Source organism: Eleutherodactylus coqui, chromosome 12, assembly GCF_035609145.1.
Source record: "Eleutherodactylus coqui strain aEleCoq1 chromosome 12, aEleCoq1.hap1, whole genome shotgun sequence".
Taxonomy (NCBI): domain Eukaryota; kingdom Metazoa; phylum Chordata; class Amphibia; order Anura; family Eleutherodactylidae; genus Eleutherodactylus; species Eleutherodactylus coqui.
Window position 1 is genome coordinate 61,963,015 of NC_089848.1, and position 144,179 is coordinate 62,107,193.

At 45.2% G+C, this 144,179-nt stretch overlaps 2 protein-coding genes and 1 long non-coding RNA gene across 6 annotated transcripts; 1 reads left to right on the top strand and 2 right to left on the bottom strand.

Moving 5' to 3' along the window:
• Window positions 1-18,590: 18,590 nt before the first annotated feature.
• LOC136586438 (uncharacterized) lies at window positions 18,591-21,976 on the top strand. Its single transcript, XR_010787292.1, has 2 exons — window positions 18,591-18,714; window positions 21,523-21,976. It is a non-coding gene; the product is annotated as an uncharacterized lncRNA (long non-coding RNA).
• Window positions 19,757-71,662, bottom strand: SNX10 (sorting nexin 10). 2 transcript variants are annotated; one of them, XM_066584522.1, is made up of 7 exons: window positions 71,607-71,662; window positions 50,806-50,861; window positions 42,932-43,015; window positions 42,408-42,508; window positions 41,645-41,743; window positions 21,477-21,680; window positions 19,757-20,986 (listed from the first exon to the last, which is right to left on the bottom strand). In XM_066584522.1, the coding sequence occupies exons 2-7, from the start codon at window positions 50,827-50,829 to the stop codon at window positions 20,881-20,883; spliced, it is 618 nt and encodes a 205-aa protein (XP_066440619.1). In that variant the 5' UTR covers window positions 50,830-50,861; window positions 71,607-71,662; the 3' UTR covers window positions 19,757-20,880. The 2 variants fall into 2 exon arrangements, with proteins under 2 accessions (XP_066440619.1, XP_066440620.1); XM_066584523.1 differs by lacking the exon at window positions 71,607-71,662 and adding an exon at window positions 54,408-54,526.
• A 7,599-nt stretch (window positions 71,663-79,261) lies between these two features.
• Window positions 79,262-92,895, bottom strand: CBX3 (chromobox 3). Of its 3 annotated transcripts, XM_066585281.1 has the most exons (6): window positions 92,770-92,882; window positions 88,797-88,867; window positions 86,641-86,780; window positions 81,598-81,763; window positions 81,122-81,216; window positions 79,262-79,829 (listed from the first exon to the last, which is right to left on the bottom strand). In XM_066585281.1, the coding sequence occupies exons 2-6, from the start codon at window positions 88,818-88,820 to the stop codon at window positions 79,703-79,705; spliced, it is 552 nt and encodes a 183-aa protein (XP_066441378.1). In that variant the 5' UTR covers window positions 88,821-88,867; window positions 92,770-92,882; the 3' UTR covers window positions 79,262-79,702. The 3 variants fall into 3 exon arrangements, with proteins under 3 accessions (XP_066441378.1, XP_066441380.1, XP_066441379.1); XM_066585283.1 differs by lacking the exon at window positions 88,797-88,867 and having other exon boundaries at window positions 92,770-92,895; XM_066585282.1 differs by lacking the exons at window positions 88,797-88,867; window positions 92,770-92,882 and adding an exon at window positions 88,531-88,624.
• Between the last annotated feature and the right edge of the window lie 51,284 nt (window positions 92,896-144,179).

Consider the following 144,179-nt stretch of genomic DNA (forward strand, 5'->3'; position numbering starts at 1 on the left):
TCTGCAGAGGTTTGGTCAACTATTCGGCTATAAAATAAATACTACAAAAACAGAAGAACTTACATTGAATATATCCGACAGGGAACCTGACCCTATTTGGTGTACTTTTCAGGACAAATGGTGCACTTCCTCTCTTAGGTATCTGGGGTCTTACCTAACCTCCTCATATGCTACACTTTACTCTCATAATTTCCCACCACTCTTTCGGGAACTCCGGAATCTTCTTAGTAAGTGGAATCCTCTTCCTGTCTTGTTTTTGGCCGTATATCCATGGTCAAAATGACTCTCCTGCCCAAACTGCTCTATTTTTTTGAAACACTGCCTATCCCTGTCCCTTTACATGAGCTTTGGAAACTTCCATTCTTCATTTCATTTGGGCAGGAAGATGCCATCGGATAGCCAAAACTGTGCTTCTGGGTAATAAATATAATGGTGGTTTGGCTCTCCCTGATATTGTTAAACATTACTGGGCTGCATATCTCTGCAGAATCCCTGCTTGGTCAGTCTTCCAGCTCATGCTACATGGCTGTAGATTAAAAAGCTTTGGCTTGTCCCTAGTCACCCTAATGCCCTTTGTGGTCCTCCATACCTACTTAATTGAAACCCTAACTTTTAGGTCCTATGCATTTCACTTGCGAGATTTGGCATACATGTGCTGCAAAATTCTTTTTCTCATCCTCTCCCTCATTATTGACCTCTTTGCTCTTTAACCCTTTGCTGTATGGTCTTACGTCTGAGTTTTCTTGACCATGGTTTCTAAAAGGGTTGTTTAGATTCACGAACATTGTTGACTACAGAACTGCACCCCTGACTGCACCATCCTTGAATGAGGCACCATGTTAGGGTTCAGGGCCACACAAATCTAACCTTCTTATAAGTACTCTGGAGAGGAATTCATGGCGGGTACTCGAGGGGGCATCCGTATGTTCTTTTACTGCAGAAAAGAAGGGGGGTTCTTTTCCCCATTGTGTTGAAGGGCTTATATGTTACATCCTCGTACGAGAAAGAAGAGGAGAAGTGACTGATTTGAACAGCAGAGGTTAGAATAGCATAGAGGGATAGCATAGAATGTGGTAAAGTGGAAAATAAGTGTGATAGCTCAGTTGGTAGAATTGCTGCTTTGCGGCACTGTAGTTGCAGGTTCAAGGCTAACCAAGGGCAACCAGCACCTGTAGTGGCAGCTTCAACTTTGACCAAAGACAACCTCTGTCTGGCTTTTGGGGGTGATTTAGTGATCCTGCATTGAGCATGGAGTTGGACCTGATGACCCTGGAAGTCCCTTCCAACTTTGATTCATTTATTAGAAAAATTGCCATATTGATTAATATTCTCATATTTTACACCAAGCAATTGGAGAGACAGATTTACGTCAAATTTATTAAATGGCACAAAGAACTGAAAACACTGATACTTACTGATACTAAGGTACAAAGGCAGGTACAAACATTAGCTCTCAACAGCATGGAGAAAAGGCACAATGATTTATGGAAGAGGTAGTGCATGTCCAGGTACAAGATCCCTGTGATTGCTTCCTCATGGAAAAAGAAGGGGCCATATATACTTTCATATAACACAAAATATTCACCTTGGGGAAGTTACACATATGCTCCACATGCGCAGGTGGGCTTTCCCTCTCCCAGATTCTGACATTAAAGATTCCATGAAACTATTGCTTTCCTTTAGAGTTTTCATACTCTCACAGAAAGAACGTTGCCTCGCTTTGTCGTCCGGGTTCAGGGCCGGTAAGAATTGCAGCCGGTAGGGATAAGATCGCAAATCTTCCACATAGTTGGCTGCAGGTTGTCCAATCTTGTGCTTGATCAGATAGTGAATTTTTGAGGACCTGATGTGAAACTTGCATGGGCACCTTCTACTATTTTTCAACGCTTACTGGTGGACCACAGGATGATTTTTGCTTACAAATGCAACCTTTTTTCCTTAACATTGGAGTCCCACTTATGAATTGTGGGCCTACCGGTGGCATCTTCACCAAGCTTTGGTGAATGACGTTGCACACTAATAACAGATTTGTAGATGTGAAATTCGAGATCACAAAATGCTCTTCTGTCTTTGTTGGCAGCCATTTTGTGTCATTAGTTCCTAGCGTTGACTACAGTCGAATAAAACTTTTTGGGCTTCATTTAAGAAAATGTCTTACAGTAAGACTGTCCTTGTTGCCCATAGCAGCCAATCACAGCGCAGCTTTCATTTTACCTTAGCATCTTGAAAAATGAATGCTGCCCTGTGATTGGTTGCTATGGGAAACAAGGACGGTCTTACTGTTGGACAGTTTTGCTAAATGAAAATATTTGCGTTTGTTTCCATTAAAATTAAGTTTATGTATCTAAACGTGAGTTATGAGGGTTTCACATCGGGGAGATAATTTGTAATAACCCTGTATGGAAATGAGAACTGACATCATTGCCTGTCCCCAGTGGAGCTTACAATCTAGTCTTCCTCTTGCAGATGGGCACACATATACACTCTAGGTCTAGACTGGCAACAATCCAACTGGCCTATCATCATACCTACAGATAGGAGTTTTATTATCCACAATCTTGGTAGATTGCTATCTGAAAATGTGGAACATTGTTATTTTCATTGTTTGACGCAACTTACTTCTCCATTGGCAAAACACACATGAGTGTACAGGAATTTGGCTACATACTGGTATACACCCACTAATGATCACCTACCGTACTGTATTTAGGTTCAACAGCAGTAACATAAAACGTTTTCACGTAATACTCTGTCCATCACTTGGGGTTTCCATTTCAAACAGAAACCAGGAAGCAGTGCCAAAATCACCGTACAACTGATAGTACTGGTGCTCTACTGACCCCATTGTGATTTTTGCCTTTTTTGCATGAAGCATATAGAACTATTCTTCCCATTAAATATGGCGGAATTCGCAATGGAGGCCTGAAAACTGACCATACTTTAAACCACATTCAAAAACAGTAAACTAGTGACCATGAAAGAACAATGTTAAGCCAAGGTATGATACAAATATGGCACACATGCATACACTATTTGCCACATCATATGCAAAATGCAATCTGGGGTAATTCTTGTTAACGCACCCTCCTACCCTTTAGATTTTAAACTCTCACGAGTTGGACCTTCTCTCCTTCTCTGTTTGATGTTGACATGTTAAGTGTTTAGGAATATTACACTGTTTGTCTACTTCCTCGATGCTAAGGAAGCCTTTTGCAAGAATGTGGAATCTTGAGACTACTCTGATTATTTGGCTTCAAGGGATATTTGCGTAACCACTTCTCATAATAATAGGGAATATAGAACAATTTTGGCTGAAGAACTTTCAAGTGTTACCTGAGCCATGGTATAGTCTAAAAAGCTGAAACAATAAGTGCTCCATAGTGCTGGAGACCTACAGTCACAAGATGGTCTAATAAGGAAAGTAGAAAAGCATATCCCTGAGCGGGTTGTACAGATGTCAGAACATTCTGAAGAGCCTAATGAGATGACAGCGGCAGCCTTCCCTGCAAGGATTGACGATAAACACCTCCACAATGAGATAGAGCTAAGGCAAAGGGGACTATGATGCTGCTGTCAGATGACAACGGAAGACCAGAGATGGAGAGAATGGTGTGAAACTTTATTTGGCGATGCATTTCAGTGTTGAATTGCTACCTTCATCAGGTCAGCTTTGGTGAGATTTGAAGAAGGCAGTTGCAGCATGCAAACCCAAGCATATTGGTAAACTGTAGGCCATTGCCCATGATGAATGGGCTAAGGCACGGGCGTACCTAAAGGCTCAGGGGCCCAGGTGCAAAAGTTCAGCTTGGGACCCCCCACTCCATACCCATACCTAAATTGTGCTGCATACAGCTGCAAAACGAATTTCCATACATGATCTAGCCCCTGGGTGTAATCTTTCCAGACATGACTCATTTCCTGCTCTACATGAAAATTAGTTTGCAGCCTCTTAGGCCACTCTCACACACACTCTACTTTTTTGCGTTATTAGCACGGCATCCCGAGCGCTGTTCTAACAGTGGTACAATGCTCCCATGGATTGTAATGGGGATAATCAGACCAGAGCTCTCCTGCAACTCCTCACCAAACACAATGATGAGGTGCATTAAAAATACTGTATCATGTATCCAAAAATGGTGCTTGATATTGCGGTAAAAATGCCACGATTTCGAGCTACGTTTTCTGAACACACATGCGAGAGGCCCTGGGGTGTATTCCTTTTTTTTTGTTATACTTTTGAACCACAATAAAGAAAAACACATTTTAAAAATCTGCATGCGGTATTCAAAGACCACATAGGTTTTAAGAAACTACATACTGTATTAAAAACCGCATGTGTTTTTGATGCATTTTTTTATTGTGTGTAAAGTGTGCAGTTATATACAGTATATACAGGGAGATGTATAACCAGCCATAGATAGATATGAGAGAGAGAGAGATAGATAGATAGATAGATAGATAGATAGATAGATAGATAGATAGATAGATATAAGAGAGAAAGACAGATAGGATAGATAGATAAATATGAGAGGGAAAGATAGATAAGATAGATAGATAAATATGAGAGGGAAAGATAGATAAGATAGATAGATAAATATGAGAGGGAAAGATAGATAGATAGATAGATAGATAGATAGATAGATAGATAGATAGATAGGTAGATAGATAGATATGAGAAAGATAGACAGATAGATATAAGATAGATAGATAGAAATAAGAGGGAAAGACAGATAGGATAGATAGATAGATATGAGAGGGATAGATAGATAGATAGATAGATATGAGAAAGATAGACAGGATAGATAGATAGAAAGAAGAGAGAAAGACAGATAGGATAGATAGATAGATAGATAGATAGATAGATAGATAGATAGATAGATAGAGAGATATGAGAGGGATAGATAGATAGATAGATAGATAGATAGATAGATAGATGATAGATAGACAGGCAGACAGAAATACAGAGAGGTAGACAGACAAGCAGATAAATAGATACAAACCCGAGACCCGGACCACTTCTCTGGTGAGAAGAGCAGCTGTACACCATGTCAGCAGGAGGGGAGTAGCAGGTTACATCATCATCGCTGCTCCGCTCCATGCCATGCCTTACCATGCCGTGCGTCTGTGTCTGCATCCCCTCTCCTCCTCCCCCGTCCTCCCTTCTCCTCCTCTCTCTGGCTGGTGCTGTCGGCTGGACCGCACTAATCACGCGGTGGCCGACTGTGCGACCTGAATGTGTATTTGTATATGGCGGAGGATGGCCTCTGGGCCCCTTTAAGCGCAGGGGCCGGGTCACCATTGAGACTCCGGCGATCCCTGACGGTACGCCTATGGGCTAAGGTTCTTCAGGAACACTGTCATCAGCTGGTGTCTGACTGTAGCTCACATTTATAGCAGGTCCCAGCAGTAAAAGGGTGATCTACTAAGTACTAAAAATGCTTGTCATGAAGCTGTTGAATAATTCTGAGACTGCAGTAGTCATGAAAAGTGGAATTTTGTGTTGAATTTGGAGAAACTATTTCTTATATTAGTTATGTTGAACTTTTCAAATTCTGTTCATTTGATTTTCAATGTTTTTGCAAACAGCTGGAAGTCTGTAAATTTGGAAAATAAGGTCGGGTTCCCATCTGCGCTGTAACCTCCGCCTGGAGGTTCCATCACAGATCCAGCTTCAAATATCATAATAAAAAGCACTGCATACAGCAAAACCAGGCAGCTTGGCAGAAAGCGGACAGACCCTATTATACATAGTCAATGGGGTCCACCCGGTGGTGTTCGGTTCCGCTCACAGACAGAACTGTTTGGCCGAAGGGATTCCCCCTTTTATGCTCCCCGAATGGAGCAGGAAGGTGGAATCCCCAGTGCAGGTGTGAAAGCACTCTAAACCTCACTTACAATGGGGGTTGAATCATTTTGATTGCAACTGTAGGTTCCAAGCAGCCTATTTTCTTTGACTATCCATAGAGACGTGTCAGAAGATCATACCAGTGAAGTCTGTAAGTGTGGAAATATACCCAAAGAAATTCAAGACACAGAGGTCAGTAGGAAAGTTTGTGGCCACAATTCTTTATTCCAGATATTGCTCTGTCAGACTATTACTTATTTTCAATCCTAAAAAAAAACTTTGAGGGATGCAGATTTTTGTTTCACAGGAGACAGTTGCTGCTATTCCAGGGACCAAACATTTGAGTTGTTTTTGGAAGGGTTGAAGAAACTTCCGAAATGATGTAGCAAGCGTGTTGAACTTTGGGAGGAAATGTTGAATAGCATTACAGTTCCGTGCCACCAGCTCATTCCCTTCTAGGTTGGGCTAAGAACATTTTCGCTCCCTCCCAACCCCCATATATGTCCTAATAGGGCATCTAGACCAGGGTTATGGCCCTACAACAATCTCGTCAAATAGAATGTAGAAAAGCTCCTAAGGTAATCCCATATGTTATTGCTAAATATCCTTGTATAATGTTCTTGTTCTTCTGGAAATAGCCAGCTGTACAGTCTGAAAGAAACATCATAAAATATAGAAGCAATTGTCTCCTACAAAATATTATTATGCTTTTAATGTTTTTCACCTTAAAGCCTGACTACACTGCATTTTCACGAGTCACCTAGACAAATGGGACCAATATCCTTTAACCAACCATTTGATGAGAGTATACATAACCGTAATTAACGCTGACATCATAGACCGATCACATTTATTTCCATATCTATTACCTCTAGGCATGGGAACCAGAGAACACCGCTGTTCACAAACCATATATGAGAGATTAGTACACTAACTTGATGCTGAAAAGGTAAAATAAGTTTAGAATTTCAGTAAGAGCCGTGGTCATAGACTAGTGAAAATCCATACGGTAAATGGAACCGTGCATTGTTACAGCTTCAGATAATGGGCAAACTGTCATTGCAGTAAACTCAATGGCTACTTTTGACGGGAAACATAAATGCGGTGGCTTAGTTTTGGAACTACTATGTCCAATGATCAATATAGATAGCTATAAAGTGCTAGACTATAAAAAATGGAAGTAGAACCGTGACTAGAGTTGAGCGAACATACTCTGCCAAGCTTGATGCTCGTTGGAGTATTAGCATACTCGATGGTGCTCGTTACTTGAACGAGCATCAAGCTGTGTTCGACCCCGCCTCAGTTTTGGGCCTCTCCCCGCCGCAGCGTGCCAATGGCAAATTTTTTGTCGAGAGAGAGGGGGAAGGGGAGGGGTATGGGAGGGGGGGGGATAGGGGGAGGGATAAGGGGACGGAGAGGGGGATAGGGGGAGAAAGAGAGAGAGAGAGAGAGCTAGAAAAAAAAAAGCTTGGCACCCGGCGTCCCACATACAAAAATGCTCGAGTCTCCCATTGTAGTCAATGGGGTTCGCTACTCGAGTAGAGCTCTCGAATTTTACAAAAAGCTCAACTCGAATAACGTGGACCCAAGCATTTGGGTGCTCGCTCATCTCTAACCATGACCAAAAAGCCCATTGTAGAAAAGATGGCCAAACACATCGGCCGTCGGACAATTGCTCATTTGGCCAAAAGCTATTACCTTCAATTGCCCAATAAACATGTACAATTGGATTGGCTAAGTAGGAAAGAAGAAAAGCCGCTCCCAGGTCTCGAACAGAGTGCATCTTCCAAAGGGGCATAGGATTAAGCATGTTAAATTCCAACATGCCCAATCCTTCTTCATCCTTATTGTAAATGGATATTTCTGTAGGGCAAGTATGTAGTTAAAAAAGTACATTTTACATTATGCCTGAGGAAGAATCCTGAGGGGTTTGAAAGCTAGCTATAAGATCATGTATTTTTGTTAGCCATTAAAAGGTATCATATCTACAGAAAATCTGCCGCATTTGCATTAGCGGCAATACGGATAAGAGTTTCAAAATCTCATCCACACGCTACAGAAAAAAATCAGCATTAATCAGTGCAGAAAGTGACAATTGGAGAGGAGTTTAAATCCCACAGCATATCAGTTTTAGCAGTGGATTCCACCTCTTGAAATGAGATGATAACTTCTGCACCGAATACAGTCATACCTCTACTTTCGTTGCCTTCTTCTTTTGCCGGTTTCCAGTTTCGACGATTCTTCAACACAGAATTGTGCCTCTACTTTCGTTGCCTGCCTCTATTTTTGCCGCCGGCCCACATGATCTCGCTGTCCAATCACAGCCATTCATGTATGAATGGTTGTGATTGGAGCATACAGTGCTCGCTGTGATTGGCTGAGCAGGCTGTTACTCAGCCGAGTCAGCCAATCAAAGCAATCTCTTGCTGGAAGCGGGTGATTTCAATCTCCATCACTAGTAAGATGTTCTGCTGGCCTTACAAGTGCCCAGCAGCCTGCATGGAGGTCTGAAGAGCGGTCCCCAGGACACCGACGGCACCTGCAAGGTGAGTACAGTTTTTTTTTTCTCTCAGGCAGTGTAGCTAGGGGATTTAGCACCGCCAAAAACGCAGTACCAAGTTGTGCTGCATTTTCGCCAGCGCGAAACCGCTGCCCATTAATTTCAATGGACGACTCAGGGCCAAAACCGCTTGTGTGAACAGTGCCAATGAAATGAATGGGAGCGTTGTACAGCGTTTAGCGCAGCGCTAAACAAAAATGTGGTTTGGTGTTTTTTGGAATGTCTAGAACAAATTACGTAATTGGATTTACATTGATTCCTACGGAAATAATCGCCTCTAGTTTCATTGGTTTCACGTTTGGCCAATTGCTTTCGGATGGGTTACCAACAAAACTAGAGGTTTGACTGTAGTGCGGATTTCGCACTTTGAATATGCTACGGAATGTAGACACTCCACAACAAAGTCTGCCCCATGTGACCATAGCCTAAGGGCGCCCACCCACTGGCGATTTTTTTTCCCTGCGAAATTCGCAGCATTTTTTTCTCTGCAGGGGTCTATGGGACTTGTAATGTTAAAATCGCGATCGCGCAAAATCGCAATTTACCGCGAAATCGCGATTTTGCGTGATCGCGATTTTAACATTACAAGTCCCATAGACCCCTGCAGAGAAAAAAATGCTGCGAATTTCGCAGGGAAAAAAAATCGCCAGTGGGTGGGCGCCCTAAGGGTGGCTTTACAGGAGACAATTCTTATCCAAATAATCGTTCAATGGAAAAACTGTAATCAATAGTTGTTTGTTGTAAAAAGGGCCACCAACCGATTTTGAAGTCCGTGTTGCATTGTTTATTCTGTGTGATGTGAATGCGCCATAAAATACTCCATTCCCTGCACAGTGGATGAGATGCTAGCGGATCCTATCAGCATGAAAGTCTAGAATCTGCTCCTCCATCCTGCCGCAATATGTGGACATGGCCCTAAACAATTTTTGCATTAGTTTTTGTGTTCTGTGCGCATTTAGGAGGAAATCTTCAAAAAAATGCAGTTAAAATGCTATGAAAATACATTGAAAACCCTACATGTAAATATACCCGTAGGGGCAATTTGTAAAGTGGTAGTTGCCCAAAGATTGCCTTTTTTGGACTTTGGAAGACCACACCTTGTAAGGGCTCATGCAAGGATCCTGTATAGTGACTCATAGGGCTACATTAGGGACCTGCAAGCACTCCATGTGCAGCCTTTTAGTGCTTCGAAGTGCACAGAGTAGTACAATATGGACTTATAGTAGCTTACATAAGCCCATACATAACTATATATATGTCAGCTAGTATTACCTTGGTTAGTTATATCTTTCTATCTGAAACTTCCTGAAGTCCTACTCCTTGGGTGGGTCATGTGATCTCATTCTAACTACCCAAGAATTAGTTTTGTGTTCTCTCAAGTAATCCATTTTTCAATCAGCATAATACCTATATGAACTGATGGATTGTAGCACACAAGCTCTGCCTGGGCGGAATAGACGCTCCTATCACAGTTACTAATGATGATCACAGAGCCTGCACACAGTTATAATGAAGGCAATCACAGCTCATTCTCCTGGCTGCATAGATCTGCAGCTTATTTAGGGGAATATACAGAGTAATGATAAGCGCACTGTCCTCCCTCCAGGCAGAGATGGTATTGTCTCTAGCTGCGAATGCGATTCTGTGCAAATGCATCATTGCAAAACTAGCATAGCACAGATGAGATAAAGCAGGGAGAAAATTCAACATCAAGATGATGCCTGATAAGCATCAGACAGGGAGCTGCACTGCAAGAAAGTGACTGCAATATACATAGGAGACTTTCAGAGTGTAACAGGCAATCAGGCGAGGGAGCAGGAATGGGGAAAAATGTGTGGGTTTTTTTCACAGTGGGCCTTTATTCCTTTAAGTGAATGAATTGTGTCCAGAAATAGTAAACATTTTTTTATGTTGTTACTGAAATCCAAGAAAATAAATATCATATTGAAACGGTCTACAGAAAAAAAAACTGATTCATGTGCAAAAATTTGAGACATAAGCAATAGCAGATAATAGTCACTGCAGAAATGAAGAAAACTATAAGATTCCGGGTGATCACATGCTCCGGGCGCAACGGCATCAACGTACAGAACTGGAAGCAGCGAGCAGACGGTGCTCCGTGAAGCCTTTGTGTCTATTATGCCCTTTCTATTCCATATTCCTCGCCCTTCGCCCCTTTTGTTGTGATACACTGATGTCGGCTGGGACGGTTAGACCGGCGCTGTATATCCTACTCCTCTGATGTTATGTATCTTTAATTTACAGTCTCATTTTAAGAAAGGGGGAAAAAAAAAAAAAAGTGTTTGCCCATCAGATGGTAGACACATAATTACCAGGCTTCCAGATAACAAGACTCTTCGTGGCTGTAATTGTGAATGTTAGCGCTCAATGTACATTTCAGCATATTGGGCATTATCTCCACCCTTTCATGCAACACAATGATGTTCTCTCCCTTTTTTTTTCATTATCCGTTAACTGAAAACAGTGCCGTTGATTACAAAGGGAGGCAGTTTGACTCCTGCAATAGGTCTTCCTCACTAATCCTCACTGTCATGAAAATTCTAACTGCTACAATGAATAAGAGGTTCAATCCATATTTGCCAGGCCTAATATGAAATCTGTCAGAGCCCAAATTAATGAGTTCCAAATTCCTTACATCACGATAACAGGTTAAGACTGGTCAATTAATTACATAAATCCTTCCCGATTCATTGTGCATTTTCAGCTGAGATTGTGTCTTACATCACTTCATGACACAAGGCCTTTTGGCTCCTGTTGTTGCATGGAAAGGCCCCATTTAAGCGGAGGCTGCCTGCCATTGCAAAATGTTAAATGTCAGATGTTAAATTTGCACTTTTCTGTAATTGCTTTTGTGAAAAAAAAAAATCAAATTAAAGTCCTCAGCGATTTCCGTGCGCTCTGTATGACTCAGATAAAGAAGAGACTACAAAGTTGGAATTAGGAAGTACACTATGGATTGTACAAATATGGACCAAGCACAATCCCACAGAGAATGCATGGAACAGTCAGAAGAACCGTGAAACACTTTGTGTATGTAAGGGATCTTCCCGACGCCAAAGAATATTTTACGGTAGTCACTAATGGCCAATGGCCAAAGAAGGCCCACAGAGTGATTTCACATCTGCGTGGGAACCTTTCGTTGGAGGTTCCTTTGCAGATCTGGCTGAAAATACTGGAAGAAAAAGCACTGCATTTGGTGCTTCTTCTTCCGTTTAAAAGCCGGGCAGAATGGATGCCAGCGCGGTTCGGTTCCAGCCACAGGGATTCCCCTTTCCTGCTCCAGAAACAGAGCAGGAAAGCAGATTTCACAGATGTGAAAGCACCCTTAGGCCTCCTTCATACGAGCGTTGGATCTTAATGCTGGTCCGAACACAGAGCAGAATGCGTCTCAACATGGTTCAGTTCCACCTACAGGGATTCCCCCTTCCTGCTCCCGAAACGGAGCAGGAAAGCGGAATCCCCAGCGCAGATGTGAAAGCACCCTTAGGCCTCCCCATATGTGCGTTGCATCTTAATGTTGGTCCAAAAGCCGGGCAGCATGGGTTCCAGAGCGGTTCGGTTCCACCCACAGAGATTCCTCTTTCTTGCTCCCAAACAGCTCCCCAAGCGCAGATGTGAAAGCACCCTTAGGCCTCTTGCATACGGGAAATGCGTCTTAATACTACCTGCAACTCTGCCGAAAATCGCATCAAAGAAAAATACCCATGACCAGGTCGCCATTTTTCATCCATTCACACAGCCGTGTATTTCAGGGAAAATACACCGCAGCCCCGAAATCCCTCTGTCTGCAGAACACCTGTCAGTGTTTAGCAGCGTTAGCCGCTGCTAAACTCTCTCCCCCTCCCTTTTTTGCAGCTACCATAGAAGTCTATGGAGCCTCCAGAGCTTTTCGGTCCAAAGATAGAATAAGGCCTATATTTTTCGGCAGCATGAAATTTCGGTCAATGATTTCAGTCACTTACGTACTATTTTTTTCGGTTGGATGTTTTTGCATAGCCAAAAAAAAAATTGTTCGCCATAACGACTACATTGGAAACCAATGCTTCAGATGGTTGCAATGTTTTGCACGGCTAAATTGAAGACTAAATCCCACCTTGTTGAGGGGGCATTGTTCGATAAATCTATATATAAAATTGAATGTATGTCTGTCTGTCTGTCTGTTTGTCCTTTATGCGCTACTACACCATTCATCCGATCGCCATGAAACTTTGGGAAGTTGTTGAGTACACTCCTGGGAAGATTATAGGCATAGTACAACTATCCTACGATAAATGGCACGCGTGCGAGCGTCGTCAACAGTTACGCCCCGCCCCCACATGGATCGTTTGATTTCCATCATTGCCACTAATTCTCTCACTTCCCGATGTCGTAGAAACATGAAATTTGGCACGAGCATTGATTATGTCATAAATAGGAAAAGCTAATAGGTCCCAACTCGATTACTCAATTCTAAGCGCAAAAGAATTAGTGTCCAAATTTTACGCACGGAATTTAATTCTCTCACTTCCCAATGTATTTGAAACTTGAAATTTGGCACGAGCATTGATTATGTCATAAATAGGAAAAGTTAATGAGTCCCAACTCGATTATTCAATTCTAAACACCAAAGAATTAGCATCCAAATTTTACGTACGGAATCTAATTCTCTCACTTTCCAATGTCGTAGAACCATGAAATTTGGCACGAGCATTGATTATGTCAAAAATAGGAAAAGTTAATGGGTCCCAACTCGATTATTCAATTCTAAGCGCAAAAGAATTAGCGTCCAAATTTTACGTACGGAATTTAATTTTCTCACTTCCCAATGTCGTAGAAACTTGAAATTTGGCACAAGCATTGATTATGTCATAAATAGAAAAAGGTAATGGGTCCCAACTCAATTATTCAATTCTAAGCGCAAAAGAATTAGCGCCCAAATTGTATGTACGGAATCTAATTCTCTCACTTCCCAATGTAATAGAAACTTGAAATTTGGCACGAGCATTGATTATATCATAAATAGGAAAAGTTAATGGGTCCCAACTCGATTATTCAATTCTAAGCGCCAAAGAATTAGCGTCCAAATTTTACGTACGGAATCTAATTCTCTCACTTCCTGATGTCATCTATAAATATAAAAAGGAATGTCTGTCTGTCTGTCTGTCCTTTTTGCGCTACTACACCATTCATCTAATCGCCATGAAACTTTGGGAAGTTGTTGAGTACACTTCTGGGAAGATTACTGGCATAATACATCTATCCTACGATAGTTGGCGTGCGTGTGAGCGTCGTCGACAGTTATGCCCCCCAGACAAAGATTGTTTGATTTCCATCTCAAGCAGAAAAGCAAAAGACATTACGAGCAACGGGATGCGTGTTCAACTACAAAATGATGCATCCGCCGAACGTTTCGCAAGACAATTGCTGCATATTGAGAATGCTGAGGTAAAATGAAAGCTGTGCTGTGATTGGTTGCTATTTCTTATACTGCTGAGGTAACATGAAAGCTGTGCTGTGATTGGTTGCTATATATTATACTGCTGAGGCAACATGAAACCTGTGCGGTGATTGGTTGCTATATATTATACCACTGAGGTAACATGAAAGCTGTGCTGCGATTGGTTGCTATATATTATACTGCTGAGGTAACATGAAAGCTGCTGTGCTGTAATTGGTTGTTATATATTATACCGCTGAGGTAACTTGAAAGCTGCGCTGTGATTGGTTGTTACCTAGATATATAAAAACGAATGTATGTCTGTCTTCGCAGCAACGCACGACGGGTAAGCTAGTCTAGAATAAATGGAGATGTTGCCGCATGTGTGCAGCTCTTTCCATTCACTTCTATGGGAGTTAGCTGAGCAAGTGTGCTGTTATTTCCGTGATTCCCATAGAAGTAAATGGAAAAAGCTGCACACAATTGCAGCCACTTCTCAGGACAGGAGTCCAGGGACCTCTGCTTGCTGTGAAGATAGGTGTGAGCCCCAGAGCTGGGATTCACAGCTATCAGACATTTACAGCATGTCCTGTGTTTTTGTGCTGAAGAATCCCTCTAAAGTGCTGCCTACTAGGGTTCTCACTTTGTAATAACTTACTATTTACTGTCTGTTGACAAGACAAGATCTAGTAACAAGTCGGGTCACAGAAAATGGGGGAGCTTGTCGTCTCATGCTGCCCATAGAAATCTATGGAGAGTAGACCAGGTAGGGGGGAGTCAGAAACAGAGATGCTGCTGCAGCTAATACCAAGTCGCTACTATGTCACAGATAGTGAAATCACTTCTATACCGATCAGTATGGTTGTGTAATGTCCTCCATACTGTTATTTCTCTGTGCGCTGCAGAGAGTTAGAGAGCAGAATCTGCTACTTTCCCCAGGTGCAGTATATAAAAGACGTTAGAGACAGCTTGTCTGCTCCCATCAGCTCAGAGAAAACGGAGAATTAGAGATGCAGCCTGCAAAGGGAAAACAGGATGGTAAAAGCAGGATAAAAGTCATAAAATGGTCAGAGAAGTGCTGGTCATGAGGCATAATACGCAGCTCCCATTAATTTTAATGAGATACAGATTTCAAACACAAGGGGTCGGATCAGCAGCTTCTGTACCCCTGTATGTCATGGCGCGCACAGAGGGCATCTGATCAACTAGGGTCGATAGCAACGGACCCCAGCTGATCAACTATGCATAGTATTCTCCTGCAAATCCTTTTTAAGGACTAAAAATACATAAAAGGGAATAAATGACAGCTTGCATAGCAAGTAGATAAATCTAAAAATACAACAAAAGGATTAAAAAAATTAGTGCTACTTCATTATGAAACTTTTTGTTGCTGCTTGTATGACAGTCACAGTGTGAACATGATGTGTTTTTCATATGACGGGTAATCCAATTAAACCCACTACTACAGGAGGTCTGACAATCTGCAGGACTGTCATCGAGCTGTCAGCAGCCTGAGCTTGGAGAGATTCACACATCCAGACAGGAAGCAGTGACACTGGCGGGACCCATCACACTCTCCTGGCTGCTTAGTGTGCAAAGAAAGTTGGGAAGTTGCACATTTACTTTTTTTCAGTCAACAAGAATGACATTCAGTGCTGTCGCTCTGCATCTCCAAAACCAAGGTCAGTCCCAGATATAGGGCATCGTCTGTCCTGCTGTCCCAAGCCTTCCTGTTTAAGGGAACTTTAGGGCTTCTAAAACCTACAGAATTGTAAAGCTACTGCAGTAATATCAAATAGACATTACTAATCCCTGTTAGAGCATCATGTGGCGCAGAGGGTTAAGGTAGCAGAAATACAGTCCTAAACTCTCGCTCATAACCTGAAGGTTGCGAGTTGAATCCCTGAAAGGTTCAGGTAGCCGGCTCATGGTTGACTCAGCCTTCCATCCTCCCGAGGTCGGTAAAATGAGTACCCAGCTTGCTGGGGGAAGGTGTAAAGATTACATTGGCAGGCAATGGCAAAACAGTCTGCCAAGAAGACAATCACCCTAGGAGTTGGTCACAACTCTGTGCTTGCACCAGGAGACTTTACTTTTTTTACCAATCACTGTGGGTACATTGTATGGATGTGGGCAACATTTTAGACCTCCTCACATGGTGGAATAACTGTGGACATTCCATAGTAAAAAAAAAAAAAAAAAGCCCATGTGCAGTAATTCCGCAGTGGCCAAAAAGAGATGAGATGGTGGCCCAAAGCTGGGTTCACACAGGGCGGCATTGCCAGCGGACATCCCGCTGCAGATCAGCCGCAGAATGCCTGCCTCCAAACCCGCACCATTTGGTGCAGGCTTCATAGCAAATTCCTGTGCAGAATTCACCCCCTCCTTGAGAGTTGGCGAGTTCTGCAGCAGAAACGTCAATAAAATTGACATGTTGCAGATTTGAATTTTGCATCACAAGGAAGTTTCCACACAGGGTTTTGTGCACGTTCTTTCCACAGCTTGTAGACGAGGTTTTCCCAATCTCATCCCCTTTGCTGCTACTGTAGATGCAGTGGACATTCTGTGAAATTCCACCCCGCATAATGCTTCCATTGAACTCAACGGGGCATCGCAGACATACGCCTGATCACAGCACTTTCCAGCGTCGCCATTTTCGATCAGTCTGATCTACATTTGCCTGTTTAGTGCACCTCAGCACCCATCACAATGGTGTGGTGCACTACAACATGCTGCGGCCGAAAACAAAAGTAACATTGCGGCGCTTTGCTGCGTCTATATGTGAGGGAGGCCTAAGAGTTCCAACCTGCCCCTGGAATGGACATAAGCCCAAGAACGGTTTGTTAGCATCTTCATGAAACGGGTTTCCATAGTGGAGGAGATGCACACAAGCCTAAGATCACAATGCCAAGCGTAGGCTGGAGCGGCGAAAAGCACATCACTACTGGATCCTGGAGGAGTAGAAAAATGTTCTCCGGAGTCGAATCATATTTCTACCAGTCAGATGGACGAATATGGGTTTGGTGGATAGCAGTAGAATGCTACCTACCGGAACGCATAGGACTTAGGCCTCCTTCCCACAAACGGATTTCCGCGTTACCTGCAGCCATTAGGTTCTATTGAACCTAACAGCTCAGGGCACACGGTGCAGAATTCCAGCGCGGAATTCCGCACAGTGAAATCTCCTGTCCTCACCCGCGGCATGCTCTATTTGGAATGGAAGCCGTCTGTTCATGCTATCTCCCGCTGTAACACAGCGGAAGATAGCGTGAAACCGCTTTCCCGCCTGCGCGGAAGCGAAAACGCCGGAAAGTATGGGGTCTCTAGGGGGCGCCGTGACGGGCTTCGCCGCAGAATATTCCGCGGCGGAGCCCGTCACGCTCGTGTGCAGCCGGCCTTAATGTAATGCAGCTGTTTTTCAGGGTTTGGGCTGGGTCCCTTATTTCCAGAGATGGATACTATTAATGCTGCAACATAGAGATTTTAATATATACATAAATCTACCCAGTGTTATGTCTAGTGCCGGGCTCGAGTGGCATCGCATGGAACCGGAGACACTCATTGGTGCTCTTTGACAGTCATGTAGCACCTTCACTTGAGTAGCACATCACCGAGTAGAATGGTGAACTCACATGTGGTGTCCTTTCCATAGTAGACTTCTCTGGTATGAAATGTGATGAATTTTGGTTGCGAAATTTCATTGACTTCGAAAAAGAAAAACCCAAAACAGAGGTTTGACTCAACTCTCAAGTCAGATCCCGTTGGGCGATTCGTGCCCATGTCATCAAGACGGACCGCTGCTCTCCCATTTTGTGTGTAGTGAGAAAGAATACAACATAGATGGGCTAAAAAGGATTACCTGTCCCGGGTTCATACTGCTCATGGTTCGGCCAGCATGAACCTGGTGACGGGTTCACTTTAAATCTTCCAGCTAGTCAAATATATAGCAGTTCTGTGCTGAATTAAGGCTCTCTGGATTATTGGATGCCAGATTAAAGGAATTTCATGATATATAATGCACATTTATGGCTGCAGATATAACATACTAATTGCAGAGTGCCAGCTAGATTTGCAGTTGGTGTCTCTGAAAATGTAGATTTAGGCAGGCTTGCTAGTGGCACTTAGTGTGCCCAAGGGTCAAAGCAAAGGTTTACATTCGCCATAATCCGAAGTGGGTGGGGTGAAATTAATCCTTACCTAAAATATATATACACCCCATTTCCCCTAAAATAAGCCCTAGCATGATTTTTTTTCAGGATGCTTGAAAAATAAGCCCTACTTAGTTGTTAAAGGCAATTTTAAATAGTATACATGCAGCAATACATGTAAAAAAAAAAAAAAATCTTTTGAAACAAAAGTTAATATAAAACCCTGTCCTATTTTCAGGGAAACCGGGGTATAAAAATTTATATACTCAATCGATGTTGCTTAATGTGATTCTCACATGCTTTCTAGTCTCCCTTTGTCATCTACCCATGTATGTTGTGTGTTAGATACATCATGCAATGATTTGCACTCGGGGTGAATCCATAATTGAGCCCTGAGGAGGGTCAGCCGGCGGCTGCAGGGCTTCATGCTAATGACCCGGGCCCTATTCTTCTCCAGGCTGTGATTTGCATTTATAGTGATCTCGGCACAGCTCCAGCTGATCACCAATGTCTTCTTCTCAGCCAGACAATGGTGACTCCCTCCCCAGCAGCTCATTCCTCCTTGTGTCACAGGCTGCTCAGGTTACTGGAGCGAAGACAGCGAGGCTGGTGCCGCTCCGACCAGACCTGCGCACTGAGGAAGGATGGAGGAGAGTGCCGCAGCGCAGGCGTGCGGACTGTGCACAACGCTCCAACACCGGCTCCTCCACTGCTCACAGCCCAGGTAAGGCAGAGACTTTACCATTGAAGAATAGATTCTATGTAATACATGGTCATGTTATATTGAGGATATTCATTTGTATTTCTTTGCTGTGTACTGTTCTGCATGGAGGCCAGGGTTACTGACAGCACAGCAGGCTTGTCACATATAGGCCCAATGACTTACATGTGGAAATCAATACAATGTTACCAATTATCATAGAACTCACTGAACGCTGCTGGTGGGGTATCTAAAATAAGGTTAGCATACATATAATAACTGTTTAGCTACTTGGGTTACTATATTATATATTCCTAACTATGGAGTATTTGGATCTGGTTACCTCTAGGCTATTAGTTTGTAAGTTGAACAGAAAAGGCATGTATTGGCAAAATATGATCAATGACATTTATATATTGGAAGAAAAAAAAAAGTTTCTAGTTCTCTATAGAAGTTTTGGAATTTTATAATTATTTTTTTTTTTGCATTTTTTGTATTATTGTCACCTTTCCTTCATGCTGATTTTTTTTTATTTTGGAACAGAGCCAGAGTTAAGATTTGCATATATTTAGTGTATTTGATATATGTATAACTTTACTTCTGCTGTGGTCTGCAAAAGTTTTTCCAAACTATAACTCAAGGTGGGGGGAGGGGGCGGGGGTTGAAAAAAAAAACAAAAGAAAACAAAAACTCCAGTTGCTGGCTACTGTCACCTGTTGATTTTTTTTTTCTTTACAAGCTAATATTCCATGGGGGGGGGGGGGGGGGGGGGGGTAGCACAAAATTTAATTTGTATCAATCATAACCATAAATGTGTTGCTGAAACGCTGGAGGATAAAATCCATCAGCATAGAAAGAGGTTCCTAAAAAATTCTAACGCATTTTTTTTTACTAGCTTCTACAAGTAAAAATACTAGGAAAGAGTTACCAGAGGACCACAATAATAATAACTAATGTACATGGTAAAAACTAAAAAGCACATCATTCAAAAAAGACAAACAATTAGCAGCTTGTATTTATAGATTGTTCACATTTTCAGACACCAACAGCATTTATTTTTGCATAATCTTTATTTAGAAAAAACTGAAATCGAAAAAAAAAAAAGTAGAATATAATAAGTTAGATACATGAACTTGCCAGTTCAGAAGAAACCAACCAGACTATCCCCACCTACTGACAGACACTACACAGTACTGGATTGGATTTTGATTTTCACATTCTACGGTAATCAGTTGTGTGACAAGATATAAAGTGCATACGAGTGTCTTACTGAAATACATAGGATCAATTCTTAAAGGGGTTTTCCACAAAAATACTATGGATGACCTATGCTCAGGTTGGCCCATCAATAGTTGACCGGCCAGGGCCCACCACTAGGGACCCCAACTGATCAGGTGACAGCACTGGTATACACTTGGGGTCGGAGCAAAAGCTTCGCTCCATGTAGTGGCCGATGCTTGTAACTGCAGCTCTTATTAAAATTAATGGGAGCTGCTCCTGCAATTACAAGCGCCAGCCACTAGATGGGCACCAGATCGGCTGTGGCCTGCCGCTCGAGGTTCCAGCTGATCAATAGTATTTTTGTGCAAAACACCTTTAAAGCCTGTATTTCTGATGTGCGTCCTTTTTAGAGTCAGACAGAAGTTTGTATTAAAACTGAATTATATGTAACCTCTTGAAAGATGGTTGAGCTATAAAACAAAGCACAATAAACATATCAGTAGTCAAATACCTAAAAACAACAGCAAAAAGATCTTATAAATACAGACAACACACGCAGAAAACTAGAAATGTGTCTAGTAGTTCAGGGTTACATAATAGTACTCTAGAGTGAGCACTTACGACTTAAGGCACCCACAGATAATACTATACCATTAAAAGGCACCCACAGATAATACTATACCATTAAAAAGAAAAAAAAAAGTTGAATCCATGAAGTTACTTTCCGGATCCGTTCTTGGCAGCAGTAACATACACTTGTAAATACATTATTTTCACATGTCATGACTAGCTACAGTAGGCCAGCCTTCCAGAGGATGGACTTTGTGCAGAACCTCAAAAGTCTGGTTTACCCTTGGGAAGGGAACAACTTTCTCCCTACAAAGTCATTCTTCATTATTACCAATGTTCTTAGTTAACGATCTAGAATTGCACTTTGGTGTCCATGTATCAAGAGGACCGATAAGATTCTTATTCTGGAGGCGATGGAGCCAAAACAGTCTTCCACGTATCTTTATGCTCTTCTGCAGGTTTGCAGCCATTTAAAAAATGTTTGGCCTCCAATGTTGAAGATGAACTGTTAAAGGGGAAGGCGAAAAAAGAAAAAAAAGTGTAAATTAGAAAAACAAGGATTAAAAAAAAATAAAAAATAATAAAAATACACAGGTCTGTGGTAGCCATGCTATATAAAATGGGGGATGGGGGAAGGAAATTGGTTTTCACAACACACTCAAAGGCTGAGTAGCAGAGGAGAACTTTAATTATCTCCCTTCAAAAAGAAAGACAGGAAATTTGGACTTTTAATTAGCCATTTGGAGTGTGGTTGGATTTTTTTTTTCTAACCAGATAATTTAAACGCGAATAATTCAAGTCTGACTAAATGAAATTCACATAATCAGAATGCAGATAATTGAATTTCTACTGCATCCATTAATTCAGTGTGGAGGTGTGCGAGGACTCTTATGAGAAGCTGTCACAGCTCAATAAAATCTCAGTCAATTAATTTTTTCATTATCTGAGTAGAACACCAACAACAGAATAAGAGGGTCTACCACACATGAAAGTACCTCTCAGGAAGTAAGTGACAACTTGTTTGTTCTTCCTCCTCCGCAGGAAACCGCCGCTTCGAAGTAGCAAACTTATGAATGGCTTCAGAAACAGAGTATTTGGTTTGCCCCGAGGCGCAGGCTTCAATTTCTTCCAGGGAGAGTTGAGTTTGCAAGAAGAGGTGAAGCCGGCTGTCGGAGAGCAACACCGGGCACTGCAGGACCCTGAAGGACAACGGAGCGGAAGTCATTACTCGGAAAGGTCACTTACTGCAGGCTGGTGCAATAAGTACACATAGACCGGGCGTGCAGGAAATGAACACCACACTGCCAATTAAAATTGTGTCACAAGTCTTAGTGAGACAGTAATTAGTTCCCAAGTATTAATCACAAATGGGAGTCCAACAAGACTAAGGAAGGTAAGTAAAAACCAGCTGTAGCCCAAATTGGTCCCACATCTGGCGTGAACACTGAAGAATGGCCGTGTGGGCAAGTCGTAAATAAAATTGGTTTTCCCCTAATTTGAGCTTCAGTCTGGCTATCGTTTCCAACTCTTCATAGAGCGAAAGGAACTCGGCTGCATGGCTCAATAGGTCAGAATCACTCCAGGCATTAACCCCATATTTGCACAGTGCTTAAACCCTCATTTTAACGATTTGCTTACATTTGGAAAATGAACTACTAAGCAAGGTCAGTATTGGCATGAGAACCTTGGTGCGCTGCCGTGCCATTTTGCTGCCCACAGCATTTCCAGAAAGTTAGATATATCTCTTTGCCATTATGTTCTACTGGCAAATAGAGTACCAAAAACTTAAAAATTAATTTTTTTTAGTAATTCAAGAACATTAAGACCCAATTACCATGGGCGGATTTGATTTGCAGGAGATTCGCAAATCAAGCCACCCATAGGGATGCATGGGCGCCTGCAAAGCAGTGAAAAGCATGCAGATGTGATTTTTTTTCTCCCAGTGTGAGGATTGCAGCATAATTTTCTTGCAGATACCACGCTTACAGTTTCCACTGAAGTCAATGGAAGCTGTCCGATCCGTGGACTGCCCGCAGCTGTCACTCTGAACGTTCCACGGATCCGCAGGAAAGCAGGAGATTTAAAGAAAAAGAAAATAATAATCTTTATTTGTATAGCGCCAACTTATTCCGCAGCGCTTTCAGCAATAAAGCAACAGCATTGCGCATCCGTTAGTGCGGACAAACACATCCGCCGTGCTGAAGATCCGGCCGCGACACGCGCTGGATCCGGAGAGGTGAGAAACTGTCTTAATGTCCATGGCTGTGGGCACGCATGGATTCGGTGCGGGATTCTGCACTCACTCAATCTGTGTGTGCCGTGCATATTGGACCTAAAGAATCCAATTTGGCTTTAAATGCTGATATTGTCACCAATGTGAAATTTTCCTGCAATTCGTAAAACAGAAAAAAAAAAAAAGTAACTACTGCTGAAAAATTCCTCACATTGTCTAGTTGTCGACAAGCAACACGGTATGTTGAACATTAAAAAGCCATTTACACATAACGGCTGCACAAAAAATTTGTTCGAACAAACGAAAGTGCGCGATAGAGATGAGCGAACGTGCTCGTTTAGGGCGATTTCGCAATCAAGCATTACTTTTTTCGAGTAACTGACTATTCGGGCGAAAAGATTCGGGAACAGTGGGGAACAGGGGGGAGCTCTCTCTCCACTCCCCTCTGCAACCCCCCGCTCACCCCCGGCGCCCCCCGAATCTTTTCACCCGAGTAGTCAGTAACTCGGAAAAAGTGCTGTTCGATTGCGAAATCGCCCTAAACGAGTACGTTCGCTCATCTCTAGTGATAATCTTAACGTCTAATTGCAAAGCCATTGTGCCCCATTAGTTTACTTCTCGTATGTTGCTCAGTTTCAACCAACGTAAAAATAAACTAAAACACAACATCGCTGGTTTGCTCACTTCTCGCTGCGTGTAAACGCTCTCCACTCAGTGTATCACATTGCATACGAAGCGCTGAACGAGAAGGGAGCGATTTTCGGCCGTGAACTGCCTGTGTAAACATTCTACACGAGCGACTAGTGTTGGCGTCACCCGCTCCTGCAGTCGTTTAGAGGATAGTCGCCCCGTGTAAAGGAAGCATAAAGTACAAGGAGAATGAACCAAGCTGTGATGGAGGATAAAACTGTCTCCAACAATACACACCAGTAGACTGAACTTTGCAACGGTTACACATGGTGCTACTTGTTAGTTTGTAAAATCCAGGCAGAACCCTTTGAAGTCAAACCGTCTGATAAGACAACATATCGGCAACCAAAGGCTAAAAGAGGTTTCTGCCAAACTTAATTGGGCTTCCCTGAACTTTAGCGATATCATGGTCCTCTGTAGAGCGCTTTGCAAGAAATTAATGGTTGCAAGTCAAAATTCTATATGTTTTCTCATTTCCCAGAGGGGGGGGGGGGGGGGTGGTGGAGAGGAATTAATTATTACACACATAACTAAGGTGAAGGACACTAAAATACAGCTCATTGCTAAAAAGAACTCTGGGGACGGCAGCAAGGAAGACATGTCAAAGGCTGCAAATAAGACTTGTGGTTGGGTTAGAATAGGGTTGCAAGAAGCCACCGGATGTGACAGTTAGCGCCGGTGGTCAGTTTAAGGCCCTTTTACTCAGAATGATTATTGTTAAACATATTATATATATGTTTAAACAAGTGAAAATGAACGATATCATTCCGTGTAAACACAGCCAACGATTGAATGATAATTCGTTTTGCTTACCGTTCTTACATGCAAGTGTAGAAATCATAGTCGGCTCGTTTGCCAAGCATTTGGTTTAAACTCCAGTTGTTCAGTCGTTCTCATTCACCGGTACAGAGAACTGAATGACTCAATGATCTGTGTCTAAACTGACTGCCCGAGCGAATGAGCAAACTGGGCCGTCGTTTACTCGGGCGCACAAACCGTCCCATGTAGAAGCGCCCACAGGCCTCACACCAGGATAAGTTGCTGCACACAATGACATTCGTACTTGCTGTGTGCCGACAATTCCCATACATCATCTTGGCGTACAAGTCAAGATAGTGCAGGTCGGGATATTTTTTTGCGCACTTGTTTCTTGCACTGTGTTTAAGGAGCACAATTAAAGTCTATGGGAGATTAGTGATAATCGTTCGGAGTGGCCAAAAATTGGATGAAGAAGAATGTTGGCTTATTTAATGCAGGCATAAAGAGTATGGCTTGTTAGCACGTTGTTGCGTGTGATCAGCACTTGTTTGGTCGTTAACCTTCACCGATACGGTGATCGAAAAACGATTTATCTCAGTGTATAGGAGCCTGATGCAATGGCACTGTGGAGTAACAAGCTGTAGCAGTCCGGCACAGCATCACTTTACTGTAGATCGGCCAGAAGATCTTCCCGATACTATACACCCTTAGTTTTCACTTTACAGAGCCACGCCCTCAAAAACGCGGTTCTGCCGGAGGCCGATTTGCAGTGACTGGAGAGCTGCTAGTTGGCGAATGTTACTGTAGAGCCCTCAGGGTTGGCCAACAAGATAAGGGAATGCCATAAGGTCTTTATGTAAAATACTGATTGGCATTGGAATCCCTTATAACCCTGGCAGAATCTGCCGTCCACAATAACAGATTCCAGAACCAAAAATGTCATGCGGCATCGAGTACTACGACCGCAGCACCCAGCTGGCACGGATCCATGCATCACAACCACCAGGTCATCAAGAATACCCACATAAGGCCAGCCTCACATGAGCAGAAGCATATTTATGCGGACATTTATGTTTTTGCACATGGGCGCTTATTTTACTGTACTTGTGTGCATGCCCTTCGTATTTGCGCACAAAAAAAAAAAAAAAAAAAAAACACTAAGCATGCTCCCATTGATTTCAATGGGAAATGAAGTTCAATTAGTTTATTTGCGGGCACAAAACACAAAATGCTGCTTTTTTGGCGCCACTGAAATGCGTGCAAAAAATAAAAAAGTACACGTGACCGAATCCATTGAAATCAATCAATGGGTGCCATTCACTGTGTTTGTACACATAAGGCTGCTGGTCATACTTGTGGTTTGATGTAAAGCGCACCTACTAGTTCATTGTATTAATCAGGATTCGCACTTTTGGCACCATTCTGTAGGTTCCTCCTATTCGCACGACTACAGATATATACAGCCCGGTCCCCCGGCAGCGGACTTGTCTCCAGCACTGTGAGAACGTATCCATCCGGAACAGAATCCTTCTGCATTTCACGAGGGGTTGTGATCATTACTACTGATTTATGCAGAAAGTAATTAAACTATAGATACTGTTCACAACTCGCATTTCTAGGAACAAGTTTCATCATGTGCTGAAGAAACGCGCCAAACTTCATACCCATTAATTAATGAATGGCAGACCTAATAGAAGGCTTGGAATCACCTAATGATAGCATTACAGTAAATGAGGCCCCACGAGCTGCTACATACAGCCAATAAAACGGCAATAAAAGTTTACATGAGGACAGATAACTCTTCAAAGTATGTAGTTACTGAACAGGTCCGCGAACAGGCTGAATCCGCCGCACTACTCCCTATACATGAAACCATGTCCAAAGCAATTGCGCCTGAAGAAGCAGGTTTTTAAATCTAGTTTGATTTATAGTTGTCAATCCAACCGATATATTTCCACCCCTGTCCTGCTCCATCATTGGCCGTTCTATAAGCGCTTCAGAACATGTTGGCATTAGAATTAAAAAAAAGAAAAAACAAGAGGGAAGCTAACTAGGATTAGAAAGACCCTCTAGAATTAAATGTGTCTAGCCTATAGAAGATAATGAAGATGGACAACTCCTCTGCAGCGCCACCTATTGGGAGGCAGCATTGCTGCAAGTCCATGTTAGATTCTTTATACAACCCTTATAACCATGCCTGGGAATTGAAATGCTACCTTCCAATAGGTGGCGCTGCAGAGGGATTGTTCCATCTTCCTTATGTTGAAGTGATACCCTTCCCGACCCAGCCTATAGAAGAGGCCACTTAAGAATCATGAAGCTTTATCATAAATATCAAGTCAATATTTGATGCCGTTTTGCAGGCAAAGAGTGGTCACACCAATTCTTCTAGACACATTTGCACAAAGTCAGAGATTTTGTAGAATTATAGTCAGGGGTAGGATTTACCAATTATACCAGACCGGTGACAATCATCATTTTCATATATAGGTTGAAACATCTTCGTTAACTGAAACAGGAACAGCTGTGAGGCTTTCAATTGGGTGAGGTTGTGGAAGACAGTGTCATTAAGAACTATATTCAACATAAAGAAGAACAAGGAGTCCTGGGAGTGATATAACCCCCCCCCCCCCCCCCCCCACCCCCCAACTCAACTTTATTAAGTCTGTCTGGGATTACATGAGACAGAAGGATGTGAGCAAGTCTACATCCACAGAAGACCTGTGCTTCGTTCTCCAAGATGTCTAGAACAATCTCCCTGCCGTGTGCTTTCAAAAACGGTGTGCAAGTGTACCTAGAAGAATTGATGCAGTTTAAGGCAAAAAAAAAGTGGTCACACTAAATATTGATTTACATTACTTGTGTTCTTTTTGATCAATTAACAGAACAAATGATGTTGTAAAGGAAAAATGCTTTCAAAGAAAAATAAAAAAAATCTATTAACCCTTTTCCAATCCACTGTCTGACCTCTGAAGACATTATGATTTAAGGCTGTACAGCTCTGATGTTGGAAGACGTCCGTCGGGGTTCTCTTACTGTATATTGCCAGCCTCTCTGCTGTCGGAGCCTATCCAACGTGTTACCTCATACAGTACTGGCTTTAGCTAGCATCTAGCGCCGTTGTATAACAGCAGAAAAAAAAGGAGTAAGCCCCCTAGGAAAACCAGGATACAAATTGGGTGTTAATGTGTTAACCCTTTCCAATCCAAAGCTGTTGCACATTACTGTATGCGTGTACTTTTAAATATATATTTCTATAACTTAGGGGGGTATGTAATTATATATATATTATATTATATATATTCTACCTACCTACATATAAAAAAAAAAACTCCTAAAAAGTTATAGAAAGCCCATCAGAAAATTATGTAAAAAGTTCTGACTCGAAAAGTCGTCAAAGTTGTACAGTGCCATTAGCATTTCATCACAGACGGGGCTCGGCCATCAGAACAGCCTTCAAAGATGCAGGCATATATGAAGAATTGGGAGCAGAGAGAAGTTCTCAAGTGGAGGAGAGCCGAGGGAAAAAGTTCACTTGTAATATATGTAGAAGTTGACCTGGTTAACAAGTTCCATGCATCTTGGAGCTCATTCTTCAGCATCACCTGCCGCTACATGGTACTGCTGCAGAGCTGGTCAATATACTCCATGCACAAATGACTATAAATGATTCTTGCCATGTAATGGTTCTCTTAAGACATCAAGGGTCGTATTTATCATGTAAATTTATACAGGAGCAAATTATCAGAGCTGTAGTGGTTCCTGGTGAATAATACTTCTGTCATCTTAACTACACTGTAATCTATATATCTACTTCAAATAAATAGTGTGCCACATAATAACAAACAGTCTCTTTAAGAACAAGTATGGGCAAAGCCGGGTCTAAATCATTAGAACAGCCGTACGCACCAATGAATCAGAGGCAGGACAGCAAGAATTTGGAGCCTGGAGAGTCGGCGGCAGGAACGCAGAAGAAGAATGAGAGGGAGATCATTTACCAGGCACCAAAGAGTTTCAACTGCAATACCCAAGATGCACATATGAGGCTGATATACAGCGACAACTGCATGTGGCAAGCTGAAAGTAGGAAATGCAATTCATGATGGAAGCGGACCGTAAGAAGACAAATAAATGATACCGGAAATACTGAAATATCACCTGTAAACGCAAAGCCTCTCGTCGAGCGGTAAAAATACTCCTCAGCTCTTTATTAGTCATCAGGTTCTGGTGGAGTTGAGCGGCTACCAATATGGTAGTTGTCGAAAGTAACAGGGTCACCGTCCAGTCTTCTAAGAGCTGTGCTGGGGCAGACGCCCCACTTACACACCACTGCATGACCGCTTAGGGCTCAGATAGGTGATCACAACCTCTGCGGTAAACACGATGGAAGCCATATTCACGGTCACCCAAGGCTTTTTTTTTTTTTTTAATTAAGGATCTTAAAATACTAGTTGAGGACAAGTTAGTGTTCTGTTGGGACTGACTAGGATCACCGAGTAAATCTTAAGACAGCACTATCGCATCTGAAAAATTGTAGCAAAATGGTGGCGTTGAAGGATGTGTCTAGACTCTTACCAATGATGACCAATTCTCAGGACAGGTCAATAGTTAATCGGCAGGGGTCCGTTACTAGGGACCCCCGCCAATCAGCTGATCACATGCAGATGGTGTTGTCTGTATTGCAGTGGCCCAGTTTGGCATTGCAGGTATAGCTTCCATTGAATTAAATGCCAGCCGTGCCTGCAATGCCAAACCAGACCGCTGCAAGGTTGACGGTGCCATCTGCCTGAGAAAAGATAATCAATAGTAAAAGCCTTTCAATATGCAGCTTTACAACTTTGTTGCCCATGAAAAACAGCATTTGTCAGATCACGCAAAACTATTTTTTAATCCCACACCGAATGAGTTCAGGAGCCGTCTGCACCATCAGCAGCAGGTGTTGGCTGTAAGGGCCAGGATCGCGCCTCCATCTGGTAAACTACTTTGGTGCCGCAGTCACTATTGACGCTATAGCATCCAAGGCGTTAAGCGGCTGGGATCACAGTCATTTGCGTAGTAGAGGATCTCTGAAGTCAAATAGAACTACTGGACAGGAGGGTCCACCAACATAAGGCTTCATTCACACGAGCGTAAATAAGCCGCCGTTTTCACAGCTGGCATATATACGCTACCATCTGATGCATTGGATTCCAATGCATCAGATCACACTGGCGTATTCCTGCGGCGTAAAAGCACTCGGCCAATATAGCACCGGGCTCTTTTAAACCGAGCAGCAACAACAGTCCTGGAACTATCTTTGTGCCCGGAATAAGTCAGCCACTGCATAGACTTCTATGGGAGCCAATGGCAGTGGCTGGAGTAGGGAGGTGGGAAGGAGATTAGCAGCGCGACTGCTAAACTCCCTCCCTCTTCTCTCCTCCGGCTGTTAGCAATGGGAGGGGTGGAGCTAAGCTCCGCCCCTTCCCTTGCTCACTGCAAAAAATGGGTGGGGAAGGTGCTTCGCTCTGCCCCTGTTCCACCCACTCCCATTGGAAACAGCCAGAGGGAAGAGGAGAGGTGGTGAGCTGGCGAGGGAAAGAGGAAGCCACGGCATTGTGGCCTCAGCGTACATGCACCAGGGCTCGTGCCATCTGAACGGGCGCACAAATGTTAGATTTGTGCGCCCGTTCACGCGTTTTTATGGCACCAGCGGTCACATGTAAACGCCTACGCTCATGGGAAAGAACCATGAGATGATCTCTGTAAGAAACAGGTCTAGAAGCACTTCTACAGAAAACTGTACAATAGTCATAAGCACTGCAGACACATTTTATTCTGGACAGGAACTATGAGGGTTCCACCGTGCAAGAATGAACACATCTCCCGGGATTTTACTGGGATAGGCCAATGATCCGGTACGTTTGGGGCAGCCTGACAATTCCTCAAAGGCAGCACATTCATGTCTATTTCAGTTGGGAGAGTGAAACATGCCATTATAAGAGTCATCTGGGGTCAGGCCAACTCCACCATAGACACGTGTGTTCAGCCAAGCTTATTTTCTTCTTCTCCTTCAACATGGTTACAAGGGACTAAGCCAACATCTCTGGCAGCGTCTTAACCTCTACAGAACCAAAGCATCAGGCATGCTGAATTCCAGCATACCTGATCCTTCAACCCCTTGACGTCTGCCATCGAGGAAGAGCCAGGAGACCTCCCCATACAGAGCTTGGTATATTCAACAGACTAAGGCTGGTTACACATCCGCACCCAAACTCCAGCCGGAGGCTCAGCTACAGATCCGGCTCAAAAAAGCGCTGCATTGCTTTATCTTCCGTCCAAAAGCCGGGCAGCTGAGCAGAAACTGAACAGACCTCATTAGTTAATGGAGTCCGTTTGGCACTGTTCAGTTCCTCCCAGAGACTGAGCTGTTCAGCTGCGGGGGATTCCCCTTCCCTACTCCCTAAACTGTGCAAAAAAAAAAAGGCGCAACCCCAAGTGCAGGTATGAAAGCACCCTTATCTAATCCATACGGGCAGAGCGACCCAAGCTTCGGATTTCTTGAACTATGAACTAGAAGACATGTTAGGTGTAGCAACTTTTCCAACTTGTAACTTAATAACCAAACGCTTCACTTCTTTGCTTTGAATGCTAGTGATGGACAAGGACATCCGACCCAAATGTAACCATCGAGGTATATTCAATAACAGGGTTATTGAGGAGGCAGATATTGCAACAGTTTACAACACAGACAAGCAACCATCATTAGTCAGACTTTGCTACAGGCACTTAAGACAGCAATTTGTAAGTCAGTAATCACCCGTTTTAATACCACAGCCATTCGCCAATACTGGATGGAGCGCTACATCTATGGAGAGATATATATATATATATATAGCTGCTGCATAAAAGGTTTGTGTAATTGAAAGCCACACTCCCGTCCAGTATATATTACAGCCAATGTCTGGCCAATACATTCAGGGAACCTACCTCCCAGGCCAAACAGAATGGGAACGGCACTAAGTGAACATCCAGTATTGATTGGTGTTTGGAACCCTGAACATAGAAGAATGAATCTGTAATATGCATAATGGCCATAAAATCCCAGGAAGAGCTTCAGGACGGTCCAAGGCATTCTAATATTACACTAATTATCCTGCCAGACAGCAGCCACTAGGAATTATTACCCTTTCCAAAGAGGCGGCCACTGACAACTGCCAGGAAGATCTATTCACTGCCCGGCTGGCAAATGCTGACTACTTCACATAGAAACAAGACCTCGGAGTTTAGTCACCAGTTCCTGAAGGACTATATAATATGGCCGGAGTTGGGATTTTACTATATGTGATGGATCGCATGAAACTTTGTTACAAGAGTCCGGTCACCCGGGGACAGCAGAGGTAACCCGAGTCACTGTCATAACTGTAGAGAGGAGATCGACGCTAAGCCAAGAATCACACCCAAGAGCTGTAAAATGTGTTTTTTGGCCAATTTGCCATTTCTTGTCCTGGGTGTGGAGCTGCGGGGGTTAAACCCCTTAGTGCCAAGGCTATGTTTCTGCTTCAAGGAGCAAGTGATTGTCACATTGCAAGAGACATAACTTAACGTAGCCCAATTAGGGTTTCTTTTTTGGGGGGGGGGGGGGGGAAGACGACCATTTTTTAAAAATTTCATAATATATATAAAAAAACAGCACCACTGTGGGATACATATAGGTGTGTGTAAATATATATTAGTTTTCTTTTACTATCTTTGCACCATAAAAACATTTTTAAAGAAAAATTGAATAGGTATCACTGCAGTCTAAGATCGATAGCATTGCTTTTTTTTTTTTTCTTAAACTGAGCTCTGTGAGGGTTTTTTTTTGAGGGAAGAGTCGTATTAGTATTATTGGTACTATTTTGAGGTACATGTGACTTTTGCATTGCTTTTTATCATGTTATTTGGAAGGCAAACAGAAGACAAAAAAAAAAGAGAAATAGCATTTTTCGTTAATATAAAAAAAATTTTTTATGGCGTTCACCATATGCGATAAAACAAATATTTTGGTTGTCTGGGTCATTGCGAACGCGGCAATACCCATTATGTGCAGCTTTTAAAAAATTTTTATCTATTGAAAAAAGGGGTTTTGTGGGGAAAAAAAAAAATCTTTACCTGGATTTCCCCCCACCCCTTTTTTAAAGTCAAACTTTATTGAAGTTTTTTTGCGCTATTTTTGATTCTCTGAAGGAGACTTGAAGTTGCAATAGTTCGCTCCCTAGGATACTACACTGCATTACTTATGTAGTGCATTCTACTTTGCCTATGACAGCAGCCCATTAGCCTCAGTCCATCGCCATTCACAGCACACACGCAGTCATCCATAAATGAACGGCCATCTATTTACACAGGCCAATCATCGTTTGATTTTTATGCCAGCAGAAACCGGACGACGAAGATAAGCAAACGAATTCACACTTGTCGTTCAGTCGCTGGCAGCATTTACACTGAAGATTATGGTTCAGATTTCCACAACCCAGCGAGAATCTGAATAAAATTAGTTTCGTGTAAAAGGGCCCTCAGGCAACAGCCCTATAGCTTCACGCTAAATCCACAGCCCCCAATTCCCAGAGGACCACTACTCCCATTATCACAGGGTAAACCTTCTGTAATCTGGCCGTACTGAGCAGGTTTGGTCATTCTGAAATTTGTTACCCTACTGTAGAAGGGATAGCGGGTCACGCTGCTGCCTTCTAGGAAGCTTTGATGATTGGAAAACCACCATAGTGGCTACTACTGATCTTCCCTCAGCTCCGGGATGACCAAGTTCATCCACACACACTTTGGCGCGGTGTAAGTGCGCTGGCCGTTCTGGGTAAAACACGTAACGGCCATTGTAGTTTAGTGTTCCTAGTAGCAGATGTAATCTAGTGAATGGTTTCCTTGTGTCAGTTTTAATCCTATGCCGCCTCCAGCAGTAAACAAGCAATGGCCAGAAGTAAATCCATTCTCAATTAACAGTATCAATGCCCGTTATTATCGGCTTTCCATCTATTAACTTCTGCGAGTCCCTTTAAGAACCTCGGCCTGTTCAGTCACCGTCTGCAGTCCATTGCGTTCACGAGGAGTTCTAGAGACAAAGACGGTGCAATCAGGGATCTCGGGGGGATATAACCGATATATGCATTTATCCTTCCCTATAACGTTCGGCAGCCTTGGAGAACGCACGGCGCTTCAGTATATGATGTCATCTTGGAGAAAAAGACTAAATGTGAAGACAAAGTCAGGTGGCTGCTAAAATGAAATGTGCAAGGCGAACAGTCAGTGTCTGCTGCCCTCTACTGGGCAAACAGTGTACTGCCTGTTCTCAGAACACACCCAGATTTATGGCCAGACATAGCTGGCGGCTATGGAGCGTGTGCAGCTATAGGTTATATAGAATGTCCGCACCGGGGGATGTATAGAGCATTATTAGGGCGCCGGTCACACTCGTGTAGTGGTTTTCTTCTATAACAATGCGCTCTATCACGTTCTGTCTAAACGTCTGTCATTTTGAATGGAAAAATAAGACCACTTGCAGCCCCCCGATAAATCGGTAAATAGAGCCTTTAGTACAGATTAACAGAACCAAGGAGGCTTACATTAAAAGGGGAAGTCCATACAGCAAAAGCTGGGACTTCTGGGTCTTTGACCGGGTGTGTGCCGAGGGCTCAGACAAATGTATGCTGGGGACTTATGCAAACCCATAACGTTTACATGCAAAAAACAAATAGAAAAAATATGTATCTGCTCTTTGTAGGGCAGAAAAATGTAGGCTACGCTTTTTTCCTACCTCCCCCCCTTGTGAGAGACAAAGTTATATCTCCTCCCGCCACTGGTGTAACTATAGGGGATGCGGTTGCACCCGGGCCCAGGAGCCTTAGGGGGCCCATAAGGCCTCTCTTCTCCATATAGGGAGCCCAGTACTATGAGTAAAGCATTATATTTGGGGGCCCCGTTACAGCTTTTGCATAGGGGCCCAGGAGCTTCAAGTTACACCTCTGTATTAAGGGGTTAAAGGGGTTGTCCCGCGCCGAAACGGGGTTTTTTTGTTTTTTTTTTAACCCCCCCCCCCCCCCCGTTCGGCGCGAGACAACCCCGATGCAGGGGTTAAAAAAACAAACCGCACAGCGCTTACCTGAATCCCGGCGGTCCGGCGTCTTCATACTCACCTGCTGAAGATGGCCGCCGGGGTCTGCTCTCTCCGTGGACCGCAGCTCTTCTGTGCGGTCCATTGCCGATTCCAGCCTCCTGATTGGCTGGAATCGGCACGTGACGGGGCGGAGCTACACGGAGCCGGCATTCTGCACGAGCGGCCCCATTGAAGACAGCAGAAGACCCGGACTGCGCAAGCGCGGCTAATTTGGCCATCGGAGGCCGAAAATTAGTCGGCACCATGGAGACGAGGACGCCAGCAACGGAGCAGGCAAGTATAAAACTTTTGATAACTTCTGTATGGCTCATAATTAATGCACAATGTACATTACAAAGTGCATTAATATGGCCATACAGAAGTGTATAGACCCACTTGCTGCCGCGGGACAACCCCTTTAAGAGAAGTTGTGGGGCCCAAACAAACTGTTGCCCCCAGGCCCATGAGCCTTTAGCTACGCCCCTGCCTCATGCGCTTATATATCGTAGGGTCCTTTCCCCAACAATAACACGGCTTTACCGGGATGGGCGGGTGAAACCCAGAAATTAGCGCCATTACCCGAGCTCAACAGCTCTAGTGTAATTGTATCATGTAGGTGCGATTAGGCCAATTACAAAAGGAGGCGATGAGGTTAGGCTACATTCACACAAGCTTGAATCTCACGCGAGCTTCATTCTCTCAATGCTGTAAGAAAAAAAAGAAAAAAACAGTGGGACACTCCAACACATGGCATGCCGTGCGATATGCTTCCCCATTGAAACATTGAGAAAGACTTAGGGCTCCTTCATACGAATGGATTTCCGCTGCGTTGCCCGCAGCTATTAGGTTCTATTGAACCTAATAGCTTAATGCTAATGGTGCGGAATTCCATCGCGGAATTCTGCACCGTGAAATCACCCGACCTCACCCGCAGCATGCTCTACTTGCCGCGAGTGTACGCGTGGACGGCTTCTATTGCAATCAATGGAAGCCATCCGTCATGCCATCTTCCGCTATAGCACAGCGGAAGATAGCGTGAAACTGCTTCCCCGCCCACCGCGTCATATGATGCGTTCAGCGCGTCATGTGACGCTGTGGGAGTGTCATGACGCGGCCGGCACGTCACGTGCTCTATTGCGCATGTGCGCTGACGCGTCATGCGGGATGGAAGACGCCAGATCCGGAAGTATTGGGGGTCTCTGGGGGGGGGGGGGGGGGGGGGGGCCGTGACGGGCTCCACCGCGGTATTCCGTGGCGGAGCCCGTCACGGCTGTGGGAAGCCGGCCTTACCGATCATCCAACGCATGAAACAAGCGTCGAGGGTCGGGATTTCACAGAAGTGATGTGAAGAGTTAATGCATGAAATATGTATCGTTCTGTGTGGGGGCTTTTAGACGGAACGATTTACGTTCAAAATATGGTTCAAACAAGCGAAAGTGAATGAATGATAATTGCTTAGTCTGAACACATACAATAAACGCGAACTGTTTGCTTTTCTTTCGGTGTTCATTTTCTGCAGGCATAAAAACCATCGTTGGCTCGCTCACTTATCGTTTGGTGTAACCAGCGCTCATCCGGTCCCTCTCATTCACTTATACAGCGAATGTGACCCAATGAATGATTTCTCGATTGAATGAGCCGACGACATTATCAGTAGCTAGCTTATATAAATAACCAATCGTCTGGTCTAAAAGGGACCCTTAAAAGGAAGCAGCAAGTTGTGTGTTGATACCCCATTTTGCCATCTCCCCCTCTTCCTCAGAGCGCTTTTCCTCAATATACTCGTGTACATTGTTGGATTTTTCTGTGCCATCTCATAATCCGGCATCCAGTCCCATCAATGCCCTGTTTTACCTCCTACAGCAGAAAATCAAAAGCGCAGAAGTACAACATAACATTCAATAAACCTAAAAATGGCCAGCTATCCCACATTTGGGCCTCTTGTATCACAGCTACCTTACAGAAGGGGTCCTTCATATACCCCCTACATAGGAGAGGAGCGATTGTCGTTCAGTTCAAACACTGGGCAACGCCAACAGGCGAGCAATTTCTCACTCAGCATGTTGGCGCTGTATGTACATGGGACAATCACTCGGATTCGCTGTCTCAAGCAAGAATTGGGGCAATAATAAAGAGGAGCCCTAACCGAACCTCAGGTTTCATTTCCAGGATAACAAGGAAATAAAACAAAGCGGTTATTACCAACACCAAGGAGACACTTGTTCACCATTTCTACTAACAAAGTCTTCACCCATCTTTAGAAAAAGGGGAAAAACCAGCAATTTGAAAGGGAAGGGGTGCTCATGAAATACTATCAGGGCTCACTGGGGGGTAAGCAGTGGTGAATACACATGTATTTAGGCTCCCATAGCCTATAATGCATGTAATATGCGCCAAACTAGAACATGCAAGATTTTTTCCCACACGCATGAGAAACACAGGCGTGAGCAGTCCAATGTACATCAATGGGCTCTTGTAATACACAGCGACATGCCGTGTGAGTGCTGTTGCTCTGCACTCTGGGTTAGGGACCCTCACTCACCCTAGGACCCCCTCTACGAATCATGGGGGAAAATTAGGACCAGCATTAAAAACCCCAGTCTTCATATACTAGGTACATTGTGACCCTGTTGGGAGAAATCATTTGAAGTGGCGCACCCCTCTACATACGATATGTGCATCTCAGCGCACCTCCCCCGAGTCCAACCTGGTATAAGTTATACACAAGTGTGTCGGTCCGGGGCGGCGGCGTTTCCTACAGATAACCCATTCACATTTTACAAGGTTTACCGAATCCTGGCATAAAAAGCTTTTTGGAGAAACCATTCATTAGCGGTGCTCGCTCCTACGTAGAAGCACAGGAACAAGTACCGCAGGGACGACCTGTTGCTCGACGGATCGTTCCGTGTAAAAGAACTCTTATAGAGGAGAGGCCAACCGCACACAGAATATGACAGTAAGTGTTCACACTCGTGTTCAGCTTTTTCGTTTTCCATTTTTGGAGCACAGAAACTGCAATAAAACTGAAAAAACGTTTATTTGTTTTACCTGTTGATTTCAACGATCCACTTTTTAAATAGAACAAGTAGCGATGCACACTGCACTCATTTCTCCTGTACGAAAAGTAACCCCTAGCGCAGTCTGCAGAGCGAGGTGTTCGGTTAAAAAAAAACAAAAAAAAAAAACAGAAGAACTGAAACAAATGGAAGTCTTCATTTTTCCCCCGAAATTTCCGTTAGTTTTCAGAACAATTTCAATTTTATTTCCATTTCTCCGCTCCAGAGACACAGAAAGCCCCAACACTCGTGTGAACACCGCCTTACATAGGCCTGCTGGAAATGACTGATATTCTGGAACTACATGGAAAAGGGACAGTTGGACATCTTATTAATCACAGGACAGAGCATGCAGTCCAGGAAGAACTACTGACAACATGGGGGCTGCAAGATACTTGAACTGATAAGTGCAGCAGGCATGTATGTATATCATGAGACAGGAGAACTAGGAGTATAGAAGTATACAGGAAGTTGGCGCTCTCCCCTGAGCTGGAGTACAGCGGGTACAGTTGGCAACTTCCACAGTTCCTGTGAAAATGACAAACAGTGGCATTTAAGAAGGAGAGACCAGTCAATGACTCCTCCGACTGGCAGTGCCACTGAATACTATGCACCTACTGTCCCAACTAGTTACAGGTTTCTTCAGATTAGACAGTTGCTAATTAGATAGATATAGATTATACATACATACACACATACACATAGTGGTAAAGTTGTAGATAGATCCCGGTCTACAAGTAGACCTCACAAAGAGCCATGAGACTTGGACCTCCCGACTGTTCTTCTGGCATAGTGGTAGCACTGTGCCCGCATACAGTATACCCGTCACCAATGTGCAATGCTTACTGGTGAGTCATTTAGGAACTTGTGAGCCTCAGTCAGTGGGATTACCAAATCTCTCATACATTTCCTGGCAGCAATGTGAACTCCACACAGCAGGGAAGGACAAAGGTCACACAGGAAGGGGACTTGACTGTGGAACAAGTGCAATAAGCAACTTTTGCTGCCATTACAAGGGAGCAGCAAAATTTTAAAAAAGAAAAAAAAAGGGGAAGAACAGGCAATGCCCATTCTAGAAAGTTCCATGTATTCCTAAATGTAGAGGAAACAGAAGGAACTTGCCTGGTGCTCAGGCGATCTACGCTGTGGGTCGCCGTCACCCCTGGGGATCCTCGGAAACTATAAACTAATACTGGAAGTTGCACCCCAAGGACATCCACTAGCAGAGCGCCAGCAGTCAAGGAGCCATGGGATCTTGGTATACAGTCCCATTTGGAATAGAAGAACCAGCACTCAGGAGAGAATTTCACAGCGATAAGTGTATCCTACAGGCCTAAAATAGTCTTCCTCGGACTGGGGGGGGGGGGGGGGGGGGTAGAGGACCGACAACTACTTCAAGGTTCTCTCTTCAGGAAACAATATCCATGCGTCAATCTCTCAATAGCAAGCAAGTTGGGTAACCGTAGGTAAAGTAATCTAGGTAAATATATAGTATTTATTCAGGCAGTGACGCATTTTGGAGGTATTTTTCCCCAAGCATGCAATTCTGATTGTCTACCTTTGGCTTATGCAATCTATTTATCATTGTGCAAGTCACCTGAGCGCAGTTTTTTTTTCTCACATGTTGGACCTTCACTGGCTGTGATTCTCTAGTGAATTAACTGCACTCTGCATTGGGTGTAACAAGATGTAACAGCCATAAGCTCCGCTAAACTGTGTATAAATCTCTTACTGCTGATGTGCACCGCTCTACGGCTATACAGCACCATACATCTAAAGCAGTGTTCCCCAACTCCAGTCCTCAGGGACCGCCAACAGATCAGGTCTTCAGCATTTCCTCAGTATCACACAGGTGATGTAATTATTGTCGGTGCCTCAGACATTGCCACAGGTGTTCTTACTATAGGAGATCCTGAAAACCTGACCTGTTGGTGGTCCCTGAGGACTGGAGGTGGGGACCCCTGTTCTAAAGAATAATCGCAATGTATACCCCAAATGAAGTGTGAACAGAGCTTAAACGACTCCAGAAGACGTAGACCACAAACTGAAGAACTTCGTCCTGCTGTTAACCTTACAACAAATCATCAGCACAACTCCTCACAAGTTCTAATTCTACTTGAATATACCGTATTTAACATTAAATGGAGTTCTCCGTTGACCACCATCATGCAGCTTGGCTTCAGAATGGATCTACACTGAAGTAGCTATGTAACTGCTCTGCATCGCATTACTTTTACTGAAGAGTTCTAGCCCATTCTCATCCACAGCTCCGTTCACAACTGTAGAGACTGAACCAGCGAGGGGTGCAGGGAATGATGAGCTCAGCAGAGTCTACTCAGCAAGGTGAGCAAAAATACTATTTACTTTAGTTACCAAACCACATTTTCACAGCTTTTCATGATTTCCATTAGATCGTACAGATCCATAGTTTTTGTGGGTGGCAAAACAGTACAAGGCAAGTGGAAATTTTCAGATATGGAGTTACAACGTACCCAACCTTCCAGATGACTCTGTACATGAGGAGCACCACTATTGCTGACCATTATATAACTTGCATCCTTTTTATCAGATTTCCCCTCTGCAGGTTCCATCTCCAATTCTCAGTTCTCCCGGAGCTGGTGGGTGTAGACTGCTGGTATGATGGCTCCCATACAGAGAGAAGAGGAGATCCTGCTCCTCTATTATTTTGTCTCATATACAGAGATGCAGCAGCATCACGGAGGACATTACAGAGAAGTAGTGAGCAGTGTAGATGCGATTTCACTAGCTGCGATACAGTAAAATACTATTTGCTCAAGCGGCATGTGTTTCTGCTTCTCTCACTTAGCTCCCACTCCCTCCCCTCTCCATAGACATCTATGAGCAGCTTGTAATCTCATCTGTCAGTAAGCCAAGTTATATTTTAGCAGTTTTTCAGAGTGAAAACCCATCTCTTCAGAGAAGTCTACAAGCTACAGTAACTATGCTGCCACCACAATATGAGCGGCTTCTCCTTCCCCTACCATCTCCTAACCCCTATCCTTGTAGATGGTAAGCCCTCAAAGGATGGGTGGCAGTCTGCCTCCTGCAGCAACACAGCTAGAAGTGGGAAAACCCCTTTAAGTTAAAATGGCATATAAAAACTTGCCAAATTTTGCCCAAGATCTGCTTGCGCAGAAGTTTTTTGCTGCCTATGCCAGTTCTATGCCACTTTTTAAAAAAAAGGCTAGCCTGACACATTTATAAAGACCGATGTAAATTATACCAGATAGCTACACTGTAGCTTATAGCCGCCATAGCTTTCTGTGTAGGCACACAGGAGGGACGGGATGAGTCTCTGCATACATTACGTATATCGTGCGCCAGCAGGGTTCACATTAAAGGGGTTATCCAGCTTTTTACATAAAAAAAGCCTATCCCGAGGCTAGACCATGAATATTTGGTCAGAGGGGGGCTGCCGCTTTGGATCCCCACCAATCAGTTGATCAAAAGGGACTGCAGCGAGTGCCACAACTTCAATGTTTACTTCTGACCATGTTCATATTCGCCATATTTATAGCGGCCATTCAAGTGCTACAGTCATAGTGAATTGATCTTATGGTGGAGCTCAATCAGGGCGGGGTGAGGTGGTACAGGAGATGTGGCGCGGGAAGTATTCAGGAGGGCGCCATTTGAGGGTGGGGACTAAATACTAAATGACCCCCTAGATGTGTAATGGTATTATATTCTGACCCGCTATTCTTCAGTCGCTGCCTGGACCACACCGCATGATACATAACCACTTGCTATGGTAGTATATAGGATAACGTCCCATTCTCCAACCACCATCATCCTCCATAACATGACGTACCCCTTTTAGGAGATGGTAGACATTTAAGCTGCCCCTAAACCCACCACCTCCCCCCGTAAACATGTATATTTGGCTACATTGTTAGTGATTTTCAAAGGCACAGTATATATCGCTGTAGTCTTGGATATGCCATTATCCTTGTACTTTGCATTCTGAAGGATGTTGCTTGCAGAGCCCAGGCAGATCAAGGGATTGCAATCAGAAAGAATCGCTTATCTACTGAGCTTTCTTTTATGTGGGCTGAAACAAAGACCTAAAAAAGGTTACATAGAGGACAGACAGCCCCCACCCCAGCATGAGCCGCTGCGGCTCCACCTACTAGGCAATCAACACTGAACAATTGTCCTCCAGGGGGAAGGGAGATCAAAGAGCCGCTGCCTACAAGGAAAGCTCCACTATCCCCCCGGCCGCCACTAGATGGCTCTGTTACACAGGACATGAATATTACTCCCAAGACAAGCCCTACTCACTTATTCATGAATTCTTGTAAGCCGCGGATGCGTTGCTCCACATTCTGCGCATTGCTGATGTTAAAGAATGGGATTTTAGGTGGCAGCTCTGGTAGGTTACTGGAGGAAAAAAAAACCCAAAACAAGTTAACCATTTTTGCCAAATGAATATTTATGCAGAAATACAAAGAAACATGATTAAGGCCATTGTGCAGACCTGTGCCAAAACAGTCTTACAGGGTACCAAGAAGTGTGGGCTTCAGGCATCTCAGAGGCGCAGCAACGCCCAATCTAAGTGGGCTTCTGTCTACAAGTGTGCTCTATCTATCTATATATATATATATATATATATATATATATATATATATATATATATATATATATATATATATATATATATATATATATATATATATATATATATATATATATATATATATATATATATATATATATATATATATATATATATATATATATATATATATATATATATATATATATATATTTTTTTTTTTTTTTTTTTTTTTTCATTCGTTGCATCTTCTTATAAGATTGTGTGATGTAGGGCAAAAATAGTATGAAAAAGCCAGTCACTGAAGAAAAACAAAAAAAAAAACACAAAACACCACAACAGGTATGGCTACCTCCCACCCAGACTTGCAAGTTGTGTTTTTTGTTTTTTTTAATTAAAAAAAAAGGCTCGAAAGAACACAAAAAAGTTTAAAAAAAAACCAAAAAAAAAACCAACATATACAGTATATAATGCACAAGAGTGACTTACGTTAGCAGTGCGTTACTCTGAAGTTTTTGGCGCAGCCACACAAATTCCCTGAACCTTCTTCGGACCCGGGAGGTTTTCACCGTGAAACACATGCTGTTTGTCTGTAGAAACCGATCAGATGATACAAGTGGGTCTTTGGATTCACACTACATACATGTATAATATCTTAGAGAGAAAGGGGGCGCTCACAGGTATTCGTTTACTGCGGATTTTCTAGCAGATTTACAGCAGATTTAACCCTTTGAATTGAATTAAAAGGCTGAAATCTAACAGATTAGCACCAAAATTTGCTAAAAACAAAAAAAAAAACCCTGCTGTAAGTCAGCGACATGTGAACGCACCCCAGTCACTCTTCACAATCAAATCCTAAAAGCAAAAAAAATGTAATGTACTTTATTTAGTATTAGTCGATTTCTATTTTGTTCTTCACAAGAAGGTGTTAACAGACTTCCCCGCAGCACTCCCACAAATGTCACTACAGAAACCAAGTCATCAAAAGGGGTATAAAGTGCAGACAGACTTACATGGATGCAGATTTCATAGTTGAGGTATTGATGCCAATCATCCTTCTGTATTTTCGGATCCCGCACCCAAACACTGATGGTCTCCTGTAAGAGCATAATGTAGGGTGAGAGCAGCGCACAAAGTCGGCGGTCCGGGAAGCCGCTCTACAATGCCGGGGGGACTGGAGGAAGCAACTTATAGCAATACAAAAGCAGAAGAGAAAAAGAAAGCCTGAATGCTGAAGTCACCAGACTGAGCAAACATGACGGGATTGTGCCTGAAGCCTGTGAAGTCCTCACAAGAGGCTTTCCAAGATTGCATCAGGGCTGACCCTATGGAAAAAAAAGTTTTCAGGGAGGAACCATCCAAGACAGAAGGCCTTCTGTGCAGAGGGGAGGATTGTATCTGGCATATAGGGATGATCATATACCAATATACACGGCTTCTGAGATCATGCGCAAAGACTATAAATACATATAAAACAGTATGACAGTCCGACCAAGTGGGACCTAACAGGGACTTGTCTCGTTACTGGACAACATGCCCCCTTAACCATCTGTCGGGAGAGCTATAGGAGCACTTGTTTTTCGCAGAACAAGTTTTTAGTTTTTTTTTTAATTCCCATATAAATGTACTGAAAAACTTTATTTTTTTGAGTGGGGTGAATGAAGTAGGAAACACAACTGCGCCATAGTTTTTTTTTTACGGCATTCACATAGCAGTAATGCTCAGTTCCCACAGGACTGTTTCACCTCAGAAATCTCGTGGTTTTGTGGCAGCAAAAAACAGCAAGATTTCCGTGGGATAAGCGCAGCTTTAAAACTCGTTGCACTTAACCGCGGGTTTTGGAGCGGCTTTGCCACATGCTTTTCCGTTGCAGCCGGCTCTCACGTAGAGAGGAGCGAAGCCGCAACGAGGGGAAAAAAAAAATAAAAAATTTGACATGCTGCGTCCCGGGAATCCGCATCGCAGCGGCTGCTTTGCTGCGACGGATTGTCCACCCCGTGGGGAGGAGATTTTTGACGAATCTCAGCAACATGGCTCGTTAATCCCGCGATTAGCAGCCGCAGGTAAATTTGCCGCAGCAAAACTCCGTGGCAAATCTGCCCTGTGTGAACCCAGCCTAACAGTGACTTGTGGACTTTGTTACTATACAGTTCTGGTGATCGCTTTTTATAGGTTTTTAGGTTTTGCAGCCATTAACACTTTAATTACTTTGTCAACATATGCATGTGGATGGAGCCATGTGAGGACTCTGTTTTATTGGTACCATTATGGGGCACATGTGACTTTTTGATCAATTACTACATTTTTTTTGGCCAGGGTGCGTTGGGTGACCAAAAATGCAGCTTTAAAATTATATTCTTAAATGTATGTATTTTTTTTCCTTTCACCATCTGCGATAAATAATGCAATATTTTAGTGGTTTGAACTTTAAGGCCTCCTTCACACGGGCGACACCGCATCACTGCGAGAAAATTGCAGCGATATCGCATCGCAGCACCGTATGATATTGCAGCGATTTTCTCGCAGCAATACCGCGATTTTGTAGCGCTACAAAGTCACAAGACTTAGTAGCATTTGCTACTGTTAAAGTTGCATCGCATGCAAACCGCGTTTTCGTGCGATGCAACAGAGAGGAAGGCTCCATAGAGAAACATGGGCTACAAAATCTCGTGTCGCGGGCATATCGCCGGACCTGCGAGGTTTGTGTGTCTTTTTGTCGCATGCTACAAAACATCTCATGTGTGAAGGAACCCATAGGAAACCATGGGCTTCTCATACATGCGATTTGTAGCATCGCAGCAATGCTACAAAATCGCACGACTTTGTCACCCGTGTGAAGGAGGCCTAAAGGATGGGGCAATACCAATTTATTTTATATGTAAACAGAAAGAGTGTTTTTGGAACTTTTTTTTTTATGTATCAAATTTCAACAAATGTTTTTAGCTCCACCAGGACACTGAAAACATGATTGTTTGATCGCTTGTGCAATACACTGCAATACTGCTGCAGTAGATTGTACTTTTAACCGCAGCCTAGTAAGCCCACGGCAGGCCTCAGGGTAGAACGAGGATTATTTTTCATTAGTTTTCACATGTGCTTTTTTTTTTAATTCACAGGGTTCTAATAAAATTGTCCATGAAATAGTACTAAGGTTTGTTCTTTCCTTCTGACAGGAGGTTCCAACCATAAATTGTACAATATTACCCCTTCACATTTTCTACAATGTGATTTACCCCAACATCTATGGAAATGCAACATTTTGTGGTGGCCTATTCATAATTAGTGTACTTTTTTTTTTTTAAAAAAAGCACATTTCCTATGTTTATAAGAGAAACCTTTGAGGTGGGACAATATAGGGAAAAAAAAACAAAAAAAAAACACTGCATGTCATTTTTTCATGTTCCCTTGAAACACATTGCCCATGGGTCAAACACAGGGCACACCGTGCGAAAGGATATTTCCTATTGAACTCAGTGAGAAACACTTGTCAGTCCTCCAATGCGCATGAAACAAGCGCTAGAGAATCAGAGTTTCAGAGAAGCGATGAAGCATTTTTGCATGAAAAATGCCTGGCATCTGCGGGTAGAACGTATATTGACAAGCAAGATATCAGGCTGGCTTCTTGGCCCAATATCATGCTTGCCCGTGTGATAGTCGTCCAGTGTAAAGATGCCTTAAGGCTACCAACGGCCAAATAATTGCGCAAAAGAGCAACTTCCAACGATAGTTGCTTAGTGTAAACATGGCCACCGACGGTGACAAAATACCGAAATGATAGTTGTAGGTTGATCAAAAGGTGTGTGGTGTAAAGTCACGGGTGTTTATATCTGAATGACTTGCGAATGGGTTTGCATGGAAATCCCTTCTATGACAGACATCTCGGCAAACCACCAATGAGCAATCATCGCTCTGTAAAAGCAAACAAATGACTGTTCTTCGTACACGTCAACGGCCTTTCTAAGTGACTATCTGAACGATCGCTGAGCCACATCAAGGTAGCTTTAGACTACTGATGCATTAGTCAGTCAGAGCAGTGGTGCAGTCATTTAGTCTCGTCTGGATTCGGAGGGCCCATTTAATGGTTTTCTGCATGAAGTGTGCCACGGCTGGGTCTTATCCCCAAACGTTGTACTGATAAAAATAAAACTTGTGCTGATTTACAGAAGAAGCCAAGTAGGCCATGAATAAGGGCACTTTCACAAGGAACGATTGTTCAAAAAAAATCGTTGGCTTGTGTGAATCTGAACGATCATTCAATCGTTGGCTGAATGATTAACGAGAATACATTTGCTTCTCGTTCGTTCATTTTAAGTAGGCATAAAAATAGTCATTGCGTGACAACAGCAATCGCTTAAGGCTCCTTTACCTTAACGACTGCCGCTCAGACTAATAAAGTGCACGATAATCGTTACGTCTGAACGCGAGCCGTTGTGCTCTTCTCGCCTGTCGCTCAGTTTCAGCCGACATAAAGATCATCGGTGGATCACTGATTTCTCGCTGCGTCTAAATGCTTCATATAGAATGTGAAGACCTGAGCGAGAAGCCCGCGGTGATCTGCACAAGTGCGGACTAGCAGGGACGTCACCCGCTCGTGCAGATTGTGTAGCCGACAGTCGTGCCGTGTAAATGGGCATTAGAATGGCAGGGAAACGAGCAAGCATCTGTAGGAACAGAACGCATGTTTTACTGGGTTTAAATGGTGTTCAAATAATGCAAATTCAGATCTCATCTTCCTCGAGGAGGTGCCGGACTGTTTAGTTTATCCGTTTCCTGGACAGCATAAGACCAGCGTGTCGCCTGAAGCCCGCCATAATTACAGGATAGGGAGGCAGTCCTCACAAGCACAAAGTGCAGCAGGCGGTCAGTAGTTTTTTTAGCAACAAAAAACATACAAAGCAAAAACACTTTTTTTAAGGGTTGTAAGGGGTCTAGTTTTTCCTTGTGGAAACAGTCTAGTTAGTAGGTGTGAGGAGACTAAGGGCCTTTTTAAGGGCGCAGATCTGACAGGTTGTACGAGCAATGATCATCGCTAGTGAATGGAAGCCAAATGGGTTGGAGATTGTGCCAGCCTCCCGTAGCTATCCACAGTAAGCAGGCAGTCATTCATAAATGAGCGACTGCCTGTTTACACGAGCCGATCCGTCATTCAGTTTTCTGCGTGCAGAAGGAAACTTAGTCTACAACTGGGAGATGGTACAAGGCCTCTATAGCGCCACCTAACAGAAGGTAGCCTTCTTGCAAGATAAGGTCTTGTACACTGCAGAAATATCTAACTTTTTCAGAGTCCAGTGACTATACAAGTCTACCGGACAGCGAAAACACGGGAACCTGGAGAAAAAAAAAAAAAGATTTGTGATGTGCACCGACCTCACCAGGTGGCAACACCGTCACGGGAGCGGGCGAGTATTAAAAAAAATAATTTACAGCACCCAGATTTGTCACATTCCCTAACACCACATAACTTAGTGAGGATGTGACAGGTTCCCTTTAACCCTTTCCAATCCAATTTGTATCCTGGTTTTCCTAGGGGGCTTACTCTTTTTCTACCGTTATACAACGTCGCTATCTGCTGGCTAAAGTCAGTACTGCATGAGGTGACACGGATAGGCTCCGACAGCAGAGAGGCTGGAAATATACAGTAAGAGAACCCCGACGGACGTCTTCCAACATCGGAGCTGTACAGACAAATCATAATGTCTTCAGAGGTCAGACAGTGAATTGGAAAGGGTTAAGGGACAAATTAGGGCCATGAGGGTATAAAACATGTAGCCCAGCTAGCACCCTACCATGTAGAATGCTCAGCGAGTCTCCTGCTAACAGCACATCCCTCTCCGCCTGTCTAATTCAGCTCAGTCCTGAAACCGAATTCCCATTGGGCCACAAATGGTCATTCAGTGATAGCAGAGGCACCACAAGCTGTGCCCACAAGGCAGACAATGGGGTTAGCGGCAGCTTCAGTCATTATATTGCATGCTCCTAAATGAAAAACTATGTCAAGAAAGTTTAAACTCAAGTTTTCTTCCCCCCAGAAATTCAGCAAGAGTTCTATAAGGGGCATTGAAGTACAAGAGGCATCAATTCCCTTTAATGGGGTTTCCCCACAGCTTAAATTGGCTGCTGCCCAGGACCTGTGACTACTGCAGGGACCTTCTGTAATCAGAGATTGGCTGCAGCAGCCAGGAAGGACAGAGCGATTGTGAAGCAATTTTAAAGTTGTGGGAAAATCCCTTAAGAGATAAAGCCTTATAACACCAATGCATGGGAATTCCACCCGTCTAAAGATAGGGGGTCTGTTGCGGGGCGAAGTCAGGATTAAGGAATAAAGGGGCCCACAAGTGTTTTACCTTTAGGCCCCTTTCACACAGGCGACAGTGATACCCCAGCTGTGCCATTGTGTTTTTCAGAAAATAAGACCTACCCTAATTTTTCCTTCTATTTAGGAGGCTTGAAAGATAAGCCATACTCCCAAAATAACCCCTAGCTGCAATACATATAAAAAGTAAAAAACATTACCCCAACAGGTGGTCTGGGTCCTCCAGCTGGTCGTCTTTGTTCACACTTGCTTGCAGTCCTCAGCACATCGCTTCCTGGTCACGGGGTTCATAAACCTTGCCTCCAGGAAGAGATGGCTCTAATTGGTTCTCACGCGCTGTGGCGCAGCCAATCAATGCAGTACTTGATGAACCAATCACAGCAATCGGATTGGTTTATCCAGCGCTGCATTGATCGATTGAGCGGCGCGGCTCAGCCAATTAGAGCCATCACTTCCTGGAAGCAGGGTTTATGATTCCTGTAAGCAGGAAGCAATGTGCTGAGGACTGCGAGCAAGTGTGATGGAACGAAGGAGACCAGCAGAAGGTAATGTATTGCTTTTTTTTAACATGTATTGCCGCTAGGGTCTTTTTTTTGGGGGTAAGGCTTAGTTTTCAAGCAGTTGTCAGCATTTCAATTGTCGATTGAAGATGGTTGGCCATCTTGAATGCCAAAAACCAGACATCTTGAATACCGAAACACTACCCACAGTGCACTAGTAGTGTTAGACTACCAATGCTCTGTACTTGCTCTCTGATTGACCACAGATGCTCATGTGATCAGCACTGACCAATCAGCTGAAAACAGGACCTTAAACTGGCGGATCAGAGTGTAGGCAGAGAACGAGAACTGCACGTAATGTACCTCCAGAGTATAGTCCCACATCCCATGCTGGAAAAGTATGTATATGACTAAGCTCCCCCCCTCCCCCCGCCCCCCCCCTTTAACCCCTTCCCTCCCCATGACGTAAGGGTACGTCATGGGAGCGGGGTACTTCCCGCAAAATGATGTACCCTTACGTCATGGGGATAGCACGAGATCATAGCAGATCTCGCGCTATCCCGCGGCGGGAGCCGGCTGTCACTAGTAGCCGGCGTCCCGCCGCAACAGGGGGGGGCATCGGAGATGCGCTCACCCCGCTGTTAACCCCTTTCCTGCCACGATCTAAGTAGATCACGGCAGGGAAAGGGTTCAGAGGCAGCGCACTCCCTCTGACTCCACACGGCTCTCGCGATAACATCGCAAGAGCCCGGCTGGTTGCTACAGCAACAGGACGTCAGATACCAGCGTCCTGTATTGCCATTGCCTAAGATCGCTATAATAGGCGATAACGTATGGCAGGAGCGAAGTCCTGCCATGCCTTATCGTAGCAATCTGCAGTCCTGCAGTGTAAGTCCCTCAGAGGGACACCGGTTGTGTGAAAAAAGAAAAATAAAGTACAAAAAATAAAAATGTAAAAAAAAAAAGTTAAAACCCTTTATGCTTTTTCTGATATTAACATTAAAAAAAAAAAGTTTTTAAAAAATTAAAAATCCCGCATATTTGGTATTGACGCGTCCGTAACGAAGCGTACAATAAATTGAACGCACTTATTATCCTGCACGGCAAAAAGTTTTAAAAAAATGCTAAAAATTTTTTTAGCATTTTGCCTCCCAAAAAACGCAATAAAAGTTAATAAAAAAAAAAATGCGTACCCCAAAAAAGGTATCAATAAAAACTACAACTCATCTTGCAAAAAATAAGCCCACAGAGAGCTCCGTCCATGGAAAAATAAAAAAAAAAAGTTATATGACTTTGAATGCAGTGGGTTTAGAAAAAAATAACTTCCAAAAAAAAAAAAAAAAAAGGAAAACTGGAAAAACCTAAAAAAAAAATAAAAAAAAAGGAATTTTCGTATCGTTGTAGCCGTACCGACCCCGCAGAAAAAGATGTAGCGTGTCATTTATGTTGCATAATTTTAACGCTCCAAAAAAAAAAAAAAAAACATCTATGGCAGAATTGATGCGTTCTCTCCCTATGATCATAAAAAGATAAGTTTTACAATGTAGTCTATGTAACCAAAAATGGTACCAAAAACTACAGTTCGTCACGCAAAAAAGAAGCCCTTATACGGCCGCGTCGATGGAAAAATAAAAAAGTTATGGCTTTTGAAAAATGGAGATAAAAAAAATACCAAAAATCGTTTGGTCCTCAACGCCAAAATAGGCCGTGTCATTAAGGGGTTAAACAAAAAATGATTTGCTCAACCCATTGGAGAACACTTATATAAAATGTATACAATTTATACATAGACACCGCGCTTATTTCACAGCGCTGTACATTACTTGATGCCCCACAGACTAAGTTCACCTACTAGTACGTTTTTGGCGTGTGGTGGGGAAAACAGAGATGCACGTAAACACAGGGAAGATAGAACAACTCCATGCAGATGTGGTACTTTGCGGGATTTGAACCCAGGACCCCAGCGCTGATACAATTCCTATATATAAGCTTAGATTACGTGTGTCAGTCCATTAAACATGAAGTATTTTTCCAGTAAAGCCGTGATAGGCACTCATCTTACACGGACACTTACCCCTTTCCGGTCCTTGGGCAGCATACTTCACTCCTCAAGGGTGAAAAAATAAAAACCTAGAACAGAAGAAAACACTAAGTCACAAAGTATGATACATTATAAGACAGGCAGGACCATGTATAAAACATTGGTCGACACGAGTAATCTAGAAACCAGACCATTCTAGGAATGAGAAGGGCACATGGGCAACACCGAGATTTAGAAGCATGTGACCTTCAAGGACTACGGGGGCATCACAAGCGCCAATTCATAAAATAAGGGAAGCCTTGATTAGCATTGTGTAGAGAATTAATGAAACTTCACTTGAAGTTACATCTGTCTGTATCCCAAGTCCTAAAGCCAAGTCTGTAACAGGCGCCCCCCACCTGTATATGCAATTTACTGGAATACTCCCATGTAGGTCCTGCAAGGCAAACGTTCTCAGGTATAACAAACTTCTGCACCCCACATACACTAAATAGGCACTTTATTAGAGAAAGCTGTCCGCTTTTGACTGAAACTTGCTTGTATGAAAATTAGACATGTGACCCCCCCCCCCTCCATAGTGCAGCATAAAATCAACTGATTAATCAGTTTCATTTTAAATTAAAAAAAAAAATAAATAAAATTATTTCAATGGATTTCAACGCTAGACTAGCCATTGTCAATATTTCAAAAACGGCCAACCTCGTGGGTTCTCGTGTAACGATGTCAAGAGTGGGCAGAGAATGGTGTGATCAGCAAAAAAAAAAAAAAAAAGCCCAGCAAAAAAGAGGATTCTGTGTTGCAGAAAGGAGTCAGAGGAGGATGTCAAGAACCATTCTGTTAAAACAGGCAACGAGCAGTCAAGCAAATTGCAGCTGAATACAATGCGGGTGCTCCAACTAACATGTACCAAAGTACAGCTCATTGTTCCTTAGCACAGGAGGGTTGTAACAGCAGACAACCAGTTCGAGGGTCATTACTGTCTCATGGCCCTTTTACACGGGATGATTATCGTTCAGATTTGGTCAGATTCCTGCACCCCCGCAGGCATTTGAGCGATAGTCGTCCCGTGTAAACGAATGCAGCGGCTGAACAAGTTAAGGACTTTTACGGAGATAAGCATTATCTAATTGTTACATCTGACAGTTTTACGCCTGTCGCAGAGAACCGCACACATTTGCCTTTTCTCATAAGATAAAGCCTTCCGTACAGGACAGCTTGCCTTAGTCTTCAGCACGGTCCTGAAGAAAGCCTGCTGGGCGCTTCCAGGAACAGCGCAGAATAGGCAGAAAAAAAATGCTTGTTGGTTTTTTAAGAAAGCCTATATAGGTCTTCATTTTCACTTTCAATGTTTAACCCCTTCCATCACAGCCTGTCCATCACACACACTTATCTAATCATAAGGGGTATTCCAGGACTGTTCTTTTCCCATGGATGACAGATGGGTCATCCGTAGATCAGCACAGACCCGCTGCTCGGATCCCCACCGATCAGCTGGGGCCGCTGTTCTTGTGGTCAGCATAGGAAGCGCTGGCCTTAGTGCCGCAGCCCACATTGGTCTTGTAGGTGTAGTTCCGGCTGAAATTATATGGGAAATATAGGCAAGCATTGTCTAGGTCCTAAAATACCTTTTAATCCCCAAATAATTAACCCGAGCTCTGTTAGGAAGAGGACATTCCAGTCTTGGCTGAACAGAACTTGTTAGGCTGGGTTCATACGAGGTGATTTGCCACGGAAATTCGGCGCGGCAAATCCGCCTGAGGCCGCTAATCCCGGGATTAGCCAGTCACGTGGACGAGATTTCTCAGAAATCTCGTCCACACGGGCCGGCAAATCCGCTGCGGCAAAGCCGGCACTGCGATGCGGATTAGCCGGCCGCAGCATGCCCATTCTTTTTTTTCCTCCGCTGCGGCCTCGCTCTCCTCTATGGGAGTGCCGGCTGCAGCGGAAGAGCGAGCGGCTGGGCCGCTTCAAAACCTGCGGCTAAGTGCTGCGGGTTTTAAAGCAGTGCTTCTCCCGGCAGAAATCTTGCGTTTTTTCGCTGCAGCCAAACTGAGATCTCCGCCGGGATTCTGCTGTGAGGGAACCCAGGCTTATAGTTCAAGCAGCGGTGGCTTTGGATCCATCAGATAACAAATGCTTTTGGTGGCCTTTTAGAGATTTGGAACCCACACAGTTTGAAGTGGGGAAACACAAAATACTGAAGAGCTACATTGACAAAAAAAAGTTATGACTAATGAAGCACAAAAGGGGAAATAATTTACTGGTTATTGAAGCTAAAATTAGTTGTAATTTATAGGGGTAAAAAAATAGACTTAGAGACCAAGTTATAAATCAGAGTTGAGGGGAAAAAAAATAAATAAATAAAAATGCAGAAAAATGAGCCAAAAACGCACCATCTTTTAGACAGCAGGACAGGTTCAATAACCATATACCTCAGGACGCCGGATTACAATTGGAGAGAGCTAAATGTTCAGTACAAACTAGTGTGCAGCCCAGCCACCCAATCCAGTTAGGGGGAGGGGGTGACTGCAAACAGTCTGCACATATGAACTGATACCAAGGATGCCAGCCATAGATAAGTGTGCCACACCATACAGGATTACAACCCCGTACTGGCAAAGCAGTAGATTGCCCTGTATCACCACAGTGCACCACACTGGCATGACATCCTGCGCTTCCTCAGCATCTATAGCAGACTGCATGGAAAAAAAAAAAAAGCTACGTCATAAATTCAGATGTTCTTTTGCATTTTGGCCAAAACAAGTAGGCTGACATGCCACGGCAAGGCCGCCACGCGTCTACCAGAACCTATGCCATCTCACTAATAACCAAATTAAAATCACAGGAGGTGAGAGATAGTGCCTACACTGCAGTATCAGGTGTTGCATATTTGGCTTCTTTTTCTGCGAGTTATGTCTTTGTACATTTTTTTTTTCTCTCACCTTTGATTATAATTCAGTTAATAGTGAGATAGAGCAGGTTCATTTTAGGATGGCTTCTTGGAAGTTTTAGCGCCAGTTATTAAGTTACTATACAATATTTTCAACTTACAAAAGTCATCCCTGAACCTACGATTTGCACCTTGACGGTTCACTGTATATTTGTTATGGTCTTCCTTAAGACCCTTCTACACGGGCCGACCTGCCAGGAGTAGATGCCCAACAGGTCGTCCCAGCAATAATCATTCCTGTGTAAAAGCACAGGAATGATCATCACTGAGCGAATGAAAGGGGAGCAGGCCGGCCCACCCATCTCCATTCACAGTAAGCAGGCAGTCATTCATAAGTGAAGGACTTCTTGCTTACATGGGCCGATCCGATCAGTATGGACAAACTGAATGAACAAGAAGCAAGGTAATTCTCGCTTGTGGTTCAGTCGGGGCACGAATTTACACTGAACGATAATACAAAGAAATAAAAACAAAACAAAAAAGAAACCGCATCTTCTGCCTTGTATAAAGTAGATATTTAACAAAGAAAGTGAAACTGGTGATTCTACTTCGTTCTTACAACTTCTGTGACTCATGAAGAGCAGAGAAGCAAACGACGACTCCCCAGGTGAATGTGATACCTTACGCCAATTAAGGAGTAACAAGTAGTCGGAATTTAAGATTACAATGCGATAAGATTACATACCCCACACTGGAAGGTGCGTCGCTGCTGGAGAGGTGGCTGCTGCTGCTCTTCACTTGTTGAATAGCAATACTAGTATAAAGTTTCACTTCCTCATGTAGAAGGAAATAACAAGGTTGCTTCAGATTCCAAAATCCCCAAGGTTGTAACACAACGTGAGATGTCAGGTGAAGGGAAAACCCAAACTAGTGTGCCAGTGTAAGGGGCACAACGTGTTCTTACCTGTAGCAGGGACTGCAGGCGGGTCTGAATGTTCGCCAACATGTCCACATAAGCCTTTATACGTATTGTGTTCATATAAAGAGGTTTTCCAGGGAAATACAACTGATCTATACTTAGGATAGGTCATCAAGAGATGATCGGTTGGGTTCTGCCACTCGGGACCCCGGCTGATTGGGCACCCACTGAGTATCGATACACCGTGATCCTAAGCAGAAACTGCTGCTCCGACCTTGTAGTGACTGGCATCTGTAATTGCAGTTCCATGCAGCGGCCACTACATGGGTTGGAGCAGCAGCTTCTGCTCCAGCCCCTGTGTATTGTGGCGCTGACAGCGTTATCCCTGAAAACCACTTTAATGACTATGAACACGTGTTCAAGTAAAAGTATATTGTTTTTTTACTCCCAAGGAGGAAGATTCTGGGGCTTCAGAGGCAGCAGTCACACCCAGACCCCGGTGCCCAAAAGTAATCTCCTGCTTATTTTTACTTTGTAATTGTGCCAACTCTGCCCCAAACTATACTTCATTAATATACTTACCATGGCCCCAGAGTACTTCGATGCCAAGGCACGTCTTGTAAATATGTCACCTGGGCTTGTAATGTAGAAGCTCCGGCATGTTTTTGGATCATCGCTAATGACATCATATCAGGCCTCTTACTGCCTGCAGTGGTCACGTGGGTAAATAACCACCTGACTGATGCAATATCTAAACAAACCACCGGAGAATCAGAGCAGCACAGAGATCCCACCCCCACCACCCCTTTAAATATCTATGTCACATCTCCACTGCCACCAATGTTACTATATGCTAGAAAACCCCAGCATCAGTATTATAAAATGTATATGGTAGGTGGAGGGCCAAGTCATAAATTTTGCATCGGGGCCCAAGAGCTTCCAGTTACAGCTCTGCATACTCCCTTCCCCCTCACCATAAAGTTTACCAAACAGTAATATACAGTATATTCTAACTGAACAGAAGTTTAAGGGAACCCGTCACCAGATTCATGCTTCGCGGACCGGGACGGGCATGCGTAGTGTAGGTTTTATTCTGGAACACAGAAGGGCACTGAGTCACCGGGCGGGCCGCGCTGGCATCTCCTTGACCACAGCGCTCTCACTCTACACCAGCATGGAAAGACCAATTACTCTAGATGCTGCCGATTGAGAGGGTGCAGCCCACCACCGCCACTCGGAGCGCCCCTTCAAGGACTTCAAAGTATGCTTATTCTGAAACACCACAGAATTTCATAACAAAACACACGGGCGCAGTGTACAAGCCTGTCCCGGGTTTATGCTGCTCATGTCCTGAGGTTCATTTGAGAACTTTTTGCTCCTTTTAGGCATGTTTGCCAATCAGTCCACATCATTCTGTCCGGCAAAAATACCAGAAAGGAACAAAAACTTGCTTAGTCAGAGACCAACGTTTGCACCTTTGGTCTCCACTTGAGTAACAAAAGCCAAATGTTCCATCCAAATCCAGTTTTTGGCAATTCAGACAGAACCAAGAGATGGAAAGGCTCAGAACACGTCAGACCAGTGTGAACCAGCCACTGATTGAGCAAGCCGATTTACCATTCCGGTCTAAAGGAAAGAAGGACTATGCCATCGTTAATAGCAGCAATGATTAAAGGTCACATCAAAGATTTCATTTAAAGGAGCTGCTCTATCCTGAAAAATCCTTATTTGTTAAAGTAGTTACTTAAAGGGGTGATCCGACTCAATTTAGTTTTTATATAGTTTTGGGGCTTCCATGCCTAAAACTATGGCACCAGAGCATCCAGCCCATGATGTCCCATAAATCGGTCAGTAGGGCTTCTAATGTAGTAGCCCCTGCTGCCATTATGTGACTTCACTGATGTCCCATGTCAGAGCCTCCTATTGGCTGCAGCAGTCACATGGCTGCTCTCGTGCGAGACCCCCAAAGAATAGTAGAGCATTTTTTGCATCACTTCTCTGCTGTGGCGAAGTTTCGTGTAAAGCAGGATTTGGAAACTTCTCCTCAGAAATAGACATCCCCATTCAAGACCGTAGTAACCACAGAGGTGAAACACCGGCACTACTCATGTAATACACAGACCACAAGACACGGATTCCTATGTGACGGCGCCGACTCCCAGAGCCAAAGCTTCATTGCCATTTCTTTGGACGGTATGTCTGCCACGTGCAGGTAGGTTGGCTATTTTACCTTTGCCTACCCTTATGTAAGCAAGGCTTAGTCAGTTACATATCCGCTGGGCGCATAACCTTTCATTATACGGCACGGATTACTTTGGAGATATTCATGCTTCTATAATAGAGCATACAAGCCACGTTCGAGGTTATACTTCACAGCTGATGATTCGCTCTAGGTCAGGGGTCTCCAACCTGTGGCCAAATATCACTCCGAGCCGCTGCAGCTCCGGAGAACACCTAATGGTGGGGGTGTCAGACCCTCCCCAGTCTGCTGTCCTGAAGAGAAGTCATCAATAATTTAAAGATGGGAAACTCCTTTAATTTTTTCTGCTGTAATAATCCCATCAAGACAACATTTCTGAGAGTCTAACATGGGCCAGAGCTGACAGATAAGACCCCTATATAGTGTTAAAAGGGGTCTCCTGGCTGGGTAAGGTCACCAGTCAGATACCATGGCACCGGATCAGCTAAATGGTGCCATAGTGAGTGTATTTAATTTTATCGTTTTGGGCAAGGAGAGCCCACAATCATAAAATGAGTAACTCTTACAGTCCCTTTAACCCCTCAGAGACCACCATACGCCTTTTTACTGTCCTGAATATTAGACCTCAACCTGCACATACATGTTTTTAAAGGGGTGGCTTAGCCGAGTACTGACAGCCCGGCTCCTGCTCTTACAGCTAGTAGCGGAGTACCCTCATATCATGGCAGTTTAACCCTTTACATGCTACACAATAGCAATTGAAACATGCAAGCAGATGACAGGGGGAAGGGGCTCCTGTCACCCATCAGCACCATGCAAGGCGATCACAACAGACCAATTGGTTCCCTTGGTAGCCAGAAGCCCAAAGGCTTCCATGTCTGCCATATAACTGAGCCTATTGCTGAGTCTAATAGGCTGCAGTTATAGGCTTAGTAGAATGCACTACATAAGTAATGCAGTGTACTATTCTAGCGATCAAGCAAATGCATCTTCAATGCAATATATAAAAATTCAATATAGTTTTAATTTAAAGGGGAAAAAAAAGATACGGATTACTTACCGGTAGTCCCATTTCCAGGAGTCACCACGACGGCCCCATTACATATGGAGGTTGCCCTCTGACCCAGGTAGGGACAGGAAGAGTTTAAAAGCACCTCCCCTTTCCACCCATGCTTTAGTGACTTACAAAGTATTACAGTGGACAATGTTAACTAAACCAAATTTTACCTTTATTCGGTCATATTTACATTTGAAAAACATAAATTAAACTAGAAGGGAGGGAACTATGGGCCGTCGTGATGACTCCTGGAAATGGGACTACCAGTAAGTAATCCGTATCTTTCCAGAGCGTCATCCCGACGGCCCCATTACGTATGGAGTATACCAAATTATACGAGGCTTTAGGGCAGGACTACTGCCTGAAGGACTTTTCGTCGATAGCCCAGGTCTTTATCCGACTGGACGTTAACCCTGTAGTGTCTGATAAACGTATGTTGCTAGACCAGGTGGCTGCTTTGCAAATCTGCTCGGCAGACGCGTGGCCTTTTTCTGCCCAAGAGGAGGAGAGAGCGTGTGGAGTGGGCTCTAATTTTTCCCGGAGGATCGAGACCCCTGGCTTTATATGCCTCTTGGATGGCAGTCTTGATCCACCTCGCGATGGTGCTCTTAGATGCCGTCTTTCCTTTTGCCGGCCCCTGAAATTGGATAAAGAGGTTATTTTTACGGAAAGAGCGGGTAGCCTCTAAATACGCTAGAACGGCTCTCCTAACATCTAGGCTATGAAATTCTCATTCTTTTTCATTGCGGGGATTTTGACAGAAGGAGGGCAGAGTAATCGTCTGCTCCCTATGGAATCTTGACACTACTTTCGGTAGGAAGGCTGGGTCCAGTTTGAAGGTAATTCTGTCATCTTGTATTACCATGTATGGTTCAATACAGTATAGCGCTTGTATTTCCCCTATTCTCCGAGCTGAAGTTATAGAGACTAGAAGGGCAACTTTTAACGTGACTAATCTCAGGGAAAGTTGGGAGAGAGGTTCAAAGGGGGGGTTGGCAAAAACTATTTAGGACTATATTTAGGTCCCAGGTAGGAAAGGTTTCTCTAATAAAGGGTCGAAGTCTTTCTGCCCCTTTGAGAAATCTACGCACCCAGCGGTGTTCTGCCAAAGGGAAATCTAGGTAGGACCCTAGTGCTGCTGTATGAACCTTAAAGGGGTTGTCCCGCGCCGAAACGTTTTTTTTTTTTTTTTTAACCCCCCCCCCCCCCCCCCCCCCGTTCGGCGCGAGACAACCCCGATGCAGGGGTTAAAAAAACAACCCGCACAGCGCTTACCTGAATCCCGGCGGTCCGGCGTCTTCATACTTACCTGCTGAAGATGGCCGCCGGGATCCTCTGTCTCCGTGGACCGCAGCTCTTCTGTGCGGTCCATTGCCGATTCCAGCCTCCTGATTGGCTGGAATCGGCACGTGACGGGGCGGAGCTACACGGAGCCGGCATTCTACACGAGCGGCCCCATAGAAGACTGCAGAAGACCCGGACTGCGCAAGCGCGGCTAATTTGGCCATCGGAGGCCAAAAATTAGTCGGCACCATGGAGACGAGGACGCTAGCAACGGAGCAGGTAAGTATAAAACTTTTTATAACTTCTGTATGGCTCATAATTAATGCACAATGTACATTACAAAGTGCATTATTATGGCCATACAGCAGTGTATAGACCCACTTGCTGCCGCGGGACAACCCCTTTAAGGGTTCTAGGGCTAAGGCCTTTCTCCAGGCCTGCCTGTAAAAATTCCAGGATTGCGGGTATGTCAATCCCTGGGATTTTCCCTGGCTCTATTTTGCAGAAGTCTGTGAACTTCCTCCATATCCTATCATAAATGACTGTAGTGATAGGTTTACGGCTTTTTGTCAGGGTGTTAAATACATTATGGGAGAGTCCCTTCCCACGCAGTATCATGCTTTCAGCATCCATGCTGCTAGCTTCAATTTCTCGACCCCCGGGTATGTTAGCGGGCCGTGGAGCAGGTGATCTTCCACAGCTGGTAGTAGGAGTGGACCCCGAATAGTCCACCAGCGTAGGGACTCTGACTCGGACGGACAGGCTCACCTTCTTATCCAGGAATGTCTGCCGTTTGTCCCAGTTGGCAGGGATAAATCCTTGTAGTTGCCGGGTATGGGCTTGTGCCCATGGGACTATCTGAATGCAGGCTGTCAGAATGCCCAGCACCTTCATTGTTTCTCTAATAGAAACAGTCGTAGCCTGACAGAGGGAGTTTACTCTTTGGATGAGGTCTTCCTTCCTAGATGATGGAAGCCGGGATTCCTGGATGTGGGAGTCTAGTAATACACCTAGGTATACTTTCTGTGTATCTGGATTCAGGTCGGACTTTTGTTTATTGACTATCCACCCTAAACTGTTTAGGGTAGACAAGACCATGGATAGGTCTATACGTATAGTCTTCTCTGTCCTTGACACTAACAAGAAGTCATCCAGATATGGAAATATACGGAGTTGCTTCTGTCTGAAATAGGCTACCATCTCTATTATGATCTTTGTGAACACCCGAGGGGCGGTGGAAATTCCGAATGGAAGGGCCGTGAATTGATAATGTTGGATCCTGTCACCCTTCCGCAGAGCGAATCTCAGGTACTTGTGATGGGCTGCAGCTATTGGGACGTGGTAATATGCATCTGAGATCTATAGTGCACATTACACTATCCTGGTCTATTAGTGAGACAATAGATCTTACTGTTTCCATCTTGAATTTTTTGTATAAAATAAATTTATTTAGGGCTTTAAGGTTAAAGATAGTCCTAATGGAACAGTTTGGTTTTTTGATTAGAAATAGGGAGGAATAGAATCCCTCACCCCTTTCATGATCAGGGACTTGTGTAATGACCCCTAAGTCCTTGAGTTCCTGTACACCTTTTATGAGGTTCCCTTGTTCCTGTCAGGACCCAGGGGAGGTTATGAGGAATCTCCTAGGAGGTAGAGTGGAACTCGATTCGGTACCCTGCTTCGATTATTTGGAGTACCCAGGGGTTAGATGTTATCCCCTGCCACTGGCTTAGATAGCCCGCTAATCTACCCCCTGTTTGTTCAGGAGAGGGTTGAGCTTCCTTACCCCGACCTCCCTTGGGGTACAACCATCTTCCAGTCTTCCCTTTAACTTCGGGAGGTGGCTGGCGTGTCCTCCTCGGAAAGGGTGGCTTCCTGAAAGGTTGTCTGTCGGGCAGGGTCTTACTCTTGTCGCCGACTTTCTCTAGGATTTTGTCCAGGACAGGCCCAAACATGTATTCCCCTTGGAAGGGGATGGCGCAGAGCTTGTTTTTAGAGGTTATATCTGTGGCCCACGTCTTCAGCCATAATGCCCTTCTCGCTGAGTTGCTGAGGACTCCGTTTTTTGCACCGTATCTCACTGTCTCCGCTGATGCGTCAGCCAGGAAAGCGGTCGCCATTTTTAGGAAGGGAAGACAACTGGCTAACTCCTCCCTGGGGGCCCGATCCTTGATGGAGGCTTCTAGCCTGTTGAGCCATAGCACCATGGATCTGGCCACAGAAGTTGAGGCTATGTTGGCCTCAATGGTAAGGGATGTTGCCTCCCAGGCTTTCTTCATTAATCCGTCGATCTTTTTATCCATGGGATCAGACAGCTGGGAAGTGTCCTCAAAGGGCAAGAGGGTTTTCTTGGCCACTTTTGCAATTTGGATGTCCACCTTAGGGGTCTCCCTGTACAGGCGGACGTCCTCAGTAGCGAACACGAGCCGGTTTCGGATTTCTCTTGAAACCGCTATTCTTTTTTCCGGCTCTTGCCATTCGTCCGCGATCACTTGCTGCAGGGTGTGATTGACCGGGAACATGGTCTTTCTCCTGGATCGGAGGCCGCCGAACATCTCATCTTGGATTGCCCTAGGCGGGTTATCCTCTTCTATTTGCATTGTCTCCCTCACCGCCTTGATGAGGTGCGCAATGTCGCTTGATGAGAAATAATATTTTCTCTCATCTTCTATGGGAACTGGTGGGTCCTCTAATTCTCCTTCAGACAGGAGCTCCAGTGATTCACCAGAGAGTGAGCTTGCCGATTTCGGTCTGCCTTGGCCTTTTAGGGACCCGTGACGGACCTGGCTGGGCCTGGGGAAGGGACGCCATGGAGGCCTGCAGTTCTTCCCTGATCATACAGCAGATATCAGATTTAAACGCCGCTTTTTCTTCTGCAAGTATTTTCCCCGTGCATTCCTCGCATAGGGGCTTTTTATAATTTTCCTCGAGCCTTTTGCTGCAGAGGACGCATTTTTTAAAAAATTTTTTCTCAGGTCCGTTTTCTTTGGACCTTCCTTATCCATCTACCCATGCAAAGTGGGGGAGAGGGGAGAGAAAAAAGGGAACATATATGCATCCATACTTGTACAAGTGACCATTTTGCGCATTTTGGCATATAGCCTACTTACAGTTTGTAGGGTTTCAGTCTCTCCCTCTCGTGCTGAGCTGTCGCGGGTAGACATACTCACATACACTGTCTGGCAGTCAGCAGGATCCTCCATGGAGCTTAGCCTGCTTATATGGGGAGGATTTTTGAATTTGGCGCCCATTTCCAGGTTCTCGCCGGTAGCCACACACCCTACGTTGAGCGCGTGACGTCACCACGCCGGATGACGTCACCGCTATGCGCGCCGAGGACCAGGGAGGCCGCCGCTGCCGAACAAGCGGACCGTGCGAGGGAGACCAGCGCTGCTGAGGCGACTTACGGCTCCATCGGCGGCGCAGGTCGGGGATGCAGGGACTCGAGAGTGTGCGGCCCCGACCTCTACCCCCCAGGGGGATCACACAGCGTGCGGTAAGGATTTTCTTTCTTCCTGCTTGGTAGCTGCTCCTTTGTCCCACCATAGGGACAGGAAGACACTAAAGCATGGGTGGAAAGGGGAGGCGCTTTTAAACTCTTCCTGTCCCTACCTGGGTCAGAGGGCAACCTCCATACGTAATGGGGCCGTCGGGATGACGCCCTGGAAAAAACGATTTTTAAAGTATGCATTTTCCACACAAAATAAAAAACATTTTACATTACTGAAATGTGCAAATTTTATTTTATTACTTTTTTTTAATTATTTTTTTAAAAGGCAATGCATAAAAGGAATTACTGCATTCTTACTAGCGAATGAAAATATTTTCTCTTCATTGTGCATGGTGAACGTCGTAAAAAGAGTTTTAAAAAGTAATGCTAGAAACTCTCGTTTGCCTCCCAAAAAAAATGCTAAGTTTTTTTTGCATCTCAAAATGGTGCGAATAAAAACTACAAGTCTTCCCGCAAAAAACAAGCCCTCAAAAAGCTGTTGGAGAAATAACAATGTATCGTCTCATTCTAAAAAGCGAAAGAGAAATACAAAGTGCGTTTTTGTTGTGCAAGAGTAGAGAAAAAAAAAAATTTTAAAAAGATCTATATAAAGGCCCCCTGCACATGGACGGAAATTCCGCAGCAGGATTTCCCGTAGAATTCCCGCCCCTTGGCCGCTGCCATAGGATTGCATTAGAAAATGCAATCCTAGGCAGACAGCCGCGATTTGTCTGCGTGAAATCACAGGTGGAAAACAAATCACGGCATGCTCTATTCTTGTGCGGGGTTCGCAAAGGGCCCGCACAGAAATGTCACTCCCCGGCCGAGGGCTCCGCTCTGCGCATGTGCCGGAGCCACAAGAGAGGTGAGTGCTGCGCTGGTCCCTGCAGGGGCTCGGGTTGGGTCCTGCTGCGAGAATTCTCGCAGCGGGATCTGACCCGGCCATCTGCAGGCCGCCTCAGTTGGTATCGCAATAATGGTGCTGATCCACATAAGAAAATTGTTATTTTTACTGAATAGTGAATGCTGTAAAAAGAATGGCAGAGTTTATGGACATTTTTCCACTCTCCACCAAAAAAAGAAAAAGTCCACAATACATGATATGAACCCCAAAGTTGTCATTGAATATAATGCCAATCGTTATTGAATAAAATGCTATGTCAGGGAATTATGCCTTTTGCAATGTGATGATAAAAGTCACTTGTTCCTTATGGCACAAAACAGTCCGGTCACTAAGGGGTTAACCGTGCCCATCACATCCATATATTTGGAAGTGGTTTTACTTGTTGGGAACGCTTTAATTAGATCTGTTCCTCATAAACCCCTTTGGATGCGTTTCCATCCCGGCCCATCAGTGCTGACTAATGCGGTGTATGATTGCGGTGTATGATAGCGGTTTCCTCCCGCCGCTCAGCTTATTTTCCAGTTCTACATTATCAGCCATTTCCAATCACTGAAGGGAACATCACGGGTTTTCCCCAGTTTGGACTTTTTGGTGTACTGGCCAGATTTTTATGACACATCTAAGCGCACCTGACAGCTGGGAAGCCACTAATACTGAGAACAGCCCCCGGCAGAGACAACGCTGCCACCACCCAGGACTCTTCAGCGGGGATCTCCGGGGCTCACAGGGCTCCACGGCAGTCAAAAGCTGATGTTAGAAATAAAAAGTGTAACTCAGTCAAAAAATTATAAATACCCCAAAACACACCATTTCTGGTATTGTATGAGTGAAGTATAATCCTTAAATCTTACAGTTGTACTTAAAGCTGTCACAATATTCAAAAGCTCTACTTGCTGTCAGAAAATGGATTTTTTTTTTAATTTTTATTTTAGTTCCAGAGACTGAAAATCCGAATGGAAATCCCGCAGGATTTACGGTACATGGGGATGCGATTTTAATAAACTGCATTCATGGGACGCAGAAAAAAAAATTGCTGTGGAATTGCAATGTGTGTGGATTTTAAATCCACAGGATATCAAAATGTTCGCCGCCAATTTCACCTTTTGTGATGCAAAGAATGTTCTCTGCAGCAAATTCACAGCATTTTGGTACAAAAATTCACAATAAAAACCACATCAATAATTCTGTTTTTTGTCACTGTGGATTTTGTGCAGATTGGCTGTGGATCTTCCACTGAGGAAAATCTGCTTTAAGCGAACCATAACCATGGTTCACTGCCTAGGGTGCGGCACGAGGGCAAATTAAACTGCTGGGAATGGGATTACACCTGATTTACAGCAAATCCCTTTAAGGCTAAACCCCTTTAACCCCTTAGGGACCACCACTACTCCTTTTTACAGCACTCATTAATGGGTTTCAGACCTGAACATACATCTGTTTAAGGCGGAGGCTTAGCAACCTTTCACATGGGAAGGAATTACGGCGCAGGATGAGGAGAAAGACGCAGCTGTGGAATCGCAGGAAGGGTTAAAGCCAATTTTCAATGCCGCGTCAAAATCTGCTAGGAAGCCTGCGGAGAAAGGTCCCTTAGCTGACTGACAGCCAGGCTCCTGCTCTAACTGCCAGGAACAGAGACACAAGCAATAGCAACACATAAGCAGACGACAAGTGGGGCGATCTCTCACCCATCAGCACCCCCATGATCACAAGGTACCAATAGGTTCCCATGCCATGTAAGTCAGCCTATTAGACCCCGCCTCTTGAAGAGTCTAATAGGCTGCTGTCACAGGCTTAGTGAAATGCATCACATAAGTATTGCAGTGTAGTATCCTGGTGAGCTGCAGGTCGTATTTTTGGTCTTTACTTTACATGGGACTGAAAAACACAGCGCAGGGGTGAATGCGATTGCGATGCGAGGTTTCCCATTGAAAACAATGAGAAGCACTTTCCGATTCTCCGATGTGGCCAAAATCCGCGCTGGAGGATCGTAACTGTACTGAAGAGACCGTAAAACACGCAAATTATGCCTGTAAGACATCGCCATTACTCCATGTAAACGTGGCCAGAGATCGCACGACAATAATTTGTCTTCTTTTACGTGGACTTTAAGGGGGCTCCGACCTGTTGCACTTGGGATCGGCGGACCTCCCACAGCCCACCAATGATTCTTGTAGACGAAGAGTCATCATTTGCATAAAGCAGATATTGAAGACGTTTGGCGCCATTTCATAGTTGTGAAAGTTACGCAACAGAATAACCAACAATGCCACGTGATATGAGCTCATGGATACACAAACATCACTCGTGCCATCGCTGGAGGGGTATAATAACGTGTTGGCACATAGACCGCATCTATTTATGCCTAAAACTAGCATGGCACAGAACCACAACATTCTTTGCCATATTGGCTCAACAAAAGGCCTTTGTCAGTCTTGTGCGCACAGAAGAACCCATTCATTTCAATGTGCTCGCTCACAAGCGCATATTTTGCGCGCGCAGTAACGTCACACGAGAAACAGCACGCTTTGTTCTTTCCTGCTCAAATGCGCAGGATAATAAATATCAGCCCTTTCATTCGCTGAGCACAAATGGCGCGCGGAGTAAAGTAAAAATTGGACTTGCACATGCCAACACACAATGCCCATTCTGCATAAGCGCTGTGCAAATGCGCATACGCTCGTGTGACACAAGCGTTAGTCTTCATTCTCCCGTCTTCGCAGATTGTTGGAGTATGGACACTAGTATTACAGGGGTGGGTCACGAAAATTAGCGCAGCCCCACAAAGTTCTGAACGCGGTGTGTTTATACAGGGCGGAAATTTTGCAGCAAAAAATATAAAAACTGTCAAAATCTGCACTATTGGCACTTCCGCACCACCTGACCAGCGGCGCTGCGCACAGAAGAGGCTGCCGGGTACCGGGTGAGGCAGCATGCGGACAGACGAAGACTTTGGAGGTGAGCGCAGTATCTTCTGAAATCTGTGGGGACGACGCAGACGATCTAGAGTCAAAAACCGCTTTACGATGCAGAACGCTGCGGAATTTGCCACAGAATTTCCGACCCCTGTAAACATACCCTAGTAGACAATTTGTTACCCGCAGCGATTAATCACAGCGCAGCTTTCATTTTACCTCAGCGTTGTAAGTAGTAGAATTGCGCGGGTTCACACAAAGTATTTCTTATAACTGTTATTTGTACATGTTAAAAACCATTGTTTGCCGCTGATATGAAGCCAACATGATAAAACAAAGTACAGTCTGTTCACGGCGAGTCAATTAAAATGGTGCGGGTGTTAGGTACAGAAATTTGACATCTCTCCAGTGGCATCCTGAAGAGATTTTAATTAAAGGGGTTGTCCAGTTATTTAACAACCCTGCTTCCGCAGAACCGTGTATTAGATTTTTAAAAAAGTGAGCTATACGTACCCTCCGCAATTGCCAGGATCCAGCGCTGCAGCCCTGCTGTGATCCCGGTGATTGCTGTTACAGATGTCAGAGGAAGTGAGGGGGATCACTGCAGCATCAGCGCTCATTCTTCTGGCATCGGCACCCACGGCATCAGGAGCTCAGAAACGTGATGCGGTTATCGGATTTCCTGTGACATAATCTGTCACAAGCAAATGAGCGCCAGTGCTGCAAAAATCCCCTCACTTTCTCTGACATCTGTCACAGCAATCACCGGGACCACAGTGGGGCTGCAGGGCTGGATACTGGCAGCCGCGGAGCGGTAAATATAGTCCATTTTAATACAGCTAGTCCCACTGAAGCGGAGTTATCCAGTAACTGGACAACCCCTTTAAGAATTTGTATTCTGATTTTTTTGTGACTCATGTCAAGAACAGCAAATTCTAGAAAGCTGAAACCCGGTCTAAAATCTTCCAAAGCACCGGATTAACTATCTGACAAATTTGGTGCAGATTGTTCCAGTAGCCTGGCCGTGCATAACAAAAACAGAAAATCATTGTCAGGGAGAGAGAGGGGCGACCCCGACTGATCCCGCCTCTGTTGCCTGTTCATTACGGATCGACTACTTTGAGCACACTCGCTGCTACCAATTGTCACTGCAGAGCCTCGATCAATCACTCTAGCGGGATTGCAAGCTTGGGGTCATTAGAATACAGACTGATTTGCACCCAGCTTTCCTGAGCTTCTGCACGCATGCAAAATGAAAGCACAAATCACCCCCTGAGCCGATCTAATGGCTCCAGCTCTCTAATACCCACACACGCTCGTTGCCACCACCAGCTTTTACAGGTGAGCTGGAGCCCAGACTTAGGAACACAATCTTCAAAGTTATGGTTTGTTTTAAAACAGACAAGGCTTGACTAATAAATTGCAGATTTACTCTTTAAAAAAAACAAAAACGACTAGCAGTGCTAAATATACAAGAATATACAGAAAAGGTTGTTATGCGAAGTATACAGGCATACACAAAACTAACAGTATTTTAAAAATAAACAGGAAGAAAATAAAGTTACCAGAAGCAAGTAGGAAAGCCTAACAGTAACATATCTGCAAAGTCTGACAATCTGTCTTTCTGAAACCCTGTTTTTTTTTTAGTTTTTTTTTTAAGGTACCACCCCCCCCCCCCCCCCCCCCCAACAACACACCACCCCCTGCTCTCTCTGATGTCGTTAATAGAAGGGAGGGGGTGTATGCATCGGGCTTGTGGGGGGGGGGGGGGGGGGATCATAATTTCACATTTCTCTTCCAGAGATCCTCCGATCAGGAATATATGCCTGGCATATTTCCGGTCATGATGTCATCTACACAGACACCAAGCATGACCAGGAAATGAAACCCAAGTACGCAGATACGCCATTTAGGGGTGTTCTGAGGCTCATATCCCAACATGTGTAGATGCATTTTAGTCCGGTGGCCCGTCCGATTCTGAAGATATAATTCATATGGGACTAGGACCTTCACACGACTAATAACCCTTAAGAGATTTCCTTCTGAGGTGAATTTTGCAATCAGGAGGTCTATGAGACATACCCAAGGTGTAGCGCCTCACCGGCAGCGGACGATTAGCATCCCCCCCCAGCAGCGGACGATTAGCATCCCCCCTGTCACTTCTGATCAAAGGACTTCATATAACCCCAGGTACATCAGAGGTCTGGGAGGGAGAAAGGGGGAATATTGAATTCACTCAGCTTTCCCGGGGCCCTCAACGGCAAATTGTTATGTACAGCTGAGAGATACTAACAATATCTTTAGACCACAATCATTATATATTAGATTAAAGCAATCAATCACAGCGAAGCTTTCATTTCTTATACTGCAGAGATAAGAAGAAAGCTGCTCTGTGATTGGTTGCTATGGGCAACAAAGATTTTCTTTCAGCCTGTTTTTATAAGACTGATGCCAGCCCAAATGCTCATGGCCCGTCCTGGTCATAAGATGTTCATGAGATATTCATAAGATGTCCTCAGTTGTGAGACGGCGGAGGAGACGAGCAGAAGGCTGCAGCCTTATCCTGCCGAGGGGAAGTGCGGAGCTCGGCAGATCTCACCAGGTAAACATGCTTGTTATTTCACTCACCTGGGTTATGATGCCATCCTCCCCTCCTGAACGTTTGCTCACACTGGGTGTTGCTGACCACACTAAACGGACTAGTCAGCTGACCGTTTATGGAAGCAGCAACGAGACTCCCATGGCTTCCCGCACATAGGCCTCCTTCCCACGAACGGATTTCCGCCGCGTAATTCGCGGCAAAATTCCGCTGCGTTGCCCGCAGCTATTAGGTTCTATTAAACCTAATAGCTCCATGCTCACGGTGCGGAATTCCACCGCGGAATCTCCTGTCCTCACCCGCGGCATGCTCTATTTGCCGCGGGTGTACGCGCTGACGGCTTCCATTGCAGTCAATGGAAGCCGTCCGTTCACGCTATCTCCCGCTGTAACACAGCAGAAGATAGCGTGAAAACGCTTTCCCGCCTTCCACCGCCACGTCATGTGACGCGGCGGCGGTGGGCGGGGAAGCGTCATGCGGGAGCGAAGACACCGGATCCGCTGGTAAGTATGGGGTCACTGGGGGGCGCCGTGACTGGCTTCGCCGCGGAATATTCCGCGGCGGAGCCCGTCACGCTCGTGTGCAGCCGGCCATAAAGATGGTCCACAAAGACCATTCACATCCTACGCACGGGATATGGAGATCGGCGGTCCCCCTCACCCATATACTAGAGAGTAATGAGCCCCATCCTTCAGACACGTACAGCCCATAGGGGGACTGAGCCGGCTCCCTGCACCAGGGGTAAGGAGGCGGCCGATGGGGCCTCGCTGTGGCTTACACTGCGGCCGCCATCCGTGTAGCCGGTAGCTTTCTACTGCTGCTCAGGATACCTTTACACGTCCTGATCGATCTTACTGTTAGATCAGAAAGCGGTTACTGAGGACCATCGCTAAGGCTGCCAAGAAAACCGTGCGAGATTTGTGTGACCCGAGATGCACAAGTCTCGCACCAATACGAACCCCATTCTTTTCAATGGCGAGGATGCCTTCTCCGCTTAGTCTCTACATACACAAAAACGGAACGATGGATCGGCCCTTGTAAACAGGCGGTCGTTTACTTATGAGCGACTGCCTGATGACTGTAAATTAAGGCGGGCAAACGGGAACAATCCCCGACCCGCTCCCCCTTCATTCACTGAGCGATGATCATTGCAGTGCCAAAGGACAGAACCGATCACCACATCTGCGCCTGATAAGTTAGAGCCCTTTCACACGGGGACGACCTATGAGCCGATATCCTGATGTACTAGGATGCCACCTCAGACATATAAAGCCCAAAACCCCATGTAGACCACAAGCACAAGTAGCAGCTTTTTGCAAATTCGCTTTACTACCCACAAGTAACATGCAGATTTCATCCACTTACGGAAAGAGGCGATATCTGCGCTAAGAAGGGCGCAGCATAGACGGACACGCCGGCGATTTAAAAATCCGCACTGCAGGTCAATGTATGATCACAAGCTGGAGTCTTAGAGGGGTGGAAAATAAGTGAAAATAGTTTTATTGCAAAATATAAAAAGGATATTAGAAGTTAACAAAAACATTTTCCCATATTTATAATGGGGAAAAAAAACTAACCAAAAAAAAAAAAAAAAACATTTAATATCTCAGCAGCTGGAAACATCCAATCAAAATAACGCAATAAAAAAAAAAAATTGTTATAAGTTTTTTTTTTTTTAACTACACATTACCAGAATTGCACTTTTTTGGGGTCACCACAGTTCCAAGACAAGATAAAAATCAAAGTAGTATGTACTCCAAAAGAGTACAAATAGAAACAATGAGCGAGCCCTTACACAACCTGATCGAAGGTTACGGCAGGCAGAAGCTCGGTTTTTTGGTTTGTTTTTTTAAGAAAAAATAAATAAATCATATATATATAATTTTTTTTTATTTTTTTTTTTTAAAGCAACACAGAAAAAAAATTATCAGTTTGGTATGGTTATAACCGTACGGACATACAAAATAACGGGATTTCATTTTTGCAGCAGCATGTACACCGATGCCATAAAACAAGAACCACCCCCCTGCCCAAAGATGCCCTTTTTCCCCCCATTCCACTCTACCTAGACGTTTTTTTTTCCTTTTTAGTGCATTATATAGTAGAATCGAAAAATACAACCCTCCTGCAAAAAAAAAATTAAATAAAAAAAAAAAAGTTCTCAAGCAGCTACAATGGGGAAAAAAAGAAATCATAAAAAGGTTTTTAAGTGGGAAGGAGAGAAAAAAAGTAGTAAAAAGAATAATAACTGGCAGGGTTCTCAGAAGGGGTCTACAACCCTCCCCTATGCACAGGATAGGAGATAACGTAATGCTCGTGGGAGACGAACCGCTGGAGCCTCCGCCAATCCAGAGAACCAGGGAAGGAATGAGCCAGCAGCGCTGCTGAGATACTTGGCTCACACAGAATGACCTACTGGATACAACTGTAGCAGACACTCAGCTGTGAGAAGTACCCCACCAGCAGCCACATGCTCACTTTCACCACGTCCATAGCAGCACGTGCAGACCTCCATCAGTGATCGCAGGACCCCCGTCCTCCCCCCCCAGTCACTGTAACAGCAGACTCCCCATACTCACAGCGGCTCTCACTGCTCTCCCGGCAATGCAGCCAGCCACTGTCACGTGATGACTCAGTAAGCTGACGCAAGGCAATACCACGCCCACTTATTGGCATCCGCACACTTCCGGAAGAGAGCGCCAGGTCTTTGGATTAAACCACTGACGACAGAATGGGAGGGGTGGAGAGAGCGCGGGAAGGTCCAGTCACGTGATTCACTATTATTACCCTAAATTGTTTTTTTTTCTCTGTTGCACATTTAACCGTTTTTAGTGCCTGCAGTATTTTGGGTTCCATAGAAAAGATTGTGAAATAATTGTTATTTTTGCTCGTGGTTCAGCTTGATACATAAAATTAGGGTTTTATTCGTTAGGGTGCCTAGAAATGATAGTTTTTTTTTTACTATTTATAAGAGTTATTTTATTTTTTCTTTCACAGTTTTGTTTTATAACATATTTCCAATATCTGACATTGTTCGCTCATTCGCTCCCAGGAACGATAATCCTTCCGTATGCGTATTTGCGTGTGCCCGAGCACTGCATCTCTTCTGGAATGAATGTTCATTTCTTGCGCCCATCTGTATATTTTACCGTACTTTTTGCGCCCGCAAGGCATGTTCATTTGCGCACGGCCAACAAAGATGCACCGATTGATGTGACTAATTGGTCTTAATGAGTTCCAGATGTGATCTTGTTCCAGTTGAATTGCGCAGTGTTTCACGCGTCTCCGCGCTCATTTGCGCTCCCCCATTGACTTCTATAGGGACCTGTGTGCGCAAGGACGCAGAAGAATAAAGCGTTTTGGTTTTTTTTCTTCTTTGCACGACTAAAATACACGCGCAAAATCTGGAACCTGTTAAAATCAATGCATTGTATTCTCTGCGTGCGCAGATACGCCCGTGTGAAGCCGCGCTAAGGCCGGATGGGTGTATGGTAACAGAGCTGTATTACAGACGGGTTACGGCTGGCGCTAGTATCAGATATCATCGCTATTCCTCAAGTATACGGCGCTATAGATTTCTTTTTTACTGGCCAAATGGAGGCAAAAATGTCAAAAACTAGGCATTTTTGTTATTCTCGAAATCTCAGCATGGTCGCCATTTTCCTCATTGTTGAGCTGCGTTAAACGTCCGAAATAGAACAGACTCCGACTAAAAAATGCGGAGCTGAAAAACGCAACGATCGCGCAGCTGTCTGAGAAGCTCTACTGAAAGCAATAGTAGCGTTATACAGCGGCGCGGTAAAAGCCGTCTGTGTGAGGGAGGCCTTAAAATGAACTTGTCACGTCCCCAAAGGGAGATTTTGCAAAAAAAAATGCCCAAGGGATTAACTTTTTTTTTGGAAGTTTCGCAGCCCTACTGTTTTCGGAGCGCAGCACACGCACCACTGTATTGCGTATGTACAGTGGGTTTTACGCCTGTTGCTAGGAAACAAGTAAAAAAAAGAAACCAGTAAGTTATTGCATGACAGCGTGTATAAACTGTTCATGCGTAGGCTTGTGCGCGCAAAAACACAACAATACGCAGTTCCCTACGCCGGTAAAACGCTGCGATATTCCAGTGCATTACCGTCCTTTGCACGTTCTTTGCATTGTTTTCATAGCAGAGGTTCCTCATAAAAAAATAGGAAATACCCGCCGACCCTCCGCCGCGCCGGACATGATGGGAGACGTTTTTGACAAAAAAAAATGTCTTGCATCCGCAGGTATCTTTTACATTCACAAGCGCAAAATCGCACTCGGCCGTCGGTAGGAAGCCGTACTCTGTAGACGTGCCGTAAGTATTTAAAGTAGGATAAACCCTACAAGTACCGTATCCGCCCTATAATCTATGTACCGCTTACCCGCTGGCGATAGACTTTCCTGCGATGCGAGAGTCAGTGAAACCGCATGATTATGAAAGCAATGATTTTCAATGGTTTCATTCTCATTTGCGATGTCTTCACTCAAGGCTCGCAGCGCTAAGAAGAATCTGCGCTATCGCCCATTTTCTTCAATGGGGCCGGCAGCGGCAGCACTGGCCCCATCGAAAACATGAGTACACAGCGCTCCCCTGACTCAGCTGTGACAGCTATGGCAGAGGAATCCTTCATCCCCGTGGGGACCGTCACAGCTGTGGCAGAGGTCCACGATGCTATTCTATTGCTTTCAATGGGGCCAGCGTTGCTGTCGCTCCATTGGAAGAAATTGGATGAAAGCAACCCCTGCAGCGATGATTTTTGGGGAGGGGGGCTTAAGCCCTACCCCGAAAATCATCCCTAGCTGTAAAAAAAAGTTTAAAAAGCAAAATTAACTCCCCTAGAAGAGCAGTAAGGCTCTTCTCTCCGTCCCCAACGGTCTTCAACTGTCTTCTGGTGGCCGGGGATTGAAATATCTCTGCCTTCAGAAAGCACTGCCTCTGATTGGCTGAGAGCTGTGACCAATCAGAGGCAACGCTCAGTTGTCCTTTTTTTTAAAGCTAGGGATGATTTTCAGGGTAGGGCTTATATTTCAACCCCCACCCTCGAAAATTATTGCTGCAGGGAATACCTTTGTCCCATTGCTTTCAATGTGGTGGCAGCAGCACCGGCCCCATTGAAGGCAATGGGATAGCATCACACACCTCTGCCACAGGTGTGACAGCTGTGTCAGGGGAGTGCGATTTACTTCCTATGTTTTCAGTGGTGTCTGCGCTGCTACCGCCGATTCAATTGAAAACAGTAGGCGATAGCGCAGATTTTTCTTAGTGCTGCGAGCCTTGAGTGAAGACATCGCTAATAGGAATGAAACCACTAAAAATTATTGGTTTCATAGACGTGCGTTTTCACTCGCTCTCGCATTGCTAGAAAGTCTATCGCCAGTGTGCAAGAGCCCTAACAGTGGTGGCGAACCTATGGCACGCAGTCCACAGGGGGCACTCAGCTTTCCGTGGGCACGAGCGCCAACAACAGTCAGGTAAAGGACAGCATGAGCGCTGACGTCACCATTAAAGGGGTTGTCCCGCGTCGAAACGGGGTTTTTTTTTTTTTTTCAATAGCCCCCCCCGTTCGGCACGAGACAAACCCGATGCAGGGGTTTAAAAAAAAAAAAAAAAGGATAGTACTTACCCGAATCCCCGCGCTCCGGTGACTTCTTACTTACCTTGCGAAGATGGCCGCCGGGATCTTCACCCACGATGCACCGCGGGTCTTCTCCCATAGTGCACCGTGGGCTCTGTGCGGTCCATTGCCGATTCCAGCCTCCTGATTGGCTGGAATCGGCACACGTGACGGGGCGGAGCTACGAGGAGCAGCTCTCCGGCACGAGCGGCCCCATTCAGAAGGGAGAAGACCGGACTGCGCAAGCGCGTCTAATCGGGAAATTAGACGCTGAAATTAGACGGCACCATGGAGACGGGGACGCCAGCAACGGAGCAGGTAAGTGAATAACTTCTGTATGGCTCATAATTAATGCACAATGTACATTACAAAGTGCATTAATATGGCCATACAGAAGTGTATACCCCCACTTGCTTTCGCGGGACAACCCCTTTAAGGTCGTTAGCGCTCGTGCAGACCATTAACACAGGCAGAGTTCTACCCCATTTACATGGGAGGAGCTGTTGGGCAAACAATGCCTGACGGCGCGTCCAAGTGATGCTTGTGCCGTTACACTGAGCGGGTATCATTGCTCAGAGCATGGCCAGCATGCAGTCGGGGTGCGTTCTCCACCCACTGTAAGCAGCCGTCATTCAAAACTGAACAGCCCATCCGTCAGGCATGCAGACACTGAATAATTCTCATTGAGTCAATTGATGCATTCACACGGGACGACCTTCGTTCAAATAGGATGGGGAAGTTAATAGTCTCCACATAAATGGCCGTGTTGGCAGTTTACAATAAATGGGTGGGTTTTGGGTTAGTTTGGGCACTCGGTCTCTAAAAGGTTCACTGCTCTATAACCTGTGAATGCCTCTCCGGAGTAAATGCACCACCTAGTGGTTTATTTGGAAAACTACTAAAATGTAGGTTAAAATGCAGAGAAAGTCAAAACTAGAGCCGATCCCAAAGACAGGGGTAGTCTAACATTTGACAACTTTGCATCCGCTCTTATTTGGACTTCCATATCCTGACCGGCCGCAGTGCGTGACTATAACTGGTAAACCCCGCGGTCACCTCCATCAGGACTGGACACATCCGCCACAGCAACTCAGTTTCTTGCACTTCTAGTTCAATAGAGTTCTTTCCCACTCAAGTGCCACATGTTTAGACTGCATCCACTACATCCAGAGCAGTCGCTCCCTGCATAACGCAGCCATTACTGGTATCACAGCACTCCAAGTCGGACTGCTCTTGCAAAGTAGAGTAAGCCCACAATGGCGTTCATGATTGCAATGTGCTTGTGCAGTCTGATCGTGGAAGCTGCAAACACCTTCCCACAAGTACTAGTGAGGCTCTAGCACACCTTTCTAGGTACATTCACACAGGGTGGTTGCGGTATGACTGGTTAGTGCCCTGATCACCTTTATGTGGGCGTACACCTTACAGCTAATTTGGACTATCCCACTACTATATAATCCTTTAATGAGAATTCCTTGGCTAAATAGATACAAATCCAGGGTTTTGTAGCTTAAAGGCTGGGTGCGAGCCGCAGCGGAGAGGCTCGGGGACAGGAGCTGTACTAGCACCCGTCCATGTGTCGGCTGATTTATGCACACGTAACACATTGACATGCATTAGCATGTCCCATCTGTGATAATCAGGAATAGGACATGCAAGGAGTTTTCACATGGACCATCCCTTCATGTGAAGAGTTTCAGTATGCATGTCCTCACAGCCCTATTACAATGGGGCCATGTGCACCTCGCCCTAAATACATGGGAGAGGTAGTGGGGCGAATGCTGAGAAGTTTTGCTTCTGGAGACATCTTTCCAGCCCCTTTCATACCCTAAAGGGACTCCAGGCTGAGAAAGTGTGTTTGTAATACCACTATATCCAATGCAATATGGAACCCAGGTGGATGGCAGGGCACATCTACTTGTGCAGGGGGTAGCTGCCGCTCTAATAGCCAGTGCACTGAAGATACAGCCATGAGAACGGGATCTAGACAGATTAACATGGGAAACCTGAGATGCATTAACCCTTTAGCAACCAACAGTTTGTGCCTTTAGGACCAAGCATTTTTTATAGTCACATTGCAAGGCATAAATCGTTGGCAGCCATATGAAGGCTTGGTTTTGGGACAAGATTTACTTTTTTTAATGGCAGCATGTGTTGTATTAGTTTTTTTTCCATTGGGGTGGTGGGGGCAGATAAAAAAAATAAATCCCCCGAAATACCATTTTTCAGGTGTTTTCACACTGTCCACTATTTCTTAAAACCGTTTCCTTACCCGATTTAGGTGTTTACACGATTACCGCAATACCAAGTTTGTATAGGGATTTACTACTAGTTTAAATGTATTGAACTTTGACAGATTAGTCCCTCAAGTGGACCTACAGATGTGATTGTTGTATCACTAGGTTAGTACACTTACTTTAAAATGCATTCTACAATCGCTATGACAGCCTATTGATTTTGCAAAAGTGGAGTCGAATAAGCAGTGTTATATGCTCCCATAGGAACCCACTGGTACCTTGCGATTGCATTGCAGGATGCCGGTAAGACATGAGGAGCCTCTTCTCCCTGCCATCTGCTTACATGCTGCAGTTGCTACAACTTGTGGCATGTAAGGGGTTGAACCGAAAGGATCTAAGATTTTCCCTCTCCTGGCAGTTAGAGCTGGAGCCTGGCTGTTAGTCAAGCCATGGCCTTATAAGAGATGTGCAGGTTTAAAACCCATTTATGACTGCCATAAAAAGACATTGGCAGTCACAACACCGCAAACAGTTAAAATCTAAGGTCAGCCACTTGAGTGTAATCTTTACAAACTTGTCACTGGCATGTCTTCCACAGATATAGCCTTTATTGAAGACATATGCCTTAAGCCACACCCCCTATAGTCTCCAGACAGGTCAGTCATACAATGTCTGCATATGGAGGGGCTCTGACCCATGTGTCCTTTATTGAAATAACGTGCTCACGTCTAACACCCACTGCGTGAACAGGTAGAATGCCCACTGTTTTAAAAAAGGTGACATTGCAACATGTAAGTCACAAGGCCCTCCATATAATGCCATCTTTTGGATGGGAGTGCATCACTAGAAGTAGCCAGGAAAGAGTTAAGGGCAAAAAAAAAAAAGATTTTGCATACTCCCCAATCCCAGCAGCTCCCCGTCCAGCACTGCAGGCCCGATGTCCACCACAGGCCCTTCATTATCCACGTGACCGTCAATGGCCATAGAACCACCATTAAAGCCTTGAGTGGCTGAGCTGTCACATGCAAAGACGGTCGCATGACCACTCTACCGGGTTCAGTGTAGTGGGCACTAGGGCTGCAGTATTAGATGGGATAGGCAAGTATTCACTTTAGGGCCTTAACAGTGTCTTGGAAAGCCCATTAAGTTGGAATTTTTAGAGGCATTACTGACGATAACTGCAGTTACTCTGAGTCCCATGTAAGGTTAACACTTGACTTGTCAAAACAGGAATAATGATCCACGCCACCATATGATAAAAATGCAGTAACTCACCTGGAGCGTAACGGGGTTCCCGTGGAGTAAACTGGGACACCCCGTCCACACCTGTGTTCCAGGTTCACTCGTAATACAAATAGAAGTCCTCAGAAATCCTTCAACAAGAGGGAGCCGCAGACGGAAAGAGACCCAAAAGGAAAACTAACCGGTGGGTTGAAATCAAGTTTTTGTAAAAAATTCCTTTCCTCGCTCCTACTGTGGACTTTGAAATGAATCCAGTCACAGCAGACAGTATTAGCGCAGATTCAATTTATTCACAAGTAGAAATATATGTAACAAAAAAAACAAAAACAAAAAACAACTTGACTTGTCAGACGTGTGAAAAGTTTTGGTCAGCGGGGATCTGGGTACTGAGACAGTGTTGATTACTTGATATGAAGGGGTGGAAGCCCTCACCCAAGCACTATGCCCCTAGGCTGTCGCCTCTATGCAGCTGGTGAAGTCAGATGTATAGGTGTCTATGCATCCATCTTCAGCTGCTGAAGGGAGCCGACAGGCAATTACTACAGCAGCTGGGACATGGTGCTCCGGTGATTAGTACAGGCCCTTCATTTCAGCAATTAGCAGTGCCGACAGCAACCAAATTCTTACTGACCAAAACTTGACATGCAGCTTTAAGTGTGGTTACTCTAGAAGTTACTCGGCATTACACATTGCAGAAGTGCTGCAGCACTTTGTTCCCCTCTACATGTGAACAGGATCTGCTTCAATCCCATCCACTTTTACAGTAAAGGTTTCTACTGTGAAATAAAACTGCAGCGTTTCGGCCTCATTTGTATGTGCCCTTAAGGGAACCTGCCACCTCCAAACAGTACGATCAAATCTGCACGGCGCAAAGAAGCCGACCGATCAGATTTGCCACGCACGGTCTCCCACAGAAGTGCGTGCAAGCATCCACACCGCAGTCTGAAAGGGTCAGATTCTCGTGCCACGCAGACTTCACCAGGTAACAGCATAGGATCATGAGTATAAAAAGTCATCACCTCGCTGCCCAAACAGCACCATAAGTAAGTTTATGGTGCTGTTGGGAAGCGACACGTTCCCTTTAAGAAAAAAAAAAAGTCCATAGACAAAGCTGGAGTCAGATTTGAGAATATAAAACTATTTATTGAACACTGCTCACCAGTATTTACATTGAAGTAAACAATATACAGTCAGGTAACATTCCACTTACTACAAAGTCCTCCTTGGCGCTTCCGCTGAAGGCCTGGAGCTAATCTATGATAAAGTTTGGGCTAAAGCATTTAACATGCACATGAAATGAAAGCTACAAAAACACTTGCAAAGTCTGTATTATAGATGCTTGGACTTCAGTAGATTGAAAAAAAAAAACTCAAAAAAGCCTGGAGAGGACAAATACATTTATGTATCAAAGGCTCTACAGGTAGAGTACATTTTGTGGGGCCACATTCAGCCAAAATTACTGCTGTGGCTTTATTCAGAAAAATCTAAAAATTCTTAACCTTACGCTTCAGGTGGCCAAAAAAATAAAACCAAAACAAAGTCTACCCATAAATAGCAATGACTTTATTGTGCTTCATCTTCTGGACAAGAGTGCCATGTTAGTCTCTCTTCATAAAAGGCGATTACAACTTGAGGACATTTCATATTCGCTTCTTTTGCTGGGACCAAGTCTGCTTCATCTGAGTCTTTCCTGTAAGAATATATAAAGGTTTAAGACATTCGCTAGACTTCTTTACACCACAAGCTTAGACAGCAGATAAGACAAGTAGATTTGCAACTCTTAGGGTATGTTCACATGTCAATGCTCTGCAGCAGAAAACCTGTGCCAAATGGCACAGATAACATCCTCTCCCCCCCCACCCACACCCCCACACACACATTTTTACAACACCCTCTCCAATTTTGGGCAGGGCTTGTCAGGATGGGGCATGGCTGTCTCAGACCACATTTTCTGGATAGTTTACACCAGAAACTGACATAGGTTATGGCAGACGTGAACGATAGTTCGAACCTAGTGTATATTTCTTTGAAGGAGCCAAGATGCACCTCTTCATGTGTTCAGTGCATTGTATGCTGGGACAATATTAAGACTGGAGGTAGTGGTCTTACATTTTCCCCAATGTGCCTGATTAATGTCCCCCATATACCCACTTAGGCCCTGCATTAATATATATGCCATTTAAAGGAGCTTATAAGACCAACACAATTCTCAGGATGAAATAGTCAATAGATTGGTGGGGATCCACTTCAGCTGTTTAAAGAGGCCACAGCATTTAAGGTGAGCACCTCAGTCTGCTCACTGTATACCAGTCATAGCACTGTACACTTAATGGCGATGATCAGTACTGCAGCTCAATTCCATTCACTTGAATGGGACTGAATTGCACATAGGCCATGTGATCAAAGCGTGGAAGTTACAGGCCAGTGAAAAGGCTCCAGCCGATCTGCAGGGATATCAGGGGACATAAACCCAATTGGACATTACCAATCCTGAAAAGCCCCTACAAGGTGGGTTGGTCATGAACACATGCTGCCCAGTTTAAGAACATGCTGAAATCCAACATGCACAATCCTTGTCTATGCACTACAATACATTGGTCAGCTCTATGATGTACCATTTTCCTGCAACCGCTGACTACAGAAGGGTTCCCAGAAAAGTAAAACTTTTTAATTACCCCTTGTTGGAAATACCAAAATATGAAAAAAGGGGCATAAGGCATAAGCTCCATAAGTATGAGGCTTAAGGTCTTGTCCACAGTCTGTAGTACAAGCGCTGCAGAAGTTCTACAGCAGATACAGAGCATGTTAAAGTACCCTGAAGGTCATGTCCATCCTTCTGTCTTCTAGATTTGTGCCTACAGCACCTTCATGGATCTACATATTTCCATGGTAGAAGAGCCCTGTAACGTCTGACCTATTAGCAATAACTAGCGTGCTACTTCATGACATTATAGCTCTCCAACATAAAACCGCAATACTCACCATTTCATAAGGAACATCAGCTCCCCGCTGCTGTCTGTAGCTCCAATTATCCTCTCTGGTTCCAAACTTCTAGAGAACCCCCTCGGTTTGTCAACCTGAACACAAAATGGTAAATAGTATGAAGATCTGTGATTCTTACAGTTAACAGGAGCTAAAAAGTTCACTGCAAAAAGTTATGACAAATTCACAAGCATTCCCCAAGAAAGTACGGCCAAACGCCACAACTACCTTCAGCCAGCACAGAAGACTGGCAAGGCAATGCTGCCATTACTGTACTGCTTGGCATGCCCCTAGCCTTATATTATACAGCAGGGTTCTCCCTTTTAAATGCGCCAAGTAGCGTTTGATTAGCAAAATCTTCTAGCAGCCAAATGTTTTATGCGTGAAGCTTTATCGAATGGTATTTTAGCTAATGACAGTCTGAACATGACACTGCCGAGTACGGCAGGCAGAGCGGCGTTCGCACACAGCCATACCGATTCCCGTTTCTTCTTAGTCTTGCTGTCTTCGGACTCGCTGTCGGACACAGATTTTCGCTTGTTCCCATCTGGTTTCTCTTTGCCAGCCTTCTGAGAGTTCAGGAAAGCTTCGATCAGCTCAGGACAATCCAAGTTCTCTTCCGGTTCCCAAGTATTGTCTGCGCTGGAAGGTTTACAACAAATGCCGATTAGTTTCTTTAGTATTCTGTATACATTGTAGACGCTTGGTGTCATTAGCCTAGGGTGCTTTTAGCATGAGCAAATAACTTCGCTCCTATAAAGACGGATTGATGGTTCCTCACCAAATCGTTCTCCCCGTACCAGTAAATGATCAACCGAGTCATCGGTATTTAAACCAAACGAGCCAAGAATGATTTTTATGCTAGCATGAAAAGAACGATGAGCGAACAAGTTTATTGTTCGGTTGGTTGTGTTTACAATGAACGGTTGTTCAAATTCCAACAATCCACTATTTATCTGAATCATTGGTTTCTAAAGGTTCCTTTACACAGAACTACAGAATACGCAAACCCCATGCATTCATGGCCATCATTAAGTGGACTCTCCGTGCTACAGGGAGTTCCCCTCTGAGCTAGAGAGGTGCCAGTACCCCTCTGCCCAGCGTGGCTGATTACACTGTGCAACACTAGTTTTGTAACAGATAGGCGGCTCATAGTAACTTTAGTGCGCTGAATTCAAATAGGATACCCGTTTTTTTCTGAAACGAAGGGTTTTCCAATTATGGGGAATAAGTGTAATCCAATTGCTGTTGTGTTTTTTGGAAATATGCCTATACCATTAATCCAATAGGCTCACCTTTAACTTTGCTTAATAAAAAGAACAAGTGTGATTGCGCAACTATTTAGGTTTATGTAACATATGGTACGTTTCCATGTCGCGGAAACGCTGCGGATCAGCCACCAGTAAGTTGTAATTAATGAACTGTTAGTCTAGTCAATAACCTGTGAAAACAAAGAATCAAAATCATAAAACCAAGATACATGTTTGGCATCGCTGCGTCCATAGAAGTCAGAGCTATCAAAGGGTGAATGCACACAGGCGGAAATTCCGCAATGAGATTTCCTGCAGACTTTCCGTCCATACACGCTGCCATAGGTTTATGCAATTCTATGCAGACAGCCGCGATTTGACTGCATAAAAACTTGCACGGTAAACAAATTGCGGCATGTCCTATTTCTGTGCGAGAGCCAAAACCGTCACGCTGGCTCTGCACATGTGCGGCTGTGCACCAGCTGGTACATCACAGAGCAGAGAGAAGACACAGGAGGAGGTGAGCAGCATCCCACTGCAGGAATACTCGCAGCGGGATCCACCCTGCCCGCCTGAATTCACCCTAACGCTTTTACCACACACAGCGGTGTCCGAGAAGAAAATTAACGCCAGAAATGCGCTTTTTTTGGTCACCCTGTCTCCAAGAAAAAAAAGGAAAAAAAAAGCAATGAAAAGAGTGATCAAGAAGTTGTATGTATTCCAAAATGGTACTAATGCAAACTACAAGACGTCCCACAAGAAGCGAGCCCTCGCACAACTATGTGGATGGAAAAATAAGTTATTGTGTGCAGAAGATGGTGGCAGAAAATTTTTAAAAAGTTAGTAATGTTTATTTATATAGCGCCAACGTATTCCGCAGCACCTACAAGACAGGAGAACTAAAACAAGACCACGATTACATGCAGTAGTCACCTAATTCCAATGGCTTTACATATTAAGGGAGGTTTGGAGAAAAGAGGGGGGGGGGGGGGGGGGGGGAACAACGCACTCACCTGTGTGAATACAGCCTCAAAAAAGTTGAAAGCAGCAGCTGAGGCGCAGGGCCATTTAGGATCCTGGAATACTGAACGGTGCATTTAAATGCCACTTTCAGAACTGACAGCAGCATTTAAAGGGTTAACATCTGCAATCGAAGTTCTCTGATTGCAGCTGTACATGAACAGCGCATGTTGGGAGGGTGTGAAACTTACAATTGGAGGCCCTGTTACTTGTCCGAGCCTAGGGAGAATACCCTTAAGGTGCTTTTAAACAAAATCGTTAAGAAAAAAAAAAAAAGCGTACAAACTAGCAAAAGTGAGTTCAGTCTAAATGCGCTCCGACGATCAGACAACGCTCCGCTGATTTTAGGCAGGCATAAAAATAATCGCTGGCTTGTTCACCTATAGTGCAGTTTAAACGGCAAGTGTTCAGTCCTTCCCATCCACTTAGTGAATATGGAAGATTTCCAGCCAACGATGTATCTGCCTCTCTAAACAAGAATGCACGAGGGAATAAGCCGACATCACATGTTCAAATGACTAGTCAAAAAAAAAAGACCCTTTACGCCCATTTACACACAATTATTGCTCAAAATTCATTCCGTCGAACTTCTGTGATAGTTCTGTGTAAATGAAGCCATGGCACACTATTCCTTTCAGCCTGCATACAACTAGTCCTTGCGTTTGCTTTTCGTTTGGTGTAAATGACATTTTTCAGTCCTTTGAAAGACTGAATGACTAGTGGGGGAGGGGTGATTGTGTTTAGCTGGGTAAACAATGACTATTTGTTTACCCATCAGTCAGAAGACAATGGCTTTTCATTGCACTAATTGAAAACCTCCTGGCCACAGGGATTCCTCGCATAAACACCCACCCACCTGAACAACCAACATGAACTGGTTTACTTACCTAATGAGGGAAATGGAGAGAGCTTTCAAACAATCTTTAACCCCTTAAGGACACGGCCTATTTTGGGCATAGGGACACAATTTTTAGTATGGAGAGAGCTCTGTTAAAGGGGTTGTCCCGCGCCGAAACGGGTTTTTTTTTTTTTCAACCCCCCCCCCCCGTTCGGCGCGAGACAACCCCGATGCAGGGACGTACAGACAGCTTACCGGAGCGCTTACCTTAATCCCCGCGCTCCGGTGACTTCTATACTTACCTGTGAAGATGGCCGCCGGGAACCTCTTGCTCCGTGGACCGCAGCTCTTCTGTGCGGTCCACTGCCGATTCCAGCCTCCTGATTGGCTGGAATCGGCACGTGACGGGGCGGAGCTACACGGAGCCGCTCTCTGGCACGAGCGGCTCCATAGAAGACTACAGAAGACCCGGACTGCGCAAGCGCGGCTAATTTGGCCATCGGAGGGCGAAAATTAGTCGGGCTCCATGGGAACGAGGACGCTAACAACGGAGCAGGTAAGTAAAAAACTTTTTATAACTTCTGTATGGCTCATAATTAATGCACAATGTATATTACAAAGTGCATTATTATGGCCATACAGAAGTGCTTACCCCCACTTGCTGCCTCGGGACAACCCCTTTAAGGCTCTTTTTGGCAAGATGAGCTGTAGTTTTTATTGGTACCATTTTGGGGGTACATACAGCTTTTCGGATCACTTTTTTGGGGAGGTAAAAATGAAAAGAATTTTGCCTTAGCTTTTTTTTAGCATTTTATTCTTTTAACGGTTTTTGCTATTCAGGATACAAAGAGTATTCAATTTATTGTATGCATTATTATGGATACAAAATACGTGGAATATGATTTTTTTAATGCTAATATGGTAAGAACGAACAAAAAAGTTTAAAAAAAAACATTTAAAGGGGTTGTCTCGCGAAAGCAAGTGGGTCTATACACTTCTGTATGGCCATATTAATGCACTTTGTAATATACATCGTGTATTAAATAGGAGCCATAGAGAAGTTATTCACTTACCTGCTCCGTTGCTAGCGTCCCCGTTGCCATGGTTCCGTCTAACTTCGGTGTCTTCTTGCTTTTTTAGACGTGCTTGCGCAGATGGATCTTCTCCCTTCGGCTGGTCCTGGAAGCATCGGCGTTTTGGCTCCGCCCCTTTTTCGAGTCATCGCGTAGCTCCGCCTCCGTCACGTGCCGATTCCAGCCAATCAGGAGGCTGGAACCGGCACACGTCATGGGGCGGAGCTACGCGATGACGCGAAAAGGGGCGGAGCCAAAACGCCGATGCTTCCAAGACCAGCCGAAGGGAGAAGATCCATCTGCGCAAGCGCGTCTAAAAAAGCAAGAAGACACCGAAGTTAGACGGAACCATGGCAACGGGGACGCTAGCAACGGAGCAGGTAAGTGAATAACTTCTGTATGGCTCATATTTAATGCACGATGTATATTACAAAGTGCATTAATATGGCCATACAGAAGTGTATACCCCCACTTGATTTCGCGAGACAACCCCTTTAATGTCCCTGTAGGGAGGGGACTTGTACACCAGCACCTATAATCAATGTTTTATTGCTTGTATTAGCGATCATAGGCACTGGCAATTCAGGACATCTATATCTGGCATCCTGTTGCCATGGCAACCCGTCAGTCTCTCCACGGTAACATCGCGAGAGTCCGATGACTTCACAGAGGGAGTGCGCTCCCTGTGAACCCTAAACGCAGGCATGACCACCTGAGCAAACTAAGGCTGCCTGCACACAGGCCTGACAGATGCACAGTACAGATTTTTCTTCAAATTGTCCCCCCTCCCCGAGCCGTCGACATTGCCGAGACCCACACAATTACCCAAGAAAGTGGCTGCCAATCGCCCCAGCAGTAGGGGAAATGAATGGAGTGGTGGCCATGCATAAGTGCCGCCAATCCATCCACTATGAATGGGACGGCCAGAGATAGCTGAGCGATTGTACTCTGCCATTACTGTCCGCCCTTCTGAACTGAATGGAGCAATGCCATGCATGAGCGACAGGCACCCCATGATGAGCTGGTGAGATTATGGCGTGAGGTGCCCACAGGCAATGCACACAAGTAAGGGCTTATTCACACCTGTGCTTTAGGTTTCCTCCATCACCTCCTCTGATCTGGCTCCCTGCCTCCATACTATTCCATAGGACCTACAGATAATGGCTGGGTACCCCCTCAGCCACCTTTTTGCACACTACCCTGCTGTATAGGAAATGATTTATTACGCTGATGCCTGATATGGTCTGTACATTATAAAGAGCTGCGGAATAGGTTGGCGCTATATACAGACTACTATAAATAGGCTGTTTCCTGATGACGCCTCTCCTCCCAACTTACTCTGTGAATCCTTTCCACTTTAGGTAATATTCAACCTTCCCATTTACCACACGTCTGTCCAGAACCTTCTCTACTACAAACTCTTCAGGCTCCGCTTCTTCAACTTTTTTGCCTTTTCCATTCTGTTTCTTCCCCATTTTCTGTCAATGGGACAAAAAGTAAATTAAAAAAGAAAAAAAAAAAAGGTTATAAAAAAGTAACCAATAAGAAAACTTCATAAATTACGTTACAGTAATTGCCACATTAAGATGTTCATCATGCATTTAGCAAACATTGACAATAGATGGTTTAACTATGGGACTGAAGGATGCAGATGCAGCGCTCCAATGATTCATCCTTCCGGAGGTCAGCCAAGGGCACAGCTAGAAGTCCAGAACCCCCGACCAGCACCATTTGATCACGTGATCAGCACTTTCTCACCCCATTTTTTTTTGGGGGGAGGGGGGGGGGGGGGGTGGGGAGAAAAAGCCATAACTTATTATCCTGTTGACATGGCCATACGAAGGCTTGTTTTTGGTGTGGCAAACTGTCATTTTCCTTGGTATCACTTTTGGGGTATATACAAGGTATTCTAAGACTAATTTTCTTTCCCAGCAGTGTTTGTCGCCTGCACACCGGTGGGTCCGATTCCACATGCAGAGTCCAACAGCTCACCATTGGACATGCGTAGATCAGATTTTTTTTTTTTTTTTTTTTTTTTAAGAACTCCTGTTTTTCCCATGTCATCGCCTAGTGATGTGGAATTTGCAACCTTTCTGCATTACAGAAGGGTTGCGGATCGGACTCCCCCCGTTGACTTCAATGGAAGTAGTCCATGCAAAAACGGAGCACCTGTGATTTTTTCTTCTCTCCTCGGACGGAAACCGCAATTTGTTTCCATTCATGTGCAGGAAGAATCGTTTTTTCATAACATGCTATGGACAATATATTTGCTGTGGAACCCGGAGGCAGATGCCCGCACGCCCCAGATTCTGCAATGACAAGTCTCATTACAAGTTTATCCACAATGAAAAAAAAAATTCTAAGTAAGTCCCCTAACTCCATCCCTCCAGTGACCGCTCTGTGGAAGCCGTTCTGCATGACGAGCTGTAGTTCCTATTGGTAACATTTTGGGGCACATACAGCTTTTTTTGGAGAGGCTGAATGAACAAAATAAAGATCTTGCTATTTTTATGTAAACACGGCAGTTTTGGCTGTGCAGGATACATAGTATCTTCAACTTGCTACATTGTTATTTAATGACAAATCTGTTTGTTTTCCTTCAGTTTTACTCTACATAAAGGGCAGTGTGCCAATAAGGGGTTTTGGTTATTTTATGCGTTTTCCCTTTAATGCCCCTGTAGAGGGCCTGGATGCCATTGTCTGCTGTTAGGTTGCCATGACAACCCCTGCAGCCCTCCCCGATTACCAGGGAGCCCTCCACAAGCAGAAAGTGCTGACCATAGAATTCAATGGGTGCTGCGCTGACCGTCTCCAATAGAGGAAGTTAGCAAAGTCTTAAAATACCCCTTTAAATTTCAGATCGAAAGCCGTAGGGGGCAAAAAAAAAAACTTGGAAAATAAAGGATGCAACCGAGTGCAAAAAAAAAATAAAATAAAAGTGGCCCCAATGTATATGGCACCGGAGGACTGACCGCAGCAGCGCCCCCATCCACTACATTGGAGCATTGCATCTGCAGCCGGGTTGTACATGAAGTCCGTTGCCTCTCCTGCAGCCTGGGGACCTCCAGTAATCCATGTGATCGTCCACGTCTAGTCCTCAGCAGCATCCCAGATAACGGGTCACTAGGTAGGAACGGCAGCCCGCGCACGCGGTAGTATCGCTCTAGCCGGGGGCTGCACACGCCGCATCACCGGGCCGCCCGCCACCAACCGCCGCTCCCCGCTTACCGGTCACGGCAGTACAGGCGCCACAAACGGGACCACACCGCGTATCTTCTCTAGGCCTGACCCCGCCCCGCCGCCGCGCATGCGCACTAGGCACCGTCCCCGCACAGCTGGCGCTCTGTCCCGTGCGATCCCGTTCTCCATCTACACCGGCGAGGACTCGCATGCGGCCCCCAGAGACCCGCCAGGCCCGGCGAGCACAGGACGGGTGGCGGCCCGGATACATAGCATACAGAAGTAAGACAAAGAATCAGAAGGACGGTCACTACCTGCGTCTCCAGACTGGCCTGCATCTAATACCTACACGGGTCACCTTATCGCTGTGCAGCACTACCACGTCCTGTGTGTGAGATACATACAGAGCTTTTAGTACATGCACGAAACACAGAGGCCAGGGCGGGCCCGAACACCTACCTGCACCTACCCACCACCAAGGACCACCTCCTGCCTACCCCACCATGGTGTGCACCATTACACCCTGCGTGCACCCACCCACCACCAAGGACCACCTACCCACCATGGTGTGCACCATTACACCCTGCGTGCACCCACCCACCACCAAGGACCACCTACCCACCATGGTGTGCACCATTACACCCTGCGTGCACCCACCCACCACCAAGGACCACCTACCCACCATGGTGTGCACCATTACACCCTGCTTGCACCCACCCACCACCAAGGACCACCTACCCACCATGGTGTGCACCATTACACCCTGCGTGCACCCACCCACCACCAAGGACCACCTACCCACCATGGTGTGCACCATTACACCCTGCTTGCACCTACCCACCACCAAGGACCACCTACCCACCATGGTGTGCACCATCACACCCTGCTTGCACCCACCCACCACCAAGGACCACCTCCTGCCTACCCACCATGGTGTGCACCATTACACCCTGCTTGCACCCACCCACCACCAAGGACCACCTCCTGCCTACCCACCATGGTGTGCACCATTACACCCTGCGTGCACCTACCCACCACCAAGGACCACCTACCCACCATGGTGTGCACCATCACACCCTGCTTGCACCCACCACCAAGGACCACCTACCCACCATGGTGTGCACCATTACACACTGCTTGCACCCACCAGACACCACCTACCCACCACCAAGGACCACCTACCCACCCCACCATAGTGTGGACCACCAGATCCTGTTTGCACCCACCAGACAGCACCTACCCACCCCACCATAGTGTGGACCATTCCATCCTGCTCACACCCAACCACCACAGCATAGGACCACCACCTACCCACCGGCATCAGACATCACCTACCCCACCATTGTGGGGACCATTACATTCTGCTTACACCCACCCACCACCAAGGACCACCTCCTGCCTACCCCACCATTGAGCGGACCATCACAAACTGCTTGCATCTGCCACCGCATAAGACCACCACCTACCTGCTCCCAACTACCATGGACCCCCTTTTCCTACCCACCACACACCATCTCCTGCCCCTACCTACCATTGTGGGGACCCTCACATCCTGCTTGCACCCACCACCAGAACCTCCGGCCTACCCCACCATTGCGTGGATCATCACCTGAACCTACCCACTACCGCATAAGACCACCTACTGCCTATCCCACGGCCAGAGACGATCTTATGTCTGCCCACCAATGCCTGCAAACTCACCACCTGCCTGTACCTACCCACCACCGCATGGACCCTCACCTTCTGCTTGCACCTACCTACCATCAGAGCTACTATGAAAGGTTGCTCCACCCCCAGGCACATCTTACAGTGCCCACCCAATGCCTTCATCTCACTGCCTATTCAACAGGATATTAGTGGAGTTGTTCCATCCATGGCATCTTATAGGCTAGTGGAAGACACAGCTGCTGCGTGTACTGGGGTGCCCACCTCCTGTGTTAGTGGCAGAGCTGAGCTCCTGGGCACTGCCCAATGTATAGTCTGGGAGATATGCCAGCAGAACAGTCGTGCCAATGTTTCTGTATTTCTATCTAGAGTATAATGGAGCCCCTAGATGCATCCCAGCAATCAGACCACCAAATCACACTGAGGGCTCATTCATACGGGCATATTTGGCTGGTGTATTATGTGGGCAGTCTTTACACATGTAATATGCAGTGAACAGAAACCACTGATTTCAGCGAGTTCGTTCACTTCAGCAGGTCCCATCTTGGAGCGCATTATGTTTCGCAGAAGCTCATTAAACTCAATGGGTATGCGTAAATATGCGCCAAATATACAGAAGACCTGCTGCGTATTTACTCACAAATCAATGTGATTGTATGCTTTACTGTACGAGCGTCAACACTGCGTATTTACAGGAGTAAAAAGACTGCCGCGACAGAAAACCGCAAGGCAACAGCGCATGCCGAAGCATGAACACGCTTAGTATTCAAACCAAAACATGCCTATGCCCATGTGAATGCACCCCTAGGTGCCCTTAAAGGGATTTTCTCAAAATGTACTTATCACCTGTCCAAAGAATAGGTGAAGCCTGATCTGTGGGGGAGGGTCTCACTATTGAGACCCCCACTGTACTGAGAATGGGGGTCCCATTTAACCCTACTATAGGCTCTATGCACCTCCCACAGAGATGAGGAAATTGATTGAGCGGTGGTCTCACATATACAGCATCACTCCATTCATTTCAGTAGGTCTGACGGAAATAGTCAAGTATAAGCACTCTGTCCTCTCCGGCACTCCCACCGAAACAGGAAAGAGCATGCAAGACCACCACTCCATTCAATCCCCTCCTTACTGCTGTTGGCTCATGCACCCCCCGCGAGGAAAAGACGCAGGACCCCCGTTCTCATAATCAGACCCTCAACTTATCCAATGGGCAGCCAAGACTCATTTGTGGAAATACCCCCTTGTGTGCGGTCACATGCAATTGACTTGCTGTGGATTTTGATGCAGATCTGCAGATTTCACCCCTTCAATTTGAAATCAGGTGAAAGATCAGCTACGTGTGAATGCACTCTTAGGAGGTTTACTAAGACTATAATACTGATGCCCAATCCTTAACTGGCAAGGATGGCACACAGCAGCCCCACCTGTTTTCCAGGAAAGGTACTGCAAGCTGCCCCATCACCTAAATGCTTGCAGCACCAGCTGATCAGCGGGAGTGCTGCATCTTGGACGCTCCAAACTAAGGGCTCATTCACAAGAATGTAGACATGCAGCCTTTTTTTACGTGTATAATACAGTGAGTAGCCGTTGTTTTCAATGGGTTCATTCACGCCTTTCAGGGAAAGAAACCCCCAAAACATCCCATAACAACCCATTGAAATCAACGGGCCTTCGTAAATAAGCAAGAACCTGCGGATTTGCATGAAATCAATGGGATTTATACTTTATGCACGTAAAAAAACGCCAAAAGGCAGTAAAACAAGCCCGCTGCGTATATATGAACCGGGACGCGCTGTGCGGTCACATACGGATGCGCTGCGTATTCACGGACCGGAATAAGCGTCTGCCCATGTGAATGCGCCCTAAGACTAGCGCATCATTATAGTGTTGTAGCCCCCTTTTCAAGAAACGGAAGGAAAGGTAAAACTAAAGCCTCCGGATGCCAACTTCCACCAGCTGTGCCCTTGTGTACACAGCATGTTCCAGAACTGGCTAGACCTGATACAATGTAACAACTAGGGGGCAGATAGGGCTCTTAAAGGGCCCATCCAACGGCACACCTCCAGAGCAGATGGTGCAGAGATCTATATTCTGGGGTCTCCCTGATCACTAGAAGGGACATCCCAAGACCCCCACTCCAGAGGCATCGGGTGATCCCACTACAGGGGGCTCCTACAAAGCTCCACTGAAATGAATGGATCAGTAGTGCAAGCACATGATGGGCGCCTCTGGAGTGGGGGGCTTCAGGACCCCCACCCTACTGTGGATAGGTGCAAGCACTTCTGCTTTCAGCCCCTCTGATCACCCCCCATAGGCCTGTATACCTGCTGCACTTCTGCCTCCCGACCACCAGTGCACAGGGGGCGGCAGAGCGTGCAGCAGGATACAGAGCAGCGGCCCACGTGCTCCCGACTTCCCGCCTGCACCGGCTAGCAGCATGCCCCCGCACACTCCCGCCATCTTGCCCGCCAGGCACGCACATTCTTCGGTCCCAACACCCCCCACTCACTAACTACCCCCTACATAACAATAGCCCCGTGGGGGCAAGAACGAGCCCGGTGTCCCCCAACATCACTGCCCCGGTGTGGGGCTCCTCCGCCCCCGGGACTCCGCTCTTACCTACGGCTGCTTCTAGCTACACCCGGTACTGCTCCTCCGTCACTGCTCACCGACAAGCGCCTTCTGTGCAGCCGCCGTACACACGTCACGGCGCAGGGGGCGGGGCCTGCTGATGACGACGAGAACAATGGAGCTCCGAGCGTTCTGGCGGGGAATTTACTGGCGCCAAGCTTAACCCTCTCGGCGCCGCATAGCTTCTGTGGGCTGCGCGGATGCTCGAGGCGCTCTGGTGGACAAGGCGGGCACTATGGGGTTAACCCGCCATGTCCACGAGGCTCGGCAGCGGCCGGCGGATGGTCTGTGTGCCGCGCGCTGCTGCATGGAACGGGCGGTCTGTTCATGCAGGCAGATACGGAGAACGAGCTTGTATGATGTGAACGATAAGGCTCCGTTCACACTAGGCGGATTTGCCGCGGAAACGCCGTCCGGAATTTACCCGCGGCGAGTCCGCCTGCGACCGCTAGTCCCACAATAAGTCAGCCATGTGGACAAGTCTCAGAAATCTAGTATCAGCCATGGCAAAGCCGATGCTGCAGCATGTCCATTCAGCTGCGGCCGCACTCTTCTCTATGGGAGCGCCGGCTGCAATGGAAAAGCGTGCAGCCAGGCCGCTTCAAAGCCCACAGCCAAACCGCGAGACATCCGCCCAGTGGGAACCCAGCCTTAGGACTCCCTCACGCGGTTTTTGCGCGTTCCTTGGCGTAACGTATTTGCACCATGAACGAGGCGCTTTTACGTACACGCTGCACATTTTTCTGTAGCTTTTTGCGCCCCTTCCCCCGGCCCTGATTAAGGCCTCCTTCCCACGAACGGATTTACGCTGCGTAATTCGCGGCGAAAATCTGCTGCGTTGCCTGCTGCTATTAGGTTCTATTGAACCTAATAGCGCAGTGCTCACGATGCGAAATTCCGCACCGTGAAATCTCCCGTCCTCACCCGCGGCATGCTCTATTTGCCGCGGGTGAACGTGCTGACGGCTTCCATTGCAGTCAATGGAAGCCGTCCGTTCACGCTATCTCCCGCTGTAACACAGCGGAAGATAGCGTGAAAACGCTATCCCGCCTACCGCCGCCGCGTCATGTGACGCGGCGGGCGTGTCACATGCTGCGGTGGGCGGGGAAGCGTCTTCACGCTATCTTCCGCTGGTAAGTATGGGGTCTCTGGGGGGCGCCGTGACGGGCTTCGCCGCAGAATATTCCGCGGCGGAGCCCGTCACGCTCGTGTGAAGCCGGCCTAAGGCCTCACGCACATTTTGCTGTGGGCGTCCACCTCCAGTTCCTGCAGCAATAACCCGCCATAGCATGCTATGGGAAAGTGATTCTTCGTGCACACGAGCAGAAAACAATTGTGGTTTCCGGTCGTGGATAAACAAATCGCAGCATGCTCCATGTTCCTGCACAGACGGCTTCCGTTAAAGTCAATGTAAGCCGTCCAACCCGTTTGCAATTGAAATTACGGACGGGCCGCGGGAGTTTAAAAAAAAATCTGTACTGCGCATGTCCGACGGCGAGCCGTGGTGACCGTCCGCAGTACGGAGAAGCTGGAAGACAGGCCTGCGCGGTCGGGGCCGGATTTTATGCGGGATTTTGCAGGTGGAATCCAGAGCCGCCATGTGCATCCGGCCCTAAGAAAGGCGATCCTAATGAGATCCAGATGTGTTCTTTTTTGCCGCAGTTTGGCGCTGTGTTTTGCATACGTGGTTGCCCCCCCCCCATAGACGTTTATGGCGCTATTTGATGTGCAAATACACACAAGGTAGTTGAGGTTTTAGGTTTTTGCAAACGCTAGAAATGCGCCTACGAAAAAGGGGAATGTGAATGAACTCATTAAAATTAAAGGTCTTCACTCGCTGCATTTAGTGCATGCTATTTTTGCGTGCGCACAAATACGCCCGCGTGAAGGAGACCTAAGCGAATGAATTACCGTTTGGTCTTCAGCTGACTTTACACTGAATGATTCATTCAAATTCCAACAATCCAGAAATTCTTTAAACGGCTTCCGCAATCGCCATCTGCGCGATAATACGCGGGCATTGGAAGGCGTGGACTTTCAAAGTTTCGCTCACACTTGCAGGTTGGAATTGCGGATCCCGCAAGTGGAAGAATAATCACTGCATGCTGTATTTTACCATGGATTCGGCAACTATGGGCGCCATTCATTTCTGGCGATCCGCGGTCTATATGCAAATAACATTACGTATGGGCGCGGATTCGCTCGCTAGTTGCTAGGAGACGAGATACACAGGCAGGAATTTGGAAGAGAGAGAGTTGCATAACAATGTTGGCCTATTTCCGGATGTCATTCCTTGTCTGCGAGCTTTCTTCCACGCGGACGATACGCTGCCCGCATGCGGGATCCGACCCGCTCTTGTGAGCGCGGCCTAAATCGTATGTCTCAGGCCAATCTCCACTAATTGTAAAAAAACAATCCCTCCCCTAGAAGTTGTTGGAATGGAATGAAACTTTCTCTGTGAGTGTAAGATCTCCTGCACACTGGCAGATTTGATTTGCGGAACTAAGGCCGCCGGCTGCCCCCGTATGCCGCAGCAAATAATGCCCATAGCCTTCTATGGAGACCTGCTAATTCCGGTACACGAGCGGAAATTTCCACTCGTGCAGAAAAATCGCAGCACTCTTCATTCTGTGCGGTTTTACCCATCGACGGCTTCTATTGAAGTCAATGGAAGTCCTCCGTCTCGCGGCCCTTTCGCAGTGAGCACTGCAGAAGGGTCGCGGAATACGCATAATCGCCTAGCGATGGCGCGGATTTATCTGTACTGCGCATGCGTGACGGCTCTCGCAGTACAGAAAAAGAAGAATCCGGACAGGTGAGCGGGTTCACCGGCCGGGCACAGGGTCAGATCCCACGTGGCACATCCGACCCGTTGTGTGCGGGAGGGCTAATGTCATAAGTGATTACAGTATCACAGCAAAAGGAGAATCTATTGCAGAAAACTGACCCCTTGAAGCAGAGGTGTAACGTGAAGCTCCTGGGCCCCAATGCAAAACCTGTAACGGGCACCAACTATAATGCTTTATTCATAGTACTGGGCTCCCTATGTGGAGAGGAGAGGCCTTATGGGCCCCCTAAGGCTCCTGGGCCCAGGTGCAACCACATCCCCTTATAGTTATGCCCCTGCCTTGAAGAGAGGCTCTAGTACCCTGTTGTACCACCTCTAGCTTGGATGCAGGATGGTATATGGGCGGGCATGGAGGCTCTATCTAGTTCCCTGTTGGGCCGGCTCTAGCTTGGATGCAAGATGTGATACGGTGGGCATGGAGGCTATAGTACCCTGTTGGGCCGACTCTAGCTTGGATGCAAGGTGTGATACAATGGGCATGGAGGCTATAGTACCCTGTTGGGCCGGCTCTAGCTTGGATGCAAGGTGTGATACGGGCGGGCATGGAGGCTCTAGTACCCTGTTGGGCCGGCTCTAGCTTGGATGCAAGGTGTGATACGGGCGGGCATGGAGGCATACAGGTACTGTAATGTATCCTGTGGTACATCGGTCCACATTTGCTATAACGGAGCCTCTAGATTGTGCAAACTCGTAAGCAGTCGAAGTTGGCATCCCAGATGTTCCCATACATGTTATACTGGCGACTGGGCAGCCACAGAAGTGTGACAATGTTGTGGGGGCTCCTGTGCCCCCCTTGTGTGTACGGCCGTGCATTATCCTCCTGGAACATGCTTCTTGGAAGCCACCATGAGAGGAACACATGTGGCTGCAGGATGTACTGAACATATCGCTGAGCTGTCATTGTCCCTTGTACCACCACTAGGAGGGACTGACTGTCGTATGTGATGCCCCCCAGACCATCACACCAGCAAAGGGCAGTGTGCCACTTCACAGCCAAGCCAGGATTGAGGTGCTCACCCCGAGGTCTCCAGGTCTCACAAAGCCATAGAAGAATTCAAATTTATAACAACTTTATAAATTTATAACAACTTTTGACACTTTCAATAGAGGGTTAAATTCTTCACAAGGATTCATACACAACCGGGAAGTATGAGAAATCTATAGCGCATATAACACTGCTGACCTGGTGACCCCTCCAAACACTAATTCAGGGACCATAAAACCTTCACTCCCTTATCAGTGACTATTTAAAGATGTTTGTGTTTCTGTGGTAAATTATTCACATCTTTGTCATAAGTATGTGTGTATATATGCATGCTTCTTTGGATCTATTTCATTTAAGGCTGCATTCCCACGAACATATATTGGCTCGGTTTTCACGCCGAGCCGATATACATCCTCCTCATGTGCAGGGGGGGGGGATGGAAGAGCCAGGAGCAGGAACTGAGCTCCCGCCCCCTCTCTGCCTCCTCTCCGCCCCTCTGCACTATTTGCAATGGGGAGAGGCAGAACGGGGGTGGGGCTAATTCTCGGAACTTAGCCACGCCCCGTCCCACCTCCTTTCATTGCAAATAGTGCAGAGGGGGCGGGAGCTCAGTTCCTGCTCCTGGCTCTTCCATCCTCCCCCCCTGCACATGAGGACGACGTATATCGGCTCGGCGTGAAAACCGAGCCGATATACGTTCGTGGGAATGCAGCCTAAGCCTGAGGAAGAATTATGTATTTTTGTTAGCCATTAAAAGGTATCAGATCTACAAGATTACTTGGTTTATCTTGCTGGGAACAATCACATTAATCATATATTAGGAACAACAGAATGTAAAGTAGTGAAAAGAGAGGCTACACGCAAATTTTTTTATACAAAATGTGTATGTATAAATGTACAGATAGCAAAAATGCTATAAAAACACAGCAATGTACCTCTATATAGACTCCTGAAGAACTTGTAATAACATGGTTGCATACCAGCAATGGGTATATCAAAGGCATTAAGAGACCCGCCCATGATACAGAAACTCCTGTCATTCATAGGTGGGATCACACTAATCATATGCAGTATAGGATAAATACATAGAGGAGGTAAAGGCTACATACTGTCTGCTGACAAAGTGCAAGTGCTTAGATATGCAAATGATGGAAAAGTATTGCAAATCTTGGCAGTAAACCTCTCTCTCAAAAAACTCCTAAAAGTATATTATGATTAAAGGGGTTGTCCCGCGCCGAAACGGGTTTTTTTTTTTCAACCCCCCCCGTTCGGCGCGAGACAACCCCGATGCAGGGACTTAAAAAAAAAACCGCTCAGCGCTTACCTGAATCCCCGCGCTCCGGTGACTTCTATACTTACCGGTTGAAGATGGCCGCCGGGATCTTCTTCCTCCGTGGACCGCAGCTCTTCTGTGCGGTCCATTGCCGATTCCAGCCTCCTGATTGGCTGGAATCGGCACGGGGCGGAGCTACACAGAGCCCCATTGAGAAGATAAGAAGACCCGGACTGCGCAAGCGCGTCTAATTTGGCCATTCGACCATTTTAGACGGCGAAAATTAGACGGCAACCATGGAGACGAGGACGCCAGCAACGGAGCAGGTAAGTGAAAAACTTTTTATAACTTCTGTATGGCTCATAATTAATGCACAATGTACATTACAAAGTGCATTATTATGGCCATACAGAAGTGTATAGACCCACTTGCTGCCGCGGGACAACCCCTTTAAGTGTCAACCATGAACATGTCAGAAACATACAGGGAACCCACCTATGATGCAGAAACACCCCAACACGCGATTCAACCTCTTAGCATGTAGCCTCTCTTTTCTCTACTTTACACTTTATATGATTATTGGGATCTCAGCTATGATTGATTTTTTTTTAGTATTTTTTAATTTGTTGTTCCTATTATATGCTTATAATATATTGTCTGCTTTGTATAATAAAAAGTATATAGTATGTAGTTCTCACTCCAATCTTTGGTGCTGCAATTTAATATATGGTGGAGTGATATGCAATACTGATTTGTTTGGCATTTCTACCAAATACTGGTCTTACTCTTATGTGGGTACCCTGTGTTTTTCTTAAACACTTTTTTTCTCACAATGTAGCGTGTCTATTCCACACCCCCCCCCCCCCCCCGTCACTTCAAGAAGTGATGACATTCGATGAACCATTCAATGCGATGCCTGTAATTGGTTCATGGAGCGCTGCAGTGATTGGCCGAGCCACAGCACTCGAGAACCAATCAGAGCCACTGCTTCCTGGAGGCAGGATTTTTGAACCCCCTCACCAGGAAGTGCTGGCTGAAGACTACATCCAAGTGTGCCGGAGCTACGGGAGGAGAAGTGCGGTGGAGCAGACAGTGCCTGTTAGGTAATGTATTGTTTTTTTTTAATGCAGCAAGGGGTTATTTTAGTGGAAACAACAGGATTTCCTTCTGTAAAAGTTCCATCACACCGCACAAAAAACGCATTTTCGTTCAATGCAATGCAACACAAAGGAAGGCCCCATAGGGAAACTTGGGCTACAAAAGATCGCAAATAACGGCAATATTCAGCATGCCGCCATTTTTTTCCTCACAATGCAGCAGCCTACAAAACATGGCTAATGTGAAGGAACCCATGGGAAAGCAGGGGCTTCACAGACGTGATTTGTACAACTGTCGCATCCTGAGAAAAGCACGCGATTTGTCGCCCGTGTGAAAGTGGCCTTAAACTGATGTCCATGTTTCTGCCCAGTTTCCCCTGGGTAGGGGCTCACGATAGGGCTGCCCTATTTGCCCTTGCTATAGAGCCCCTTGCAATCCAGGTCTGGACATCACCGGTAATAAAGAGATTCAAAGTGCATAATTATGAGGAGCGCATAGCGCTATATGCAGATGACACTCTCCTTTTTCTCCAGGACCCAGAGTCTTCTCTTGACTCTGTTCTCACCATTTTTGATGCATTTGGCCTGCACTCTGATATTAGGGTTAACTGGGGAAAAAGCCACCTCTTTGCAGCGGAGCTTCCTTTGCCTCCCCCAATTAGCTGGACAGTTCAGACAACCTATCTGGGTATAAGAGTGTCAGCGATGGTCTTCACTCTTTACGATCTTTGCTTCCTCTTTTGGAATGGGCTGAGGAAATGGCAGCGCGCTGGACCTCTCCAGCTTCCCCTAGTATGCAGAATCAATTGGTTAAAAATGAAACTACTACCAAAACTTTTATATGTCTTGCATAATATCCCTGTTCTGGCCCCAAACACATTTTTTACCATGCTTCAGGGGATTGCATTATGTATTTTGTGGAGAAGCTCCTCCCCGAGGATTACACTGGAGGCTCTGTACCTCCTGGTAAGTTGGGGAGGCTTGGCCGTACCCCACTTTTACTATTATTTGGCCAGTCAGTTGGTATATGCTAGGTGGTGGTTAACTGTTGCGGCGGTTCTGGGATTGCTGCCATGCTGATAGTCTGGTGCAGGTTTTGCAGGTGGTTCTCTATCTTCTGGCCCTGGTGGGTGGTATTAGGTAAGACATGCTTAGCCATCCCTGAGGCTAATTGTTAGGCTATTTAGTCTGGCTGATTCTGGAAAGTATTGCTGTTAAATCTTCAGTCTAGCTCTGACTATGGTCTCAGAGCGCTCTTCTGGGTAGTTTATTTGCCTGCTGCATCTAAGTCTGTGTTTATTTTCTAATTGTGTTGTTTGTTTCCCCTGTCCAAGGTAGGGTTAACTGAGATACGAGATCAGGTACGTCCTTGTCAGCGCGAATTGCCTGCGTTTAGGCAGGTCCCCGTCCCTGAGGTTATTTCCATTGGGGAAAGAGTTCCCATATTTTGGTTTGTTTTTGTTTGTGCGAGATCTGCGGGTTACAGATCCAGCACGTCCTGGGTGGACGTGAAACTAACTTTGTCAGATTATAACTCTGGAGGAGGGCCTGGAGTGCAGGGTGGTGGGCACTGATCAGAGACTGAGAGGGCTGTTTTATTGCGTGGCCCTTCTTCTTCTATTATCCCCTTATGCACTCTCATGCTGGTAACGTTCAAGATATGGCATAAGGCCTCGCAGCTGACCTCTATAGAGGAACCCACATGGTCTCCACATACTCACTTGTGGAATAATCCACATTTGCCGCATCTGCAACACTTTCCAGAAACTGCATTTTGGAGACTCCGTGGTGTGAATGTCCTCTCTGTACTTTTTCCTACAGCTGCAGATAACCCATAACCTGCCTGAACACTCTTACTTTAGATACTATCAGCTAGGTCATGTGGTCAGAGCTCAGTTTCGGGGCCTATCTATACAACTCTCTATCTAGTTTCTATGCCCATTTGATGCAACATCTTGCTCCGTCGAGAAAAAGGGCCATCCCAGAAAGAAAGATGAAAAACATATATATACATATACAACCCAAACATTGAAATTTCTTAGCACAAAATTTCAAAAAGGCGTTCTTTGTAGTTTTTGAGGCAAAAAATCTTGATGGTGACCAACTCAATAACAACAACCATTTTAGTGGTATCAAATATGCTTAATATCACGAATTACATGAGAAATCTGCTTTTGGACATACAATTCGTTCAGCTAAACAATCAATCATGACAACTGGCCATTTGAAGGATGGGTAAGGGGAATCCCCTTCTAAGCTTGCTGCTTGATCAGTGAGCTCACAGGGTGTGCAGAATCCGCATGTAAGATTCAGATGATTAGTCTATACCTTCAGCCTCATCTCACTGTCGTAGATTGCCTATGTGTGAGTGTGGAAAGAGAGGGAGAAGAAGAAAGATGGGGAGAACAGTTTAGGCAGCTGGCTAGGATCAGTCACTCAAGGGGTATTCAAAGTGAAAGCTCAGATGGGTTAGACAAGGAACATATTGGGAAGGGGGAGACCATTCAGGCTAAAAGGTGCAGGGACACTTTAGCAAAATGTATTCTTACTAAAAACTGCATCTTAACCCTTTCCTATCCAATTTGTATCCTGGTTTTCCTAGGGGGCTTACTCTTTTTCTGCTGTTATACAACGGCGCTATATGCTGGCTAAAGCCAGTACTGCATGAGGTGACATGTTGGATAGGCTCCGACAGCAGAGGGGCTGGCAATATACAGTAAGAGAACCCTGCCGGACGTCTTCCAACATCATGACCCTAAAATCATAATGTCTTTAGATGTCAGACAGTGGATTGGAAAGGGTTAAGTTTAGAAACATAAGGTATATACCGATATTACAGCAATTTCAAGCATCACCAGATTTATCTATCACATGCCAGTATCATTAATTATGCATTATTTTATTGTCAAAAAACTGCAAAAAAAATCTTCCTGAAATTTTGTGGCAAGAAATCTCATTGTGTGGGTCATATATATACATTTTCTTTATTTTTTTTCTCTTTTGTGGCTCAATTCCAAAAAGAGGACTCGTTTGTTCCAATTTTACTTTAACTTGTATTGTAATTACAATGTTAGGAAATTTACGCTATGAATCTATATAATATTACGAAGAGAATGACACCTTGCACATCTTCCAATGCGCCAAAGTGTTTGAGATATGAATGATCAAAAATTACGGTTCTTGGTGACCTTCGCAAAATTGAGTTTGCCACTCTCTTGCTATTCTGGGCAGATTCGGGTGTTGTTCTGCTCCCCCTGCATGAATGGACTCTTGCTGTGTACTTTTCATCAGCACTGCAGGAGTTAACCCTCCCTAGTGCTCTCAGCCCAGCTGCAGGGTAATAGGCTATTGGCCTCCTATTTAGCTGAGCTGGGGATCCTCCTCCTTTGCCTCAGTGTTGGTGTGTGTTTGCCTCAGGCACCCAGCATAAGTCTCCTGCCTCTGACTTCTGTGCCAGCACTGATTCCTGGAATTTTCCTGGATACGTTTGTTCTCTGTCTGCCCCAACCTTACACTAGATACTGTTCATAGTTCAGCCTGCTTTCACGGTGTCTTGCACTGGTGTCTCTGACTCCTATGGGTCAGCTGCCAACCGCACCGGAACTACTCCAGGAGGTAGCAGCTTGCTTGGTTTCCTGATGCAAAGTCCAGATCCCTGTATAGGGGTTAAAGGGTGAATACCGGGGAACCATCAGGATAACGCCTTTGGGATTAGCCCAAAGTCAAACCGGTTGGTTGGCAGAGTGGGTCCAAACTCAATGTATGTAACACCTTCCTGTATTTCTTGACCCCATGGCCTGATAGGTCTGAAATTGAGGTTTTTATATACTTTCTAGTAACAAACAAATGTGCAAGATTTTGTAAAAAATAGGAGATGGTCCTGTGTTACCCTTTGGGTCGTTTGTCCTGGAATGACCCCCATACACTATTTAGGTAATAATGACCCCCTTGTACCCTTCAAGGCAATAGTTCTTCCGTTGTGTCCCATAATCGAACAATGCCCCTCACAATCAACTAGTGCCTCCTTTGTATTCCTACGAGGTACTAGTACCCCATAAGTTAATACCTACCTGAGGCCAGCCATGCTTTTATATGAGCACTAGCCAGTGTCACGAAGGGTCCTTAAAAAACAAGCATTGACCAACAATGAGTATGTTGGTCAGCGCTTGTTCATATTGTTTACACAGGCAGATGATCTGCTGTATGGCGACAAATGATTAATATGATCAATTGTTCCCCATACAGCCATCATTGGCCAGCCTGTTTACTCGAACATTTGTATAGAGTACTTTAATGTTGGTGGTGGGATTGAAGCTACCCTCCAGTTTCAGGAATAAATTCTGTCCCAGGAAAGGAGGAGGAAGGGGTATATTACCTGCGGGTGTTTTTTCCTGCCGCCCTCTGATCCGGCAGTTCTGGGACTTGATTTCGGCCATTCATCTGCCTAATGCAAAGTGTGCACTGCTCTCTGATTGGCCAGTGCTTATCACATGCACAGCACTGACTAATCAGAGAGCAGATGTAGAGCATTGGTAGTCGAACACTGCCAATGCACTGTGGGGATTAGATAGTTTCAGCATTACATTGGCCATCTCCTATGGTCAAAAATGAAAACTGGAACCAGCAGATCGAGGGACAGCAAAGAAGAACAACTGCAGGCAATACACCCTTCGAGTCCCGAAACCGAAGGTTTGCTTCAAACTGATTGAAATTCTCATTGAGTGCTTTTACTTGTTGCTCAACCTGACTCCAGATGATTAATATATTAGGGCACATTTATTTCTGGTATTGTGCCACAATTGTATCAAAAGTTGAACCTTCTAATTGGTGCAAATCAATTTAAACAGTGACTTGCACCAAAAAGAACAGATGTTACGCCTCTCACTCCTCTTTTTAAAAAGGTCCAAAAAAGGGGGCATGGATTGAGTAGAGGGAGTTTTTAGAGACATGCAACTTTTTAAGAAGTCGCAAAATTTGTCACAATCTCACTCCAATAGCTGGTTGGCATACAAAGTAACTCCACATCTGTAGACATATTTAAAGACGCGCCAAATTTATCAATATCATGAGACATCTGATAATTTGGTTGCATCTATAAACTGGAGAAGGGAAGAAGAGTTGCCAGAAAAAAATTCCCTGATGATAAATACCAACCCATTGTCTAGTAGGTCAGAGGCCTGATAGGGCAGGAGAGCAGAAAGTCACTTTCAAACTTAGCCAATAAAGATTATTATGTTGCGGTGTCATTTTACTTCCCATTACTTTACCAGTCTGTTGTAAAAATATGCTGTCACAAAATGAGAAGTAATATGGGTAAGAATGACTTTTGTAAGCTCTGCCACAGATTCATTGCCTTTCTTTTCCCTGAAGACCTGGCCAACTTTCAATCCATCCTGGTGCGGGATAGTACCAAGATTCCACAAACAGAGAAGACGTTGGAACTTCAGTAGCAGACGACTCACCACACCAGGGATCCCTCCACTTACCCAGTGGAGCAGATAGAGAAGCAAGACTCAGAATGTGTGACTTCTTTGGAACATTTACTGAGGTAGACACAGTAAGGCTGGAGTTGACCAGAAACAATATTTTTCATGGGACTAGCTCTTTAACCCCTTAGTGACCAGCCCATAGTCTTTTTACATCCTGCCCAAGTGGGCTTTATTCCCTGAGGACGTAAAAAGATGTGTCCTGCAGGGAATAAAGCCACGTGGGCTCTGGACGTGACAGTTTCATGCTGTCGGTGTAGCCGACAACATGGAGCTGTGATCCTGGGCTGCGGGCAGTCCCCCCCGGCAATGCGATCAGCGCTATCCAATCGATAGCGCTAATCGCATAAAAGTTAAAAAAAGTTTTTAAAAAGTTAAATATTCAGCTGCGCTCATGGATCGGAAGCATAGGGGCAGTTGAGATTACTCACCCCCGTCCGCCACACTGCTCCCCGCTGTCCTAGTCCTCCGGGCCCCGTAGCCGGCCTTCTGTGCATGCGCGCCAGGCGTCATTACATCAGCCACATGCGCAGAAGGCCTGGAACCGCGGGAAATTTAAAATCTCCTGGCTCCAGGCAGGAGATGTCAGCAGGGACCGTGGTGAGCGGTCCCCGGTACCACGATCGCCTTTATCCAATGGATAACGGCGATCGCATAAAAGTTTAAAACAAGAAAAGTTTCACCTCCACTCATGGATCGTATCCATGAGGGAAGGTGAAAATACTCACTCCCCTTCCTCCAAGTCCTCCCGCCGTGCTCGGGATCCACTGATGGCTTCTGCGCATTTGCCGAGCCTAGCAAATTCAAAATCTCCCTGCACCCGGCTGTCACAGATAGCCGAGTGTAGGGAGATATGACTGGGGACCGCTGTATGCGGTTCCCAGTCACATGATCACCATTATCCATCAGATAATGGTGATCATATAAAGTTAAAAAGTAAAAAAAAAAGTTTAAAAAGTTAAAGTTTCATCTCCCCTTACAGATCGTATCAATGGAAGCCGTCCGTCATGCTATCTTCCGCTGTAGCACAGTGGAAGATAGCGTGAAAACGCTTCCCCGCCCACCGACGCCCGCACGGGATGTGGGACGTCGGGCAGCGGATTCGGAGGTGAGTATGGGGTCTCTAGGGGAGGAGGGGGGTCCCGTGACGGACTCCACTGCGGAATTCCGCTTGCGGAACCTGTCACGGCCTTGGGCACTAGGCCTTAGCTTGATGTGGTGCGGTTTTGTTACCAAAAGAACTCTGCCCCAATGTGTATACATTATGTACTACATGTTATGCCTCACACTCACTCATCATCACCATAGCATCTACAAGGTTGGCCATGGAAAAGTAGGCCGGCACTGCACTCTTATGAAAACTGCCTTCTATAAAATCTGTTTTTGTTGCCTATAGTAACCAATCACATTGCAGCTTTCATATCTTATACTGCTGAGATAAAATTAAAAGGTGCACTGTGATTGGTTGCTATGGGCAACAAAGATATTCTTTTAGACAGCTTTCATAAGACTGTAGTGCCGGGCTAATTTTCCGGGGTCCACCCTGTACAACAAAGCACATTGAAATGATTTTTGCCGGGAAATATTTTAATTAGATGTGCCAGGAATATAAGAAAAATGTGCGGAGGCTTTTGAAAATATTACTCCAGTGTTCCCCAATTAGGCAACATGCAAAGGGTCCTCCACGTTGGTTTGCCCTGCATATTTTATGTATTCGTAATAGCTGACGCCTTTAGGGTGCGTTCACATGAACGTATATCGGCTCGGTTTTCACGCCGAGCCGATATACGTTGTCCTCATGTGCAGGGGGGGGAGGCTGGAAGAGCCCAGGAACAGAAACTCAGCTCCCGCCCCCTCTCTGCCTCCTCTCCACCCCTCTGCACTATTTGCAATGGGGAGAGGCGGAACGGGGGTGGGGCTACCCCCCCCCCGAACTTAGCCCCACCCCCGTTCCGCCTCCTCTCATTGCAAATAGTGCAGAGGGGCGGGAGCTGAGTTTCTGCTCCTGGGCTCTTCCAGCCTCCCCCCCCCTGCACATGCAGGCGTGAAAACCGAGCCGATATACGTTCTTGTGAATGCAGCCTTACATTGTAACCATTATTCCTAATTCCACTAAATTATTTTCCTGAGCATGGATGTTTATATATACATGTAGATTGCAGTAGCTATCCTGGAACTGACTTTCTGCCAGCTTCTATATTGCTACAGGGTTCAAATTTATCCAGGGCTTTAGAAGAAAATGTAACCCTTAACAGCGGGGGCCATATGGGATGCTGACACATATCTGTGGTGGCAGTTTCTCCCTGTGCCCTGTTCCCTGCAGGGGGCAGGTTGGTAGTTACCTGTCTTTGAGTTTATTCCTAGGTCAACCCCACAAGCAGGTTATTAGGTCTGGCAAATGTGGGCGTCATTCTCTGAATCTGTGATTACCTTTTTTCCTGCACATCAATGGTAAATTGGTTCTGCCTCTTCCACCCAGCTGAAGATTGTTTGTCATCTCTTCACCACTATATACAGGCCTCAGATCTGATAGCCCCTGCTGCAGTGTTGGTGTCCTCTCGTGTGCATGTGGCACAGCTGCTCCTGTTGTTGCTGTGTCTGCTATTGGTGCTTGGTCTTCTGTTTGCTCAGTACTTCCAGCGTGGTCTGGAACTTGCTCACTCCTAGGTTCTGCAAACGGCATGGTGTTATGCAACTTTCTGGTGACCAGTCCTGACAGGGTTAATCAAAGCCTAGGTTCCCGCACAGGGCTGTCCTTGTCAGGGCAAATTGTCTGCTGTTGATAGGCCGGGACTTTCCATCTCCTCCTTCCAGCATAGGGCTAGATCCCCTGGTTACCTTTGCATTCTAAGCCACGCCTCCAGTGGTGAGCATCCAGGTTTCCAGACTCGGCTGCCTGCCCTGCCGGTCTGATCCTTCTACTGGTTGGGCGACACAGCGGATCCACATTAAATCCCTAACAGTACACTACAGCCATGGATCCCGCTGGCTCTAAACCCATTGGGATTCCAAAACTTTTCCAGGAGTTGTCGCAACAACAACAGAGTCAGAATCAGATCCTGGCCTACTCACACAATGTAAGTACACCTCTCAGTAGTAACCCCGCTGCTGTGACATCGCCACAAACTCCCATAGTTGCGGTAGCCGCTGTGTCAGGTCCACGATTGGCAGCACCACCTCGTTATGAGGGAAACCCAGGGCAATGTCAGCGTTTAATAAATCAGTGCACCGTGCATTTTGAATTACTCCCACACCTATTTGAGTTCGATCACGCCAAAGTGGCATTCGTTGTGTCCCACCTCTCGGGCCAAGCTCTGGTTTGGATTAACCCTCTCGGGGAAAAGGATGGTCCACTGGTTAATGACATCACCCTACTCATTGAGACCTTTCGTCGAGTTTTTGACGAGCCCGATTGTCCGTCCTCAGCCGCGTCCGGCCTGCCCAGAATAACATCATGGTGGGTCAATACACGATCCAGTTTCACACCTTGGCTTCTAAGTTAAGGTGGAATAACAAGGCTTTAGTTGCCACATTCTGGGAGGGACCGAATGGGCAGATGAAGGAAGAGTTGGCAGGATGCGAGGTTCCCACTTCCCTAGATGCTCTTATCTCATTAGCCATGAGGATAGATCTACGTTTTCAGGAGAGGTTAAGCGGCAAAGGAGTTCTATCTGTCATGCTCCCTGATCCCAAGGGGCCCTCTTAGCATCACCCCTGGCCTTTCAGCCTAGTGAGTCAGAACCTATGCAGTGGATCGGCTAGGGTTGTCTATGAGGGAGTGTGAGCGGAGACTGGAGAGAGGGCTATGATTATATTGCGGGTCTTCCAGCCATTTAGTGCGTGAATGCCCCCACAAATCGGGAAACTCTTCCACCTAGGATCAGTGGAAGAGGCTGGCCTAGGTGAGGATCATTCCTCTTCTCAATTAAATCTTCCTAGTACTTTGGTTGGAGTTTCGTTGATTCTGGCGCTGCCAGGAATTTTATCCAACAAGCCTTTGTTGATCTCCATCAGATTCCCGTTTGGTGTCTCAATAGACCCCTGATGGTCGCCACCATCAATGGTAGCGTCCTCCCCGAGGCCATCCAATTTATCATGGAGCCACTACAGTTAAAGATAGGTGCCTTGCATTCAGAAACAATATCTCTGTTAGTACTTCTGGGGGCCACTAGTCCACTGCTCTTAAGTCTGCTGTGGCTCCGCAATCATAACCCAGTCCTGGACTGGAATAAGGCCGAGATGCTAAGTTGGAGTGGAGCCTGCCACACCAAATGTATGCACGCCCTTCATCTGTTGCACATGACTTCCGTAACTCCTTGCCTCCAGGGTCTGCCTGAGGCTTATCAGAGTTTCAGAGGCATATTTGACAAAAAAGCAGCCGAGAGCCTCCCACTACATCACCCCTACAATTGTCCCATTGAACTCATGCCTGGTACCGTACCTCCTCAGGGCCAAGTTTATTCCTTGTCTTTTCCAGAGAAACAGGCAATGACCGAGTATGTGAAAGATAATTTGGCTAAAGGGTTCATTCAAAGTCCTCCTCCCTGTCCAGGGCTGGGTTTTTCTTCGTGAGTAAGAATGGTTTGCTGCGTCACTGCATTGACTACTGAGGGCTCAATTCTATCACGGTGAAAAACAAATACCCACTGCCGTTGATTTCTGAGCTGTTCGATCGTCTGTGGTGCATTCGGATTTCAACTAAATTCGACTTGAGGGGTGCGTACAATCTGATTAGCATTCGCCAAGGAGACGAGTGGAAGACGACCTTCAATACTTGAGACGGCCACTATGAATATTTGGTAATGCCATTTAGGCTAGTCAATGGCCCGGCCATCTTCCAGGACTTTGTCAACGTCATTTTCCACGACTTTCTCCATGTATGCGTCGTGGTGTATTTGTATGACATATTGATAGTCTCCACAGATACACAAACGCATCAGAGGCTGGTGCGCAAGGTCCTGCAATGATTAAGAGAGAATCACTTATTTGCTGAGTGATAAGTGTGAATTCGAGTGTGACTCACTTCCCATTTTTGGATATATTGTCTCCAAACAGGGTTTGGAAATGGACCCTGAGAAGGTCTTGGCCATGTAGAATTGGCCCCACCTTTCAGGACTCAACGCAATCCAATGATTCTTAGGCTTCGCAAATTATTACAGGCAATTTATTCCACATTTTTCCTCCTTGGCGGCTCCTATTTCGGCTCTCACACAAAATGGATGCTCTCATTCAGGAGGCAGAATCCGCCTTTCAGGCCCTTAAGTCAGCCTTCTCTTCCGCTTCTGTGTTGCACCAACTAGATGGTGAGAGGAAGTTTTTTTTTCTAGAGGTCAATGCCTCTTCCTCTAGAGCAGGGGCAGTTCTCTTGCAAAAAGGTGCGTCTGGTCACAAAACGGGTTCTTTTCCAAGGCCTTTTCCGCAGCAGAGCGTAATTACTCAGACTGAGAGTTGCTGGCCATCAAAATGGCCTTGGAATTTTGACGACATCTGCTGGAGGGAGCCTCTCATCCCATTGTGATTTATACCGACCACAAGAATCTCACATACCTCCAGACCACTCAGCGGCTTAATCCTCGCGATGGTCTTTGTTTTTTGCACGATTGATTTTGTTTTGTACTTTCGGCCTGCCAGCCAAAATATGAAAGCTGATGCACTATCTAGGGCTTTTGATGATAACGATATGGAGGAGTCTCCACAATTCATCATTCCTGCTAAACTGGTGACCATGAATCCTGTTTGCGTGAGGGATATACCACAGGGGAAAACCTTTGTACCGGAGGTAAAAAGAAGAGGGGTTTTGTCTTGGGGTCATTGCTCGAAGTTGGCTGGACACTCCGGGTTACGGAAGACCAGTGAACTAATTTGCTGACTGTACTGGTGGACAGCCATTGGGAGGGATATCCATGAGTTTGTGTCATCTTGTACCTCATGTGTTCAGAATAAAGCCCCAAAGTCTAGATCCGCAGGTCCCCTGTGTCCGCTACCCATACCAGAGTCTCCAGGATATTGCGATGGACTTTATCACAGATTTGCCCACGTCCCGTGGGTGTACCATCATTTGGGTGGTAGTGGACCTTTTTTCTAAAATGGCTTATTTTGTGCTTCTGCTCGGCTTGCCTGCCGCCGGTCAGCTGGCTAAGAGATTTATTGAACATATTTTTCTCCTTCATGGGTTTCCCGAGCACATCGTGTCGGCCAGGGGGGTACAATTTGCCTCCAAGTTTTGTCGAGCTCTCTGTAAACTGGTAAACATCACTCTGGACTTCTCCTCGTTGTACCATCCACAGTCCAATGGGCAGGGGGAATGGGCCAATCAAATTCTCACTAGGTATCTTTGCCACTTTACTAATGTCCATCAGGACGATTGGGTGAGCATTTTGCCTTGGGCTGAGTTTCAATACAACCAGCACATCAGTGACTCCACCTAAACCTCTCCCTTTTTTATTGTCTATGGGCAGCAACCCAGGATTCCCTTACCAATCTCCACCATTTCGGAGGTGCCAGCCGCGGCCCCGTTGGAAGAGAGTTTTGCCAGGATATGGCAGGAGACCAAGGTGAATCTTGAAAGATCAGTTGCTGCTATGAAAAGGTTCGCTGATCGCAGGCGTGGTTCCTTCCCACAGATTGCACCAGGGGATAAAGTGTGGCTTTCCTCCAAACACATCAGATTGAGGATACTGTCTTACAAGCTCACTCCACGCTTTTTGGGCCCTTTTGAGATTCTAGGTAGGATTAATTTTGTTTGTTATAAACTAAGAACCCCCCTCGCTCCACATCCCCAACTCCTTTTATGTCTCTCTGCTCAAACCCTTGGTACTTAAAAGGTTTTCCTTCATGTGGGCCTGATGTTGGTGCTACTCAACTAGTAGTACCGTGTTTCCCCGAAAATAAAACCTATTAATTTTTGCCCCAAAAGAGGCACAGGGTCTTATTTTTTGGGGATGTCTTATTAATACTCACCTAGCAGTCGCTAGGTCCAGATCCCTCACACTGGTCTGCGAAGTTCGGTAGCTCCGCTGGGCTTCCTGCACTCCTCAGTCGCCGACAGAACATTGCTTCCTGGTTGCAGCGCTCATAAATCCCGCCTCCAGGAAGCAATGGCTCTGATTGGCCAGCAAGTGCTCTTCTTAGCCAATCAATGCAGCGCTCGCCGAACCAACGTGATGGATGTGATTGGCTGAGAGCAGCACTGCTAGTCTATCTTATTTTCGGGATAGGGCTTATGTTTTAAATCTCCTGGAAAATAGCCAAAATTCAAGGTAGTGCTTATTTTTTGGGTAGGTCTTATTTTCCTGTATACACGGTAGCTGATGGTGACAGTGAAACCATTATGTCTTCATGTCACACCCTACTCCCTGTCTTAGCAAGCAACGTCCACCTCTTCCTCCTGTCCTTACAAGCTACTATGATGACTCTCTCTGCCTGTCCATGCTAGGTCAAGCACCTCAACGTCTTCCATTTCGTCGTCCTTCTCCTCTTGGGTGGACTGTATGTCACATTGAGCACCAGAAGCTGGCACCCCCATTTTCACATCCCCTTGAGTGCACATTGCTTGCAAAGGGCTGATTTTACACACTGACCCACCCTCATCTTCCTTTTTGAAGGGAAAAAAATCTTTGGGATTCAGTGCATTCAGTGTCTTGGCCTTCTGCCTCTGGTTGTTTGGACTGCCCGGCTGACAGACATGACACTGAATAATTAAACGGCTCCTCAGACTGATCCATTTGGACTGTTTCGAAGTGTTCTAAGAATTTGGCATGCAGTAAAATAGAGGGGGTGATTATGGTCGACTAGTGCAGACTTACTGCTGTGTGCTTGCGATGGGTAGGTTGAGCTGGTGGTACTTTGGGCATGCTGCGTCATCCACTCTATGACCTATTCTGCACACTGTGGTTGTAACGCACAGGCAGAACCACTTCTAAGGAATGGCAGCGAGCTTTCACTGCCTCCTGCAGAACGTGGAGCTGTTGCTTCAGTGGGAGCTGCTTGAAGTACCAACTTTGCCCGTCCTCTACCACCAACACTACTGACACATACCCTACCCATTGCGTTCTTCATGTATCCTTTTGTTTTTTTTTAACTTAGTTCTTTTTGTTGTTTATTCTTTAGGCCACCTGCGGACGGCCAGGTCGGATCCGGCTGCGAGAATTCTCGCAGCGGGACCCGATCCAAGTGCCTGCAGAGAGCAGTGTGGCACTCACCCGCTCCCGTGGCTCCGGCTCTTTCATGTGCTGGCTGCCGGGCAGCCGGCGCATGCGCAGACCAGAGCCGGCGGCCGGGGGGTGACATTTCTGTGCGGGGCTGTTTATTTGCTATTTCCTTGTTTGGGATTTTTTGGTTTATAGTAAACAAAAACACTGACAACTAACTGGGCAACAATGCCAGGGAGGTACAATATGTAAGACCAGAAGGGCACACATCTAGCTGTGTATGGCCTGCAAATAATTTGCAGTGACTGGACTTGCGACTTTGAACAACGTCTGATGCTACCGACATGCACTGTGTGTATTTGCTGTTTCCCTGTTTGGGTTTCTTTTTGTTTTATATTAACAAAAAATAATCACTAAATAGGTTGCAATCCCTGGGCAGCACAATATGTAAGTACAGGAGGTCACACAGTATAGATACTATATAGTATAGTATATTGTGAACTGTCCCTGTTTTGCGCAGCATACTTGAATTCACCACACCCCACTACTAGCTGCGTAAGGTCTGCAAATAATTAGTTAGTGGCCAAACTTGCAACTTTGAACAATGTTTGAGGCTACAAACACAAAGCTGCAATATTCCCCAACACCAAAGCATAGTTTGTTTGTCTGCTTTGCTGCCATATATGGTGACAGCAGCAGAAATATACCCTCTCCCAAAATACAGACTACGTTTCATATAGGCATATAAACATGATGCAGCTTCTTTATCTGTTAAGAATTGTGATACAGCTCTTCTGTCCTGTGCTCAGTTGTAAAATGACCACCGATTACACTGTGCCTATGTTATATATGGCTTGGTCATGTGACCCAAGCATCCAATGAAACTGCTGGCCATATGCAAGATGGAGGACACATTTGGTGACATCATCAAGGCACCTTGCTTGCTGATTGCCTGCACTCTGACCCCTGTAGCAAGTGTTTTGGTAAATTTGATTTTTGCATGATTTTTACCAAAAATTGGGTTGCATTTACCCGATTTGCTTAGAATTGCAACTTTTTAAAACGTTCTTGCAATCCCACTACATTCGCTGGGTTATGTACAAAGTGACTTCACATCTCTAGGCATATAAAAAGATGCATCAAATTTATCAACACAATCATGTGACATTTGATAAATTGTCACATTTTAACCTCTTAATGACACGGGCTTTTCTGGTCAAAAGGATGCAACATTTTTGGGGGGATTTTCATCTTCGCATTTCAAAAGCCATAACTTTTTAATTTTTCCGTTGACATGGCCGTATGAGGGCTTGTTTTTTGTGTGGCAAGCTCTAGTTTTTACTGGTACAATTTTTGGGTATACTGTATTGTAAAATTCTGTTACATTTTTTTGAGGACAGGAAGAAAAAACACCAGTTCTGCCATTGTTTTTTTTTTAAGCGTTTGGCCGCCTGCAGACGGGCAGAAATGCCGCGGCGGGATTTCCCGCGGAATTTCCACCCCTGAAAGCTGCCATAGGATTGTGTTAACAAACGCAATCCTATGCAGATGGCCCGATTTGACCGCACAAAATCTCGCACGGCAAACAAATCGCGGCATGCTCTATTTCTGTGCGGGGCTCACAGAGCCCCGCACAGAAACGTCACTCACCGGCCGCCATCTCCGCTCCGCGCATGCGCCAGCTGCCCGGCAGCCGGCACATGAAGGAGCTGGGGCCGCAGGAGCAGGTGAGTGTCACACTGCTCTCTGCAGATGCTCGGGTCGGGGCCCGCTGCGAGAATTCTCGCAGCCGGATCCGACCCGGCCATCTGCAGGCAACCTTAATCATGCAGCATGAAGCTTGGTATGATTAGACAATACCAAAATATTATATATATTTGTTTAGGTTTTAAGACTTTTGCACAATAAAATCCCCCTTTTTTATTTATTTCTTGCATTGCTGCATTCAAAGTCCCATCACTTTTTTGTTTTTCCATGGATTTCTGTGAGGACTTTCTTTTTGGGGTGATGAGCTGGAGCTGTAATTGGACCATTTTGGGGTACACACAGCTTTTTTGATCACTTTTATTGTGTTTTTCGGTATGCAAAATGAAAAACTAAAGCATTTTACCCGAGTCTTCTGTAATTGTCTTCTATAGCATTGGCCGTGCAGGATAAAAAGTGTGTTTAGTATAAGGTTCGGGTTGTTACGGATGCGACAATACCAAATGTGCCATCCATAGGACATAACTCCCAGAAAAAGAAGCCAAGAAAGCAGTATCTGATAAACTGCAGGGCAGGTTCAATCACCATAGACCCTGGTAGCATGCAGAGAGCCAGACTGCAATATGAGCAAAATGTTCAATGCCAACTAATATACAGCCACCCAGCTCAACACATCCCAGATTGCCCTGGGATGCCCTGCCAGTGTGGCGCACTGTGGTGAAACAGGGCAATCCACTGCTTTGCCAGTAGGGGTTGTATTCCTGTATGGTGTGTCGCACTTATCTATGGCTATCATCCTTGGTATCAGTTCACATGTGCAGACTATGTTTGTTAGCAGTCACCCCTCCTCCAATCTGGGCTGGATTGAGCTGCGTGGCGGCATATTAGTCGGCATTGAAAATTGAGCTTGCTCATTTTGCAATCTGGCTCTCTGCATACTACCAGGGTCTGTGGTGATTAAGCCTGCCCTGCAGTTTATCAGATGGTACATTCTTGGCTTCTTTTTCTGTGAGTTATGTCTTTGTGCAATTTTTTTCCTCACCTCTGTGATTTTATCCATAGGATGTATATAGTGGCCCAGTGCATGCTTTCCTCGCATCCTCCATAATGTCATACATGTAATGTCTTGTGTAGATGCACTGTTTGTAGATGCACCATGCAAAATGCCTTGTCATTCTGGTATATGTATTGCACAGCTGCAGCAAATGAGAGGTTAATGTCCATAAAGTGTGTGCTGACTGTCTGTAAATGTATCAATTCTATCCATTTACGTGGTATGAGTGAAGGTATAAATGTGAGTACTTGAGAGCGGGAAAGGGTCTTCCATCTTGGCTTCCATCTGAGTTCCAGCTAAAGCACAGAGGCACATGAGGGCACCTTCAGTGATCGTGTTGAAGATGGAAGAGGAGGAGAGATTTCCCGGAGAGCCTGTGTCTATGATCAGTAAGTGAGCCCTAGAGGGAGAGAGAGCGTGAGCCAGTCCTAAGTTTTCCTACACAAGGCCCAGTGCAGATGTATTCGTTCTCTCGATTAGGACGCTTGGGCGTGAACAAAGTCTGGGACCGCTGTGTGGAGGTACGCAGATACAATTGGCTCACACACAGGCGTCCTGAAATCTGGGATCGTTATTTGGAGGTACTCATCTTCCAGATTGTCTGTATATATTCTTAAATCTGCCTGCACTTGGAAGACTGTCTATTTTTGCCTTGTATTGCTGAAGTTGCCAAGTAAAGTTATTCCAGGCCCTGACTGGTCCAAGGGACCTGAGGTACTATAACATTGTCTGTGACTCAATTATTTCCTCACCGATGTTCATGTTGGTGGGTGCAGGAATGGTGGCGTCACCCGTGACAATCCCTTCACCTGTCCTACTGTTTATTGGGCATCTCCATGCCGAGGGTGTCCGAAAGAGGACCAGTGCTGTCCTGGCCTTGACTGCGTGCATTCCTCTGGGAGGGAGCATGGTAAGTGCCACTGTGACAAGCCAGCATTTTGCCCTCCTAGTTCCTCAACGTATGCCATGTGTCCAGGGTCACCCTAGGGGATGCTGCACATAAGTTTATGTCTATTTGTGGGAACCTCATCCCAGCCAGGATGCAAACGTAAAGAGGACCTGCCATGGGATAAAGTCAGAGGTGTCAGCCACATTACTTTGCACCTATTGCCCCACTGATGCTATCCCTGTTTTTTTACCATGCCCACCTCTTTATGCTTGGATTGTCAAAAACTTAAGGGCAAAAACACATGGCTGTATGTGCAACCACAAGCACAGAACGTAGTTGTGCGTGAACCTTTTTTTTTTTTTTAATTGGGCCTTTCATACTCCACGCCATAGCATGCGAGTTTGAAAAAAACTGCAGGAGGATAGGTCGTGCCCTATCTTTCTCACATGTAGTTAATACTACAGGTAAGTCTTATCTTTTCTCGCCCTTACTACTAACAGGCAAGAATACCGCTCATGAAAACGAAACCATTGAACTCAGTAGTTTCACTTCATCCCATCATGCGACCGTGATTATCATGGCCGCATAACGGGACTAAAACATGCCCATGTGAAGAAGCCCTGAGGGATAAAACAGACTGGCGCATGTACAAATACACTCGCTGCTACAGAGTGCATTAGCACATGAACCAGTCAAAATTCTTTTTTTTTACCGTTCAAATTTTGCGCAATTGTGTACAGGTAAAAAAAACAGGAAGGTAGGTCAAGCCCAATCTTTCTCACATGTAGAACAGCAATGTTGAGGAATAATAATAATCTTTATCAGTATAGCGCCAACTTATTCCACAGCGTTTTCGAGGCACAAGAGGAACACAAACAATACGAAGATTACAGAAATTACAAAAGTTACATATAGTACTCAATTATTTGGAAACAAAGGGGGTGGGGGTGATAACAGAAGGTACAGGGGCAGGCGGTGGAACAAGGGGGAACACGGCAATGTGACGATATTGTGATATACAGTTTTTAGAACACAAACTGGAGGTAGGAGGCAGTAAGTGTACATGATAGGCAAAAGTGGAAAGCTACAGGGAGGGGCAGGGTGCATATTGTAGGGGTGGGGGACTAGATCAGGTGGTTTGGTATGCTTCTATGGAGAGGTGCCTCTTTAGGGTGCGTCTGAAGTTCCATGCGTCGGGGATTGTCCGGGTGTTTTGGGGTAGAGCATTTCAGAGGATTGGTGCCCCTCTAGAGAAGTCCTGGAGGCAAGAGCGGAGCACGCGGGCTGGGTGATGTATGGGCAGGAGGGAAGCGATGTACTGTGGCATGGCACCATGGAGAGCATTGTGGGTGAGGGTGATGAGTTTGAATTGAGTTCTGTAGTATAAGGGCAGCCAGTGCAGCAACTGGCATAGTGAAGAGGCATCCGAGAAGTGGCTGGATAGCAAGATTAGTCTAGCTGCCGCATTTAGTATGGATTTGGGGGGAAGACAGTCTGGAGCGAGGAAGGCCAATGAATAGCGAGTTGCAATAGTCGAGTTGAGAATGGATGAGGGCGACAACGAGTGTCTTTAGCGTGTCCATGATTAGGAACGGATGGATTTTAGCAATATTCCTGAGGTGCAGGTGGCATGTTCGGACCATAGATTGGATGTGGGTGGTAAAGGAGAGGTCAGAGTCCAGTGTGACGCCAAGGCAGCGAGCGTGCTGTCTGGGGCTTATGATGGTGCACAATAGGGCAAGTCCTATCTTTTCTCATAAGTAGTATTAACGCGCGAGAATCCCACTAGTGAAAACTAATGGTTGTGTTTTGTCCGGTTTTACGGGCGTGCTTTAAGCCCTTAAACAGACCAATTGGATTTTGTCAGGTTTGGCAACTGTGAAAATCACGGCCACAAAACGTGATAAAACAAAACCATTGATTTCAATAGTTATTTTTTTACTAGCACGATTCTCGCATGAGAAAACACAGGGATTGCCGTTCTTTCAGCTTTTTTTACTGCGCGCAATAATGCATAATTTAAACAGTAAAAAAAAAAGAATTTTGACTTGTTCATGCACAAGTACACTCTGTAACGGCGAGTGGATTTATGCATGCACTCATCAGTTTAAGCCCTAAATAGGTATTTACACTGTGTAGTTCAGCCACAGACATATGAGCGTGCCTCGACCCACAGCGAATTGAGATTAGACCGAAGCTTGCGGAATCACATTGTTTGGTTCAAAAGTTACACCAAGAATTAGATGTAGTGGGGTTTCTTTTGACCCCCAATACATGAGTTAGGCGGGGCTCACACTGGCTGTATCCACAATCGGTGCCTGTGCAGAGGTTCCGGTGGCAAAACGCAGGCTTTGAAAAGCATGTATGTTCGTTTTTTCACTCACACTTGCGGATACGAACTGCGTACTTTGCGAACGGAAGAAAAATCGCAGCATGCTATATTTTGCCACGGACTCTACGAACAGCTGCCATTGAAGTCAATGGAGGCTGTCCGACTTGAAGCCCATACGCAATTAATATTGTATATGGACTATGGGTGCCCGCGTCATCGAAATACGAATATTGGGGAAAAAAACTGTACTGGGCATGACCGACGGCGAGCCACAGTGATCATCCACAATACAGTAAATTCAGGTACGCAGGGTCGCCGACCAGGCTTAAGGGTTAAAATTGGTTATTTAATTTAGATGTGCACCAACAAACGATAATTTGTATGCCTGCATAAGATGTGAGGAAGGACAAATAATTGTTTTAGCATTTGTTGCATATGGACATGGCATATTTACTAATGTCATATGCATATGCTATGCATAGTGTACTATGCTAGTGATCAAACTAGCGCATCTTCTGCGCTCATCTTCTGCACGCAATAGCTTTTTTATTTTTCCGTCGACGTAGTTCAGCGATGGTTCATTTTTTGTTGGATGTCCTGTAGTTTTCGTTAGTACTAATTCGGAATACATACGACTTTCTGCTCGCTTTTTATTGCGTTTTTTCTAGGAGACAGGGTGACTGAAAAAGCGCATTTCTGGCATTCTTTATTTTTTTTTGGACAATGTTCAACGTGCGGGGTAAATAATGTACTACTTTGACAGATCGGACTTTTACGGATGCAGCGATACCAAATATGTATTTTTAATTTATTATTTAGACTTTTTAATTATAGATATGGCAAAAAGGGGGTGATTTAAACTTTTATTACTTTTTTTTGCTTTACAATTAAAAAAAACTTTATTGCTCTTTTTTTTACTTTACTTTTAAGTCCCCCTGGGGGACTACAATATGCGATACTTTGATTGCTCCTGCAGTATAACACGCAGCCTAACAAGCCACCCCACGGCAGTGGCTTGATAGGGAGTCTCTCAAGGCAGCCCTGGGGCCTTTCAGAAAGCCCCCGCCAGCCATGACACCTGCACAGCTTCCCTGCTCTCACTGTGGGGGTGGGGCTGTAAAAATAGTTTTAAAAAAATTATGTAAATATAGCATCACTGTTATTATATTTACCCACAGAATGAAGGTATAAGGTCACTTATGGCACACAGCAATGCTGTAAAAAAATGTAAAATTTTTTAGCTTGAATTGCTTTTTTTTACTACTCTTACCCCACATGAATCAATATAGAAAGTGATCAAAAAGTCATTTGTAACCCAATATTGCACCAATAAAAACCACATATTGTCCCGCACAAAATAAGTCCTTATACAGCTCTTTTGAAGAAAAAATAAATTTTGTAATGTGGCGACAGAGACTTTTTAAAATGGTTTTTTAGTGTGAAAAAGTAGTAACTAGAGATGAGCGAGCGTACTCGGAAAAGCACTACTCGCTCGAGTAATTTGCTTTATCCGAGTATCGCTGTGCTCGTCCTTGAAGATTCGGGGGCCGGCGCGGGGCGGGGAGCTGCAGGGGAGAGCGGGGAGGAACGGAGGTAAGATCTTTCTCTCCCTCTCTCCCGTCCGCTCTCCCCTGCTCCCCGCTGCGACTCACCTGTCAGCCGCAGCGGCACCCCAATCTTCAGGGACGAGCACAGCGATACTCGGATAAAGCAAATTACTGGAGCGAGTAGTGCTTTTCCGAGTACGCTCGCTCATCTCTAGCGAGCACCAATATGCTCGGCTGCTCGGTACTCGAGTCAAACTTTTCGTAATGCTCGAGAGCTCGTTTCGAGTAATGAACCCCATTGAAGTCAATGGGCGACTCGAGCATTTTTGTATGGGACCGATGCTCCGCATAGAGGATGATTTGTGAAACACCTGAAAACATCAGAAAGTCATGGAAACACCACAGAAACGGATAGGGAATGGCAGGGGCAGCATGCATGGCTGCATCTGAGACTCCCAGGTCCCATTATTAAGCCAAAATTGGGGCAAGAGCCTGGCGGTCACCCCCTAACTATTAACTTGGGACAGACCCTCATTAGCAAGGCATAAGCGCTGGCACATCTTAGCTAAGCACCACACTACCTACAACCAATGACAATCACCGCCTGCGGGTGACACCGCTGCCTCTTCTCCTGGTTTACATGCTGGCATTGCTGTCCAACCCCTCCCCCCGCACGACCCTGCATCCACAGCGCACACAAAATTTTCCCTGCGCAGCGTTCAGCTGGCCTCATGCCACATGCTCGCTTCATAGCCACACCACCCTCATGTCGATTTATAAGTGTGTCTGCGATGAGGAGGAGCTGGAGGCACACACTGCAGAGGGTTGGCAGGGCCAGGCAGCGACCCTCTTTGAAAGTGTGGGCGATAGCCCACAATGCTGATGACAATTGATGATAAATTAACGTACGATCATCATTCCAATCCCGTGCCACCTCTGTCACAAAATTGTCAAGGGCCGCAAATGTGGGCATAAAGGGGACTCAGGTGCCAGCACTTCTACACATCTCCACAATGCAGCAGCACATACTAACACCAAAGATTGGTTTGAAGCAGGAGGTGTTGCAAAAGTAGCCACCACAGGTATACAGTGACCCTGTGAAAGTCTCATGAAATCACTAACGCTTCCTGTGAATGCTCCAATCCAGTATCCCAGATAACTGTGGTTATGCTGATCCCCAGACCCCAAGCAGGAGGAGGAGGTGGCATAATAAGCCTGAGAAACCATGACTGAGGTAGGACCCGCAATACTCTGTGTAGGAAGCACATGAACGGGCCCAAGGTGCCGCGAGTTACATAGCAATGGGAAATCCATGTGTCCCCACACAATTCCTTCTGTGTAGGTGTCAGATAGCTGAACACCACAATGGGAAAGCCTTCTGCGCCCTACCCAAGTCAGTCAGTATATTTTTGCCAGATAAGTAAAATACCCCAATGGGAAATCTTCATGCACCCACAGCATAGGCGAGCCCATGAAACTCAAAGACGGTATTACACATAAAGAAATCAGAGCGCCCAAACATGGCAGTTTCACTCCGCCAAGGACCTCGGCCTCGGCTCACACCCTCAGTAATCGTGGGCATGAAGCGGACTCGGATGCTAGTACAGCTGTGAACGTCCATTAAATCAGTTAAGGTTGCTTTCATTGCTCCAAAGACTGGATGAACCCCAAAGAAGATTCACAGGCCAGACCTGGCACAGTTGCATCCCACCCCTGAACTTCGGCCTCTGCCCACACCCTCAGTAATCGTGGGCATAAAGCAGACTCGGATGCTAGTATAGCTGTGAATGTCTCATTAATGCAGTAACGCTCCTCTTGTTTGGCCCAAACCAGTGCTTCAGATAACTGCGGTAACAGAGAGTAAATACATGTTGCCCACCGCTGATCCCCAGACCCCAAGCAGGAGGAGGAGGTGGCATAATAAGGCTGAGAAACCATGACCGAGGTAGGACCCGCAATACTCTGTGTGGGAAGCACGTGAGCGGGCCCTGGGTCAGGCTCGGTCCCAGCCTCCACCTTGTGTGACCCAAGGTGCCGTGAGTTACATAGCTATGGGAAATCCATGTGTCCCCACACGCTTCATTCTGTGTATGTGTCAGGCAGCTGAACACCGCTATGGGAAACCTTTGTGCACCCACAGTATAGGCGGACCACTGAAACTTTTCTGTTGCAAGAGTATAGGCAAACCCCTTTAAACCTTTCAGTAGCAAGTGTATAGGCAGATCCCTGAAACTTTTCTGTTGCAAGAGTATAGGCGAACCCCACAAACCTTTTAGTAGCAAGTGTATAGGCGGACCCCAGTAACATTTATGTAGCAAGAGTATAGGCGGACCCCAGTAACCTTTCAGTAGCAAGTGTATAGGCAGATCCCTGAAACTTTTCTGTTGCAAGAGTATAGGCGAACCCCACAAACCTTTTAGTAGCAAGTGTATAGGCGGACCCCAGTAACATTTATGTAGCAAGAGTATAGGCGGACCCCAGTAACCTTTCAGTAGCAAGTGTATAGGCGGACCCCAGTAACATTTATGTAGCAAGAGTATAGGCGGACCCCTCAAACCTTTCAGTAGCAAGTGTATAGGCGGACCCCAGTAACATTTATGTAGCAAGAGTATAGGCGGACCCCAGTAACATTTCTGTAGCAAGTGTAGCAGATACCAGCACCGAGGTAGGACCCGCTATTCTGGGTGTGGGTAGGACGTGCGCGGTCCCAGGCTCCATCAAGTTCACCCAATGTGCCGTCAGCGAGATATAGTGTCCCTGCCCGCCAGTACTTGTCCACGTGTCCGTGGTTAAGTGGACCTTCGCAGTAACCGCGTTGGTGAGGGCACGATTTATGTTGCGGGAGACGTGCTGGTGTAGCATCAGCACTTTCCCTAACCTCTACTAGCATGCGTCTGAGGCGAGCCGTGGGTGGGACCAGTTTAACTACTCAGCGGTCACCTGATCTCGCCAGCCACTCACTACTGTGGAGGGGGAGAGGGCTGGCACGTCACAGCAGGAAGTGGTAATGCCTTCTTCGCATGTTTATTGGCCAGAAAATGTCGCTAAACATGCAGGGATGGAAATGCAATTGACTCGAGTACCGTGTGGTGTTCGTCTCGAGTAACGAGCATCTTGAGTATCCTAATACTCGAACGAGTAGCAAGCTCGGAAGAGCATGCTCTCTCATCTCTAGTAGTAACAAATAAAAAAAAATTTTTTTAACCATACAGAGAACAACAATGACACAAAAACAATGGTGGAACATCTGGTAAAAAATTTACATGAAATAAAAAATAAAAAAAAAGTTTTACAACCCAAAATATATTCCTCAAAGCGGTGCCACTATAAAATACAACTTCTGCAAAAAGCAAGCCGTCATTTAGTTGTGTTGACGAAAAAATGAAAAACTTTTGGTACTTTCAATACGACGTTGAAAAAATCAAGAAAATAGGTTGGTCATTAAGGTGCAGAATAGGTCAGTCACTAAGGGGTTAATAAATCTTCGATTTTAAATGCGACGGTATAGATAATCCAGTTTTATTAATGCAAATGTCCTGACTTGTGTCGCGGCAGATTCAGTGCAATCACGCTAGATTTCTGTTTGTTCTTGAATGAACCCTCCGTGTTCATCTCGCGGGCGAGCAACGCGCAGGAGTTATACTCATACATTAGTGAGCTGCCATGGCAACGGATATATAACAGCAGGATTTTATTACGTGCTGATATATAATTGATTGGAAATGGAAAGAAAGTGAGAAGATGTATGCACCCACATGACAGAAAGAGAGCTCTGTGAAGTTACATCTGTCTACATGCGCAATTCATCTGCCCCGTATACATTAATATTTGCTTTCACCCATCAGGCAATAAGACACTTTTTTGACTATTCTAACTCAGCGAGTTTGACAAACAAAGAGGAAAATAAGTTCTGCCCAATCTTTCTCGCACACAGAAAAACTACGCGCCAGAAAGACGGGGCAAGTCCTGTTTTTTCTTGCACTTAGTATTAGCGTGCGAGAATCCCACTAGTGGAAACCAGTGTCATAGCAAGGTCAGGTGGTACCCGGTGAGGGAATTTTTTTTTTTTTGTCGCACCCCTTTCCTCTCTGCACTAAAACACCTCCCCATCCATCTCTGCTTTAGGCCTCCTTCACAAGACCGTATATGGTTTAACATTCGCCCATAAGCACCTATAATCACATGAAGGAAGATTTGCCACAATCAAGTCCTGAACTTTAGCCACGTGTTTCATGCCATTCACATGGGGCGGCTGCTGCGTATGGGCAAAGAAATACACTGAAGCGTTGAAAGGCAGCGATCGGCAGAAATCCTCAAAATGACCAATAATGCTTAAATAGGGCCAGCAGTCTTTTTTTCCCAGTGTAGTACGCAGGATAACTCCCTCCCCCTCCCTTTTTTCCAGCTTCCATAGAAGTTTATGGGAACTTGCCGCATATCATTTCATGCGACGTAGAAAACCTGCAACGGCAAATGGTCATGTATGTGCTAGTTTTCCAAGTGCAATTATTTTCTGCAGCAAAAAATTGGTCATCTGAATGAATCCATTGCAATTCAATGCTTCGCATGTTCGCGTTTGTTTCTCAGCGATTTTTCTTTTTTTTTTAAACACAACGAAATACCTGCATAAATACGGTTGTCTGAATAAGCCCTTAGTATGAAGCCTGTGTGGCACTATGCTACCATGCCCGAACACATAACCAGGGATCTTGCCATACTAAAGGTACATTTACACACAGCGATGATCGCTCAAAAGCCATCTTTGGAGTGCTAGCCATTGCGTGTAAATGTGTGCCCATCGTGCACTTTTCGTCCATCGCTAAGTTCAGCTCAGCTTAAAATCCGTCGTCCCTGATAAGAGGGACCACATGCTGAGTTCTCCGCGGGCAGCGCTGATAGTATTCTTTCAGCCACTGCCCTGCTGGAGAACAATAGTGATGTATTTAGAGAACAGACCACCGGCTGTTCTCTAAATACATGCAAATGGAGCTACTTAGCTTCTGATGGGCTGATTAACCTATTCGTACCTAATGCAAAATGATCAGTCAAAACTGTCAGTTTCTGGCAAATTTTGAGCGATCATCTGTGTGTGTAAATGTACCTTAAGGCTGGGTTCACATGGGGCGTAATTGTTGTGAAATTTTCGTGCAGACTTTCTGCACGGTAATTCTGCCCATGTCTTTTTATCCAGGGATTAGCCAGAAAAGTGGACGAGATTTGCAAAAATCTCATCCACACACTGCGGCCGATGCGTTGCGTCCAAACTGCGCTGAAATTAACATGCCGTGCAGAATTCAAAGACGCGGCATGTCAATTCTTTTCCAGTTTCTGCGGCTGCCTCTCTCCTCTCTATGTGAAGAGATGGCCGCAGCGGAATGCAGGCGGCGAAGTGCCTCCAAAATCCGCAGATCAAAAGAAGCGGGTTTTGAAGCTGCATTTCTCCCGCGGAAATCTCGCTGTATTTCCGTGCGACCATTCTGCGGGATTTCAGTCTTGTGTGACCCCAGCCTAAGTGTCCAACTGCAAACAGTGAGAACATTACAATAACAATAGAAAGGCACAGTACCTGCAAAATGCATATTAGTGGTACACAGCACATAACAATGACTATAACAGAGATTGACCAGTTGGCTTCACAGCTGCAACAACAGTAATAACGCATAACAATACACCTCCAGTACATTTGTAAAGAGCAGTGGTCAGTATAGTAATCCGAAGTGCAAAAGCATCCCCCTTCCTCTCTGCCCTGTTATAGTCTTGTAAGAGCTCCTGGTCATTGTCACATTATATCTGCATATAACCTGTGAGTTGCATGGAGCCATAATATGTCATCCATAGAAGTGTATGTGGCCATGATATACCTCTATATGCCTCATTTCATACAGAAGAAATGGTGGCAAGTGCATTATGAAAGTATTTGATCATAGATGCATTGATTCTATGAGACAATGTCTGCATACTATGATGTTGTGCAAAGGCAGTTTTTGGCAGCAGAGTAAAAGTGCAGGGCAGTGGAAAATCCGCCATGAATTTAGTCATGATTCCGTGATGAATCCTCTGCAAAATCCATAATTGTTATTAGATTTGCCGTGCATTTGTTGTGGCCAGTGCATTGCAAAGGGTGAAATCTGCTGTGAAAACCTGCAATGTAAATTGACATGCTGAGGATTTGAGATCCACACTGCAGGTCAATCTACGCAGCAGATTTTTATCTCTGCTTGTGGATGAGATTTAACCCCTTTCCGCCCCATGACGTAAGGGTACGTCATGGGAGCGGGGTACTTCCTGCAAAATGACGTACCCTTATGTCATAGGGATAGCGCAAGATCATGACAGATCTCGCGCTATCCCGAAGCGGAAGCCAGCTGTCACTAGTTGCCAGCCTTCCACTGCGACAACGGTGGGCATCAGAGATGCGCCCCCCCCCCCCTCCAGCTGTTAACCCCTTCCCTGCCGTGATCTAAGTAGATCGCGGCAGGCAAAGGGTTCACAGAGGGAGCGTGCTCCCTCTTTGACCTCAGCCGGCTCTCTCGATAACATCGCGAGAGCCCGGCTGGTTGCTATGGCAACAGGACGCCAGATACCGGCGGCCTGTATTGCCATTGCCTAAGATCGCTGTAATAGGCGATAAGGCATGGCAGGAGAGAAGTCCTGCCATGCCTTATCATAGCAATCATTAGTGCTGTAGTAATAGTCCCTCAGAGGGACACAGACTGTGTAAAAATAAGAGAAAAATAAAGTACAAAAAATAAAAATGTTCAAAAAAACATTTTTTTATGTTTTTTCTCATATTAGCATAAAAAAATTAAAAATCCCACATATTTGGTATCGACGCGTCCGTAACGATGTGTACAATAAATTGAACATGCTTTTTATCCTGCACGGCAAAAAGCGTTAATGCTAAAAAAAACTGAGGCAAAATGCTAATTTTTAGCATTTTGCCTCCCAAAAAACGCAATAAAAGCGATTAAAAAAAATTGTGTGTACCAGAAAATGGTATAAAAAAAAACTACAGCTCGTCTCGCAAAAAATAAGCCCTCAGAGCGCTCCGTTCATGGAAAAATAAAAAAGTTATAGCACTTTGAATATAGTGATTTTAGAAAAAAACAATAATTTAAAAAAAAGGGGGTTTTTATTGTGGAAAACCTAAAAAAAATATAAGAATTTTGGTATCGTTGTAACTGTACTGACCCGCAGAAAAAAATGTAGTGTGTCATTTATGCTGCATAATTAACGCTTTAAAAAAAAAATCTATGGCAGAATTGATGCGTTTTCTCTCCCTACGATCATAAAAAAAATAATAAAAGTTTTACAATATAGTCTATGTACCCAAAAATGACACCAATAAAAACTACAGTTCGCCCCGCAAAAAACAAGCCCTTAGACGGCCGCGTCGACACAAAAGTAAAAAAGTTATGGCTTTTGAAAAATGGAGATGAAAAAATACCAAAAATCGTGTGGTCCTCAACGCCAAAATAAGCCATGTCATTAAGGGGTTAATGCACTGCCATCCACTATGTTGCTACTGTATATGTTGTAGATTTTTCACACACAATTCTGCTGTGGAAAATTTGCAAAGTTTATCGCCTTTGTATGTGAACACACTCCGCGTGTTATCATACATGCTTCACGCACAGAGTTCTGCCATGTGAATGAGTCCTATGGTAGATTATGCTCTATTTATTGGCCAAGAAGTAGTAATGGGACATTGATGTACATGACAGCCATATAATCAAAAGTGAAAGCATTTTGTCTCCACTACTAAAAGGGACTCTCTAGGACTTTAAACCAGTTGTGGCTGTGCCTGGCTCTTCAATTTACTGGGAAATAGGTGGATTTTGCTAAAGCATACATTATATATATATATATATATATATATATATATATATATATATATATATATTTATATATATATATATATTTATATATATATATATATATATATATATCAACTTTAAATGGCACTATTCGTCTTTCTCTAGCCCTTCTGCAGCTCCCCAGCATGCGTAGTCCATGGCGGCTGGCCTCTGCCACTTTAAGTGCTGCTCTCTCTGCCTCTCTTGCTGCGTCACATTCACTCCTCACAAGTTTCTCTGCAAAGACTACAGAGTCATACACCGCTTGTGGTTAAGCTCCAGGCTTTTATATGACACTTGATAGGCCTCAAATGTTCTTACTCCTTTGGCTGGCAAGGCAAAAGCCTTTCCATTGCCCTACTAGAGGGTCGGATCTTCTGGAAGGCATCACCAAAGACATCATAGAGGAGGTGAAGTCTCCTCTCCTGGCACATGGAGTGCCCTGTCTGCTCTCCACTTTCCTCCTAGCCACATCATCAGCAGGGGCGGTGTTTTCTCTCCTTGCACCTAAAGCGCCTCTTGAACTCTCCCTTGTCAGCCGCATGACTGACCACAGGTGACGGGGGTTTACGCAGCTGTTCTGTTACAGTGGATACACAATTAGACGTATAAAAAAAGGGGTCAATGCCCCCAGAGAAGGAGGGGTCTGTCCCAGCACTGCAGCCTGCCTGACTGTGAGTGTGGGGAGTGGGGGATGTGAGAGGACTGGATGGCCTCCCTCAGTGATAGCACCCGTGCGGCACGTACTTGCTGCACTCCTCTTCCTATGCCACTGGTGGAAACGAAACCATTGAAATCAGCTCACAAGAGGGGCAGAAAGCAGTGCAGGGAGGGAGAGGGCTACACATGAAGTGGCCACTCAGCAATCAGAGCAGCCTTGTGATGGGAAGACTTTTTGGCATATTGAAGAAAAACACGCTACAGCTATTCAACTTGATCACCAGTCAATCCAATCCCTAACAGCTGGCATACTGACTTTGGAGCAAACATCTACGGCTTTCTCTATGGAATTTCAACACCTAGCCCAAACCCTTAATAGCCACAGATCCCAGATGAGAGACTTTGCATTGCACCTAGATGATGTTGAAAACAGGGGTTGCCATAACAGTTTAAAGCTTAGAGGCATATCCGAAGATATCCCACCAGATGCCCTCATAGTCTCTATCTTTAACAAACTCTTGAACAGACCATCTAACAGATTAATTGAACTAAATAGAGTCAACTGCCTGGTGGGACTGCAGAGACGAAACCCTAATTTCCCAAGGGACGATATCTGTCATATTCACTTTTATCGGCAAAAGGAAGTGTCAGGGTAATATTCTAAGTACAGCACCAATCAGGCCCACCCCACTTGCCCCGCTGCCGGCCGTAAAGAAAGAAACACCACACGGAGGTCTGGTATCGTTCCTCACACGGGACATGACTGCGCTTCGTCGCGCTTTATTACAGATTACATGAGATCTTATACCCTTTGTCTCATCACCAGGTATGGGTGATGGGCTCATAACCATATATGGGAAGTCCGGATTTCCGGCCTGAGACAGTGAAAACAGTTGTTATCTTGATATGGCGCCTCTGGCTTATGTACAGAAAATCACGTATTCAATTAACTCCAGTGCAAAGAATCACCCACTCAATTCTAAGAAAGCGGCTCAAGCATGCATTCTTCGTATCTCTCCACTTTAACCTTCATCCTTCGTCTGGTTCCTTTGGACATTCTTCTTTGCTGTGTTTAAAATACATTTTGTCTTCGCCTGGCAAGGCCTTTGGCATATCTGGTATAAGGCGACGTATTAAGTTTTTTCATAGAGTTAGTACAAATGAGAATAAAGTTAGTATACATAAAAAGAAAGGCATATAACTATATCTATGTAAATGTATATATTCCAGTGTTTTCTTTTCTACCTACAAGGGTATATATATATATATATATATATATATATATATATATATATATATACATATACATATACATACATATATATCCCTATCCCTAGGCAAATGGGAAGTCCACTGACAGTCCATCTTATGAGACTGAGGCGGCGCAGTACTAGTACATTTCTCCATTCCTCTGGTAACGTATCTGGTTGGCATTATCGGAACTGGCTCTTCATCTTTTTCAAACAAGGGACATTTTGGTCACATTATCCAGTCCCTTACTCATACTCTTTTTGATCAAAGGGATAATACACATACAGGAAATTACATACCCCACCTCTTTCTGCTAAAATCATATCCAGGGCCACTCTAGGGCCATGGATGCAGTGGGCCCTAACTGGTCAACTAACCCTTGTAAAACATCTCTGGTGTAGTTTACAAACCTCTGCTGATTGTAATAGATATAATTCATCCAATCTACATTATTATTAACAGTGACAATAGCAAATAAGGACTCAAAACCTGCTTTAACCTGATCTCTAGAATTAAATTAGTCTGGCACCCCCCTTGGCACTCCTATTGCAGCTATGTGTACATGTGGATTAAAGTTACCACCTGGAGCGTCAACTTCTCTTTTAGCACGATGCGGTGTTGGATTCTCACCCTCAGTGTACTCTTCATATTGCACATTTGCTTGTATTAATTTGTTCTGAAACAGGGGGCTAGTGTACAGTAGTCAAAGGTGTGTGTTAGAGGAATTGTACCACATTATAGCATGTAAAGGATATGCAGGATCATGAGTTTTTTCAGTGCGAAGTGTGGATCCAAGTGGGCTTTCCTTCGAGCTTGACTGCAGTTGGGGTGGTGAACAACATCTGGTAGGGACATTCAAACAGGGTTTCTCTCTTAAACTTTTTCACATAGACCCTGTCACCTGGTTTCAGATTGTGACACTCATCTGTAGGACCTGGGAGAAAAGCAGAGACTGCAGAATGCATTACTAACAATTCCTTGGAGAGGCCTATGACAACATTAACAAGAAAATCATTCCCCAAACTCAGCTACTGAGGCATGTACCCCCTGGAGAAAAAGAAAAACTAATGGGAGACACTCAATTCAAAATTTGCCCATTTCCTCTATTGTCTTTTGTATCTACTTTCCCACTACTCCGCGGATGGTAGGGTGTGTGAAAAACCTGGAATATACCTAAAGCAGACATGATGTGTTGCATTATTTCACCTGTGAAGTTTGTACCTTTGTTTGACTCAATTACTTCCGGTACCCCGTATCTGCGGATTACCTCATTCATGAGCTTCTGTGCGGTTACCTGCTTATTTACTTTGGTAACAGAGTAGGTCTCCAACCTGAAAAACATCAACAACAACAAGCACATATTCATGCTTCCCAACAAGTAGGAGCTAAGTGTAGCCAATTTGCAATCCCTGAAATGGGTAGAGTGGCCTAGGCAAGTGTGATGTGGCAAATTTTACTTCTGCCCTGTTGCTTTACGGCAAAGATCATGCAAAATTGGACAAATGATGATGCAGCAACTACAGAAAACCCAGGAGCAACCCGTCCTCGTTCAAGCGTCGACATCATTACTGCTTTGAGAGGTGCGTCTTTCCGTGCGTCAGCTGGGCCATCATGGGGCACAGGGACCGTGGTAGGCAAGTGCTGTTGACTGTTCACCATATGCCGTCCCTTTTTAGTCCATTTTTCCTTTTCTTCCTTGCTGGCTTGTAACTGTAAAGTCATTAGCATATCAAAGTCCAAAGTTTTTATCAAAGTCCAAGTTCATATCAAAGTCCAAGTTCATATCAAAGTCCAAGCTCATATCAAAGTCCAAGTTCATATCAAAGTCCAAGGTTTAGTCGAAGTCCAAAGTTTAGTCAAAGTCCAAAGTTATTGTTAAATTCTTCTTTTCTTCCACGGCTTGAGGGCCGCTGCTTTTGCTGTGTGGCCTATGATGGCATTGCCTCTTGCTTCTCCGGTGTAGGAATTGGTGTGAGCTTTCCACCTTATCAGGTAGAAGTAGGGCCTCCATGAGACTCTGCACCGCTGCAACATTCTTAATTGGCTGTCCTGCTGAGGTTAAAAACTGTCTGGCCTTCCATGTTGGGCCGTAATCATGAGCTATGCCAAATGCATACCGGGAGTCAGTGTAAATATTTGCCGTCTTACCTTCTACCACTCTACACGCCTCAGCGAGGGCTTTTAGTTCCGCTTCTTGTACTCCGACATGCGGAGGCATTCTGCTTTTAGGACATCTTGTTGTGTAACCACTGCATAACCGGAGTGGAGTTGTCAATCACCCTGGGTACCATCTATAAAAAACAACTCAAAATATGCATTGTTAACAAGGGCTTTCAGTAACTTTTTAAAACTTAAATTTTCTTGTTGCATCAATGCTGGACAATCATGCTGGTATTCTATTTCAAATAGATCAGAATCTTGTTGCAAAAAATTAAAAAAATTTAAAAATGGCTTGCAAAAAATTTAAAAATGGCTGATTTGCAATACCTAGATCACCTATGCCTTCTCCTCCCCCCCTTTGAACCCGGGTACGCAATTGGAAGAAATAGTAGCCGGGTTCAAGTTAGTACAACATTGTAAAAAGATTTGATGGATGCAGATAAGGCCTGTAAAATGTTAGCACCAATACCAGAGACATGAGTTACATCTGGGCAGAATAATCTACAAACATCTATTAATATTTGAAATGTGATATTCCTTTAAGTGAATTCATTATTAGTCTGATCCTGCCTGCAATGTCTTATCAAATTTGAGACAGGAGAAAAAACAAAACAAAAACTTTTACTAGCTGCTCAAGATCCTCACCCCCTCCCTTGGACAAGAGGGATGAAACATTACTACGTACTATTACATCATCTAGCTCCACCCCTTCGATATTGGCTCCTTGCGTCTTTCTTCACAGCTCATTTCAGCTTAACAGTCTACACGTCCACATCTCAACCAAGCAAAGTCCCATGCATGGGGAGGACTTTTATCCCCAGTCATTACCTGCATCACACACTCACCACAGCCCGAACACGGGTCACTAACTCTCATCCATCCATGCGCTCAAGTCTGCTCCGTCACCCCCCATTGAAGGTGTCCCAGTACATGCAGATGCACAGACAAAAAATGTTTGACAAACATACATACATCAGTTGAAAAACATTGAGGTGAGTGCTATAATGTTATAAAGTACATGATTCTATTGAGATGAGATTGTGAATGAGCGCTATCTTTGACAAATTATGTGAAAAAAGTTTGCTTGTGACTGAGACATTCTATCTTTCTTATTTACTGAAGCTATTATATGCTGTATTAAACGCTGAAGTGTTTTAGAATGCGTGGGTATTTTTCAGCCCCCCTTGTCTTTCTTTCTCTGTATTTGACCCTGAACAAAAAGTGAAGTCTGAAAGCCCCCACCTTTTCAAAACATCTCTTATCTCTCTACGAATATGAAACACAGACTGAATTGTTTTAGCTTAAAGGGGTTGTCCCGCGCCGAAACGGGTTTTTTTTTTTTTCAACCCCCCCCCCCGTTCGGCGCGAGACAACCCCGATGCAGGGAGGTAAAGAAAGCTCACCGGAGCGCTTACCTTAATCCCCGCGCTCCGGTGACTTCTCTACTCACCGCTGAAGATGGCCTCTTCCTCCGTGGACCGCAGCTCTTCTGTGCGGTCCACTGCCGATTCCAGCCTCCTGATTGGCTGGAATCGGCACGTGACGGGGCGGAGCTACACGGAGCTACACGGAGCCCCATAGAAGACTGCAGAAGACCCGGACTGCGCAAGCGCGGCTAATTTGGCCATCGGAGGCCAAAAATTAGTCGGCTCCATGGAGACGAGGACGCTAGCAACGGAGCAGGTAAGTATAAAACTTTTTATAACTTCTGTATGGCTCATAATTAATGCACAATGTACATTACAAAGTGCATTATTATGGCCATACAGAAGTGTATACCCCCACTTGCTGCCTCGGGACATCTCCTTTAACTATTCCCTGCATTTGAACTCATAATTAACACATATGCTGGGACCTTGCAACATTCATTTTCAACCCCTGTATAAGTAAGAATATACCTTAGAAATTGCTATATTTCCTGCCTACTAAGACAGTATAATTAATTAAATTCATTTCAAGCCTCCATTCAATTTAAGCAAGCAGAGATATTATCCAGGGTTATTATTGCATTCTCTCTCGCTTGGTTATCTTCTTGACCTTGAAAAGCTTACACAGACTGCAGCTACATGTCAACAAAACCTTCTCTTCTAAAAGCAAGCTCAGTTAACTATTTGCACATACAGTATATACATATATACACACATACATCCACCTAGTATGGATTATACATATTATACACCTTTCCCTCTCTCTTTGCCAACAAATCACATGTTTTATAACCTTCTGCTCGCCTTTGCTTGTTACTTCAGCACTTTCTAGCAACCCTTGGTCTTCCAAGGCACGCTTCTTGGTCCTAAAGACCTCCTCCCAGACACCATTTTTGTAATCTACCGTGCGGGTCGATGTCACACATTTTCATAAGTTTTGTTACAGTTTACAAATTCATCCGCACGGCGGCGGCCCTTGAGGGGCTCTGTCTTCTTTAATAAGATCTTACGCATATTAGAACAACAACAACAATAATAATAACACGCTCCATAGAGTGCATCCCTCTTAATTCCAAATTGTCAGCCCCTTATATACCGGCAAAACAACCGAGGGTCCCTTCTCCTATGGAACCAGCCTCATAAAATGCATCTCTCTGAAATCAAATCGTTAGCCCCATATATAAGGCAAAACAACCGAGAGTCCCTTTTTCTATGAGACCTATCTCATAGAGTGCATCTCCTCCTCAGCTAAAACATTAACTAACTAAACTAAAATCGAGGGTCCCTTCTTCTATGAGACCTATCTCATAGAGTGCATCTCCTCCTCAGCTAAACCATTAACTAACTAAAATCGAGGGTCCCTTCTTCTATGAGACAAAATGAAAAGAAAGAAAAAAAATTCTGCAGATACAACAAACAACCTTCACTATCGTTAAACACTACGGACTTCAAAGTACAAATACACTACAGACTAGTTTCTGGGTGAGTGATTGGTGCGCATATCACGGTCAGTGGTCCATGACGGCAAACCCGAAGCCCACACGAGTTACCGTGTAGAACTCTTAACCCAACCCGTCCGGTCACAAACCACAGATAGTCCCTCCTGCTGCAAGACTCAGCGTAAAACACAACATAAATATATGCTGGTCTTACCTGGAGTTCTGTGAGTTGATCAGGCTCGGTTTGCAGCAGGACGGCTTCTCCGTGGCGTGGATCCGGGTGGAATGCGTTGTAAGCTCCGGTGTTTTACCGCCCCACGTTGGTTGCGCCAAATTGTCAGGGTAATATTCTAAGTACAGCACCAATCAGGCCCACCCCACTTGCCCCGCTGCCGGCCGTAAAGAAAGAAAGACCACACGGAGGTCTGGTATCGTTCCTCACACGGGACATGACTGCGCTTCGTCGCGCTTTATTACAGATTACATGAGATCTTATACCCTTTGTCTCATCACCAGGTATGGGTGATGGGCTCATAACCATATATGGGAAGTCCGGATTTCCGGCCTGAGACAGTGAAAACAGTTGTTATCTTGATATGGCGCCTCTGGCTTATGTACAGAAAATCACGTATTCAATTAACTCCAGTGCAAAGAATCACCCACTCAATTCTAAGAAAGCGGCTCAAGCATGCATTCTTCGTATCTCTCCACTTTAACCTTCATCCTTCGTCTGGTTCCTTTGGACATTCTTCTTTGCTGTGTTTAAAATACATTTTGTCTTCGCCTGGCAAGGCCTTTGGCATATCTGGTATAAGGCGACGTATTAAGTTTTTTCATAGAGTTAGTACAAATGAGAATAAAGTTAGTATACATAAAAAGAAAGGCATATAACTATATCTATGTAAATGTATATATTCCAGTGTTTTCTTTTCTACCTACAAGGGTATATATATATATATATATATATATACATACATATATATCCTTCTCAGAAGATATCCTACATTGCGCTTGGGAACAAGGTCCATTCACATATAAGGGTTCAGAGATCACTATCCTTCTGGATGTCTCCAAACTTACCTTATACATGCATAGGGTAGTCAGACCCCTGTTGGAGGCCACCTGAGCGTCTGACGCCTTGTATAGGTGGAGCCACCCATTCCACATCATCCTGAGGCGTGGCTGCACCTTTAACGTCAGATTACCTGCCGACTTAAAGGGAACATTCCAATTTTTGGAGGTTCAAGTTGTGCTGGTAGCAAACTAAACTCAACCCCCAGCTTTCAACCAGTTTACCGAAGAAGATGTGGAGTGTGGTTTACCTATCTAGATAAATAAGGGTAAGAAGGTGGTGTGATATAGAGATATTGATAAAGTGTCCCCCAATTATCCATAGCAATTTGCCGCTCAGAGTACTGGGAAAGATGAATTCAATGTTCTAATCTCGCCCCCCCCCCCCCCTGCATCTGCCAGGTCTTTTGATGTACAAGAGGCCATGAAATCCTTTGTTCCAATGGCAATAAAACTAGCTAGTAACAGGTAGATGCTAATTGAACCCCTGCCGGTGTGGATTGACACCTTAGATATTTTCCATAGACTTCCTGACTGCACAATTCACATCAGAAAAAAATCTTTTAATAAAGAATATTTGGTCATGTGTAGGTCCTAGCCTGATATTTGTTTTCAGAATCAAGAGGACCAGCCGAATAAAATGCACCCACACTTGTTTCAGTACAGGCCCCCGAAACACCCTCAAAATAGGTATCCCCATCCCTGGTTATAATTTATGTGGCATATTTGATATTGCTGCGTAGATTAAATCATGACCAGAAATATGCCAGGCACATATTCCCGATCGGAGGATCTTCCACGGAGGTATGACCAAAATGGGGAATTATAGTTTTCCACCAGTCCATACACATTTACCCCACCCTTCTCTGAATGACCTCAGAGGTGGCGGGGGGATGTATGTTCTGGAAAATCTGTTAAAGCTAAGGGTCTCAGAGGGACCCAGTGTGCTAGACCAAGGAGACATGCTGCGGCATATAGACTGTCTGTTTTGTTTCCAAGAACTCCGCCAATCAGACCCTTTGGGCCATGTATCCCGAAATCTGATAACTTTCTTTTAATTTCTTCCGATTTGTTTTAAAATACTGTCTTGTTGTGTATTAATATTGTATTCCCTCATACTCCTGTGTAACATATTTTTCTGTATACTTTTGTACATATATATATTTCACGCTCGAAGAAGTCGATCTGTGAGTAATTGGGGACAGAGGCAGGATCGATAGGTATCGTCCTCTCTTCTCATTATACGAACATCAACTGGTAGACAGCTGGAGCATCATTCATCCCTGATCTAAAGATTACACTTTCTTTTCCTGCCCCCACAACTCTTACTCTAGAATAGAGTATTTCCTGGTCCAATGGGCAAACCTTTCTCTTATCACATCAACAACATATCCTTCTCAGACCACACCCTTATCTCTCTCTCACTCTCCTTCCCATCTCTACACCAAAAGACTTGGCACTGGTGTCTCAATGAATCGCTCATACAAGAGCCATCGATTAAAAATGAGATGCAAAATAGCACAGAGGAGTACTTTAGTAACAGCTTGACCCCAGAGGTCGCCCGCTTTCGATATGGGAGACTCATAAGTGTATTATTAGAGGTTCCCTCATCAGTATTGGCTCAAGAATTTTAAAAAAATGTAGCTCCCAACTCAGGAACCTTCTAGGGTGAATCCAGACCTTGGAATCAGTCGATAAGCAAACTCAAGAAACTGAGGGAGGAACTAAACTAGCGCAATTAAGGGAATGGGTACGCTCATTGTATAGGACCTGTGCCAAGGGATTCCTAGCAAAATGCAGGAGACACTTTTACAAGTTTGGTAATAAACCAGTCGCACTTTGGCCTGTGTATTACACAAGAAGAGGACCCGCTCCTATATCTTACACATCTCTTTCACCTCTGTCTGCAGCCTCTACCTGACACAACAGATTGCTGAGTCATTCTGGGACTCAGTTTACAACCTGTCTCTACCTCTCTCAGAGCAGGATCACACTTCTCACAGATCATTAATCTAATTTTACCTCTTAATCTCAGGCTTTTCCCATCTTTTTCAAAAAGCAGTCCAATCACTAGAATTCCCTATCTCACAAGAACTCATTCTCACACTAAAAGAATCCCGCAAAGGAAAAGCCCAGATGGATTTACGATCTCATATTGTAAAACATTCTCTGAAGTCTTGTCCTCTCGTTTCCTGCAAGCCTTCAACTCCCTTACTTCGGGAAACGGCCTTCCAAGAGATACACCGAAAGCATTCATTGCAGTAATCCCAAAAGAGGGGAAGGATCCCTCCCAATGCCAGAGCTACCGGCCCATATTCCTTCTAAGCATAGATTTAAAACTCTTCTCAAAAATTCTCACTAATCGCTTATCTCCCCTTCTCCAATATGTGATACATGGAAACCAGTTGGGTTTTGTGCCTCTGCGGGAGGCATGTGACAAAACTATCGAAGCCATAAATCTCATCCATCAATAGGATTAACTGGGAATTGTCTGCACGAAACCCTCTGCTACATGGCACAAGGTCATAAAATGATGAACTGGATCTCTAGTTTATACTCCTCCCTCTCTGCTTCAGTAAAAGCAAATGGTCAGTACTCCTCCGCTTTTCTAATTTCCAATGGCACAAGAGAGAGTTGCCCCCTTTTCCCGTTGCCCTTTGTCTTGTGCTTGGAGCCCGTCCTTCGTCATATTCATTCCAATACCAACATTACCAATACCAACATATGCGTATGATCTGCCGTTGTTCCTATTGTCTCCATGTATCTCCCTGCCCAATCTCCTAAACAATATCCAATATTATGCCATATTATTGAATTTCAAAATTAATTACAAAAAAACTGCAGCACTCAATATATCCCTCCCCCAGTCCCTGGTTGTTGAACTGAAGGACTCCTTTTTCTTTAGATGAACCAGGAACAACATCAAATACCTTGGTTTCTACCTCACAGCGAATACCTCAGATCTCTATGCAGCTAACTATCTGAGCCTCTTAAACAACATTAAAAAGGACCTAGACTAATCAAATTAGGGTCTCTTTTCCCGGTTCAGGAGATTCTCAATATTTAAGATGAATGTCCTCCCCAGAATATTATACACCCTTCAAGTATTACCCATTCACATACCTAGATTAATCTTCCGACACTTATATTCCCTGCTCACAAAGTTTATCTGGGCGGACAAGCCCACCTGTATAGCCCATAGCACCCTTGCTAGGCCAAACGAGATGGGGGGGTCTGAGCCTACCAAACCTAGTGGCCTATCACCAAGCTTCTCATCTTCTGTGCAAAGTTAACTGAGAGGCACACAGACTTTAAGCAGTGGATTTCACTGGAACAGACATTCTCTTCTATTTCTCTGACTGCCCTACCCAGGCTACAAGCAGACATCCCTCCGGAAGCCAGTTCTCACCCCACAATAGGCCTCATTTTTAGGGTTCTTCCCCAGGTTTTCCCCAAACCTCGATTCTTGCCCATGTCTTTGCCCCTATTTCCCATTTTGGAAAACCCAGCCTTTTCTCCCAGCCTGGAAAGTGGAGCGTTCCACCTTTGGCTCCATAATGATAGATTAAGAGCATTTCATTTTCTATCAGAAGAACACTGGTTACCAATAGACATGCTGGCAAACATTACAGAACCTACTGGCACAGCCTCCAAATCAGACAGTTTCTTCTTTCTTTACTCCCAACCCGAGTATTCTCCTGAGTAAAGACTCCCTTCGGACAACTCTGCTATGGGTCAGGTCCCTCTCGTCACACCCTCTAACACACATATAACATACTAACTGTGCATTTAAAGGCCCCACTCCCATCATATATTATTGCATGGGAAAGAGATCTGTTGCTTTCACTTACACCTGAAAAGCTAGCTAAAGTCTTCTCCTTTACACATAAATCCTCCATCTCTAGTAAGATTCTGGAAACTGAATTCAAAATTCTCTCATGCTGGTACAGGGTCCCCTCCTGTCTACATAAAATTAAACCATCTGTTTTTCCATTGTGTTGGAGATGTGGTACAGATCAGGAAACTTCATATATTTTGGGACTGCCCAGTGCTGTTAGGTCTCTGGTGAGAGGTATGGCGCATTACCTCCAAATTTATGGACTTTGCTCTCCCAAAATCACCCGCATTCTTCTTCCTGCACCTTAGTGACATCTTAATGTACTCCTATAGGCACTCTGTGGTGAGATATCTGGTTAACGCAGCTAAGGCACGCATCCCGAAGCTATGGGGACAAGCGTTCCCTTCTTCTATCATGATGTAGTTTCACATCTGTATTGAGTTCTAGATCTCTCAGGAATATAAAAATCTGTATGGGCAAAGTCTTCCCTGACCCACTTCTCAGGGTCCTTGTATGGGTTGTCTAAATCCTCTGCTCCCACACCCCTCTCCCCTCCATATGCATATGGAGTGCCTTCTCTTTTTTTTTTCTTTTCCCTTCCCTTCTACCTTTGTGTCTTCCACATCTCCTCCTCCCCCCATGTTACCCTCCCCCCCCCCTCCCTTTTCTAATTCATTCTTCTTTGGTTCTTGTAAACCAACAGACAATTTCCAGTATAAAGGAATTCTCAGGCTCAACAATACTGTTAGTGCACAGGGTCCAAACTCACCTTCTACAAGAACATGTTCTCTATCCAGTCCCTAGCTGTTGTTGCTGTTAAAGACAAGCTTTGAAAACATGTAAACCTGTATACCACCATTGTAGTTGACAATGTTAAATTTCAATTATATTTTGAAAGACAAGTAAATAAAGAATTTATAAATAGGATTATTCATTTGCTGCATAACTTCAGAAAATGGCTAGCAAAAAATAACCCAGCATGACCAATCATCCAATCCCCCATTTTTATACTAACTAGTAAGTGGAACTTCAAGAATAGCATCAGTTTTAACGGAACAAATAAGGAAGATGGAACAATACCTTGGCAGCACCACCTATTGGATGGTAGCATTTCTGCAAATCAATGTCCGACCCTTTATACAGGTCATTATAGCAACGATGGGTGAAAAACGAAACTGCTGTCTGTGTATGGTTCTGGCTTGGTTTTCAATTCCTTAACATTGTTATAAAGACCTATAATAAAGGGTCGGACATTGATTTGTAGGAACGCTGCCATCCAATAGGTGACATTGCAGAGGTATTGTTCATCTTCCTTATTTGCATATTTTTCCCAGAGGAGCATGCATAGTCTTATAAGTGTCCTCATTTACCTCCTAGGTGCTCTCCTTAAGGAGTAATGATACCCCCTCCTATCTATCAGCTTTCTCGTCGTTTCTAAATAAAAATGTTCATAGAGTATGGGCAACCACCAGTTGTGCCATCCACCTCTGCAGTACAATTACACTTATTGCTGTGTATATAGGACCATGGCCAGCCTCCAGTTAGATGGTGCCCTGAGCGAAATTCTTCGCTCCATGCTGCTGAGCGTAGTTGCGCCGAATAGCAATGAGAATGAGCACTCAGGTCAAGATACCCTGAGGGTCATTCACACAGGTTTTGTAATGTCTCTCTTCTGAGATCTGTGGTACTATAGGTTCTCTGAAGCTTTCCTGCTCAGGTGTTTGGGATTGTGCTGGCTGGGCGTGTGTGTGCGTGTGTCTCCAGTTAGCCAATCACTCTAGGTCAGTACGCCTGAAATCTGTCTTCCCAGTTGTGGGTGTGGTCAGCTTTCTCTGTTCTCATTTCTCTATCTGTGTTGTGTGAGCAGGTTCTATTTGTGGTGGCTGCAAGAAAGGTTTGTGTCTTGGTTATGGTTATGTCGCTGGACTCCTGGTTAGTGTAGGGACTAGCGATATTGTCGGGAGCTGTGACGTGGCCCGCTAGCTTCCATATTTTGGCCAAAATGTCAACACATATCTGGAATTTATAGCATTAACATCTGCTACTAGTGTTTGCGCATTGGCTGCTGCATGGTGTGATTATAGCTCTGTGTGTCTTCTTATCCTGTCCAGCTGTTTCTGTTGGTTGGTGGCATGTGTATGCGCCCTAGCCTGGGTGCGTGAGTTCCTAGGGGCAGCAAGGGCCCAGATCCAAAGACCGCTGGGCCACCTTTTATTGGGGCAATGTCCCTACTCAAGTAGGTCCTTGGTTATCCTGCTTTGTAGAAGATAGGGAGAGATGTTAATCGTGGTAGTTTCAACTGGTGTTCCCTATTTTTGGTAACGTTCTTGTGGGCCCAGTACTCACTTGCCCACACAAACGTAACATAATGCCCTTCTTTTAAAACTGGGGGGCATTATGTTAGTGACACATCTGTGTTAGGGGCAGTTAGGCATGTCTGATATTCTTACGACTGTTGCATTTATTTTTTGTGTTTGCTCAGAATGTGGTGTCTTTGCATGTATTTGTTAGAGCGTATTCCCTCGTCTTCCCTGAGCATGGTTTGGACACCTGCTTTCCCACTCTTCCTTGTGTTCTGGGGTGCATGCATCAAGTAGTGTGTGGTATGGTGACCGCACAAGTGCATACACCTGCAGGTTTCTCCTTATCCTTTTGCAGGTGCAGCATCCAAACGTGGGATGTTCTGGTGCATGGTGCAGACTGGTCATGCTGGCCACAATGTTCCTTGAATGTCAGGTGGGTGATGCCTGGTGCATCTTTCCCTTGTATAGTGGGTGTGGTAGCTCCATACTGCTTTGGTTGTATTGGTGGCATTCATGACTTCTAAGTGGTGTTCATTAGTGATGAGCGAGCATACTCGCTAAGGGTATGGGCAGGGAGCCGCGGGGGAGAGCAGGGAGGGACGGAGGGGAGAGCTCTCTCTCCCTCTCTCCCCCCCGCTCCCCCTGCTCACTGCCGCAACTCACCTGTCACCCGCGCCGGCAGCCGAACGTTTTCTCTCGAGTGGGCAGGTACTCGCTAAGGGCAATGCTCGCTCGAGCAATTGCCCTTAGCGAGTATGCTCACTCATCTCTAGTGTTCATATGTTATATTATGAAAACATAACATATGAACTGAAATGGTGAATATAATTGGTTATATGCTGCACAAGAGAATTAGGATGTAATATGTGTCTATTCTGATCATGAATAATGTGGATCTGTTATTTTTGTGTATGTGGGCGTGAAGGGCCCATGTGTAAGTTATATGGTATGTATACTGTTCTATTGCTGAACATGAAATGTGAGAGAACCAATCAAGCACTGAGCCAAATCACGATGGGGAAGGGGGGGGGGGCACTAGGTGATGTAAGGAGAGGGGAGGGAAGAAGAGAAGTGTATCTCCATTTCAGTGAATGTGTGTGTTATCTATTGTAACAGTGTAAGGGGAGGGTCATTCCTCGATGCCAGTCCAGGTCTCTCACCTGAAGCAATGTGTGTTATAAAAAGGATTGTGTGAGAGCAGGTTCTAAGAGAAAGACAGACACCGAGGGCCAAATCTTGTGCTGTGTGGAAAGCTGAGTGAAATTGCCTCAAGAAAGCTGGGTAAGAACCATGATTGAATTTTTATTTTTAAAAGCTTCAAATGAGGGACATTTAAAGGGGTTGTCCCGCGAAACAAAGTTGGGGTATACACTTCTGTATGGCCATATTAATGCACTTTGTAATGTACATTGTGCATTAATTATGAGCCATACAGAAGTTATTCACTTACCTGTTCCGTTGCTGGCGTCCCCGTCTCCATGGTGCCGTCTAATTTTCAGCGACTAATCGCCCGATTAGACGCGCTTGCGCAGTCCGGTCTTCTTTCTTCTGAATGGGGCCGCTCGTGCCGGAGAGCGGCTCCTCGTAGCTCCGCCCCGTCACGTGTGCCAATTCCAGCCAATCAGGAGGCTGGAATCGGCAATGGACCACACAGAAGACCTGCGGTCCACCGAGGGTGAAGATCCCGGCGGCCATCTTCGCAAGGTAAGTAAGAAGTCACCAGAGCGCGGGGATTCAGGTAAGCACTATCCGGGTTTTTTTTTAAACCCCTGCATCGGGTTTGTCTCGCACCGAACGGGGGGCTATTGAAAAAAAACAAAAAACGTTTCGGCGCGGGACAACCCCTTTAATTTCTGAGACCTGTTGAGTAAGCTAATAATCCCAAGCTGCCACAACAAGTCTGTGTATATGTATGTGTGTGTGTGTGTATATATATATATATATATATTCTTGATGCCTATACAAGCCAAGTATATGGTGTATTCAAAATATTGAGTTCTACTTATTTTGAATACTATTGAATTGTGG

Bases quoted from the DNA above. Each gene is read 5' to 3' on its own strand.
- SNX10 (XM_066584522.1), bottom strand. From the start codon at position 50,829: ATGCTGCCCAAGGACCGGAAAGGG. The intron at 42,509-42,931 runs GTAAGTCTGTCT...CGGTTTCTACAG, and splicing joins ACTATGAAATCTGCATCCAT to ACAAACAGCATGTGTTTCAC. The intron at 20,987-21,476 runs GTACTTTCATGT...CCCCTTTAACAG, and splicing joins TGTCACTTACTTCCTGAGAG to TTCATCTTCAACATTGGAGG.
- CBX3 (XM_066585281.1), bottom strand. From the start codon at position 88,820: ATGCAGGCCAGTCTGGAGACGCAG. The intron at 81,764-86,640 runs GTAAGTTGGGAG...TAAACCTTCCAG, and splicing joins AAGTGGAAAGGATTCACAGA to CGCAGACAATACTTGGGAAC. The intron at 79,830-81,121 runs GTGAGTATTGCG...ATATTCTTACAG, and splicing joins CTGATGTTCCTTATGAAATG to GAAAGACTCAGATGAAGCAG.